We start from the raw sequence: 144179 nt of genomic DNA, 5'->3' as shown, positions 1-144179 counted from the left end.
TTAAAATTTCTTGTCATTTGGGGGAAAAGGACTTTACTTGAAATTTGGAAGGTTTAAATAGAAAGGTAAATTTGGGGCCAAGGCTTAGGAGTGAAGGATGATGGGAAAAGTTTCAATGGACTTATATGAATAGAGGGGAAAAGTTTCTTAAAATGATGTGATGCCGTTTCTGAACATCACCTCAAAAATTAGTTCCCATGCTTTGAAACCAAACTAAATGCCATGAGTCCTCAAAAAAATGGATGTATTGTCTAAGTGAGGAAAATAAAAGTGAGAGAACTCATACTCTTGTCTCTATCAGAGAATGCCTTCTTTTCAATCTGAATATGAAAAGGGAACATTTATGACATCCAAGGTGGGAATATTTTAGGTGGATTTTGTAAATCTCTAATTACACAAATGTACTAATGAGAAACCAAGATATCTGATTAAATTTCAGCCCAATGGAGCGCTCAGGTAGGTATAGATGAGGCATACATAAAACCAACTGTAGTAGCCAGACACTCTTTACTATAACATAAAACCCAGATACAAGTAATGAGCAATTCCCTTTGCTTCATTTCCCAACATGCTGCCATCACATTAGTGGATCTTGCGTGCACTCTCTCTTCTCCACTGGTAGCAGCACTATGGCATTTTCCTTTCTACACGTTCAAGATTTAATAACTTCAAATACAGTCAGCATGCCATTTCTGAGAGCTCAGGCCCCACTTCATATGCTTCTGGCCTACTGAATAGACTGCTTAGAGCAGCTGCCTAAAGTATGTAATGTTAACTCAGTTGAAATTAAAAAATGCTCAGAAAAATGATTTTTGCATAAACCAGTCCTGGTCTTAGCTATTCCAATTGCTTAGCTATTCCTGCCTTTGAAATTGAGGTGGGACCAGTCATAGCTTCATCCCTTCAAGGTGTTCCCTGGACATTCCCAGAAAGGAGCTTAGCAGGGGGAGAAAGGTAAAGGTGGATTTTGGATGACCTCATTTTATACAAGGGTGTGCTCTTACCAGTGAACTGGGCATTGGGGACTCAGGCTGCATTTTTTAATAGAAGCATCGGGAGTAAATTCCTAGGCCTTTGATTAATTAATCCATTTACTAAATATTTACCAAGAATGTATAATGTCATGGTCATCCTCTCAAAGCCCAGGTCCCTCTGTGCATCTCAACTAGAACTGGCAGGGGTTTCAGAGGTTGCTGAGCCCATACAGCTAACAGTTGGCCATGCATCCCAGGGGCCCAAGTAATAGTTGAAAACTGTTCCCCTTTAATCTTTGCAATGCCTGGCCATTAGCTCCCTTTCTCCTTGGACTGTGCTCTGAGAGGACAGCCTAGAAATTCATGTGCTTTGGGAAGTCACACCAGACTGTGGGGTCACATTCCATTGGGCAACTCACAGGACACCCTGGATGTTTACCTGCAGCAAAGAGAATTCATAATGTGAGGATAGAAAAGGGAGGGAGGGAAAAAACATCATTGGAAGTCTGCTAAATACTGGCAATCATGCTAAATGGTCTACAAACCTAACCTCTTACTCTCACAAGGACCCCAGGAAGCAAGCATCATTGCAGTGTATTTATTTGGAAAGAGTTTGGCTGCGAATAACATACAAACTGACCAATGAAGACTAAACAGATAGGGATCTATTTGTCTTGCCACTTATTCCGAGTCTGGAGGTGGGCAGCTCAGGGTCTGCTGGGGATCTTGTGAGGCTATCAGAGACCACTGTTTTCCATCCTTCTGTTCTGCTATCCTAGAGTATAGGCCTTCTTCACATTTGTCACCTCATGGTTACAGGTGGTTTTCTGTCCCTTCCAGCTTCACTTGCATGTTCTCGAGCAAAGAGGAGAACCGGCAAAGGGAGGAAGAATTCATGCCAGCCCAGGCTGTCCTTTAAGAAACCACCTTCTTATCTGCTTACTCAGTGCTCATGGGCCAGAACTGTGTCCATTGGGACAGTGGAAAGATGAAACATTTTATCTGGGACATTCCAGCTCCAAGCGAAATCAAGATTTTATTGGTAAAGAAAATTGAGAAATGGATATGGGATAAGGAACAACAGTCTGCCATTCAATGTTACAAATGCAAAACCAGGACAAGAGACATGAAGTAACTGCTTACGTCCACACAGCTAAGGAATGGCTGAGCTGAGATTTGAAGCCAGGTCCCTCCAGGTCCAAGCTCTTGCTCTTTCCACCATGCTGTGTGGCCCTTGACCACGGCACAACTGCTTTCCCTGCCTCCCACTGCCAGGAAACAGGTGTTTTCTTGCTCAAAGTCATTTTACAGATGGCGAAATGGAGACACAGAGAGGGTAAGTGACAAGTAGCAGAGGATTTAAACCCAAGCTGTCACTAGAAAAAGAAAATGCAGCAGTAGTGGCATTAGTCTGAAAACTTAATGTCCTAGGTGAGAGAGAGAGAGAGACCCAAAAGGAATGAAAAAGAAATATGAATGAATGTGAACAGGGAGGGAGACCCGGAGACTTGTTAAGAAGGACTGATACAAGGATATCAGCTGACATCTAAAAAATACAGATGGAGAGGAGGATGACAGCTAGTGGAGGTGGGGAGGTTAGGGGGTGGAGGAGCTCAGCAAAAAGGAAAAAGGACTCATGGACATGGACAGCAGTGTGGTGACTGCAGTGGGGAGGGGGTATGTGGGGACAAAATGGCCACGGAAAAAATGCAATAAAGATCATATGTCTATATATATGGTCTATTATAGAAACTCTGTGAGTGGGTGCAAAGTTCTTCAGATTGTGCCTATGAAGTTATTCTGAAGAAACTCATTTTGGCTTTAACGTTTTTAGTGGAATGACCCTTACAGATCTGGTTGATATTAGAAATGCTGGAAGCTGAGTGAAGCCCACTGATGAGTTTGCCCTCCAAAGTGATGCCTAGACAGAGACAAACAGCCCAAGTAATAACAGGCTTTTATTTAGTCAGAGCTTAAGAAGGACCAGGCACTGTGATAAATGCTTCACATTTGTCATCTCATTTAATCTTTACCCACCTCTGGGGAAAGATTCCCCATTTCCTCACATTTCACGTGAGAATGCTGAGGCTCAGTGACGTGAAGTGACTTGCCCAAAACAGCCGCCTACGTTAGGGGCCCGGCTGGGACTGTGATCCTGGTCCATCTGAGCCCACCACCAATGGGCCTGCCTGTGGGGGGGGGGGGGCGCTGGAGATGGCAGAGCGCAACGCAGCCAAGGACCAGAGACTCGCATGGAGATAACCCCCAAATACTAAATGCACTCACGCAGCTGCACGATTGAAGCTAAACGAGGACTATTACCTTCATCTCTTCTCATTTATATTTTGTTAAATCAGCCCAACACTTTAGGCTGGTGAGATATTTTTAGACTAGAAAACCAGTATAACGCTGAGGATTAAATTGCTTCAATGCTATTACATTTTCCTACATCTGGCAGACAGGGCCTAACTTAATGTAAAATTAAAAGCCAGTAAAAGTTAAAAAAACTTTTTTAGTTGGGTAGTAAAGTTGCATTCCTCCGGTCATTCACAAGTGACACATGCTATGCTGGTTTCTGAAAACCAAGATGCCTGGAGAGAAATTTATGACTTCAGAACAATTTGGAGGTTGAGGGATTCAGCAGTTTGCAAGGAACATGAAACTGGCATAAGGCGGTTCAAAGTGCCCTGGTCGGAAGTGCCGAGGGATTTTTAAAAGTCCCTGAAGAAGCTCTTGGGCACTTAGAAAGGTAATAATGGGAGAGAGCAATCTTTCCGTTTTCATTATGATGTGTCTTGGAGTGGGCCTCTTCGGGTTCACCTTGATTGGGACCCCCTGTGCTTCCCCGAAGTTGCCAGGCTTTTCCCCTCTCCAGGTTCAGGAGGTTTCCTGTTATTATTTTTTCAAGCAGGTTTTCTATCCCTTGCTCCTTTTCCTCTCCTTCCGGTATCCCTGTGATTCGAACATTGTTGTATTTCATGTTGCCTCGCAATTCCCTTAAGCTATCTTCATATTTTTTGAGTTTTGGGAGTTGGTGGGGAGGGAGATAAGGGGGGGGAATAAGGGGAAAGGTCATCAAGGAACATGTATAAAAGACATGTATAAAAGCCAAAGGGGGTAGGATCGAAGGTGGGTGGCAGGGATGGGTGGGGAGGGGAGAGTAGGGGGGGTGGTAATGAAGACAACTGTACTTGAACAACAATTTAAAAAAATTAAAACATCTTTCCCCCAGGAGTTTGTTCTTGTGAGCCCGCACGTTTTCCCACGAGTATGTTCAGCTGCTGTGTTAGCCAGGCCTTTCCTGTGCACCCTTGCAGGTTTTATTACCCTTTCCCACCCCTCTTTTCAGGAAATTATTCAAGATTTTTAGCCAACAGTCTCTGCCACATTCTCCCTCAGCTCTTAGTCATACTGCCATACATGGAAATACTTGCCACATAGCCAACTCCCCAGGTAGGACATTTTAATAGGAAGTGTTTAGTGTATGTGGTCGTTGTGAGCCAAGTAATCGTAAGGATGGATTGGGAACAGCAGCAACAGGTATGAAGTGTGTGTGTGTGTGTGTGTGTGTGTGTGTGTGCATGTATATGTGAGTTTAAAGAGTCTTCATTGCCACTAGAACATAGTTAACAAATTTAAACCGAAGGTTTCCTTGCCTTCAGTAGTTCTTGGATAGCAAAATGAATTTTAACTATTTAGAAAGGAATCTCAATTTTTTGCCTAGAAGGAAAATTGCAAGTCATGATGGGAGATTTTTTCCCATAATTAAGGATTGCAAAGCCTCTTCGCATTTGAACAGTTTCTCTGCAGAGGCAGCAAAAGCACAGGTTTAGAGAGAATTGCTCAGCCACAAAGTTAGCCCTGCTCACACAAACAGAACTGAAGTGAACACGTCACAAGGGTGGCCTTGCAGCAGATGTCCTCGCCTTCTGAGGAGTGCGGGGGGCAGATGCGAAACCCTCTGGCTGTCATGCATTAATGTGATGCATTACACTGTTCAGATACGCTCTTCAGAGAACTCGTGCATCTTTTTGTCCTTGTGCAACCTAATTTTTCTTACTAGGAACTTGAGGTTCCAAAGGGCAAGTGATTTGTCTGAGAAGACACAGCTAACCCCACTCTCTGTTCAAAAACTCTCATTGACTCTCATCGTTCAAGTGCAAGTTTCTTAGAACAGAATTAAGGTTTAACAAAATTTAATAAGCATTTATACAAGAAGGTACCTAACCGGTAGTTAGGTACCATGAGGGGCAGAGGTGAATAAAACATGCCCTTCAAGAGCTTAATATAAGTGAAGGAATCTGTCATCACACAAATAATTGATTGCAGTAATATGCGTCTTAGTTCAGGCTGCTATATACCATAGATTGGGTGGCTTAAACAACAGACATTTTTTGCTCACAGTTCTGGAGGCTGGGAAGTCCAAGTTCAAGGTGTAGGTAAATTCGGTTCCTATTGAGGGCCTGTTTCCAGGCTTGTAGACAGACACCTTCTAGCTGTGTATTCACATGGTCTTTCCTCAGTGCATGGCTCTAAACAGAGATCAAGATCTCTTTCTCCCTCTTCCTGGAAGGGCTCTAATACCTTCTTGAGGGTCCTGCCTCATGACCTCATCTAAGTCTAATCACTTCCCAGAGGTCCCAGCTCAAAACATAATGGCACTGGGCTTAGGGCTTCAACATGGAAATTTTCAGGGGACACAAACATTCAGCACATGACAATAAGCTAGTGAGGGAGGGACGATGGTCCGAGTTTGAGGAGTGTGGAACTGGTGTTGGAGGCACATTCTTACCAATGGTCTTTCTTCCACTCATTGTTCTTGGGTCTTTAACTAATATTTTCCTCAATGATTAATGTATCAGAGCGAAGAAAGTCAGAGAACATGTTACACTACTTAGGCAGTAGGACATGTTTACAATCGTCTGTAGGACTGTCAATCCAAAGGTTAAAAGGGGCAGAGTTGTAGGTGTGGCCAGGGTGGGGAGGGAAGAGACTGAGGAAGGGCTGGCAGGAAAGACCAACACAATGTCATTGCCAAGGGCCCTGAAAGGTATCTCCCAAATTTCTTTCAGCAAAGATGGTCTCTTTGTACATTTTAACCAACATTTTGAACTCAGAATGTACGTATTTCTTGAGGAGATGTTTGAAATCTTGAGAGCCTCTCCAAAGCCAGGTCCCCAGAGCCAGTGGAATAGTGAGATTGACTTCCCAGGCATGATAAAAAATCTTTTATATAATCAGTCCCAGGTTCTGTGAGTCAAGGTTGCCTTCTGGCCTATCCGCTGTTGACCTGAGGATGGATGTACATATTTGCTTTGCTACAGGAGTAACTGACTGCAAGCACACTCTACCTGTGTAAAGGCTGAAGTGGGCAACGTTCTGTGCTCAGGGTAAAATGGATGGAGAGAAATGCCCAGCAGCCAGTCCTTTGGCCTGGAGCCCAGCCAGATAAATTTCCTCCCAGTGCACCCGTGCCAACCTTTGCCCATGGTGCTCCATAGACTTGGAGAGTTTCAAAACCCACTTTCAAATAATTGAATGGCCTTACACAATTTTTCTTAAAAGTAAATGCTGGTAAATTGTTTGTATGGTTTGATCAAGTCAGAATCATACAAGTTAACTGTTTTCTTTCAAATACCTAGTGTGTGGCCTCCCTTCCTCTCTTCTTCCCTCCTCCTTCCCTTTCCTCTACTTTGATTGAATACCTACCATGTGCTGGCACAACTTTATGTACAGGAGTACACAGAGGACTACCACACAGTATGGCACCTATCATCTTTCATCCTATAAATATTCATTGTGTGTGCCAGACACTGTGCTTTGCACGGGGGATACTGCATTAAACAGGAAACACAGGTTCCACATGGTCGGTATATAGTCTCGTAGGAATGAGTAAGTAATGATGAGTATTATAAAAGTCATGAGTGGAAGAATATGGTTCCACAGGGCATACAACACAGGAACTAAATTGAATTTATGATATCAAACAGTGTGTGATCTAGGGAAAAAGCTTGCAGAAAGAGCTTAAAACATGCTTTAACTAAACTCTGTTTTTACTTTATACTCTAACTTCCTAAAATCCAGACAATCAAATTAATAATAAAAAAAACTATTTAATCAGCTTATTTTGATTACACAAGAAACCAGTCTGATAAATTATTTAGTTGCTCAAAATTGGGGTAAGCTTAATCTTGGGATAATCGACCTTTTGAAATATGTCCAATCAAAACTGACTTCATCTTCCTAAGTTCCTATAGCGGCTGTGGTCAGCGGAACTCTAAGACAGCCCCCAATATTCCCACCCTCTTGTCCCCCAGGATACACCTTCTCCCAGTTACCCAATCAAGCACTAAGCTAGGTACCCTTGCAAAGAGATTTTGCAGATGTCATTGTACCTGCAGAACTTTGTCCTATTCTAACAAGACCCAGAACCAAAATTTAAACATTGGAAAAGCCACTTATGAATAATACCTGTGAAACACCACTTATGAGTAACAGCTGTGAACCCTTAACTGTTACCCCTCAAAACCTCACCCCACCCTGGCTGGCTTAGCTCAGTGGATTGAGCGTGGGCTGCGAACCAAAGTGTCGCAGGTTCGATTCCCAGTCAGGGCACAACACTGGGTTGCAGGCCATGGCTCCCAGCAACCGCACATTGATGTTTCTCTCTCTCTCTCTTTCTCCCTCCCTTCCCTCTCTAAAAATAAATAAACAAAATCTTAAAAAAAAAAAAACAACTCACCCCAGATTCTGGAACAGGAAGACAGGATTGCCTCTTGTCTTCTTGCCAGGTGACTGGCAAATAAAGCTCCTTTCTTTTCCCGAAAGTTGGTGCTATGGTATTTGCTTCTATATGCAGTGGGCAGCAAACCCAATTTTGGTAACATAGTTAAGGTGTCAGTTGAATTTTAGATAGGGAGATTTCCAAGGGCAGAGGGTTTATCTACTTAGGTGAACTCTTAGAAGGAACTGGGCTCTGTCTGGTGAAAGAGATTTAAAGAGTAAAATACTCATAGACTCAACACATGTTTACCTTGAAAATGGTAAACGGCACATGGCAAGGAATACAAGCAGCCATTAGGAGCTGAGGACAGCTACACGGGCATGGGGACCTCAGTCCTATAATCACAAGGAACTGAATGCTACCACAACCACATGACCTTGGAAGATGACCCTGAGGTTCCAGTGAGAACAAAACCCTGCTGACACCTTTCAGCCATGTGAAATCCTGAGCAGAGAACCCAGTCATGCCGTACACAGCCTTCCTGACCCAAAGCACTGTGACCTAGTAGATGAGTGCTGCTCTAAGCCACTGTAGTGATTCGCTCCACAGCAATAGAAAACTAATACAGCAACTATTTTCTGCTCAGCGTATTTCCTTTCAATTCCTAATAATAATAGACTCAAATCTTCTTAACAAAAAAGACTGAGCATGTGACCAGGCTGGCAAATCATCATATCTCTTGCCTTTGGCTTTGATGATTGGCTCAGGTGTTGAGTATGTAACCCAAGTTGTGCAACCAGTGTCTTTGCCTGTGAACCTTTAAACTTTAGGAAGAGAGCTAATTTTCTCTTTGGTCCTGAGCTGTAGCAATGTGAGCTCAAAGCTGCCTACAGCCAAGTGTTTCATTGTATGGTATTTGAGTCCCTAAATCCATTTGAGTCCTTTGGCCATATGGCCCATGGCCTTCCAGCAATTTGGTTACCTTAAGAGAGACAAGGCTTCACTTTTGAGTTAAGCTAAGCCATGTTCAGCTTCAGTTACTGGCCAGCAGAGTCCTAAACAACACAGCCAGACAGGAAAAAAGAACCCTTAGCTGGAAGACATCAGTTCTGTTTATCAGACAATATCAACACATGGGAGGGTTTCTTTGCCATAACCTAGGTTTTGTTTTCATTTTTAATTGGTCCTGAAGACATCAAATGATAACAAAAACAAATACTACTTAATTGCCATATTGTTGGAACTGTAAGGGACCTTAGACGTCTTGTGGCCAAGGTTCCTCATTTTCTACATGCAGAAGCTTGGGCTCAGAGAGAAGGACTAGCTAATTAGGGACATTGGATAAAACTTACCCAGGCTGAATTAAAAATGATGCTGATTGTATCTACTTATTTTTCCTTTTTGCTTTCCATGATAACTTGGGTAGTTCTTCCACCATTCCAGTATATTTTTCTCAAGTTTTCTAAATTGTATCTACTGAGCACTGTGACTCTTAGGATCCCTATGGTATATTTTCAAATGAAACCTTCCAGTTTCTGACAGTATCTCAGTTTGTCAGGATAATTTTCACTTGATTCTACAAAAAAGGGTATAAAACTATATCTTCTTGCACATATTATTAGAAGCTTAGCCTGGGTACAACTTTTCTTTATGAATATTGTATGGAGATAAATTCATAAATAATTATCTCCCTTGAGTCTACATGTAAATTATTCTTATTGAGAAGTATTTACAAACATTAATGAGACAAGTGTTTTCCAAATCTAGTTGAATGACATGACACCTCTGACATATGAAATTATTAACTTCTTTCCCACTTGGATTTAAGTTGCCAAGGGTCTTAGGGACCATCAGACTCAGCTCCTCATCATTCAGACAAGGACAGTGGGTTCCAGAGAGGAGGAGGGTCTTGATCTCTCTCTTTTAAAACATCAATAACTACTCAGCAATGTCTTTAAAAGAGATAAATAAATAGAATTTTTCCCTTTAAAATTTGCATTTTCTGCATGTATACAAACAAAAACAATTAGCAAAAATATAAAGCATAAAGAGCCCTGGTCAACTGGTTCTGTTGGTTGGAACTTCGTCTCTACACCAAAGGGTTGAGGGTTCAATTCCCAGTCAGGGCACATACCTAGGTTGCAGGTTCAGTCTCCAGTCAGGACACATGCAGGTGCAACTGACTGATGTTTCTCTCTTACATCAGTGTTTCTCTCTCTTTCTTTCTCTCCTCCTCTCTCTAAAAACAAAAAAAAAACATATCATCAGATAATATATATATAGGCATAAAGGTCATCCACCATCTGTATTTTGGAACAACTTGGGATAGGTTCATTTCCAAGATTAAGAAAAATATTTTCATGAGGACATACAGAGGGTCCAAAGACATATGAAAAGATGTTCAGTATTGCTAACCACCAGAGAGATGCAAATTAAAACCACAGTGAGATACCACTTCACACCAGTCAGAATGGCCATCATGAACAAATCAACAAACAACAAGTGTTGGAGAGGTTGTGGAGAAAAGGAAACCCTAGTGCACTGTTGGTGGGATTGCAGACTGGTGCAGCCACGATGGTAAACAGTATGGAATTTCCTCTGAAAACTAAAAATGAAACTGCCTTTTGACCCAGCAATTCCACTACTAGGATTATATCCTAAGAACCCTGAAACACCAATCCAAAAGAACCTATGCACCCCAATGTTCATAGCGGCACAATTTACAACAGCCAAGTGCTGGAAGCAACCTAAGTGCCCATCAGTAAATGAGTGGATCAAAAAACTATGGTACATTTACACGATGGAATTCTATGCAGCAGGAAGAAAGAAGGAACTCCTACACTTTGTGACAACATGGATGGAACTAGAAAGCATTATGCTAAGTGAAATAAGGCAGGCAGTGAAAGACAAATACAATATGATCTCACTTTTAATTGGAACCTAATCAACAAAGCAAATAAGCAAGCAAAATATAACAAGAGATACTGAAATTAAGAACAAACTGACAGTAACTAGAGGGGAGATGGGAGGAGATAATGGAGGGGAAAAGGTGAAGGTTTTACAGGAACAACGATAAAGGACACATGGACAAAACCAAGGAGGGGGTGGAAACAGGGGAGGAAGGTAGGGAGGGTTGGGTGGGGGGAAAAGGCGGAAAACTGTACTTGAACAAAAGGTGGAAAACTGTACTTGAACAAAAATTCAGAAGCATTTAATAAAAAGTAAATAAAAATAAAAATTCAAAAAAGAAAAGAAAAATATTTTCAATGAGATAATAAAATAATCTAGTTGTTACAAGTTTCAAAGCTGAGTAATTAGGAGAGAGGATCTGCTTTTCATTATAAAATTGATATTAATTTATTTTTAAATATTGAGAAAACTTTAAAGTGAAGAAAGGAAAAGAAAGAAAAATTATATTTTCAGTACCTGATAGAATCAGTCTTTAATGTTTTTACTAGTTTTCCTTTCAATATTTTTAATATGAATAGAAAGTTTATGAAGATGACAGTCAGAGATATTTTCCCACATTATTACATCTTTATACATATCTGCTATGTGCTGTTTTTTTCCAGCAACTAACTACTTTGTTATGGGAATGCTGATATAAAAATAACCTCAGGGATTAAGATTATTTATTTATATATAAATATTATATACATATATATAAAGGTTATATACATATGTATGTTTGCGTGTGTGTATATATATATGAATGACACATTGACATGGACAACAGTGTTTTTAAAATACTTTATTGTTATGCTATAACAGTTGTCTCAATCATCCCCCTTTGTCCCCCTCCACCCAGTCTAACCCCCACTTTCATAGTCAATGTCCACACCGTTGTCCATGTCCACGGGTCCACAGACAGCAGTGTGGAGATAGTCAGAAGGAAAGGGGCTAGGGGTAGGTGGAGGTGGGCAAAGCAGTGGAGGGGGATGGGGATGGAAAGAGACTTTGCTTGGGACAATGGGTGCACAACGCAGTGTGCAGATGATGTTTTACTGAGTTGTACACTTGAAACCTGTATGATTTTGTAAACCAATGCCACCCCATTAAATTCAATTTTAAAAAAGAAATAAAATAAGCTTACTGTGAGCATCTTCATGAAAAAATATCCTTTTTCATATTTAGGATAATTTCTCATCCTCATAGATGGAATGTCCAGGTCTGTTTTATAGTAGGTACTTACCTCAGTACATACTAATTAAAAGAATGAAATAAGTATATTCGCCAAAATAAGCCAGGTAATGAGCGCTGTGGTAACAAGCAGCTCTAATGTCTCAATGACCTAACAAAATAAGAGTTTACTTCTTAGTCATACAAAATCATCTTCAGATTCAGGCATCCCCTGAAGCTTCTGCTTCCTTTGTGGGAACTCAGCAATCCAGGCTGCGCCGTCTTCTGGCTCCATCATCTCAACCAGGGCCTCCTCTGTGATCACATCCTCAAGGGAGGTTCTTAAATGCCTCAGCCTGGAAGTAACACACATTACCTCTGCCCATGACCCACTGTGCAGAACTAGTTACACCCCAAGGGGGTGAAGTAAGCTGAGAGGGTGTGATTCTCCCACACATCAGAAAGAGGTGAACACTGAAAGTCTCTTTCATGTCCAGCTTAGCATTATTGACAAACCGCTTTCCTACAGAGTCACACCAATTTACATGACTATCAATTCCCATGAGAAAGTCCTTTTCACTACACTTATTTACTGTACTCATTGGATATTACTTTACAAACTCTTTGCTGCAGTGATGGGCAAAAAATTTAATTTCCAATCCTTGAGTTACCTCAAGATTGACTTTTTATTATACTAGTTAATTAACCCATTTAGCCAATTATTCAACAAATATTTACTCAGTAGGTGACCCACTCCTGACCTGGGCACTGGGGCTGCAATGGTGAGGGCAAAGACATGGTCCCTTCCTCATGGACCTTACCAGCATTGACTAGTGAGAGTTCCTCTTCTGTGAACTGCGTGTGCACATCCTTGCCAGTTTAAGCTTAGAGCTCCTCGTGTTTTCATCACTGAGTTGTCTGAGTTCTTTATGGAGCAAAGAGAGCAGCTCTTGGTTGTATTTGTTGTAAATGTTTTCTTCAGTTTACTTTTTAATCTTAAGTTTGGTGTTTTCCTTTTTTTTTACAGAATTTTAAAATTTCTATTCAAATCTATTGTTCTTTTTCCTTATGACTTCTTCTTTTACGCTTAGAAAATACTAAAAATGGTTACTTCTGAGTTTTCTTACAACTTTTTTCTTTCTAAAAACACACATATAATTGCATTTATAATATAATAATTTTATTATTCTTTTAATGAAGATAATTCTTTGTAATAATTATGTTATATAAATCATATGTGTGTTTTTGCACAAGAAAAATTGTAAGAAAACTCAGAAATACATATATGTAATATACAGGGTCTAGCACAAATAATGTCCCATTTTTATTACAAAATCTTTTTTTTAAAGATTTTATTTATTTATTTTTATAGAGGGGGTGGGAGAGAGGAAGAGAGAGAGAGAAACATTAATGTGTGGTTGCCTCTCACACGCCCTCTACTGGGGACCTGGCCCACAACCCAGACATGTGCCCTGACTGGGAATTGAACCAGCGACCCTATGGTTTGCAGGCTAGAACTCAATCCACTGAGGCAGGGCTATTACAAAATCTTTTATTACAAAATCATAAGCATGTAATTCTATAATATAATAATATCACACTCAAGCATACCATATAAAATTTTAGGTGAAATGTTCAAAATAAAGCTATAAATTATCACACGCATATTGTTACCCTACCAACCACACTCAAGCAGGCATTAGTTCTAATGACACTTTATAATACATAAAAATATATATAATTACATTATATTATTATATGTGTTATATATAAGTACATTATATATGTGTGAGTTTATCACAAGGTTAATCTATAATTACATACGTTAATTACATATTACTCTCTCTATAAAATTCAGTGAAGAATTCAAGACTTATGAACGTAAGTCACTTTCGTAGATTTCATGCTGTTAGTACAACTTTTTGTCCTCTTGGCATTCCTACTCTCTCTTACCTCCAGTTTCCCCAGTATTTTCTATAGTGTTTTTCTCTCAGCAATTGTCTCCTTTGAAGTATTAACTCACAAGAAACAAAGACCTTACTTCTGTTGGGGGTAATTGCACTTTAATTGGGGTCTTCAGTCACTTAACTGACAGGGATTAATTTTCAAAGGGGAAAATTCAGGACTTTAATAGTCAGTAGAGAAGATATTTTGAGCCGGGCACTCCTGACTTGTTCTCTCCAAACCACACCACATCTGGCTTATAAGATCAGCCTTAAGTAACACCTACCAAAAATCTCGTGTTGTGTTTCTCCCAGGCTGACATCAAATCCAGTGCCCAGCTACCATTTCCTTGCCCTGTACAAGGCATTCCTTGAATGACCTCTGTTGACATTATGTTATTTATCTTTTACCCAAAGACTGGCTCCTTCTCCTGGCTACCCGACTTCTGTCATTAGTCCTAACACTAAGGCTCAGAATCTCAGTCACTTCTAGCCCCTTGGTTTACCCACTGTTCCCAAACACCACTCAGACAGCCCTGCCTGTTTCTGTGCTCTGAAGACATCTTTCATCTGGAATGCTCTTCCACTTACCAAGAGCCCGCAGGCACAGCTAATTGTGCCCTTCTCTTTTCTGAGCCCACAGATGACCTATGTCTAGACCACAGGTCTCCTAAATAGGGTGTCTATGGTGATCTTTTGGGGTGTGACAAGAAAGTGTTGGAACTTTTGCTCATAAAATATCAACCATTTAAAACTCCCACTTGTGTGTGTGTTTTTAAATGAAACTAATATATTCACTTACAAGTATATGATCTATTTTCACCAGTTCTAAGATACACATTGTTTCACATTTTAATCTCTCTCATATTGGGATGCATTTTACAATTAATGTCTAAAGAAATCTTATGTTCCAATATCATTGTAATACAACTGATAGTATATTAAATTCATATATAATATACATATTATATATGTACATATGTGTATATATATATAGAGAGAGAATATGCTTTTTCAAAATGTTTTTAATTAATGGATTTACACAATGAAAAACATTTGGTGGCCACCAACCTATACAACTTAATGGTTTCTTACCACACACTGCTTTACATCAGTGATGATCTCCGAATGCGTGTGCATGTCTGTGCAGTGCTGCCTCCTCTTACTATGAGCTTGTTGAAGTCCAGACCATGTGTTGTTCTTCTTTATAGTCCTTACAAAGCTGTCCACAATCTAAGCCAGAAGTTCTCAGATCTATTAGACCTAAAGCCCACTTTATAGCTGATATTTTATCATGTCCTCTATACTATCTTAAAATGAAATTCACATGTGAGTAATAAAAGATCATATTGTATTAGTTTGGGTACACTAATTGCTAAAACAAAGAGACCTTATATTTAATGGCATAAACACAATAGAAATTTATTTCTAGCTACTACATAGGACTGGGCAAATAAGGAACTGGTGGGGAAGAGAAATGAACATGGAGGGGTGAATGGAGAAGGTCTTTGTGGGCCTTCTGGTGAGTTCATCACCACAAAAATAGTATTACAAAAAAGTTTCTTGTATATTAAAAAATGTGAGTAATAAAATGGCAATAACTACATACCTATCAATAATCACTTTAAATATAAATGCATTAAATACTCCAATCAAAAGACATAGAGCAGCTGAATGGATGAGTACAAGACCCACACATATGCTGTCTATAAGAGAACTATCTCAGAAAAAGGATACACAGAGACTAAAAATAAAGGGATGGAAAAAAATGTTTTATGCAAATGGAAGTGGAAAAAAAGCTGTAGTAGTTATACTTAATTCTGACAAGGTAGACTTTAAAACAAAAACTATAAAAAAGACAAACAAGGACATTACATAATAATAAAAGTCAATTTAACAAGAGGGTATAACTCTTGTAAACATTTATGCAGCCAACATGGGAGTACCTACTACATAAAGACAATATTGAGAGGTGTAATGGAAGAGATTGACAGAAATATAGTCACTGTAGGAGAATTTAACACCCCATTGACATCAGTGGATAGATCATCCAGACAGAAAATCAATAAGAAAAGAGTAGCCTTAAATGACACATTAGACCAGATGTATTTAAATGATAGCTTTAGAGTATTTCACCCCAAAGCAGCAGAATATACATGAAATAGTTTCCAGAATAGACTATATGCTAGGCCACAAAACAAGTCTCAATACATTTAAGAAGACTGAAATCATATCAAGCATCTTCTCTCACCATGATGGTGTGAAATTAGAAATCAATTACAAGAAAAAAAAAATACACAAACAAATGGAGGCTAAATAACATGTTACTAAACAATGCATGGGTTAACAATAAGATCAAGGAAAAAATGAAAAATACTCTGAGATAAATGAGAGTAAAACACAACAACCCAAACTCTATGGGACACAGTGAAAGCAGGCCTAGGAGGAAAATTCATAGCAATACAGGCCTACCTCAAGAAAAAAGAAATATTTTAATTAAACATTTAACATACACCTAAAAGACCTAGAAAAGGAACAATAAACAAAGCCTAAAGTTCATAAAAGGAAGAAAATAATAAAGATAGGAGTGGAAATAAATTAGAGTTGAAAAAATATAAATGATAATAGAACAAAGAGCTGATTCTTTGAAAAGATAAACAAGATTGATAAACCTTAAACCACACTCATCAAGATAAAAGAAAGAGGACCTAAGTAAATAAAATCAGAAATAAAAGAGGAAAAGTAAAAATTGATATCACAGAAATACAAAAATTATAAGAAAGCACTATGAAAAATTATATGCCATCAAACTGGACAGCATGGAAGAATGGGTAAATTCCTAGAAACATATAATCTTCCAAGACTGAATCAAAAAGAAACAGAAAATCTGAACAGAGTGATCACAACCAATGAAATCGAATCAGTAATAAAAATGAAATTCCAACAAACAAAAGTTTTGAACCAGATGGCTTTATAGGTGACTATTACTAAACATTGAAATAAAAATTTAAACCTATCCTCAAGTTACTTCAAAAAAACTCAAGAGGAGGGAGTCTCCCAAACTCATATAAAGCCAGCATTATCCCAATTCCAAAACCAGACAAAGTCATTACAAATAAAGAAAATTATAGGCCAATATCTCTGGTGAACATAAATGAAAATCATCAACCAAATATTAGTGAACCAAATTCAGCAGTACATTAAGGGTCATACACCACAATCAAGTGAGATTTACTCATGGAATAGGTCTGTATAATTGGTTCAAATCTGGATATTGATTCAATACCTATAAATCAATTAACATGATATACCTGGTAAAAATGAAGGATACAAATTATATGATTATATTAATAGATGCATGAAAAGCATTTGACAAAATCTGGCACCCATTTATGAGAAAAACTCTCAGCAAAGTGGGAGTAGAGGGAACACATCTAAACATAATAAATGCCATATATGGCAAACCCACAGCCAACATCATACTTAATGGGGAAAAACTAAAAGCATTTTTTTTAAGATCAGGAACAAGACATGGATGTCCACTTGCACCACTCTTATTCAACATAGTACTGGGAGTCCTAGCCACAGCAATCAGACAAGAAGAAGAAACAAAAGTTATCTAAATTGGAAAGGAAGATATAAAGTTGTCATTATTTGCAAATGACATGATACTGTATACAGAGAACCCTAAAGATTCCACACAAAAAAACCGCTAGAACTGAAAAATTCAGTAAAGTAGCAGGATACAAAATAAATATTTAAAAATCAGTTGCATTTTTTACATTAATAATGAACTATCACAAGAAATTTTAAAAAACAATCCCAGTTATACTCATATCTAAAAATAAAGTAGCTAGAAATAAATTTAATGAAGGAGAAAAAAAGGCTTTTACTAAGAAAACTATAAGACACTGAAGAAACAAATTGAAGATATGAATTACTGGAAGGAGATACCATGCTCAAAGATCAGAAGAATTAACATCATTAAAACATCCATCCTACCCAAAGCAATCTCTAGATTCAGCATAATTGCTATCAATATATCAATGGCATTTTCCACAGAACTAGAACAAATATTCCAAAAATTTATATGGAACCACAAAAGGCCCAACTACCTGCAGCAATCTTGAGAAAGAAGAACAAAGTTGAAGGTATCATACTACCTGATATCAAACTATATTATATACCCATAGTAATCAAAACAGTATGGTACTGGATTAAAACAGACTGATAGCTCAGTAGAACACAATAGAGAGCCCCAAAATAAAGCCATGCTTATGTGGTCAATTAATATATAACAAAAAAGGCAAGAATATACAACGAGGTAAAGACATTCTATTCAATAAATGCTGTTGGGAAAATTAGACAGATACACGTAAAAAAATAAATGAAGCTAGACCACCTTCTTACATCACATACAACAATAAACTCAAAATTTATGAAGACTTAAATGTAAAACTCAAAAGCATAAAACTCCTAGAAAAAAAAACATAGGCAGTAAACTCTGAAATTTTTCTGAGCAACATTTTTCGATAATATCACCTCAGGCAAGTGAAACAAAAGAAACAATAAATAATGGACTACATCAAACTAAAATTTTTTTGCACAGCAAAGGAAACCATCACCAAACCAAAACACAATCCACTGAACGGGAGAGCATATTCACCAATGATATATCTGATAAGGAGTTAATATCCTAAATTTATAAAGAATGCATTTAACACAACACTAAAAATCAAGCAGTCCAATTTAAAAAATGGACCTGAATAGACACTTCTCCAAAGAGGACATACAGATGGGCCATACACACATGAAAAGATGCTCAATGTCACTAATCATCAGAGAAATGCACATGAGATATCACTTCACACCTGTCAGGAAGGCAATCGCCAATAAATCCACAAACAAGTGTTAGTGAGGATGTGAAGTAAAGGCAACACTTTTACACTGCAGTCACTGTGGGGAAAAGTATGGAAGTTCCTTAAAAAACTAAAATAGAACTAACATACAACCCAGTGATTCTACTTCTGGATATTTATCCAAAGAAATCAAAAACACTAATTTGAAAAGATACATTCATTCCTATGTTTATTGTAGCATTATTTACAATAGCCAAGGAAGATATGGAAGTGACCTAACCATCAACAGACCAGTGGTTAATAAAACTGTGGTATACATACACAATATAATATTACCTGTCCATAAAAATGAATGAAATCTTATCACTTCTGACAACATAGATCAACCAAGAGGGTAATATGCTAAGCCAGGTAAGTCAGACAGAAAAAGACAAATACCATGTGACTTCACTTATCTATGGAATCTAGTAAACAAAATAAGTGAACAAACAAAACAGAAATGAAGTCCTAGATACAGGGAGTAAGCTGATGCTTGCCAGGTGAGATGTGAATTGGGGGCTAGGTAAAAACCATGAAGGGACTGAGAAGTACAGATTGGTGGTTACGGGAGAGTCATGGGCATGTTTAGAAAGTATGGCCAATAACATGGTAGTAACTATTGTGTCAGTAGATACTAGACTTACTGAGGGATCTGTTTTGTAAGTTATATAAATGTCCAACCACTATGCCGTACACCTGAAACTAATATAACACTGCATATCAACTATCATGGAAAAACAAACAAAAAAGTAAAATAAAGTTTGGATCCCCTTTATCATCATCATCATCATTGCTATGACATCATAGTTATCATGCACTGAGAGCTTGCTCTGTTTCAGAAACCCTGTAAAACATTTCACCTACTGCCTAATGTGCCATCACAGCCTAATAATTCATTCAGGAGTTCCGGAAGTCAGGCTGGATGTTGTGTAGTGCCGAATACCTTTTTCATGTGATAGCAGTCTGGCTCCATTTGCTTAACCTTTCGAAGCCTCAGTTTCCTGATCTATAAATTAAGGATGGTATCTGTTTTATAAAGTAACTCTTTGTGTAGAACTCTGAACACACACTTGGTGCAGAGCAGGCATTCCATAAATGTCAGCAGTTTTATAGTCTCATTTAATTCATATGACAGCCCTGCACGAGGGTTTATAGCTGAATAAGCTGAGGTTCAGAGAGGCTAAGCAGCATCCCAGAATCTAACTAACACCTAACAAGTGCCAGAGGTAGGATTTAAACCAAGCTTGTTCTCACCATAATCTTAGCCCTTAGCCATTACTCTGTCTTGTTTCACCATTGTGGGTATCAGCATGAGTGATAAAGACAACACTGCCTTAAGCACAATGCAGAAAAAAAAGAAAAGAAAAACTGAAAACATGCACACAGACTTACAATTTCTGGGAAGGAAATGCAGGTGGGAGGGGATCGCTGCAGGCTCCCTTGGAGGGTGCCAAGATTTCAAGCCTGAGGCGGCTGGCTGGTTATGGTGGCTCCCTAAAAGGCACAGTGGAACTCAGAGCATCTCTTCTCAAGAAAGCTGAGCTGGGCAGTAGCCCCTCTGGAAAAAGGTATTACATGATCTCTTACTCCAAACTCTGATTTGGACAGTTCCAAAAACCAAAAGATTTTCATAGTTCATTCAATGGCAGAACTTGACTTGATCTGAATTGACATGAGTTCTTCATCATCTTTGTGGCCTCACTTGGGATGAACAATCACGTGCTCACTGCAGAAATACTCCTGTGATGATTTACTGAGATCTCACTAAACTCCAAAGACTTTTGAATTCTGGAACACACCTGCGACCCCAAGTCTTCTGAATAAAGGCTTAGGAGCTCTTTTTTTTCTTTTCTTTTTTAAAAATTGTCTGACCATTCTTACTAATTAATTACCAGAGCAAAGAATACAAACCCTCCAGATTTTATCCATACAATGACCTTCAATCAAGAGCTCTTCAGAGGACTTTTTGTTCCCCAACAAGGAAGAATAAGAAGACCCAGACCCCACATGTGGTCCAGCTCTACCTGAATGCAGGCCAGGGCTTCCTGGAACTGTGCATGTCGACTCTGTATTGTAGAAGTCTCCTGCCCAGATGCTGACTCTGGAAAGACTTTGTGATGTCAGGCCTGTGGATAAAGGTGCAGAAAAGGAACGGGAGCTCTGCCCCTCCCCAGCCTCCCTCCCCTGGCACATGTGGGATCAGGAATCATTTGTCCACAGTACTTTCCACATAATGAGAAAGCATATATTTCATGCATAAATTCCACATCATGCTTGCTTCTTCTTCACTATTGATTTGAATGAGACAAAATGTTCAATGAAGTACAGTCCTGGTCTTATTTAAAATTACCGGTTCAGAGCTGCAAAGAAGAGTAGCTCTGAATAAATGACCCGTATCTCACTAGTTCTGATGGGTCTATTGTCTAACATTAAAGACCCCATTTAGCCACTTTGATGTGGCATTGAATAGGTGGAGCATCATTTTACCACCATTTGTTTAGCTCCACTTTGGCAAATGTCAAGTCCAAGTCTGTGTATTTGGACTGCAGCAGACAAAATGAGGTCAGCAGCCTCCCAGTGGGCTTTCTGTCTGACTGACAGCACCTCAAAGACCTTCACTCCACCAGGAATTGTGACTCACGGGAGCATCGACTCAGTAAGGCTTCTGGTTGCTTTCTTTTCAAGATAAATACCACAGATCAGTGAACACAGACTCCAGCTCCAGAGCTCACCAAAAGAGCAAACTCAGTGATGACTTGGAGCATTTAAAGTGAAAACAGACTGAAAATGTTTCTACGTTTGGTCACTTTTAAATTATCCTCAAAGGCAGGGTCACTCCAGGACTGCTCCTCACTCCTCCCCTTCTCACCAGTTACCTGCCCTTGGCCGACAAATCATCATGGGAGATTCCTTTCCCAATAATAGATGGGAAGCAGGGAGGAAGGAAAACAAAACGGGTTTCTTTTTCTGAGTTAAATTCAATTTTACAAACAAATTGAGCACCTGCTAATGGGCAGGTATTCTGCTTGGCACTTGGGATAAACAAACAAACAAACTGGGAATTGTAGTAAAGTGAAGTGGACAGACCAGATGACTCTCACAGGTGAGAAATTAGCATAAAAATACACAAAGTGTGAGAGTCACTCAACTCACAAATCGCTCACAGCCTTGATGAGGATGCAAGAGAATCAGGGAAGGCTTTCTGGAGGAGGGGACAGCTATTCTATGACCTCAAGATTGAATAGGAGTTACCTAAGCAAATGGGCGAGAAGGGGGTGAAGACACTGTATGCAGAGAACAGCTTTGGCAAAGGTTCTGAGGCAATTATGCAGTGTGAATTATGTTGCGTGCAACTTACTTTAAAGTATTTTAGCCTAGACAGAGAGATGTATGTATTAATTTTAATCTACACCTGAGGAGCAATTTGTTAACATCTGAAGGACTCTGATCAGTCAGGCACATCCCAGAGGGTTTTCTAAGCTTCTAACGAGAGCTTCAGCAATCTTTTTTTATCCCGCTTTACTGATATTGTTGACTTATAACATGTGTAAGTTTAAGGTGTACAGTATGATAATTTTATATATAGCAAATGTTCACCACAATAGTTTGTTAACACCTTCATCCCCTCACATAATTACCATTTTTGTGTGAGTAGTGATAAAATTTAAAATCTACTCTATTAGCAACTTTCAAGTATTTACTACATCACTGTTATAGTCGCCATACTGCACATTAGATCCTCAGAACTCTGTCTCATAGTGGGAGGTTTGCACCTTTGACCAACAGCTTCTGATTTCCCTCACCCACCCACCCACCCCTAGTCCCTGGGAACCACTATTCTGTTCTTGGCTTCTATGAGTTCCGTTTTTATTTAGATCCCTCATATGACTGAGAGCATCTCTTTCTCTTTATGATTTCTTACAGTTAACATAATGCACTCAAGTTCATCCATGTTGTCACAAAGTCAGGATCTCCCTATTTATGACTAAATTATATATATATAGTATAATATATGTACTTGTGCATATGTATAGTATATAGTATAGTATAGTATATATTGTGTGTGTATATATATGTGTGTACTATATATATATGTTCTTTATCTATTCATTAATTGCTGATGGACATTTAAGTTGTGTCCATGTCTCAACTATTGTGAATAATGCTGCAGTGAACATGGAGGTACAAATATCTCTCTGAGACAGCAATTTCCTTTTATTTGAACATATACCAAGAAGGGAGATTACTGGATCATATGCTAGTTTACTTCTATTTTTACTTTTACGAGGAACTTACACACTATTTCCCATATTAGCTGCACCAATTTGCATTCCCACTAGAGTGTATGAGGAAATTCCCTTTTCCCTACTTCCTCACTGACACCCATCTTTTGTCTTTCTGCTAACAGCCACTCTGTGAAGTATGAGGTGACGTCTCATTGTGGTTTGACTTGCAGTCCCCTGATGATCAGTGATGCTGAGCATCTTTTGTGTATCTCTTGGCCATCTGTAAGTCTTCATTAGAAAAAGGTCTATGCAAGTCCTTTGCTCATTTTTAATTGGATTGTTTGTTTTTTTTCCTTTTGAGTGATATGAATTCATCATATATTTTGGATATTAACACTTTATCAGATAGGTATTTTGCAAATATTTTCTCCCATTTTGTAGGTCACCTTTGTATTTTGCTGATTGTTTCTTTTGTTGTATAAACAACAACAACAACAGTTTTTCATATGATAGTAGTCCCACTTCTTTACTTTGGCTTTTTTTTTTTTGCTTGTACTCTTGGTATCATATCTAAAAAAATATTTTCCAAAGCCAATGTCAAGGAGCTTTTTCCAGTGTTTTCCTCTAGTAGTTTTACAGTTTGGGGTCTTACATTGACATCTCTGATCCATTTGGGGTTAATTTCTGTGTGAGACAGATGTCTAATTTTCCTTCTGTATGTGGGTATCCAGTTTTCCCAACACCATTTATTAAAGAGACTATCTATTCCCCCTTGAGTATTTTTAGCTTCCTTGTCAAATATCACATACGTGTGTGTCCGTTTCTGGGTGGAGCTTCAGCCATCTTTATCTTCTGTTGACACTAGAGGGTTTGTTCCTTTGTGGAATGGGTTTAGACGTGATTTTTCATTTGTAAAATGAATGGTACACAAGATGTGTGGACAGCTACACGTATAATACAAGCCCTCCGTGCTTATATAAACAGAGTGTAAGAATGTTGGAGGCTCGCAGGGGTGTCCAACCTGCAACGCGCAGGCCACATGCAGCCCAGGATGGCTATGAACATGGCCCAACACAAAACTGTAAATTTACTTAACACATTATGAGATTCTTTTGTAACTATATGTTGCAATGTATTTAATGTGTGGCCCAAGACAACTCTTCTTCTTCCAGTGTGGCCCAGAGACGCCAAAAGTCTGAACACCTTTTCCGCTGTGTAACAGCCCGCCCAGCCTGAGACGCCACCTGATCTTCCTGCTGTACTTAACAGATGAGGCTTTTACCTGATTCTGACTAGCAGCTCAGATGAATTCTACCACTAAAATATTGTCTCATCACGCCAGGTATGTGTCAGGCAGAGAGCGAAAATGTCATCAAACAAAAAACAGGACCATGCCTCATATCCAGTGCCTGCTCATTAGTTATCATTTGTACGTAGGGCAGAATTTGGTCTGGATCTTGCTTTCAGTGCAGACTACCACAGCCCACAGTTGGGTAGTTGTGAGAGAGGAGCTCTATAGTCCTCAGCTCCCCTTAACTATGATAGAAGGTAGGAACCTGCACAAAGAACCCAATGATTGTGAACAGCTGAATTGGCTGGAGCCGGTTTTCCGCAGCATGATTCCTTTGTTTGTTTTTAACAGTGCTAGCCATCCTTCCCCACCTCTCCAGGGAGGGAGTTATTCAAGGTGGCTCGATTCGACTGAGCAGCAGGAAGGACAGCATCCCATGGAAGGAAGCCCAACTGCCAGCAGGAGGACAATAGCAGTTCTGACAAGTCAGGGTGATGTCATGACAAAAATAAGATGACCACTTGGCAAGTGGGGGAGCTGAGAGCAGGACGGAAAGGGGTGTGAGGTGCAGGTCAGGAGGAGCGAGTCAGGGCTGAGGCTGTGACCAGCAGGCGATTGCCAGAGTATCCCTTTGTCGTGGTGCCAGAACACATTGTGTCAGCTTAAAGGAGCCCCACGCAGCTGGACATCAGTCACGTATCCATGGCCAAACTCATCACCTACTGCTTCTCTGTCTCCCCAAGTCAGCTCGGCCTCGTGTTTAATGCTCAGCTCATCAGCATCACCATCCACTTACGAACCACCCTGGGTACCTCCAAGATCATCTTTCCCATTTTAATCAATTGCAAAATCTAAAAACTTGTATCAACTAAATATTTCCTGACACCATCCCTGACCACCTTGGTTCCAGCCCTCACCACCTCTCCGTGGGACCACTGCTGCAGCCCACACTGCGGGAGGCTCCTCCCCGGTCCACCTGCTCAGTGCCCCCTGCCCCTCCCTACTGTGCACAGCTGCCTCTCTGCAGTACACACTAAAAGCCTTTCGCAGTTCCCCGTAGACAAAATTCCAGAGCATGGTATATTAGAATGATTTTGTCACAAGTGATAGAAACCTAAGTAGGACTCTTCTGGGGGGAAAGGTGAAATTTATTGGCTTTCATAGCTGAATTATGGGAAGAACAAGGATTGTGCCTCAGGCATTTGAACTGAGGGCTCACATGACATTGAATACTTTCTCTTCATTATCTCTTTGTCCTTTTCTAGAGGCCTGGACAATGACCCGTGGCCACTTGGTGCTCACATTCACCAACCTGTACCACTGGAGTGGGAAAGACCCCTCTTCTTTAAGTTCCAGTTTGAAAAGTCCCATTAAAGACCTTCTATTGGTCTGGCTGCGATAATGAGCCTATCCCTCATCTAATGAATATGGCTTAGATAGGGAAGGGAAATTGTAATTACGGTATAGCTGTGCTCAGGGGTCAAGAGCATAATGCACCATCAGTATTGATAAAAACAGATGTCCTTAGATAATCTACTGAAGTTTTAGCCATGAAAACATAGTCCAAAGATTTCCCTACCTGGCCAGCTAACCCCTGGCAGTACGGTACAGGAGTTAAGTCCCTAGGCTGTGGAGTCAGAGAGATCTAGGTTCAAATCTCCACTTTTCTGGGTACATTAGTTGTGTGGCCTTGGACAATGTGCATAACCCCAGAGCCTCACTTTCCTAATCTGTAAAATGGGAAGGAAAGTGTAATGATACCTATGTGAAAAATTAAGGAGACAGGCATCAAGAGCACTTAGCACTGAGCCTGGCTCACCAAGTGAGCTCCGTGAGCTAGCTCTTCCTGCTCCCAGCAGCCCCAGCAGGAATGGGCAGGCTTCCGAAGGCAGCAGGGACTCGGGCTTCACTGTTGCCAACAGAATGAGATCAGGGTTAATCAGAGGAACAGACTGACCTGATTCATAGCCCTCCAGTGAAGTGACCCATCTGACACTCCAGAGAAGGCAGTGCCAGGAAGAGGGATTGCTTGACACATGATAGTCTCCAAAAGCAGGGCTGAGGGGTCCTTTCAAAGCATGCTGTCTCCCTGCAGAGGAGGACATCTGGGAGGAGGCAATTCTCCAGCTCTGTGGTTATAATGCCACCAGCCTTGTGGGTCACAGCCTGAAATCATCTCTTTATTAAGTAATAATTAACAGGCCCCTATAAAGAGAATCTGGGCATAATTATCTGACTCATTAAGCTGCCCACTCGAAACCAGGAGGCTGTTTCACTCCAGTGGCTGTGCTCTCGGGCAATTTTCAGGTTTCTGGAAGCAGCGATTGGAGTCGCACTTCGTGGGGGCTCAGGCTCAACATCGCAGGTTTAAGTATACAACATCCCTGAAGAAGAAGGCTCCAGCCAGGCATCTGATTCAAAGAACAAGTCCTCCCCTTTCCTGTCCCGCAAGAGTTAAATTGGTCTTTAACACGGAGCAGGAGGAAGGGCTGAGGGACCAGCTGGGCAAGGAGTCAGCTCATTAGTAGCCTCTAAGGAGGTGTTGAAATGAAGCAAGTTAAAAGCATATTAGTTTAAATGAGGCTTTGCATCAGTGAGGGGAGGTGTTTAGGTAGGAAGCAAATGTAATCATTTTGTGATGGGGCTTAATTTGGTAATTAATGAGGAAGTTGTCGGTATAATCTTTTAGGGAAGAAATCTGTCTTTATTAGGGAGAACCCAGGAGAAAAAATGTATTGGAATGCAGACAATTCACCAGCAAGGTCCTGGTAGTAAGTCTGGGCAGTCTTTCAGCCCCATCTGTTTTGTATTGATTTGCCCAGGCCGCTGCTTCTCTCAATGGAAATACAAAGAATAGCGAAACTTGCAGGCAGTTGTGAGGCAAGCATGAGTTTTTTTCTGCTTCTCAGAAGGGCAGGCCAGCACCTCTGCCTTGCTCCTCAAGCATCGCAGGGAGAGACCAGCCCACCCTCCTCCGTGGTGAGCAGCCAGCCAGGTTCCTGCTGCCCTAAGGTCTCCAGGGCCGATGCCATCCGAGGCCAGAGGAGTCCCAGGGCAAAGTCTTCCAAAGTGGTTAAGGAAGGGCTCTGGAGACAGATGCCAGGGCTCAGCTTTCCACTTAGGGACTCAGTGGGGTGTGACCTCAGGCAAGCTACTCGACTGTCTAGTCTTTAGTTCCTTGTATGTTGTGGAGGGCAGTAATTGTGCCTATCTCAGAGGGCTGTTATGAGGACTGAGTCATTCTATGCAAAGAATTCACAGCAGTGCCTCGCACCGAAGTTTGCCCAACAAGTGTTAGCTATTATCTTGAACTTCACCGTCCAACATGGTTACCACTAACTACGTGTGAATACTGAGCAATAGAAATGTGGCTGGTTTGAGTTGGTAGGTGCTGTCAGTGCAAAATACACACAGATTTCAAAAACTTTCACAAGAAAAAGAAAACAAAATATCTCACTGATAGTTTTTATATTGATTATATATTGAGAGCTCCAAATTCTAATGAGGGCACTTTGGATATATTGGGTTAAATAAATACATATCATTAAAATTAATTTTATCTGCTCCTTTTAATTTTTTATTTTGGTCAAAAGCACGTAACACAAAATGTATCATCTTAACCATTTCTCAGTGGACTGTATAGTGGTGTTAAGGATATTTACCTTGTGTAACACAGATCTCCAGCATGTTTATATCTTGCAAACTTGAAACTCTGTACCCAGTAACTAACAAGTCCCTCTTTCCTCCTCCCACCAGTGCTTGGTAACCACCATTCTATGTTATGCTCCCAAGAATTTGACAACTTTAGATGCCTCATATGAAGTGAAATCATACAGAATTTGTCTTTTTTGTGGCTTGCTTCTTTTACTGAACATAATGTCCTCAAGGTTCCCCAGGTGGTAGCATGTAACAGGGTTTCCTTCCTTTTCAAGGCTGTATAATATTCCATCCTTCTTCTTCTTTTTTAAGATGACTACTGAAAATTTAACATTTTATTTGTAACTTGCATTACATTTATATTGGATGGTGCTAGTCTAGAGCCAGAGTCTCTCAACCGCATCAGTATTCATCCTTCCTTAGAACAATTAATTTGCAACACCCTCTTCATGCCCCTAAACAAACATTGTAGATAATATAACTCATCTACGTGCATAATTTCAAAAGATTGATATAATGGCCTAACTATAATATAAAAGATACAGGAAAGGAATCTATAGCTTAAAATGTATTTCAATTTATGGTTAGACACGAGTGCTCAAAGACAAAACAGTCTGATGCTTGAGTGCATGTGCAGAGTCACCATTCATGGGTTAGCTATTTAATACCTCAAATTTTAGAATTATATTGCCATCAGAGATGTGATTCTTCTGAACTAAAACAATTCTGTCAAGTTCCAGCAAAACAAAGTACAATTTTTTATTTATATGTTTACATTCTTGTGAAACTGAATATGAATTTAAATGGAGAAAAAATATGTATATATGGAAACTGTAGTTAGATTCTAGATTCAGAGACTTACAAACAGGTTTTTCACCTAAATGAATGTCCAGTGGGATATACAGAAATGGAGAGGACCCCAGAGTAATTTTTCAGTGTTCTGTGTGTTGTAGGACACCTGTATCCCAACATGCCCTGTGTGCCGGTGGCATCCTCCAGTCACTGGGACAACCCAAACCATCTTCTCTATTTTCCGATGCTCTGACCCAGAAACAGCAAACTGTATCGTGAGGCCCACAGGGTAGTCCCAAAGTTTCAGTGTCCAGTGGGCTGCTCTGCTTCCTTGCCTGGTGGTCCCATCCACACGAGGCTAGTCCTCCAGTCCAGCACTGACCACTTTCCAGCACAGCCCAGAAGCCTCACACACAGCTCTTCCAGAACCTCGAGCTCAGACGACCCAGCATTGTTTCCTTCACACCCATGCCCTCGCTTGACAGCCAGGTTCAACATCACCCATGTCTTATCAGGACCAGAAACTTCTTTTCCTCTCCCTCCAGCCCCACACTTGACCCTTGTAAGCCTGTTCTTTCTCTGTCCACTGTCTCTTCTTTTCACCTCGTGGCTTCTCAGTGGTTCCTTCCCACTCTCCCTGACTCTAACCTTCACTCCTCTCTGCTCCCCTTGTCTGTCCTAACCCTATATTGGGTTTCTACACAGACTTCACTCCTCATTAGCTGCTGATGGGCAAGTGTATTATACTCTATGTATCTTCTTCCTCATCTGCTGAATGGGATCGCGGCACCTGCCTTGTAGTGCTGTAATGGAGAACAAATGGGAACGTGCTTGTAAGCACCAAGCACTAGCTCAGGGCATTGGAGAAAAGCAAATGCCGTTTTTCTAGATCCTATTTTCTTGTCTTGAGCCTTGTTCCTTTTCCCCAGGCACGGAGCTAAATATTTACCAGTATCCCGTATGCGAGGCAGCTTTCCCAGCACAGACCGCAAGAGGAACTAAAACAGCTCTTTTCCAGATAAACATCAAGCAAATATTTTTAAAACATCAATTCGAAGAAGCATCCAACTGATGCCAGCCCAGGGTGTTAGCATGGGCATCTGAGAGGTAACCGAAGAGAAGGGCGCTAGACTGGCTGGGTCTGACCGAGTCTGGAAGTTACACTCACTCGGGCTTCTGTGTGCAGGTTACAGCTTCAGACACCCCCCGGGGATCAGGATCGCCACATCCCCACAAGGGAATTAACATCTGTCCACTCCCATTTACCAGTGTAGGGATGAAGGAGTGGCGTTCCAATCTCCTGAGGCTGGGTGGGGAGGGGGGAACCAGTTTACCCCCCAGGACTATGGTGTCGGGGGAGGAATAAACATAAAAGCCAAGACGGTGACCGTAAAGGGGAGGTGTCTAGCCTGGGAAAGGATTGGATTGGATGAGGGCAAGAAACAGGAAGATCTAAAACTGGGATGGCGTAGAGGGAGGGCCTAGCCCCAGCCCCAGCCCCAGCCCCAGCCCCTGAAGAACCAGGAAAGAGATTGGTGAGTTTTAAGAAAAGCCTACTCTTTGTCAAGCCCAGGATAATATAATTAAGGCTTAACAAAGGCCCGAGTCTTCATTCACTCATTGGTTCTTACACTCACCACAGCAGCCACTGGGCTCCATGGGCGTGGCTCCAGTACAGTGGACGTGGCGGTGTAGCACCCGCTGGAGCACACCCAGGAACAGAGACTAAACTAGCCAGACTGGGACAGGATCTGAGCTGGACGGAGCTTTGGCATGGACTGAACTGAACTACAAAAGCTTCAGATGCCCTGCTGATGCTGGGCCAATGGCACAGAATCTCTGGGCACTGGTCCTCGTGGGCTTGGTGAAGACAAGTGTAGGCTTGTGGCCTCAGAGGCTGGGCTTTCCCCACAGTAAGACAGAGCTGAGCTGTCTGGTCATGGATGAGACACCAGGCACCCGGGGGCAGCCCTTTATTTTTGCTCCAACAAATCTTACCACTATACCTCATCCTGCTATACGTGGTCCCCAAAATACTTTTCACGTGACTCCATGGAAGAATCCTATTTGCATTAGCAACATGGGTGCCTGTGTCTTTGTCCCCATGGGTATGGCTGTGCCAGGACTCAGGCAGCTGTTCCCAGGGCCCAGGGCCCGCTGGCTCTGGAGAACTTCTCCTGCCCGTCTGTTCTGGGCCATCCTTCCCTTCTTGGAAGTTCTGGAATACCCACCAAGCCCACATCTCATGAACTTCTCAGTTGGGTGGCCTTTTCTCCCAGTGAAATGATGAACCTCTCTCGGGCAGGAGCAGCATCCTCTGCTTCCTCCCCCGCCCTCCCCCCACTGCCCCATGATACAACTATGTGAAGAGATCAAATAAAATGTCACATTAATGAAAGATAAAGGGAGAAATTAAGGGGAAAATGTGGGAGTTTGGGGGGTAAGAGGAGGTGTGAGTTCACTTTCTCCGAGACGGCTTGGGAGTAGCCCCGACGGAGGGGGCTGCGGGGAGGCGGCATGCGGTTTGGCAGCCCCTCTTTGCCCGGGAGCTCTGTTCTCTCAGCACGCGTGCTGGGATCTCAGAAGAATGCTCCTCCCCATGAGCAGGCCTGGCCACAGATGATCAGAGAGAGATCAAAGTCGGGTGCAGTTTCTTCTAACTGAAAAGTTGAAGGTCACCTCACAATACCTTATGGAGGTGGGGTTTATCAGCCAATGGTGCCTACCAACAGCTGAGAGAACACTGTTTTGGCAAGAGAATCCATTTGAAGGCGCTTCCTGAAAAAAAGCTTTTTTTTTTTTTTTGAAAGAAAAACAGCTCATTCCTAAAGTTGTTTCTTCCAAATATAGAACCTACTTAAACAAAGTTTAACCTTTCTGAGGTTCAAGTTCATTTATTCTCTGCATATACAATTTCATCACCTCCTTTATGTCTAAGAACAAAGGCTTATTAAAAAAGAACAAGTTTCTAAAGTCTCCTTGGACATCAAATATTTCTTCAGAGGAAACGCTTTGATGAGTTAAGTGTAAATGAGTATGAAACCTACAGACTAGATTTCTCACATAATAGACATGGACTTGAGAATTAAGAAGGAATTTTGCGGGGTGGGGGGCAAAATATGGTTTGGATTTGGGTCCTGCCTATAACACAAACACCGATTAGCTGACAGAACACACATTTGCCCTGTGCCTGGCTCCCCACCTTCAACCTGAGGCATTGGTGCTCATTCTTTCTCGAGTTAATGTCAGATAGCAAAGGCTAGGGAGGATTTTTAATTAGAGAATTCACAGGTTTCTAATGTTTAAGAACCAAATCATCACGTGACAGATTCACTTCCCACCAGCCTGGTTTTCAAGCGTCTTTCAGAAACATCTCTCTGTTGGCTGGAGCAGCTCACGAACCGGGAGGAACTCTGAGCCCTGCCTTTTGGTGAACCGAAAACAAGCCGTCTGGTAACCAGACTCTGTGGCTGGTCATCCCATCTCAGGAGGCCTTTTCCTACCCCAGGGCAGATGATTTCACCAGCGGTGGCCGTGGTGCCACTTTTCGCATCCATCCCAGTGAACCCAGCTGATGTTTTCTTCAGTCAGCACTTGCTTTGGTACAGAGTAGAGCAGGGATTAAAAGGGATTAGGGAGATGAAAGCGGTTGACAGTGTCTGTGGCACATGGAAGGTCCTCATTATATGTCGGTTCTGGTTCAAAAATCTGAAAATAGACCCCTGTTTCCTCTGAGGATGGGAGCTGCTCATCATCCCTCACAGCCTTCCTGAGGGGTGGGCCTGCCTGAAGGACCAAGGAGTCCTGTTTCGCTGGCACGGATCCACGCTGGGCAGACAAGCTCCGTCCCAGGGGCTTGAAACTGGGTTACAGAGATTTCTGTTGTCCAGGCACAGGGCACGGGGCACGGGGCACGGGGCACGGGAGCGCAGGGCTGGATGGAATGCAGAGTAAGCCCCAGGACAGCACTTCTCTCCTTGTGTACGGAGAAAGCCCAGCCACAAATAGGAAGGGGATGGAGCAGCACAGAGAAAATAGAGATGAGAGGCTGTGCCCTCCTCCTTTGAACCAGCCATAGATTCTGCCAGTTCTGTCTCCCGAGGAGGAGTCATTTTTTTTAAAACAGCTTTATTGAGATATTATAGTTCACAAACCATACAATTCACCCATTTAAAGTGTACAATCCAATGGTTGTTAGTGCACTCACAGAGATGAGCAACCATCCTCACAGTCATTTCGGAACATGTTCATCATCTCAGAAAGATCCCCCATTTAGCTGTCCCCTCTTCTTCCACCACCCCATCCCCCTAGCCCTAGGCAACCACGAATCTATTTTCTGTCTCTGTAGGTCTTCCTATTCTGGGATTTCATATGAACAAGATTACAAATATGTGGTCCTTTGACACTGGTTTCTTTCATTTAGCAAAATGTTTTTCAGGTTTATCCGTATTGTAGCATGTATTAGTGCTTCATTCTTTTTTATGAGTAAATAACATTCCCACTATATGGGTATATTAGATTTTTTCCAGTGATCAGTTGATAAGCATTTGGATCATTTTTACCTTTTGCTATTATGAATAATACTGCTGAACATTCATGTACCCCAATTATTAGGCCACCTTGGCCTAAGCCACTGTCAACAAGAATCTCACTTCCCCATTCTTCCCCCTCTCCAAGCCGCTCTCCACCTGACTGCCAAAAGGATCTTTTGGAAATGTAAATCAGATAATGTCACTCCCTCGTTTAAAATCTCTGAGTGGATTCCCATTGTGCTAGAGGAAAAGCCCCGCTCGGTGAGTAACAAAGCTGTGTGCATTACACCCCTTTCCATCAGCTACACTCCCCCATGTTCACCTCCCTCCAGGCCCACAATCTGCTCTCACATCCTTGGCATTCTGTTCTCTCTGCCTGGAGCTGCATGTTGCTGTCACCTCAGTGTGGCTTCTACGTGCCTTCCAGTTGAAGAGAGGCAATCGATGCTCCTCTGGGTGAAGTCGGGCCCGATCCCAACCCCCCTCCGCTCTGTTCTTTCTCACGGTATTCACTTTTTTCTTCATACTATTTACAGAATTTGAAATGTCTTGTTTATTTCATTATTACTCACCTTTCTCCATGTAAAGCCTGTTTTATTTACAGCTGTTTTCACAAAGCCTAGAACAGCAGTGCTTACTGTTGACAGGATGAAGGTGGGTTCTGTAGGGGTAAATTGAGGACCTTTGGTTTTTAACTCCAGTTTTTGTTTCTACTCTTTCTTGAGGCCTCACCTTGGATATGATGAGACACATACCTCTGTGTTTTTATAATAAGCTCTTCTCTCCTTTTGAACCAATTTGAGTGAGTTCTGTTCCTTACAACTCAACAATCCATGACTAACAATTTTTTCTACCAGCTGGTCACTGGTATCCTTTCAAAACTGCCCTTGTTGGGCGTAAATTGCTTTTGAGTTGCTTCTTTATCTCTGTGCATTTATTTCTCCAAATCTCCCCCTACAGCTTTCCAAACCTGTCTGTGTCCCTTTAAAATCACTCCCATATTTGTACACCTATGTTCATAGAAGCATTATTCACAATAGCCAGGAAGTAAAAGAAACCCAAGTGCATCCATCAATGGATGAATGGGTAAACAAAATTTTATATATACATTCCATACACAATGGAATGCTATTCATCCTAAGAAGGAACAAAATCCTATCACATGCTGTATCATGGATGAATCTTCAGTACTTGTGTGAATTGAAATAAGCCACTCACAAAATGACAAATACTGTAAGATTTTATTTATACGAAGTATCCAAAGTAGTTAATGTCATAATAACAGAAAGTAGAATGGTAACCACCAGGAGCTGGAGGGAGGGGAAATGGAATGTTGTTTAATGAAAGTTTCAGTTTTACAAGATGAAAAAGTTTTGAGATCTGTTGCTCAATAATATGAATATACTTAACACTACAAAGCTTTACACTTAAAAATAATTTTAAATGGTAAATTTTAGGTCACAAAGGTTTTCTTTTACCACAATTTAAAAAGTGTTTTACAAAAGCATCTCTACTTCATTCTCCTTCCCTCCCATCCTAATCAACTGTCTCTAAGTCTAGACCATCGCCCATGCTGGGCTAGGCCCTTACCTAGGTGCAGGTCCTGTCTGCAGAAGCTCACAGGCCCCCAGGGCATACCCATTAGACAGTCTCTGTTCTGTAGAGTGCAACAAAAGGCAGGGCCATTTCTCGAGTGACCTTAGCTGGAGGCTTGCTCATTTTCCAGCATGGGAGGACTGCACACCAGTTATTTCCCATGAGTATGCTTCAAATGAGCTCTGGCCTTGTCATAGGTTTTCTGGACAAGGATAAATTGCCCCCATTTTAAAGTCTTTTTGCCGATTTCCACTTGATTACTCTTTGTCCCCATCATGAATGTTGCAGGAACTAGGATAATAGACTTAAGTAGGCTTTGGGGCATGAAAACCAAGAACACTGTTTAGGAGATGTTTTTCAATAAGTAGGTACAGGAAGAACCAATTCATCCCTAAGCTTCTTACTGTGTAAACCCTTGTATGAGTATTGAGTTGATTTAAGTTCACTCTGACAACAACTACAAAAATAATATCTGACATTTGTTGTACACTTACTGTTTTTCTAAGGACTTAAAATCTCCTTTCCATTTTATCTCATAAAGCTACTATGACTATATCTATTTTACAGATGAGGAAAATGGAGGCCCAGTGAGTAACTTGCCCAAGGTCACACGGCCAAGAAGGACAGCCAAGATTTCTTTCTTTGTCATTAATTTTTTACCATTTTAATACCATGCACCTTGCAGAAGGCCTTTTTGGAATGAGGTAATTAAGTGTTCTGTTTGCCTCTTGGATTTGAGGTTCTAGCTCTTTCCATAGGTTTGGGAAGTTCTCATCTGCTATTTGTTTGAATGGGCTCCCTGTTCCATTCTTCCTTCTGGTATGCCTATTATTCTTCTTTTTAAAGTTATTTATTTATATGTTTTTGGAGAGAGAGGAAGGGAGGGAGAAAGATAGGGAAAGAAACATTGATGCACGAGAGATACATCAATCAGTTGCCTCTCACACGCTCCTAACCAGGGACCAGGCCTGCAACCCAGGCATGTGCCCTGACCTAGAATTGAACTGGCAACTTTCTGGTTTGCAGGCCAGAGCTCAATCCACTGAGGCACACAAGCCAGGGTCCTCTTATCCTTAAAGCATTCTTTCTGATGGAGTCAGATAGTTCTGTTAGATTTCTTTCATTTCTCTTTATGCTCAAGTTTCTGTCTTCTTTCTGCATCATTTCTAGGTTTCTGTCTTCAGTATCACTAATTCTTTCCTCCACTTGGCCTTCTCTATTTCCTAAACTCACTAGTTCATTCTTGATCTCTTTTATTGAGTTCTTCATCTATAGAATTTGTATTTGGTTCTTTTTTAAAGTTTCAGTCTCGCCGGTAAAGTACCCATTTTGTTTGTCTATTTTATTTCTGAGTTTATTAAAGTACCTATCTGTGGTTTCTTGTAACTCGCTGAGTTTTTTCAGAATGTCTATCTCGAATTCTTTGTCATTTAAACCACATATTTCCATATCTTTAAATTTATTTTCTGGAGATTTTTCATTTCGTTTCCAAACTGTCTCATTACCTTGGTTATTCATGGTATTTGATGGATTTCTTCTCTGTCTAGGCATCTATGTATGAATGGCACTTCTCTAATAGATTGATAAGAAGAAATCTTTCTGTTCTTTTTTTTCTAGTGGGTGTCATTGAAGCACAAGTTTTTTAGTTTCTCTTGCACTGCTCTGGCTTTTTAAATCTCTGCAGGGTAGTGGAAGCTGTCCTGTATTCTCTGGGAAGGTGGGCATCTCCTCTGTGATCAGGTTGCCTTGATCTCAGGGCACCATCCCTGCAGGAGAATGGGTGGGTGATGGGGTTTCAAACCTGTGAAATCCCAGTGTTGTCCCCTGCAGCCAGGCACTGCCAGGAGTGAAGCGGCAGCGGGTGGGGGTGGGGTGAACTGGGAGAGTCTGGTTGGTGCCTTTGTGGCTTTGTTCTCCCAGTAATGATGACTGGTGGACCTCACAGCCTCCAGGCTGTATCTCCACCCACCCCTGGGATTAGCTGCAGAGCGCACCCATCATCACTCAGGGGGAAAGTGTGTCTTCTGTAGGAGAGCTAGGATTTCAACACATGCCTGGGTGAGTCCAAAGTGAGTGTGTAGACGCCAGACTACATAGACCGTTTTTACTAGTCCATCAACATTTGTTAAGTACCCATTAAGTACCCACCAAGGAAAAATCCCTGAATTAGTCTATATGGGTCCCCAAAGGAGGAGAAAAAAGAACTCATAGGGAATGCCAAAGAATAATTTTAAATAAGTTCACATAAGTATCTCTTCAGTATATATGAATGGGAGTTGAACATATATGACTTGACTACCTATGGGAGAGAACAGTAAACAGTCTAGCAGAATGTTTGAATTGCAGAATCTCAGAGTTGGAGAAGATCTGGGGGTCATCTAATCCCATTGCCCACCCGAAGCAGAGATCCCTTCTACAGAATATATGGTGATTCTGCTGTCAACATAAAGGTAGCTGAGCCAGTTCTTTGTTTTCCAGCTTTTGATTACCACAAAGTCCCTACTTTTTATCAGCCAAATCTACCTTCTTTAGGGGAATTCTCCCATTCGTCCCAGGTTCCTCCTGGATCTGCATGAAATGGGTCACTGTCTTATTGCTATGATCGTGTTTCTTTACATAGAGAACAGGAAGGGAGGCATGTATTGACCACCTACTCCACTTGAGGACCATCATAGTATCTGCACTAAATAGGAATGGTAGGCTTTTTTCGTTTGTTTGTTTAAATGGCTCTGAAGCTAAGAGATGTTAGGAAACCTGCCCAAGGCCACATAGCCTAGAAGTACTAGGGCAGAGATTTAAGCACAAACTCACTTCTTTCCTACTATACTACACTGCCTCCCAAAGTCAGTTATCAACATGCCCCTTATCTTCTCTTTTTATAGATCATCTAAAAAAAAGCCTGAATAAATATTTTTTCAGACTTTTTCCTTAGAGCACATGTTCCTGATGTTGGTCATTCTCCAGATGTGCTCCAATTCATCAATGTTTCTCTCCAAATGCAGCAGAAGACCAGAACACCATTCCCAGAGTGGCCAGTCCATCCTGATTGCCTTGCTTGTCTTGCAAGCCTTCGCACCTGCCGAGTGTGGCTTCACTGACTTTAGAGGCATGTAGCCCTATCACGCATCTGGCCTGGGTGGATCTTGGTGCAGCAGTGACCTCAGGCCTTTTTAATATGAGCTGCTTGCAAGTCAGGATTCATCTATCCTTTACTTATATGATCGTTTCTAAAAAATCTCAGTGGGATTCTTTGGGATTCTTTTCTTGATTTTAAGATGGCATTCCTGTGTTAGGTAGCATATTAACTCTCACTTTAGGCTCCCTAAAACTTTTTCAAATAGGTCTTCAGTGTTGTGATACAAGCCCCTGCAAGAACATTGAACATTCCAGGACCAAGGGCAGAGCCTTGAGACATTCTACTAATATCCGAGACTGTCCATAGAGTGGCTACTGTACGTCAATTAATTTGTGCTCTTTAGGTGCAGTTAGTTGTCTAGTTAGTTGTGGTTCCACTGAGCTATTTTTAATCCCAAATTTCCTTACATCTTTAACAGGTAATGTAACAAAAGCTTTTGCAATACACCTTGCTGAAATTTCTCCAAAGCATCCTTTCTCAAATGTGTTTTATGGAACACTTACTCAGTGGGATAATGTTAAATGGGCTTCTTTGGTGCAGAATGTCTCAGAATCTTTATATGTTAAATATTCACTTTAACTCTAAGAGGGGCTATGATAGCATACTGGGTTTTTAAAAGTGTGTTTTTTATTTTTAATTCTTTTTTACTTAGGTAGAATTTATACTAGGAGATTTGTTCATTTATAGCATTCAATCTGGTAATCTTGTGGGGAAAAGGATACATTAGCCTTGTGTTTCTTGCCCTTAGTGAATCTCTGCTGATATCCACTAATTAACACTTTCTTCTGTGGGGATGGTCACAGACCACCTTGAATAACCTGACCTAGAATTTTACTGTGGATAAACACCAAGCTTGTTGATCTGAAGCTTTAAAAATCTACCTTTTTCCATCTGTCTTTTGACAATGTTTTGTTTCTCAGAGTTTAACCAACAATGGCTCTGAAATTCAGCACCGTGATATTTATATGATATTTACCTAGAGAGGACATTTTTAGCAGAGTTAGGTGTTATGTTGGGATTCAGTTCCTTTCTACCAATCCATGTTCTGCCTTTTTCTAGGTTGACTATCATTCTATTGATGCAGAACAAGCACGTGCAATCTAAATAGCTCAGCTGCACAGTCAAGACAGGCTCCAAGCTGACCTTGTCTTAGACACCCATGCTTTCTCCATGACTTCCCATTGACTACTGACTCCTCCTTGCTAATTTGTATTTATTTTCTTTTAGCCTTAGCAGACAATCCATCACTTCATACAAGTCTTTCCTCACTAAACATATCTCTCCCTTCTTTTATTGCTTTGCTACACATGCATTGACTTGTCCTGTGTTCTCTATCACCTGTTCATTAGAGAGTTCATTCAACAAGTGTTTGCTGAGTACCTACTGCACAAGGTGTTGGGTAACTGAGAGTCGGCAAGCCACAAACAGTCTTGGAATTAATAAGTTGACAGGGAAGATAAACAACGAACAAGACCTAAGCGTTACAAAAGGAAATGGATGGTGCTGTGCGTGATAAGTTAGTCTGAGTGTTGATGAAAGTCTTCTCCAGAAGGGATGCTCTAACTCAGAACGAAAGGATGCAGATGAGTTTACTCTGGGGAATAGGGAGATGAAGGGGAAAAGGTACACAGGGGGGCCAGCTTGACCTTTGAGCCACAGTGAAAAGCAAAGAGAAATCACAGAAGAATCTACAACAGGGAGAGACGTAATGAGATGGAGCTCTTTTCCAAACAGTGGGCACCATTCTTTTGTTTTCCCTTCTTGTTCTATATATAGCATTTGAATTTTCTCCCCACCTCCTTTTCAAACGTTGTCTTTATTTAGCACTTTCCAAACTCCTCAGATCAGCCTTTGTCTACTCCTGATACTCTACTTTCTTGGGGCTTTGCCACCCTTTTATAAGCAATCATGGCTGTGTGCACTCTACTTTCGTATATGCCCTTTAAAATTCTGGACTTGTTAGTCAGTGACGGAAGACTTCAGAGAGTGGAGCTGGGTTCTGAAGTGGCAGTGATGGGGAAGGGCAAATTCCCTAAATTCATGAATCCTCGGCGGCTGCACGAACAATGCACAGTTCATCTACTTCCTTAACTCGTGGGAGGACGTGATGTGCCAGAGAGGGGATGTGGGACCGGGGATCTGAAGGCAGCTGGACCCCTAGCACTGGTCAGCCAGCTGTGTGAGCCTGGTCAAGTAACTTCACTACTCTGGGCCTCGTTGTCTTTTTCCCCCCAATATTTTTTCCACAACATAGAAATTACCATTGTAACCATTTTTAAGTGTAGGGTTTTCAGTGTATTCAAAGACACTCCTCATGTTGTGCACCCTGATCACCAGGCACCTCCGATAACTCTTCTCATCTCATAAAGCTGGAACTGCATACTCATCAAACAACAATCCCCATTCTCTCTCTCCCACCAGCTCCCGGCAGTTGCCCTTCTACTTCCCGTCCCTCTGATTTTGACCACTCTTCACAAGTTCCTCGTATCAGTGGAATCTTATAGTGTTTGTCTTTTCGTGATGGGCTTATTTCACTTAGCATAATACCTTCATCCATGCTGTCTCATATGCAGAATTTCCTTTTTAAGGCTGAATAATATTCCATTGTGCGCATACACCACATTTTATTTTTCCATCTGCCGACGGATGACAGCTGTTTCCACATTTTAGCTATTATAAATAACATTGCTATGAATATACAAATCTCTTTCGGAGCCTGCTTTCAATTCTTTTGGGTATATACCCGGAAGTGGAATTCTTGGGTCATACAATGATTCTATTTTTAAGTTTTTTGAAGAATCACCATACTGTGTTCCACAGCAGCTGCACCATTTTACATACTCACTAGGGTTCCAAGTTTACCACATCCTCATCAACAATTATTTTGTTTTGCTTTGTTGTGTTTGAACAATACCCATCCTAACGGGTGTGAGGGGGACCTTGGTGTCTTGACCTATGAACTGTAGGGGTTCAACCACGCCTGACGTTGAGCCCTCCTCCTCCTAATGTCCCCTAGTTTCTTCTGTCTCTATGTGTGTGTGTTACAACGTGAAGGTTATGTCATGTGGACTCTTTGCCATCCAGGCCACAGTTTCTTCCTTGAAGAATTTGCGTGACAAAAGTTGGACTGCAGAAGCAGCATCTGGGAGCAACTCTCTTCAGATCAGAAAGGTGAAAATGTGCTAGTCTGTGTCACTTCCTCAGCTGTCCTTTAATACAACCCCGTCGTCTGGCTCCCATCAGCCGAAGGGGTCGGTCGTCTGACTGCAGGACTGTAACCTCCAGGAACGACAGGTTGGCTTCTCCCTGCAGCCGAGTGAGCGATGCATTCCTGGCTCAGTGAACCCCAGAGAGAAGTCAGGTTCACACAGCCTCTTGCTCGGAAAAGGCGGATGTTGCACATGTTTCTTCAGGAAATACGTTTTCAAAAAGCACAGAAGTGCTTTGTTCAGGGAATAAAATATTTTACTCAGTGGTCTGTCATTGCCTGTTTGGAAAGCTTGTGGTGAGCAGATGCAAGAGGGAAGCACATTTGCGTTCAAAGCAAAACTAGTTCCCCGAACAAAACTGGTCGCAGCAGGATAAAGTTAGCAGGATAAAAGATAATTATTTCAGTTTGTAGAAAACCACCAATGGAAGTGTCTTTTCTTTGGGGCTTCTTTCTTATTAAAGCAGTAACCAGGCCTTGCACGGTACAGAAGGAAGAACATCTTCCCCAGACACACAGCAGATGCAGCCTCTGGCAGCCCAGATGCTGTGGCTCCAGGAAAAACCCCCATGAACACTGCTGTCACCATCTGAAAACCAGAGGGACTGTGTCTTGTCAGGAAGGAAGCAGCTTATCTGGGAACAGGAACTCCTCTGTAAACTGTCAGATCCGATGAAGCAGATCCAGCCGGCTCCTTCTGGGGAAGGAGCCACAACAACACTGGGAAGCCGGGGGGGGTGGGGGGCGGGGGGGGTGGGGGGGGTGGGGGGCGGGGGGGGGGGGGGGCTTGCTGCAGTAGAGCTTCCTGGTTCTCCCTCCGTGACTGGGCAAGGCGCGCACTCGCAATACCCACGATGGGCAAGCTATCCCAGGCAGGAGGTGACAGAGTTGCAGAGAGGCCGAAGGGCAGGAGGGGGTCGAGAGCTCCACCCTTGCAGGTGCAGCACTTAGAGGACTCTTCTGGACGTGTGAGTGCGGCCTTGGCGGTGACGGACACTGAGGCCCTAAAGGAGCCTGACTGCTGAACCGGCTCCACTGGGGGTTCCGCTGGGTCTGCAGAAGGCTGTGTTTGAGGCTTGAATGTCCAATACAGACTCTCCATTCCTGGCACAGTGCTGTGCTGTGGGAATGACCTTCAGGCATGGTGCCCACCTGGCTGCCCAAGCTGGACACCGCTGCTGCAGAATGGGAACTGACAGGAAGTGCTGTGGCAGAGGGGACACCTGCTCACGGCCCTGTGGGGCGCCCGCGTCGTGGTGCCCAGGGTGGATGGGACTCCTTCAGCACCTGGAACAGGTCCCTAGTGTTCCTGGGACAACAGCAGTGTGGGTCTTTTGAGGAATAGACCAGATAACTCATCAAAAGCACCAAGCATGGTGCTGGGCACATAGTTAGCCTTAGTGTTAGTTTACTGAAATATTCTCTTTCCTTCTTTCAGTGTGAGCAGCTAGATATTAAAGGATTTTCTTAAACAAGATCCAACTAACTGCAGTATATTTTTTTAGATCAAGGGCTGGAATGGGGCCAGTGGGGGTCCAGCATGATGTAGACCTTTGTTTCTGTGCCTGGGTCAACTTTATTGTCCCCACGGGGGTTGATCTCATGACACCAGCAGCAGCTAAGGGAAATTGTGTTTACTCTACTGTTCTAAACTCAAAAGGCAACTCTGCTGTTCACAGCCATGTTATCTGGAAAACCAGTGGCAGTGCAAGTTAACTTACAAGGCCACAATCACATTCTGGAGCTCCCACCACACACACACACACACACACACACACACACACACACACGCACACAGTGTTCCTATATATATGAGGTTACAGAGGCTGAGAAGGCCCACAGTCCACTGTCTGCGAGCTGGAGAACCAGAAAATCTCATGGTGTAATTCAGTTTGAGCCCAAAGGCCCGAGAATTGGGGAGCCAATGGCGTTAAGTCCTGGTCTGAGCTTGAAAGCCTGAGAAATAAGAGCAATGATGTCTGAGGGCAGGAGGAGGAGGTGGACGTCTCAGCTCAGGGAGGAAGAGAACAAATTCACCACCCCCCCACTCTTTTGTTCTATTCAGGCTGTCGATGGATTGGATGATGCCCACCACACGGCATGGGTGAGAGTCATCTGCTTTAGTCTGCCGATTCAAATGCTAATCTCTTCCTGAGACCCCCCACAGACACCCCCAGATATGAAGTTTACTAGCTGTCAGAGCATCCATGAGCCTGGTCAGGTTGACACATAAAATTACCCATCACTCTGAGGTATACATTTTCTATGGCCATCACCTCTGGGCTTATCATTGCTGCTGAAATGATTTAGATGCACATACACAGAAACTACTGGCAGGGACACAGTACTGAAGAATGGACCTGCAGCTGAGGCTCTCTGGGAGGCCTAAATGTACACTCGGACATCTCAGAGCCCTCTCCTCCATGCCCCACGTGTGGTCTGGCTCATCCCTGGCACTTTGGGAACCAAGGTGGCCCAAAGAAAACACCAGGGAGATGGGGGTGAGTACAGAAGGGAAGAGGTGTCCATGAGATTATATATTCCTGTAGGTGGACCCGTTTGGGATTTTAAGCATCATTCTCACACACACTGCCCCATGGTCAGTATACTTGCTGGCCACACAAAGGAAAACACAAGCCGATTGGCTTTCGTAGATGCTCTGGCACACTCAGGCTGTTAGAGAAGTAGCCTGGGGACTTTGAGACTCTGGGTGTTTTTTCAGCTTTCGCCCATCACTGTGAACTGGGGTGAGGCTGGGCTGAAAGGGAAAGATGCTGAACACCAGCACAGCAATCTCAGCCCTTGGATTCCGTGGCCAGAGAGGCAGCAGGAGTTCACGTGGTGACCAGCGGCCCCTTCCCGCCTGAGCACAGCAAGACACTGCTTCTGTCCAGCTTGTGAGCTCCAAGCCTGGAACTGACCCACCACGGGAATAAAAATGCAAACCCTCGCCGCTGTTCGGTCTTCAGGACGACTTTGTGGCTGCTCTTACTGCGTGCGGCAGCAGTAAGAAGCCTGTCGCCACTTAGTGAGCAGAACCTTGACTGATACAAGGGACGGGAAGAGAATTTCAAAAATCTACAGGAAATCCTTCTCCTGGGAAGTTAAAATCTGGGGAGGGGCGGGCTTGCAAAGGGAGCACACTGGGGTTGGTTTGGACCAGAGCGATACCGCATCAGCAGGCTGAAGGGGGCAGAGAAGCCACTGTCACCGACTGTCCCACCTCTCTCGGTGAAGAGTGGCATTTCCAACTATTTGGCCAGTGAGTCATCAGAAAAATGCTGTTTTTCATTTTGAGAAACACTATCTCAGCGGGACACTTCACCGTTATCTGTTTCCATAGAAGTATGGTGGTGGGGGTTGGGGGAGCCCAGCCCCTTACAAATTAAAGCCATATGCATACCGTATTTAAAAACCAACAACCCATGCCATTACATTATTGCTGACCATAGGAATTTGGTATTTATAATTTACATTCTTTCCCATACTTTGCTATTTTTCAGAAGAACAGAGGTTTACGGCCTCACCAGATCATAAATCAGATTCCTGAGGGCAGAGGGAGCTGCTAAAGGCAGGAGGCATCGCCTTCAACATTAGTGGAATGTGTCAGAACTTCAGGAAAAGACCCCGGATGCAGAGCGAGGGCCCCACTTCAAGGGAGCACGAGGCACGAAAAGCTGGCAGTTACTCCTTCCACGGAGCAGACAGCCACAATGACACCCAGGGCCAGCACCTGGAGAGTGCCCTGGCGGTTTGGCCAACCTTAACAAAACGAGCACCTGGACCTGAGTCACACCGAGTGTCCCTCCAAAGGGAAGGGGGACAAAGGTGTGGGCGTTCCAAGGACTCATCACCATTTATTTGCAGAGAATGGCTGGGAGCAAGGTGGAGACGGAGAATGGAGACTTTGATCCTAAAGGACTTAAGATAGGTGCCCAAGAATCAAGGAGCCTGGAGCGGAAAAAAGAATATTAGACTCTGGGATGACCTGACGCCCCTTCGTGGCTGTGCACTCTTACTCAAGTACTTACCCTCCAAGGCTCAAGACTGGACAATGGGAATGACATCCCCACCTTGCAGGATTCAAGAACACACATACGGTGCTGGGCACATGGTGGGGAGGGCGGTTGTGTAAAGGACACCCTCTCCCTAGGAAATGAAAACACACTCTGGCAGTCAGGCCCCTAGCAAAGCCAGTTAAGTGCTACTTCAGTCACTAGGAAGATTCAGGGGGAGGAGGGGGTTCCAAGAGCCCCATGCAGGGGTCTTCCCAAGGTCCCCAGTGCTCCAAATGCTTTTTTATCTGAAAGATTTGTTAGCAGTGACCCCAGTGAACTCATCCCCCTGCTCCCAGTCTGGATTTCATCTACTCTAAGAGAAGGCAGAGGATTCTAAACATTTTGAAAGCTGGAGATCTTTCTTAAGCTTTTCCTAGGTTGCAGCTGTGAAATACAGAACCTAATTGGTCCACGATGTAAGCAGTCAGATTGACCAGAGTGAGCCAAAAATAGCCCTTTGTCAGGCGATTGGGAACAGTAAAGTCTATCATCCAGATTTTCCAGTATGGACTGTTACATAAACTCTGCTTGCAATTCGACACTATAATTAAACCTACTGTGAGTATACTTAAGACATGAAAATGCAATATTTTGGTTCTTTAGCCTCAAATTTTTCTATTTTTCATTTAAAGGCAAGCAAACCCCACTTCCTGTGGTATATAAAGCCGCAAGTCCCCTTTACTCAGCATCCAGAAAGGGGGCCACACCCTCTGCAGGAACACCAGAGTCTGAGGCCTGGGGAGACTGTGCGGAGGGGCAGGAGGCCAGGCAGCTCTGAGAAAGCCTTCCTGCCATGGCCGGGCACTATCATGCCAACTTTCACAAATAAGGTAATTAACACCCGGGGCACAAGAGGTTCAAGCAGAGCCCAGAATAACTAAGGAGGCTGGGTGGGTGGTTGCATGAGCTGTGAAAGCAGAACTCTCAGCGAATTCTATTTTCTGAATGATGTTCCCATCCTCACTGGGTTGATAAGGGGATGGATTTGCGATTACCAATCTCCCTGCTCCGACAGGAGAATAATGGTGGGGGGCTTCGGAGTACCAGTGTCAGCACTGTGGCCGGGAAGCTTGCCTGTCATCCACCTCTCAGCCAGACCAGTTTGCAACCAGTGTCACGATGTATACACTCAGCTCGGCTCCTGAGAACTTGGAGCTACTTGGACCTGTTGCAAATCCTTGACAGTGTTCGATTGTGACAACAAACAGCTCATAGTACAATTTTGAAATCCACCCAGCAGAGGCACGAAAGGGAATGTTAGGATAGACAAAGTCACAGAGAGATTTCTGAAATGGGTTAAAGGCAGTCTTCAGTAAACCTACTGAAGACAGTAAACCTGTCTGAGACAAGGAAGGTTCAGTAAGCTTCCTTGCAAGGAAGGCTCAGTAGGTTCAGTAAACCTACTGAGACAAGGAAGATTTTTACAACTCGGCATTCCCACGAACTAAAAAATTCACATCCAACTATTTTTTTTTCTTTGGTGAATTCCTTTAATTTCACAGAAGATAGCAAAATTTAAAAAAAAAAAACGTAAGTATTTATTGCATCAAAGATAACACCAAAGTTCAGTGAAGAAGTTCTGCATCAGGTCACCTGCTATGGCTGTAGCAGCAGGTGTAGAACAGGTGACAAGGGAAGTACTGTCAAGTCTGGTTACAGGATGGCGAGGAGGCCGTGCGGCACTGGCGTCTTCGTCATCACTAATGCCGACCTGTGAGAAGGACCGACTCTCACATCTAACCCTTGCAATGCACAAAGGATGGATTTGTAATGAAACCCTGATACACAGAAGTCTTGGCTCTTCTCTCATTTTGATTTTAATCGTATCAATGGGAAATATATTGAAGGTTGCGACAGCCTACCTGTGGGACTTCCAGCGTTCCTAACAATAACAACGCTGCACGAGGCCCACCTGGTGTGCACTGTGACAGGCCCAGGAGCCCCACCGCAGTCGCCCGAGCAGAATGCCAGGAGCACACCAGTTCGATCCGTGGATGAAGTGCGCACTTCCGTCTGGGCTTCAAGGGTTCTTTTTTGTTCTTTTCCACCTTGTGGTCGACCTTCCTCTCTGCGCCCCCCTACCCCGTGAGGGCTTGCCCAGCGAGCGTACTGCAGTCATCAAAGCCGTGGGATCCGACCACAAGGGCGGGGCCTGCACCAGCCACATCACTCAGCGAGGCCCCGCAGCGGCTGCTGAGGGAAGAAGACCCGAAGGTCTGAACCTGATGTACTTGTAAGGAATTTTATTCTATTTCTCCTGGGTGCGCACTTTACTCACAAATTCACTCTAGAAGCCATCCTACTGAAAATAAGACTGGCATTTACAGGATGTTTTTTTATCATCGAAATGCTTAACGGGTCAATGAAATGCCCCAGTGCTGCGGCGGGAGCAGTTTGGGCCTCGTTTTTACAGACGGTGAGAACAGACACAGAAGAGCCAGGAGAGACCATGGAGAGAGACCAGGGATGACAAACAGGGAAAAGTACCTAACTCTCGACTGCAATGCCACTTACGGAGAAAAATGCATAAAACATTCTTCCCACGCTACGTCCAAAATAATGGTCTTTTTAAGAGGGCAGTTGTTAATAATGAGCAGGAGATAATTTGCTGTCAAATAATTTTCAATTATCAACTAAGGTCTCTGAAACATGCGTGCTGTTTCCATCAATGTGAGGCCCATTTCCATAGAAACGGGTGGGGAAGTAGGCCAACCCCAGCAGTATGGTTTCTAGGAGGAGTGGCAGCTGTGGGGCCAGCCGCTCACAGCCGCACTGGCTTTGTAACCACTGTAGGCAGGAGTTCTTGCTGAAAGGGAAAAAAGGAAAGTTTAAACTCCAAGAAAGGGTGTGGAAAGTATCTGAGGACTTTCCCAGCCATTTTGCACAAAGCCACAAAGGAAAAACTGTCTCATGTGCACTTTGCTTTTTGCACACCCTGCAGGAAAGTCAGTCACCCCATGTCACACAGGTGCCTCCCTCTCCGCCGGCCTGGGAGAGAGAATGCACCTCATCAGCTGGACTGAGCTATTAATCCGCTAATGATTAGTCAGGCGAGCTCAAGTTAAAGCAGGCCCAGTTCTCCCAGAAAATACACTTGCAAGCACTTAGGGAAGTGGCCCAGGCACAAGAAAGGAGAGTAGAGGCAGACCTGTATGAGAGAACAGAAACACTGTATTCAGAAAGCAAAATGCAGGGAGAAACAAAACAAACTCACCTACTGTGGAATTGACAATGTGTACACTGGGCCTACGTTTTCAAGAGGCCTCGTCAATGGCTCAGAAAAGTACCACGTGTTTTGAGACCAGCACTTCTGCCTTGGTGCCTCCAGGGAAAGGTGGGCTGCTGCTCAGAGGGGCTGTGACAGCTCAGAGCGGTGGCCCCTTCCTCACCGCGCCAGCCGGCAACCGCCCAGCAAGTCCATGTGAGACTCCTGACCAAGTGGTCGCCAGAGGCCCAGAACACAGGATGTGACCCCGGCTCACATGATTCACTTAACCCCTTCACCCTGGAATTCTTTTGCAGAAAAAGGAAAACATTACACTCCTATCTATGGTCCGGGATGTCCTTAAAGGGAGAAAAGACATCGAAACCCGTGCGCCCTGGGACATGAGGGAACAAAAAGGATTGCTTTCAGCACATTTCTGTTTATCTATATGCCAATCAACTGGGCAATGGCCACTTGTTAGAGAAAAAGCCCAACTTGGTTGATGTCACCATTACTGCAGTGAAAATGACAGTATTGTTCATTTCCTGTTGATCACTTGGGAAATTTAGGAAACAGAACATACGTGTCTTTCAGCACTCCAAAATAAATACCTTTTCTTCTTACTACATAAAACACGCACACGGTCATGTTATCCTAGTCGCTCGGAACACGGTGATTGCTGGCACACAGTGGGAAGTACGAGTGTGATGCAGGGAAATGAGCACTGTGCAGACAGACCTTTGACAGGCGTTAACGTGAATGGTTTTATTTAAAACAGGGAGCCATCGGAGGCGACGGACGATCAGGGCAGACACTCTGGAGCACGGCATGGATGGAAGGCAATACTCACCAGCACCTCACACGGGGGTAAGAGACAATGGCGGCGACACGCCGTGGGCGGGAAACAAACAAAAGGTACAAGGCACCGGCTGCAGGACAGGCCGCGGCACAGGCTGCCTCTTGGGCAGGTCCACTTCTGTGCACGCGGGTTGGTGTGGACAGTGACAGTCGGAATGGTCCAAAAAGGGTTCTGCTCTGCAGCCCAGGATCCTGTGTGGGGAGCTAACCGTTCCTCAGACTGGTTTACACCTGCTGTGCGGTTTGAGGTCCTAAGAGAGGGATGAGGTTTGCTAAAGAGTAACACAAAAGCTCTCCCTTTCCCTTTTCTAGGGGAGAGAGGAGCCCTCCAAGTTCAGTTTCAGCAATGGCTTCTGAAGGTTTTTTAAGAATCCTAACTTAAAAACAAGTCACAACAAAATAAAAGACAGAAAAGTGGCCTGAATGTAAACCAATTAAATGGAAAGGCAGATTCATTTAAAAAATAATAAAACTGGCGACCAGTCCATTAACTGTGCAGTTAATGCCCTGTCTGAATGAAGATGTGTAACCTGTATCCACAATACTTGCAAGCACAAAGCTGCTCTTGGCAACTGTGAGTAAATAGCTACCCTCTCCCTCGAACACACTGTACTCCTTGCTACTAGTGACCGCAGGCCAAGAGCTGACGTGAAGAGACCCCACACTGGCAAAGGACCCCAGGCAGCGGTCTGCCTGATGTGGCCGTGTCTGCGGGAAACAAGACTTACACTCTCAAATAATGACACCCCCCCCAAAGTCCCCTCTCCTCTTCCTGTTTGCGCTGTGTGTTTTGACCTCCTAGCAGGGAGGTCCAAATGATTCCGCTTCCCTCTCAGTTCTAGGCACTCTCTGGAACATCTTTGATTAACCGGGGTCTTTCATTTCTTTCCAACTCCGTTGGTGACTTTTGACTTGGAATGTCGATTCCTTCTTCTGGAAGAATGGCTTTCGTTGTTGCCTGGATGCTTGGGTGGGCTGTCTTCAGAACCTGGCCAAAGGAATCAGAACAGGCTGTCACCATCCCCATGGGCTGTGCGGTTCCCGGGCTCATTCTGATTTGTAGCTGTCCCTGCCCAGCTGCCTGTGGGTAAAGTTTAGGCTCTTCCACTGATACTTGTGCTCCACCTAGTGGCTGCATTAATAAATTAAGGCAAGGCAAGGAACCCGGAGCTCAGAACTACAGCTGGCGCCTGGGAATGCAAGGCTCCCTCGGGTGGGAGGTGGGAGTGGTCTTGCAGAATTCGTATGCTTGTACTATGTATAGGGTGAATCGTGGACATGGTGATGGGAACCAGAAGTGAGAGTACAAATGAAATCAGAGCATAAAGGGGGAACAATGAAAACCTAAATAACATGGGTGTCAGGTCTACCTCCCACCCACAGAATGCATTACCTAGGTTTCTGTTCCTTGACGTGCCATACACCAGGGTTTCTGAATCTCTACACTGGACAAATTCCTGACTTTAGAAAATTAAAGATACCACGTGACCTCTATCCTTTGATCTGGAGGCCACTTTGACAGAAGGTGCTGGAGCCACACAACGAAGATGCCCGAGCCCTCAAGATGCTCAGTCCACAGGGACATTCTTTGTCACATTGTACGATTTGTCTGAAAGCTCAGAGAATGACTTCTACCACAGCTGAGTACTGAGCAATCAGCAGGCAATGGCCAGGGGGAGGGTGGGGCCAGGGGAGTTGACAGAGGGGCCTGCACTCCAGTTAGAGACGTGCAAGGCTTGGGAGGTCCGAAAACTCTGGCAGGGGGTTGGCCCTGCTCTTAGGCTAGGTACATGGCCAACCCCCGGCCCAGCAGCCAAGCCAAAGGTAGTCTGTCCCCGGGCTCACCCCCAAATCCAATCCCAGAGGAAACTTCCTCTTAAGACAGCCACGAATGAAGAGTTCTGAGGGTTTTGGTCTCTATTGTAAATGGCACTTGGCTTTGTCCAAGGGACACTTTTACCACTCTGAAGATTCATTCCTCCCTTCCTTCCCTCCTCCTCCCCTTCCTTCCTTCCTTCCTTCCTTTCCTATTCTATCTACTTTTCATTGAAATGTATATCTACCACTGCTTACTTCTTCTAGCCTTTTCAATGGAGAAGTGCCCAGGAACACCAAGGACTGTTCTATAACGGCCTGCTTGTGAATCATGGAGGTCTGAGAAACCCCTCTGCCCACTTCTATCAGGTTGCTGATCAGCTGCTTGATTCAGCAAAAACCACCTGGAAAAGGGTACGCGGCAACGCAGCAGAGTGTACGACAGTGTCTTCCCAAGGCAGAACCCTAAAATGCGTGACGGTAGAAGAGCTCAGGAGAGCAACCGGGACAGCAGCGCTTTCCTCCGCCCAGGCCGGCTGCTTCCTGAGCCATCCTGTGAGCTAGGGAGCACAGCCTCTCGCATTCACTGTGCTCTCCCTTCAGCCAAGCCTTCCAATCAGCTCCTAAGAGCTGCAGGGAACGCCTATCCAGTGAAACCTCCTCGGTGTCATTATTCCAGGTGCCTAATTCTTTAAAATAACCAGGTGGCTCGAAATCTTTCCAAAATGCTCCTTGGAGAGAGGCCAATGGGAGAGCCCTGCCACACCACTGAAATCCCTGTTAAACTGGCCTGCCTGCTGAATAAAGGCAATGAATGGATCTGCCTCTTTCAAGAGGCTTTTCCTCCTGGCACACCATCCTTCTTCCTTCCTAACCGCCTTCACTCAGGACACCTGCCAAGAGGAGGAACACTCCCATCAGCACGCTTGAGACAGGCGGGGCTTGTAACAACTTCCTGCCTCAGAAAAGGCAGAACTGTGTGGCGCCTCTTCTGATGAAGAAGTTTCTTGGGCAGACGTTCCTGCGAGCACTTTGCACGTTTCTTAATACGTAACAGGAGGCACACGAGGAGTGGGTTTGCGACCCCTCAGGGCACACAGTTATCAACACTCAGAGGAGACAGGTCGATTCTGAATCTCCTTACTGGGCCTTGGGAAGGGTAGGACCCAGTCAAGTTTAAACAGTGAGCAAGAAAGAGATACCTTTTGTGCCTTTCCCGTGAGGCCAGGAAATGTCTGGGCTGTAGGTGCCATCTTCGCACTCGGAGTAGGTCTAGGAAGAAAGGCAGGCTCAGTGACGGGGTCTGAAGTACTCCCGGGAGTGGAGGGGGAGGGAGCGGGTGTGGCAGGACAAGTGAGATGCTCTGTAGCTGCCTCTAGGGGCTCGGGACCACCACCACCACCGCCCTGTGACAGAACCTCCCCATGCTTACGTTTCTCAGCTATGAAAGCAAGGTTATTCCCAAGGTGATGCAAAATACATCTTCCAGAAACTACCATTAGCTCCTTAGACTCAAGGTATGAATAAAGGACAAAAGACATTATTTTTACTTTAAAACATTACAGCTGACAATGTTTTAGACTGCTGTAGCGTTTGAAGCACACACACTCTGTTCTCTACTTCCACCCACGTGTCTGCTGCAGGGCACGGGGCAGGCCTGCGACAGGAGCCCCGGGCTGGGGCGCTGGGGGAGGCCTGCGCAGAGCGGAGGGGCCAGGAATAAGGTCAGCCTCCCCCAGGCTGGTCCAGGGCTGACCCCATGATTTTTTTAAACAAATAATTAAACTTTCAACCTCTTACAAAAGGAGGATAAATACACTAACATAAGGAACAGGGCAGTTACAAGTGCTGACGGCCACTGAGGGAACCAAGTTTGAACTGGCTAAGTCTCCACATGGTGAGACTGGAGCCCAGCTCTTCTGCACGGGCCACACCGTAGTCACCCGTGGACACGCTCTGCACGAACGCTCCCAGCCGGACAGGATCACTTTAAACGCACAGACCGTCTCTGCCCCCCTCCTGTACCTTTCCTCGGTGACCGCAGTGCTCTGCATACCACACCATGCCGTACAGACACAGGAAGGTGGTGAAAGCCTGGGAGGGAGAAACGGGCACACTGAGTGAATGATGCTGCACAAGCTCCGCCCCCAGGACCTGTGCGCTCCAGCGGGGACGCATGCAGGACGGCCACCTCTCCTAGGATGCCAGTTACAGAACGGCTGGGTGTGGCAGAGGTGAACCCCAGGAGATGAGCGGGAAGCACCCCCCGAAGCTTTTGACCAGGAGAGCGCTGAGAGCAGACACCAGTTGTGCCGCTGCCAGCGGAACGCAGACCATGTTTACATGTGGGATAAGTGGGACGTGTTTCCCGATCGGCTTTGCCGGTTCTGCTCCAAAGGACACATGAGCGTCTCTGCTGTATTTCTGGTTTCATGGCCCATCCTCTCCCCTCCCTCTGTGGGGAGAGTTGTAGGGCCTCCCTCTGTCAGCTCTGGAGGAGGGGATTTCTGAACAAAAAAGCAGTTTCACTCAGTCTGGGCCACAGTCTGGAGGGCGTCTGGGACAAACGCCCACTGCGTCGGGGTGGAACGCAGCAGGACACTGCCTGCTGTCCCTGCTCCGCACGGCTTTTGACTGCGTCTCAGTCTTACGGCCACACCCTGACCCCAGTTCTGGTAGCTTTTCTTTCTGTTGTTTACACATACAGGAAACTAAGGAGAAAAATAAAAAATGCCTTGTAAACCCCTCAGTGAATGGAGAAGGGAGTGGTCCGGGGGACCCAGAGGCAGGATGACCGATAACCTCTACTCCCCCCCAGCATCCCCACCCACCCTGCACCCTACCCTAAATGATGCTCTAACCGAAGGGAGGAATAGCTTCCACAAGACCCCAAAGTCTAAAAATGGTCAAACCCCAAAGCTGGGGAGAAGTTCCTGGCTGCACAGGAGAGGAGCGCAGGACAGGAGGCTCTTGGCCAAGCCCTTGGGTCGCCCACAGCCTTCCCCTCCCCAGCTGCCGGTGGCCCAACCCGAACAAGAAGACTGCCCGGCTCTACTCCTTTCCTCAGGATGCCCTGCTTTAGGAACCCATATCCACCAGATTCTTCCTAAGAATGGTAACTTTAGATCCTAAAGGGTCGCCACACAGACCATGAATTTCACCTCCCCTCAGTCCACAGGAGAGGGGTGGAAATGGCCCTGTCGAGGACACACAGCCAGGATGCGGCAAAACCGGAGCCCGAACACAGGCCCCCCAATATCCCTGGATATGAGGTTTGGGGATGGCTGATGAGGCAGATGTTGACCTGATGCCTAACTAAGCCCCAGAGAATGAAAAGCATCCCGGGACCAGCCAGCACCCACAGCGTCTGCTCTGCAGGCCCCGCCTGGAGGAGGCACCGCAGTAAGGGACAGGTGGGGGCCGGGAACTCTCCGCACTGGTTTAGCCCTGGCCCAGTTCCTTTACATTAGCCATCTTTACTAAGTGTCTGCTGGGGACACAGAGTCATCTTAGGTGTCAAAAAAGAAGAGCCTGAGTGTCCCAACTGGCCTTCCCCCTCCATATCAATGCAGCAGGACGAGCAGCATGGTGGAGAGAGAACATGAAGCACACAGGGCCCCGAGTGTAACACAGAGGTCTGGCCAGATCGATGGGGAGCAGAAAGGAGAACCTGAGAAGCAGCACAAGAACCCGAAGTCCTTAGCCTAGAGGGACCCCCAGGAGGGGTCAGGAAGTGCCACTGAAATCACAACTGAAACCAAGTGACAGCCTTCCCATGCCCTCGGGCAACGGTAAATGAGCCAGCGCAGTGCCAGCACAGATGCCCGTAACTAAGCTGCCGAGTGTGAACATGGTGACACCCGGGCCCAGCCTGTGCAAAGATGCCATGCCAGTGGATGAGCGTGTGGACCTAAGCCTCCAATAGCTGACAAGCTGCATGCCTCCATCACACATAGGGTTTTGGACTGAGTTTAAAAGCAGAGAGCACATGGAAGCTCTCTTTCTGCACCCCTCCCTTCACTTAGGTCTGGGGACTAAAGTGTTGCTGGCTGGCAGGCCCTGGAGACTACCTGGCCAGGTGCCACGTCCCATGCCTCTCCCACACAAATAGCAGCAGCAGCAGCGCGCTATGCCGCACAGCCCTGCTCTGCCGCACAGCCCTGCTCTGCCTGTCGAGCGTGGGCCTGAGGGATGGAACACAAGTGCTGGCGGGAGTGGGGGTGGGGCTGGGAAGCACCGCTGGAGGGAAAGGGCTGCTTGCCCAAAGAAGGTTACCTGCCAGCAAAGACTCCAAAAGATGCCTGGAGCCAAACTGTAACTGGGAACCAGCTAAGCTGCCTGTATTTCCTGAAGGATGGTTTATTTTTTTTTAAATGGAGAAGGGATTCCAGGTACATCTTTGAACTAAGTTGGCAAGGGGGGAGAAGTTATTTGTCTTTGGGTGTTTTTAAAAAATATTCTATTTATTCATTTTTAGAGAGAGGGGAAAGGGAGAGAATCATCGATGTGTGGTTGTCCGTTGCACGCCCCCAACTGGGGGCCCGGCTGCAACCCAGGCATGTGCTCCAACCTGGAATCAAACCAGTGACCTCTGGTCCACAGGCTGCCCTCAGTCTACTGAGCTGCACCAGCCAGGGCAGCTTTGGGAGTTTTAAAGGAAGTGTTGAGGCAGAAGCCTATTATTCTTCCAAAATTGTATCGCCTTTAAATAAACCCCACCTTTCCTTTTTCACCAAACTTCTGCCTCCGGAGTTCACCAGCAGTGGGCCCCAGAGCCCCATGTGGCTGTACGGTCACACTACTTCACTTCACATTAAATCCATATGCAAACTGGCATCCATCTATGCACTAGACATTTTTTTAAAAAGAAGCCCATATCCCATCCCCCCCAAAAAATTAGGTAATGAATGAATATACTAAAATTATAAAGTAAAAGCTAGTCTCATTTTTACCACACTGTAGTACACGCCCAAATTCCTAGAATTCCTCACACACACCACCCACATTTGCCATCTTCGCGGCCTGGAAAGAGGATTTGCTGTGTTCACCTATGTGTGTGTTTCATCCTTCACAAGGAGCAAAACCCTAGACCGTCCTAGGTTTCACTAGGAGGGGGAGGTTGATGAGGATGGTTCCCGCCTCCGCTAACTAGGCACTAGCTGTGTGTTGGGCGTGGGGAGGCTGGCCAGAGTCAGGTCACTTCAGGAAGACCAGTGAGAGCCCTCAGGCCTGGGCTGTCCTTTGAATTCCTCCCAGCAGAGGGCAGGCAGCTGTGAAGGGGACAGGCCGACACTGGCTGGAGGGGGGCTTATCATCTCAATCACCACAAGAAGACCCTGCTGTGACTGCCAAGCAAACCACTTCACCTGGGCACAAAAGGCCCATTTCACACTTGTCCCAGGAGACAAAAGCTTGTAATATGGGGTTTGCAATCACACCTGTGGGAATCTAGGCACGTACTCAGTTAAAATGGCAAGCACTAAATTTAAAACAGCTATTGTACAGACTTTGTTTAAAGAAAGGGGGTGGGGGGAGAAAAAAGTGTGTGGGACGAGAGCCAAGGCTGTGGCAGCAGCGAGGGTGTAACACCGGGCTGGCCTCCACATCGCAATAATGTGCCTCCAAATTTACCAAAACCGACCCGACAACCGCCGCTGGAAAGGCTTGTTAACCAGCATTTGGGTCTTTGCTCCCACGTTAATCTGACATCCCGGATGTGTTCTCTTACCCAGCAACGGGGTAATTAGCGGTTTGTTCCTCTGAGTAACGTGGGAGGGTGGAGAACGTAACGTGTGACACTCCCCTACTGCGTGAAGTTCGCCTGCTCCCGAGTCTGAGATCAAGCCTGATCTTTAACAGAGGCCACGAACACAAAAGCATGAGGACCCTGTCTGCATTCTTCTCCCTCAACTGGCCAGCGTGCCAGGCAGTGGAGGCCCCAACCATTGCAGCCAATGGCCTCATCATCGGGCCAGGCCCTTCCACGGCACTTGTAACTGATCATACCCACTAGGGGGTTCCTACTTGCCTTCCAAGCCCTGCTCTCCAGGGGCTGTCCTCAGGTCCAGTGTGGCCTCTAACTGTGTCCCAGGTGACGGCTGTAGATCACGCTACAGTCCACACACCTGCGGTGCACAAGCTGGAGACAGCCACATAACCAATGCTTGTTACAATCTCCAGGCACATCTCACACACCTCCCGCACCAATCCTTGCCCCAGTCCTACTGGGGCAGAGAAAGAACACACAAGCATGAACTCTGCAGTTTCGGTACAAAGCAAATCATTATTCCCTTTTGTTGTTCGAGATGAAACAGGGAGAACAGGCCCCTGGCGCCCTGGCACAGGGAGGGCTTCTCACAAGCAATGCCAAAAATAGATGCCATGAAAGGCAATAAAAAACACTTTAAAAATAGAAAGTTTAGTCCTGCCAAAAAAAAAAGTAGACTTGAATCTGATTAAGCCTCTAGATACAGCTACCGATTTATAGAAAATACAGAGGACAAAGAAATCTGTTACGTTATAGGATGAAATCAGTAAAATAAATCCAGACTATGAGAAAATCTACAGGACAAAAGAACTGGTTTCTTCAACAAATGGATTGCAAAGGTGAGAGAGCTAGGGACAGAAGGGAATTATAAATTGAAAGAGATGTAAAAGGCAAGCCAACAATTGTAGAAAGTGGGTATGGTTTCAAATACACTGAAAAAAAAATAGAAAATTTTAAAACATGTTAGTAATTTGAATATTAATTAAATATTTGATAGTGTTAAGGAATTATTATTAATTCTTTTTCAGGCATGATAATGGTAGCTGGTTGTATTAAACAAACAAAAAGAATCAGTATTATCTTTTAGACATACATCTCGAAATACTGCAGGTGGATCTGTTTCACAGTAATTCAGGGTGAAGACAGTGAGTGGGAAATACAAGGAAACAAGACCGGCACAGGTTGATAACTGTTGAAACTGGACACTGGGTACATGAGGGGTTATCTACTCTACCTACTTCCAAATATATTAGACATTTTCAATATTTATAAAGAAAGCTCAGATTACTTTTCTGGACAAAGTCAATAAGAACCCTAAGCTTAAATGTAAAGTAAGGCTTTTTTTCCCAAATAAAAAAACAACCAAATTAAGGAGGGCAGTCACAGAATGGGTAAGCTAGGCAAGACCTCACTTCTTCGTGAAGGGGAGGGGAGGGTCCCCGGTGCTCTGCCCTTCAGGGAGGAAGCTCCCCCCCACCACGGGCCTGGCCTAGCAAGTGGGCTGGCGGGGCAGAAGCTGTGCGGTCTGATTACCTTTGAAAACAACTCACATGGCCTATAAACTACAGTCTGTCATCTTGCACATAAGTGCTTGCACAGTGATGTGCATTTCCTGGGCACTGTATAACTGTCCTTGTCACCTCACAGCAGGCCTGAAACTCTCAGCGTGTGGAGGTGAATTCCTGTATGTGAAATAAATGCACCTGCTGAGGGCTTCTGACCAGACGCAGTGAAGGTGACCCATTTTGGATGCCATGTGGTTTTACGTGTTTACTCTTTTTAAATTATATTTAATTGATTATGCTATCACAGTTGTCTTGATTTTTCCCCATCTGCCCCCCTCCACCCAGCACCCCCCACTCCCTGAAGGAGTCCCGGCACCTTTGTTCATGTCCATGGCTCATGTGTGTATGTTCTTTGGCTTCTCCATTTCCCGTGGCTACGTGCCTATTCTTAAACTTCAGACTGGTGACCATTCTCAGGCTATTACAAGTAGAATGCCCTGGCTATGACTTTCTAAGGAACCTTGGTGCACAACAGAGTTCTTTCGTTTACTTTTTTTAAAGACACCATGGGGAGTTGAGCTAACCCTCTGGGTAAAAAAGTAATGACTTACCACGCAAAGAAGCCAAAGCATAACATAGAGTATCTGGGTTTTAGAGAAGAGATCTTGTCCAAATTTTATGCAAACAATGGCTTCCAGGAAACCGATGACCCTAGTTAAACAAAGAATAAGAGGTTAAATACTAATTCATATGATCACAGCATACACATTACCAGAAATATGCATTATTCCATTGAAAAGTTCCATCAGCCCCCCACAAAATGACACTGTTCTTCTACCCACTGCACTTCCCTTAAAAATAATATACAGTTGATCCCTGAACAATGTGGGTTTGAGGTGCGCAGGTCCGCTTATACACAGGTTTTTTTCAATAAATATTTTAAATGTATTTTCTCTTCCTTATGATTGTCTTAATAACTTTTTTCTCTAGCTTACTTTAGTGTAAGAATGCAGTATAAAATACATATAACATACAAAATATGTATTAATCATCTGTTTTTGTTATCCGTACAGCTTCTGGTCAACAGTAGGCTATTAGTGGTTAAGTTTAGGGGGAGTTGAAAGTTATATGCAAATTTGTGACTTCAAGGGGTTGGTGTCCCTCATGCCCATGTTGTTCAAGGGTCAATTGTGTGTGTGCGTGTACACATAAACAAATAAATGTTTATTTTACTGTCACTCCTCTTTCAATTTTTAGAGACTTTAGGTTCACTCTTGATATTGTGCATTAAATGGGTTTAGACGAATGCCTAATGACATGTAATCTATTATTACAGAATCATACGGTTTCACTGCCTTAAAAATCCTTTGCAGTCTACCCCTCCCCAGATAAAATATTTTTTAAAGATTTACTTATTTATTTTTAGAGAGAGTGGAAGAGAAGGAGAAAGAGAGGGAGAGAAACATCAATGTGTGGTTGCCTCTCACGTGGCCCCTACTAGGGACCTGGCCCACAACCCAGGCATGTGCCCTGACTGGGAATCAGGCCGGCGATCCTCTGGTTTGCAGCCCATGCTCAATCCACTGAGCTACACTAGTTAGGGCATAATGAAATATTTTTTACTTCTTCCTTCCCTCCAAGACTAACATCTCAGCTCATATGTATTCGTAGCCAGAAATACCCGGTATCCTCTAACTCAGAGGCTGTTACCACCTGGGCGACAGTCACCAGCTCCTGGAACCCTCTCAAGGACAGGAAACTCACTACATTTATAGGTGCCTTATTCTGCTGCTCAATCGCTGGCTGTTGGGAAGTTTTCCCTTGTCTCAGGCTGGCATCTGCCCCCTTCTACCTGCAGGCCCTAACTCTGCCCTCCACAATCACACAGGGTGAGCCCGAGCTGGCCAAGTGAGTCTTTTCACTAACTGGAAGGTGGCAATCACATTCCCTCCCAGCCTCCAAAGAATTTCAGATTCAACATCCCCTATGTTTGCTGACAAAACTTTTTGTCTCTCTTGATCTGTAAACAATTTTGCTAAATATAAAAATGTTTAAAAAAACTTCATGCCCTATTCTTTAAAACACCAAGAAAAAGCTACTCATACGTTCTACATTTTCACTTACAAATGTTGGTTCTAAAAACCAAACCTTTATTAAGGTTCAGGACTTAAGGGAAGAACGGATGAGGGGAGGGTGACCCAGCTGGTGACCGACCCCAAGGACTGCTTAAGAAAACATGCCGATTTCAGACAAGGCCGGCTTGGTGAGCTGCGTTCACGGGGGAATCTGCAGGCAGGGACTGATGCACTTGTGCAGACACTCTCTCTCCGATAGGAAGAAGGGGCCGGGGGTCCCCCATCCATCGGCAGACATGATGGTCACTGCCATCATGAAAAGTATGCATGGCTCTAAGCAACAAGGTGCCTGGAACCAGAACCAAAATCTCCCTAATGTATCTTTACTCTATCTTTAGAGTAATGTATCTTAAACTCTATCTTTAGAGTTTAGGACTGTCTTTCGCCCTCGCCCCAACCAGAGCAGGTCTGGGAGTGGCGGGCCCGAATCTGCAAAGACTGCCCGGCCCCAGCCCAGCAGCGTGCGTTCCAGTTCCAGCCGAGGTCCACAGGCAGCCGCCTGTGGTTCCAAGCACACCCCTGAGGTTCCCGGAGATCCTGAGGCCTAGACTGTGAGCCAACACTAGATGGCAGCTAGACTTCGGTTACTTCCAGGCTGCACCGTGAGGGAATGCGTGAGTTAACACAAAAAGAATGTTTAGCTGGGACTCCTTGAGGAACTGCAATGAAAAGTGCTAAGCCCAGGAAGTAAGTGCCTGTCTGCCCTTAGACAGAACACCCAGCGTTTATCAGGAGAGATTTCTAGATACTGAACTCAGTCACCTTTCGAAAGCATGTGACCAGCAGACTAGAAGCTGTGATTCTCAAACTTCTGTGATCTGAGACCCTCGACAGGAAACACACTTCTTACTGTGACCCTATGCACACACCACACACTGAAACAAAACAATCACAGAATCCTTTTGTCCCCTTGCTCACATTTTTCTGTTCTATTTCACCTTAAGAAAGTGCTGGTCAGGACCCACCTAGCTGACTTCACGATGACCTGAAGTTTGCTCTGAAGACCAGAACTTTCCAGTCAGCAACTTCAGGATGTGCTTTGTTCCTACAGCTACGGAATCTTAGCTAAGCCACTGCCCGTGCATGTGGCCATCTCAATGAGGTGACTGCTGCGCAGAGACTGGGTGGGGAGTCGGGGCAGTGTGGGGGCCTGCAGCGAGGGGAAGCGGCAGAGTCGAGTCACAGAGTAACGTGGGTCTTGAGGGCCTCCCTGTGGCTTGGCTTTTAGTCTGAGGGAGCCAGGCCCCCTTGAGGGTGTGGAGTAGAGGGTTTAACATGATTCAACTTACATTTTGATATGGCCCATCTGGTGGCTGAACTGAGCACTAAAGGTGAGGAGGCTTCTAATGCAGGGAGAGGACCAGGGAGTAGCTGTGGAGACATGAGAAGTGGGGGGCACTGGGAGGCAGTAACCCAACAACCACACTGCCGCCAGAGGGACTCCTCATGAACAATGTCCCTTTGGAAGGTCAACCTTACCTTTGTATGAGACTCAAAAGGCCGGTACCTTAGGGCTGAGGCCAAGGCTTGGGCTGGGTGGGGGCCTGTCAGCTGAGACAGTACCGCCATCTCACCCTCCATGCGGGGGCGGGAGGGGGTGCTCGCTGAACTCAGTGCAAATCAAAGTCTCTCTGATCCTTGCCAAACTGAGCTAGCTGGCCAAACTGTGGTTTGACGAAGTTCCCTCAGGGCTGGCTCCTACTGCCTTTGACTTCTGGGTCCATTTTTACTTTGAACTCACAAGCTTAGAAGGCAAGTAAAATTCGGGGTTGCCTGAGGGGTTTCTGCCTGGAGGTGAGGCTGGTCAGCTGACTCACACGCCCAGCTCCCCCTCTTTGGAGCCCGCTGCTAACAGACAGGACAGAAATGCAGACTTTCATGTAGAGTCAGGGCCAGGCGTTCCTCAGTGCTTGGGACTAGAAGTACGCAGGGTGATTACAGAAATCTGGGCACGAGAGCTCCAGGCTCAGCATGTGTAAGCTCAGGGTACCAGCGGAGGGGGCTTCCGGTTTGCCAGCGGGGTCTGCTGGTGGATTCCGGGGCTGCCACAAGTGGTGGAGGGAGGGCTCGCTGCTCTAGAGCTGACCTGGGACAGAACAGGCAGCAGAGCAGCAACAGCCGAAAAGCACGGTGCCGGGCACCAGCGGGATTGGGATAACACGGGGGAAGGCGACGACCCCCAGGACGGCCCAGTCCACGCTTACCCAACCTAGGAAATTTCAGGGAGAGGAGAAGTGGTTTCTCAGTCCTGTTCAAGCTGAAGTTGGACACCTTCCTTCCAGGTCCACGTAAGCAACAGCTTTTCTTTCTAAGCCAGACTCACTCTTTTTCTCAGGCTTAGAAGCTCAATTATAATGAGGGCGTAGTAGGCAGAAATGACGAAGATCCAGCACGCACTAGGTGGGGGGAATCCATTCCCATGGGTCCAGCCCTAGTACCCCCCCAGAGCTGAAGTCATGGAATGAAGCTTTCTACACAAAGAAGCAGCCAACTTTTTCACGCTACTGCCCTCTCCCTGGCGGGGTCCCCTTCCCCATCTGGACGCCGTCCTACCTGTACCGGGCACAGCACACCGAAGCCTAAAAGGCTTCCAAGCTCAGATCTTGGGCACAACTGCAGGAGACCACGTTCTAAGTCTGTATTTAGTTACATCAGTGAGTAATACAGACTTTGTGAGGGTATAACAGTTACAGAAAAGGGCCCTCTTCGGGAGAGAAAGCTGCGGACCAGTGGGAAAGGAGCTTCGAGAGGTCCTGTTTGACCTCACCCCTTCCCCACCTCCCCAAGGGCAGAATTCACGTCACTACAGGAGGCACTCCTACAGTTTCCCCACATCGCCACACCTTGCTAAAGCCTGAAATTACTCCAAAATTAGTAAAAAGAAAGCTATAAACCAGCTACTAATTATTAAAGGAATAGACGTGTAAATGTTTGCTGTTTTGATAGAAGGACAATGGGGAGGTGGAGTACAGCAGAGGGGAGGGATAGCCCAGAGGAGCAAACATTCAAAGAGCCCAGGCCAGGGACGCACGGAGCCTCAGGGAGCCTGCCACCCCCTCCAGCTGACTGTATTGTATCGGGGGACAGAGGCAGCTCTGGTTCGCGCACCCAGACAGATCTGCTGGGTGTGATGTATGAAGAGGGCTCTGTTCTTTTTCAGCGTGGCCTACAAGTTCTCAAGATTCATTAATCTCGATATCACTATACTGGGAGTTCTCAATTCTCAATAAACGCACTAAATTAGACAAACGATCTCTTCTTTGCATTTCACTGCATCACTTTTCAACAAGGCACGACTCTGCAGCTGCATTTCCTGCCACTCTGGCCTACTTTATGCTATTGCTCCCACCATGGGACTGTCTCTTGTAGCTGCCTGACTAGAAACTTCGCTGTAACACTACCTCTCTCTGATTGGCATCTCCTTCTTCTCAACAGGTAAACAGATACAGTTTTGTGGGAAATATAGCCACTCCACAGTTAGAGTAAGACCTCGACAAGAACTATTAAAAATGAAGAGAAAAATGCGTGTGGAAAGAACAGGTAGGTGGCAAAGAGCTCAGGTGCAGGAGAGAACACCTCCTTGGGTAAAACAATAGGGAAGACAAGAAGAAAAGTTCCCCCTCCCTCCTTTCTATGACTCCGCAATTGTGCCTCCACAGGGCCTGCCTGTGTAGTAGAAATCTGGTCGGTGTGGAAACGCTTTCACCTGCTAGATCACTAAAGAACAGAAATCTAATCCATCTTATCGCCCTTTAAGCTGAAATCACTTTAGTTAGGAAAATCTACTTATATCACAGAATTTAGGAGAAACAAATGACAATGGCCCTTTGTCTTCAGGCAACGGGGGAACTGGCCTCAGTCTAACTTGAGTAACCCCTCAACCTGTGGGAGGTGGATACACACACAGACACACAAGTGCTCAGAAGGAATAACCCTGCAGCGTTAGCGACAATGAACTCTCAGTGCCTGATTTTTTTGGATTATCTTTAGTTTCTTTTCTAAATTGTTTATCAATGTACATGTACTATATGTTAATTGGAAAAATGTTATTCTTTTCAAAAATCTGTTGAAAGTAGTAATTTTTCCCTGATACAGGTTTTCATAGAATATATGCTTTCATACTCCAGTTAGAACCTAGAGTAGGTCTTCAATCTAAGCTACCTACGGGACTTAACTTCATGTACAGATTTGCCGTGTGTCTCTAGAGCACACGTGGCAAACACAAGGCCCTCGGGCTGAACCTGGCCCTCCACCTTGTTTTATCCAGCGGCAGTTCCGAGCTCTCTCGTAACTGTTATGGAGTGGATACATCTATACAGTCCTAAAATTACATTCCACCCTTTGAAGGCAACCACGAGGCTGATGTGGCCCCTGGTGAAAATGAATTTGACACCCCTACCCTAGAACTCGAATGCTAAATAGCATGATAAATTGTTAATGGTGTTTAAGAACCACTTAACTGGCTGCCCTGGCTGGTGTGGCTCAGTGGATTGAGCGCTGGCCTGTGATTCAAAGATTCAATTCCCAGTCAGGGCACATGCCTGGGTTGCAGGGGCCAGGTTCCCTGGTTGGCACCATGCAAGAGGCAACCGATCAATGTATCTCTTGCACACTGATGTTTCTCTCCCTCTCTCCCCCTCTTGAAAGAAAGAAAGAAAGACCACTTAACTGGCATACCAGAGATGTTCTCACATTCCACATGGCAGGGATGTAAATTAGGATAACCTATGGCTGATTTCTTTCATCTCTTAAATAATTGTAAATTCAGATTCAGCATTTGTATCCATAACAAGACAATACATTGTGACCATATGGCCATGTGATAATTCTCTTTGGTACAATAAAATTGTATTTTAGCATATATCAAGCAGCTGCTTTGCAGAGTCTTTTTGATGTGAAAGTAATATAAAATGTGGGTAAGCCCATCACAAAATGATGTCCCAAACTCATCATCAAATTCAGAGGAAACCGGAACAAACCATTTTGTATCTAATTTATTTCATAAGGTATCTGAGTTCTAGGTGGGAGATATCTTTTGATTTCTTAATATTTTTCTAAAAGTAGTTTTTATACTGTCTTTCTGTAATTTGCCAATTAGCTATTCTAAACTTAAACCAGAAAACGTAATGTTAAAAATGAAAGCCATAAACCATTATCAATAAATCAACAAACAATACATGCTGGAGAGGATGTGGGGAAAAGAGAACCCTAGTGCACTGTTGGTAGTAATGCAGCCACTGTGAAAAACAGTATGAAATTGCCTCAAAAAATTATAACTAGAAGTAACATGTGACCTAGTAATTCTATCTCTGGGAATATATCTGAAGAGACCCAAAAGACTAATTTGAAAAAAATATATGCATCTCTAGGTTCATTGCAGCATTATCTACAATAGCCAAAGTATGGAAGCAACCTAAGTGTCCATCAACAGATGAGTAGATAAAGAATATGTGTTACATACATACGATGAAATATTACTCGGCCTTGAAAAAGAATGAAATCTCAACATTTGTGACAACATGGAAGGACTACGCTAGAAGGTACTACGCTAAGTGAAGTAAGTCAGATAGAGAAAGACAAATACCACACGATTTCATGTATATGTGGAATCTAAAGAGCAAAATAAGGGAACAAACAAGATAGAAACAGACTCATAGACACAGAGAACAAACTGATGACTGCCGGACGGGAGGGGTGTGGGGGAGGGGGTGAAGAGGTGAAGGATCTGAGAAGCACAGACTGGCAGTGACAGGAGAGGCGAAGGATGAAGAGCACGCGTGGGGAGCGTGGGCAGCAGCGCTGTGACCGCTGTGTGTGGTGCCGGAGCGTACGTACCAGACTTGTCGGGGGCAGTGCTTCACAAGTTACGTGACTGTCCAACCACCATGCTACACAGCTAACACTAACAGAAACTATAATTTAAAAATGAAACAGCCCTGGCTGGCGCAGCTCAGTGGATTGAGCACGGGCTGCGAACCAAAGCATCACAGGTTTGATTCCCAGTCAGGGCACGTGCCTGGGTTGCAGGCCATGGCCCCCAGCAATCGCACATTGATGTTTCTCTCTCTCTCTCTTTCTCCCTCCCTTCCCTCTCTAAAAATAAATAAATAAAAATCTTAAAAAAATAAAAAAAATTTAAAAAACTCAAATTATTCCCTTGATAAAAAATAAAATAAATAAAAATAAAACAAAATAAATGTAAAATACAAAGCTATTAAGCATTTGGAAAAATTAAATTTGAAGCTATTAATCTACCTTACATTAAAAGGCATTGTAAGGTAATTATCTAATTCACTCTATTTTGTACTTTACCTTCAGAAAATAAAAAGACCTAAGGTTTAAAAAAAAATAGCCACATAAAAACATCAGCAAGTCCTCATATGAAAATTGCATCGAAAGGCACTTAACACAGGATTAAGAAATAACCAAAGAAATTTAGAGGCTTCAGTGTGTCTGAAACCTCCCCAATAACAGATACTTACCCAAACACCCAGCACTGTGTCCCCACGCGTTTGCACTGCGTGTCGGTGAGGTAGGCGTAGTACTGTCTGAAAAGACAAAGGTGGAATTCACTGAGAGCTTCTGCAAGACCAACAAGCCAACAGGGAATCAAACTGCTGTGACGGAGTGCATACACAGAATGTCCTGCCTTGTTCCACGTACTTGAGGAGACTGGTCTACTTCTACTCAAGGGGCTAGGAAGCTGGTGTTTGCTGAAACATTCCTGCAAGAGGTCAGGAGTTCGGGCTGGGTTGGAGGGAGAGGGGCATGGTTTAAAGAGCCAGGTTATTGGTAAAGGAGGTCTTGGCTCAGGGACAGGCTCCCCAAGCCCTGGGCCAAAGCAACCCCAGTGGGTGCTTCAGTCTCCCTCTATGGGAGATTCCTGAGTTACCTACACCGTCATTAACCGTCTCCCCTGGCTCTCTCCAGGACAAAGGTTGCTGATGGGTAAACAGGCAAAACAAATTATTTATATATAAATATACACACACACACTCTCTCAGAAACTGGAATGGGACCCTGTCTGCACCTTGCTGCCACTGAATGCCAGTGACCTTGAATATCACTGACAAGAACAAAAAGGAAGAGGCGGTGGCATGGAGCTGAGAGGCTCAGAGAAGCACCTACGCAACAGAAATACAATACAGTTACAAAGGCAATTTAAAATTATCCAGTAGTCACGTTAGAGAAGTACAAAGGAGGAGATAAAATTCATTTTTATAATATGTTATTTAACCCAATATATTGAAAGCACCACAGAGAAATATTTTGTATTGTTTTTGTACTATGTCTCCAAAACCTGGCGTGTATTTCGCACTGCCGCACACTGCAGTGTGGACCAGCCACGGGCCAGCGCTCACAGCCGCAGGCGGCGAGCGGCTGCTGTGCAGGACAGCACAGGCTGGAGCCTCCATCCCTTCAGAAGTTGCATCTGAACCTGCAGTCGATCTTTGTGGGACCACAGACTCTTTCGGAGATTTGATGAAAGCCGTGATAAAGGCATATGAAACACACACATCATTTTGCATTAAATTTCAGAGGATTCACTTATACCAAAAGCTCATCCTCGAACTGTCGCCTCCTTACCCTAAAGAATTCTAATGATAAGAAATTCAAGTTTTCCTCTAACTTCACATTTTTGTTACGTAATTTGCTTTTACCAGTTCAGCTGCTTTACCCTCTAATGCAAGGGTGTCGAATTCATTTTTACCAGGGGGCACCTCAGCCTCTCAGTTGCTTTCAAAGGGCCGAATGTAATTTCAGGACTGTGTAAATGTAACTACTCCTTAACAGTTAAGCAAGAGCTCCACGTTGCCACAGGTAGAAGCTAGCGGGAGACCGGATTCGGCCCGTGGGCCTTGTGTTTGCCACCTGTGCTCTAATGTATCCATCCCCTTATACTGCACTTTACATATCAGATTAAAAGAAGGTTTGTGCAAATATTTTCTCAAAGCAGATTCATATGAAAGTCTAACCAAAAAGGAAGGAAATGCAGACAAGGAGGGTGTAATTTATCCTGAAGCCTGTAAGCTGTTTCTCCATCTGCTAACTGGAACATTCATCTCCTTCCGCAGACACGGTCTCAAAGTGACATAAGAAATAAAGTGCGAATTTTTAAATAAACAAACAAAAAATCATGTGGAAATCCACAGCACTTGGCAGAAATTCTGAAGAGCTCTCAAAAAGTCAAAATATTGGATTTTTAGCCTCTAAGTTTTGTTTTGAAATGTTTAACAATACTGAAATTTCATGATAAATCAGATGTGATTTGCTATTCTGTTTTACAAGACATTTCTTTCCCTGACAAGAAACTAACATTGTTGATTGGTCCTATCTTTATGAAGAAAATGCTGCTAAGCTTTCCTGAAAATAATTGTGGGCCTCAAATTAAATTAAATTCTAAATAAGGGAGGGAGGCTCTGGTCTCGCAAATGGAACGCAGCACGTAAGACAGATAACCACTCCACCAGGTCACGGGACCACAGAGTGTCACGGGGCTGCCAGTTTGCCAACCGCTGCCTTCCTGTTCGGTTCAAAGCAAGAAGAAATGGAATTTCTGGTCCAACGCCACAGGACTCAGCTATGTCTCCTTTGGTTTGTTCAATTCATGATACGGGGATACACACCCCAAATATTATGTCACAAATACATTTGTAATAATGGATGAGGACACGAACAGGTGCTGGCTGCAGATGAGGGGTTTGCTTGACCAAATACAACACCTACTCTCCTTAGCCAGTGAGGCCTCTACGTGTGAAGTTTGCAAAAACATTAAAATTATAAAGTAAGTCATCTTACAGCAGGGGTGTCCCATCTGTGGTCTGCATGAGGCCCAACATGAAATCATAAATTTATTTAAAATGTTATGAAATGTTTTTGTGATTACATGTTGCAGTGTATTTAATGTGTGGCCCAAGACAATTCTTCTTCTTCCAGTGGGGCCCAGAGACACCAAAAGGTTGGACACCCCTGCTACAGCTTCTGAAAAGCTAACCCTTTTATAACTGTGAAGTCTTGTGTTTGTATCAGCTGTTCAGAGATTTTTTGTTGCTTCTACTAACCAATGCCAATACTCCATATTATTTAAAAAACCCAAATGCCATTTCTAAGTAGAAAAAAAAAAACAATGAAAGTGTTTTGCTTTGAAATTCACTGGGATCAGTCTATGTGAGGGACGGTCTCCAATAACACCTCATGTCTAGGACCCCACAGGAATCCAGGGAAATAATGGTTATGAATATCCAAGCTTATACCAGTTGTCCTGCCGGACTACGGGAAGGGCATTTTTTTTTATAAAAGGAAATTAACTTAATTGGCTCAAAAACAGCTAATAAAGAAAGTCTCATTGTAAAAATAACATCATTCCCAGACAAGAAAAAGCTGAAGGTGCTCATCACCACCAAACCAATATTATAAGAAATATTAGAGACTTCTTTAAGAAGGGGGGGAAAAAGAACATAAATTTGAGCAATAAAATGGCAATACCATGTTCCTATCAATCATTTTAAATGTAAATAGATTAAATGATGCAGTTAAAAGATGCAGGGTAGCTGAATGGTTAAGAAAACATGTGCACATGGAACATCTTCCAAACCGAACAGGACATAAAGATGGTCAACGGACAGGAAAAGATGCTCAATGCCACTAACAATCAAAGAAGTGCAAACTAAAACCACAATAAGACATCACCTCAACCCTGTCAGAAAGGCCATCATCAATAAATCAACAAGCAGCAAGTGTTGGTGAGGATGTGGAGAAAAGGAACCCTCATGCACTGTTGGTGGGATTACAAATTGGTGTAGCCACCAATGGAAAACAGTATGGAGGTTCATCAAAAAATTAAAAATAGAACTAGCTCATTACCCAGCAATTCCACTTTTGGGTATTTATCCAAAGAAATTCAAAACATTAACTTGAAAAGATATATGCACCTCTATGCTCACTGCAGCATTATTTAACATAGCCAAGATACACAAGCGACCCAAGTGTCTGTCAATAAATGAGTGGGTAAAGAAGATGTGGTACACATGTATAGTGGAATATCACCTGACCATAAAAAAGTATGAAATCCTACCATTTGCAACAACATGGATAGAACTAGAGAGTATTGTGCTAAGTGACAGAGAAAGACAAATACCATGATTTCACTTACACGTAGAATCTAAAGAACAAAATAAATGAACAAACGAAACAGAAATAGACTTACAGATACAGAGAATACACTGAAGGCTGCCAAAAGGGGAGGGGTTTGGGAGGCTGGGTGAAAAAGGTGAAGGGATTAAGAAGCACGCACTGGCAGTTACAGAACAGTCATGGGGATGTAAGGCACAGCACAGGGAACCTAGTCAGCAACAGTGTAATAACTGTGTATGGGGCCAGGTGGGCACTAGCCTTAGTGGGGGACCCCTCTGTAAATTATGTGTCTGACCACTATGCTATACACCTGAAAAAAAAATAATACTGAATGTCGACTGTAATTGAAAAAATTTTTAAGAAGTGACATCACTTATGATTTCATATCTACCATGAAAACACTTGTATTTTTCAATAATCTCATGAAAAAGAAAACCTCAGCATCTCTGCTACTCAGTTGTTCTTTTAATAGGATATAAGTAAAAGTAGCACTAAAGATCATAAAGGGGTTTCAAAGTAATGCTGTGGTTTTGATTATTTACTTTGTTACTGAGGTCTGAGAGCAAAACCTTTTCTTCGTATTACAGATGTGTAGTTCTTTAGAATATTTTCATGGAAAGTCTGCTAGTTTATGTGACTTCCCTATGCTACACAGGAGACTATAAAGCAGGTCAACGTGCTCGAATGACAGTCAGACTCATACAGAATTACCTCACTGTGGGAGCCGTGATTATACCAATAAAGAGAATTCTACACCAACTTAACGGGTGACTGGCTTGGAACACAAAGATATGTTTCAAGAAGAAGGTATTCAACTCAGTCAGCTGGAAAAAAAAAAAAGAAGGCATTAGTCAACCTGATGCTTCAGACTAAGTCATAAGCATATATTCCCTTAATGGTTACTCTACAACTAAAAATAATTGGTGTGTTCAAAGCATTTTCAGAAAATTCATGGGTTCTTTCAAGGGTTGCTATTCAAACTTGTTAACAGCCAGGACAATACCGGCACCAGCCAATGGGGTCACAGGGGAGAGGCTGGATGCTGGGAGGAGCACACAGGGGCACCAGCTATTTGTCATGTTTCCTGGTTTGCCTGTCACTTGGGTCACGTGTGTGATCTGCTGGGATAGTCAGGAGAGACATACTTTGAAAACAGCAGAAATCAAGAAAACAAACACGTGCCCCGGAACACCTGTCCGGCCTTACACAAATCAGGCACATGCTGGGCCTGGCAGATCCTGGACCAAAGGTTGCCCATAAAATCGGATGTGAAGGGTTGGTCCAAGTTTCACGTGGCACAGTAGTTAGCTTCCCCAGGTTAGCTTCCAGTGCAGCTCACTGCATTACGAGTCCTTAGAGACACAGAAGAGACTTCCGCAGGGACGCAGGTGCTCAATGCTCAGAGCCTACATCCTGCATTTCCCCTCCAGATTAAGCAGGAGGCAGAGACTAGGAAAGGTCACTGCTTCGAGAACTCATCGTATGGACCAGCAGGTTCATTTCAGTGACATAAAACACATGTCTTTTCCCATAACACCGACTTCAAAGATACAGAATAAGAAATGGTCCACTACCTGGCTGGCATAGCTCAGTGGATTGAGTGTGGGCTGCAAACCAAAGTGTCGCAGGTTCGATTCCCAGTCAGGGTACATGCCTGGGTTGCAAGCCATAACCCCCAGCAACCGCACATTGATGTTTCTCTTTCTCTCTCTCTCTCTCTCTCTCTCTCTCTCTCTCTCTCTCTCTCTCTCTCTCTCCCTCCCTCCCCCCTCCCTTCCCTCTCTAAAAATAAGTAGATAAAATATTTAAAAACAAGCAAATTAAACAATTAAAAATTTTTTAAAAAATGGTCCACTGACTGAAAAACTACATGGGGGAGGGTGATCACAGCACAGTGCTCACACGCAGGGAAAGGTGTGCCCCGTGGGTGCTGCCATTCTAGGAGCACACTGCTGTCTCTCCAGGACAAACCCAAGTCCCTCCTCAGTTCTTGTAACAGAAGAAAACCTGCGTCTGCCCTGACACTGCCCTGAAAAGGTCAAACTTAATCTCAATCCATTTATACTTCAATGTGTATACATGCTGACTCCCCCAAGCCATGGTGACTGACTATTCACATATACCTCCGCACCCACAAACTCCATTCACTGAGATGGGCATTATAATTCTGTGTGCATATACAAGGTCTACCTGTCTTAAAAGTGACACATGCTGATTTTGCCTTATGTTGAAGCTTTTGTGCACGTGTTCAAAATACAGGGTAGGGCAAAAGTGGGTTTACAGCTGTGAGTATACAAAACACAGAGTTTATCCTTGTATTATTATTTATTAACTATTATATCATTTTCCACACAAATAACCGTAAATCTACTTTCACCCCACCCTGTGCAATTTCTGATGATTCTGAAAGACTCTCCAGGAGAAAGCTGGTTTCCTTGGGCTAGTCTCCCAGAGTGGTGAAACCACCCGGGGACGGGAAGGTCAATAAAAATGGCCGTCTCCGGAAAACAGATGTTTGCGGCCCCTTCCCAGGACCCTCGGCTGCGTGAATTACGTCCATCACCTTGCGAGAGCTTCTCCTCACTGCCAGCACCACTCTGCAGGACCCGGGGCACCCAGGGTGCCAGATTTTAGCACTCTATAAATTACCCAAAGTGGCAACAGCTGAGGCACAATATTAAAAATCACACATTGATTTTTGGAACATAAGAAAAAGCCTGGCACTTTATGCCTTTGGTCCTGAAAATGATCTTTCTAAAAAGCGACCCAATGACTTACTCACTGGGTGATGGATGCTGACCATGAGTTTCTTTCAGGGAATTATAATCTGTTTCTGATTTGTAATTCAAAGATCTGTATTTTAAGATGCCTTCATGAGGAAGCATTCAGCTGGTAAGCAATGTCAACTAGCAATTTACATCTAAATTCCAGAATTGTTTTAATTTTTTTCCCCTAGTTCTGGGCCTGTGAAATCATACCTGCCAGATGATCATGAAAAGGTATATCCCAGCCACTCGCTGAAAGGAAGACTTGGGGTCGAACCAGCGAACGTAGGTCCAGCTTGCAGGGGTGAACTGCAGCACGGCTCTTTTGATTTTGCCGGTGGTGGTGTGAATGTCCCTGAAAGAAGAAAATGGCTCCAGTGAAAATCCCAGGAGGTAAAGGGAAGGGGAAAAAAAAAAACAAGGAGAAAAAAAACCAAAACCCTATACTTTGACTATTTTACAACCAATGCTCCAAACAAGAAGATTCCTTTCGATTTGCACTGTCTCTCCAAGGATGGCCTTTCTGCTCACAGGGAAAGCCCTGGGGAATGTCAGGGGCGACAGGCACAGCGCAGAGGTCAGGTCACCGCAGAGCCAGGAGAGGCCTTAACTTGTGAACGGGTGACCAGGAAGCTGAGAGGCAGCAGAGACAACTGCATGGAACCAGGCCAGGAAGGAGGAGGCTGCCATCAAGAATCTGATACCCACCCACTGTTTGCTTCGCAGGTTGGGGCATTTTAGTAATATAGAGGACACGCTCCCTATTCTTGAGGTCTCCCACATCATTACTTCACCCTGTTTCTTCCTCAGACAAGTGAGCAGTGATTTTTAACTTTATTTTCAATTTTAGAAATGACTTAATTAAAAATCTCATACTCCCATGACAGACACAACAGTCCACATGTTACAAATGAGAACATTTAGTCTCGGAGAGAGCAACCAGCTGACGCAGGCTCCCTCTCCAAGCCTCAGAGCTGGTGTGCACGCCAGCCCCGCCCGCTGTCCGGGACAGCCAACCCCAAGGTGGGCAGCAGTTAACAACTGGTAACACGTATCAAGGGTCTTTATGTCTCATACACTGTGCTCAGTACCAAAGGCACAAGCTCAAACAAGTCAGGCCTCTTATTTTTGGGGGGGATGTAGGGGAAGCAGAAGGAAACCAGGTTTGCCCACTCTCTCACCTACCCATTAACAAATACGTAGTGAGAAAATCTCGCAGGGAGCAAATTTAAGGCGTAAAAACAACAAAAAATGGAGACTAACTATCCAAAAATAAATAAGAACTATGGAGTGCCCATTTTTTTTTTTTAAAAAGGCCAAACTTCCTGAAAAAAGGTAGGGAAAGACGAGAATAAATAGAGAGAAATACAGCATGACTGAGATCTGGAATACTTAATGTACAATAGTAAAGAGGTTGATTCAACTTGTTACTCTATATTCATTTGTACATTTAATGTAACTAAAAAAAAAAAAACACTGATGGAATTTTCTGTTTATTAGTTTGGTGACCCAACAAAACGATTCTCAAGTCACAGTTGAAGTGTAAATATTAAGCGGGGAACCATTATGTCGGGGTTTAAGGAGCCAGACAGACACAAATTCACACTCAACAATTTGCTACCTGTGGTCCTCACGCAAGTCACTAAACCGAGTCTCCCTATCGTCACCCCTAAAACGAAAAGTACCCAGGACCCGCCCCCAGGACTGAGTAAAGCTCAGTGAGAGAGCGCCGACAGAGCTTGCTGGGAGCCATGTCCAGCACGGCGACAGTTTTGTGCCATTGTGTAGTGCCTTAAATGTATTAGAAAGTGTCCTTTCAAGTTACCGGCCAAAGAAAGAATTATTAAAATAAACGTTCCTTATAATAAAAAGACTAAACCATTAAAGAACCAAAAGAAAATGCAGGTTAGTATTTAAATGAAAAGATTTAAGGCTTTTAAAGTTTAAATGACCAATCGACCACAAACAAAATTAAAAGATGATAAAAATAGAAAATAAAGTCACATTTATGACAACTGTTAATATCCTTAATCTATAAAAAGCACTAATAAGAGAGAAAAATCCAATAGAAATACACTAGAAATTTAAGATCACAAAATTTTATGTGCAATAAAATTGACAGACGTTTAAAAGTAAAATTTCAGGAAATACTGAAATGAACACATATTCATTGGTGTATATATGTGAGAACGTAAATTAGTATATTCTAAGAATTTATGTTAAAAAAATCAGAGATGCACACAGACACATATTTAAAAATATCCACTCTAGCATTCTTAAAGTGAAAACCCTGAAACAACTAATTGACCATAAAAGGGAATTGTTTAAGTATATTAGCTTATCTATATGTTGGATATGAATAAACCCTTTAAAATCATATATCAGTAAATGAAGTTTTAAACAGAATAAAAACAACTACCACAGTATTTTCACTGTCACTATCACTGTTTTTTTCCTCTTTATCCACAGCATGATTTCTGCCATGGTCAAACTGAGGAGCAAGCTCAGAGAAGCACGGTAAAGAATGAGGGGCGTGTGCACTGTCCTCCAAGGCGGCAGCGGAGGAGCAGGCAACTTAAACCTGACAGTCCGAGACAAGCACCTGAAGAGGTGACAAGTGAGCCGGGTCAGGGAAGTGAAGGACCTGGGAACCCAGGTCAGACCCAGGCAGACAGGGGTATGTACATGGGCTCAGGGCGCTGGGCAGCCTGGGGGGTGTGCAGAGAGGAGCCTGACCTACTGAGTCCGTGGACGTACACTTTGTCCTAATGACCACGAGAAGCTATCACAGGGGAATGACAGGACGAACTGGACATTCTTCAACAAATCACTGGAGGAGTGGTGTGAAGAGGCTTTGAGGGGTTGACCTGGGGACAAGGGACTAATTAATCCAGGGACGGGCGTCTGAATGCAGGCTCAGGCATAAAGATAAAAAGGAGGGGGCAGTTTTGAAAAGCTCATAAATGACTTAGCACTTTCTGGATGAACGCTTGAAATTAGGATTATAGGCATTTATGAGTTCCAATTACCAATGTATAATTTATTCCTTCCCATCAAAGACTGTCCTGTAGAGCTGCATGCTGCTACAGCAGTGCGATACACACTGTGGCAGCTGTGGCTGATGCTCGGACAGATCACTCACTTGAAGCTTGCCCAGTGGTAGGTCCTCATCTCCAGAAACCGGCAGACGACCATGCCAAGCCAGATGCCGCCGCCGTTGCACAACAGGATGTCCAGGATGACCTGGTCCCACCAGCACTCAGCAAAGTTGGGCAGCAGATGCATGAAGAACAGCTGGGAGACATAACAGTCGATGTTTGTAAAAAATATATAAATTTCCTTTTAATAATACACGATTTAGGAAAAGTTGCTGACATGTCCGTTTTTCCTAATGAATTAAAAAGAACAGCAGGGTCTGTAATCTCGTTCTTGTTTTTTGTATTGTGCATCCACAATACAAAAAATTAGTACTACTTTGCCAGTAGTACTAATCCAAAGAGCTCACCTTCCGACATAGGGCAGTAAAGCGATGACAGCCCCACTTTAAGAAATACTACTAATGAGTCATGTTGGCTAGTGACATACATATGACAAGGAGTCAGGAGGGGTAAAGGAGAACAATTTTTGTACCTGCCCGCAAAGCACTACTGGCATTGTACTCAAAATTAGCAGCCTGATAAGTCAAGCTGTGCATTTTAGAAAAATTCCGCAGATATTTGAGTAAAACAGTGAGGAAGCTGTCAAAGCTGATTAAGGGGAAAAGGTTAGACTTTGATGACATAATACAGGAAACTGATAGCTTAACAGGAAATCGCAGACTGACTGATCCGCAATAAAATGATCGTTTATGGAGAGCCTGTGATGGGCAAGATGGTGAGACTAAACGAAGTCAAGGTTCTTGCTCTCAAGGGCAGGAGTCAGATGTTTATCTAGAACCACAAAATAAGGAAGGCTGTGGCGAGCGTTACGGTGGTGACATAAATGAACACAGGGACAAGAGATGCATCATGGCAGATGGCAACTGGAGCAGGCCTCCGCCAAGGAAGACAGACTGAAGTGGGTCATTAAGAACAGAAATGAATGGCCTCAAGAGGACAGAGATGATGAGGACATTGCAGAAAAGGGAGCAGTAAGGTCAAGGGTGGAACAAGGGGCCCATCGGCTGTGTCCAGAGCAGAATGCTCTGCTGTGTGAAGGCCCATTTTAAGGCCTGAAATTACAGAGAAATTGCCTTAGGTTCTCTGGAAAGAGGCAACACCATAATTACAAAGTAATACAATTATAAAGGAAAGGAATGGAATGGAATGGAATAGAATGACTCTGAAATAACATAATGAACATTACAAAATACGACCATTCATGAAAGCATTTGTAGACTACAAAACATTACAAACATGAGGAGTTTGCCTTCTTAGCATGCCTGCTCCTAAGACACGAAGCAGCTGCGAGCCTGTGATGATCTGTGCCTGCATCCTGACCCGGGTGGGCCAGTCACTGCCTGAGGTGCACTCCCAGGTTCCCCCCGAGCCTTGAGATGCAGCACTAACTCTTATCCTGAGAGGAACTTCAGCAGAGTTGATGACACGTATTTGCTGAAACTAAAGTAGCCAGGGGAGTGGGCTGTGGAGGGCGTACTGCAGCCTGAGAAGCTTTCCTGGGAAGTACCTGAGAGACCTGAGGGGCAGCAGGAGGAGGCAGCAATAATTCCTTTGCTAGGGCTTTGGAAATTACCTGCCATCTGGGACTAAGCAGATACGGGCCCTGCCCTCTCAAGGTGTAATGTGTACCAGAAAAGAGACACTTATCAAGTGTTTAAAAGATGGCAAGCGTTTCACAGGAGAAGAACCAGGAGCTCTATTTCTGGTGCGCACACAGGGAGCACAGTCCGTGGAGGGGCAGGGGAAAGAGGTAACAGCTAGGAGGAGGGCTCAGTGAGAGGAAAGGACCAGAGTCTCTGAAATAAAGTACACAAGGATGACCAGGGCACAGAGGGCAAGGTGGAGCGGGGTCTCCAGGCTGGGGAGGTGAACCTGGGCCAGTGAACATGGAGCCTCGTGGTCTGCTTCAAAACTTGGGATGTTGTCTCAACAGTAATGGACAAACATTACAGAGTTATTAGTAGGACAAGTGCTTGATCGGATCAAGGTCTGAAAAGGGTCACTTTGTCAAAAGATTGTATGAAAGGAGGAGAAGAGTAATTCAGACAAGAGATGGCAGTAGATTAGATACAAGTGGGCACAGAGTTGTGGAAAGACACTCATGGACTGGAAGGTGCTTAGAAACCAGTCTACCAAATCTGGGGACGATGGGACCCTAAGGAGCAGTGAAAGGAAGGCCCAGCAGGCCCAGTCTGTAGTGGGAGGGCAGAGGGAGCAGAGGAGGCCCAGAAAGGCCCAGTGCCTTGCACAAGGTCACACAGAGCAGGCAGTTCATGAAGATGCGTGGAAGTCACAGAGTAAACGTGGTAAGAGAGCAGGGGCACGAGCTGTACACCCAGACTCCAGTCCTGGGTCAACAAGGAAGCAAGGTTCTGAGCTCTGGTGCCCGTGTGTGCACATGGGGATAAGCACTGCCTTTTCTGGTTTATGGCGAAGACTTAGGATGCAGTGTGTACAATGTTGAGCACTGATATGGGTGGTGTCCTCTCAGACTCCATATGGTGAAGTCCTAACCTCCACTGTCTCATAACGTGACCTTACCTAGAAACTGAGTCATTGCAGAAGTAACGAGCTAAGGGGTCATACTAGAGTAGGTGGGCCCCTAATCCAGCAGGACTGGTGGCACTATGAAAAGGACACCAGGTGCATGCGCACAGGGAGAACATGGTGTGAAGATGAAAGCAGAGACTGGGGTGATGTGTCCATAAGCCAAGAAATGCCAAAGACCGTGAGCAAACCATGAGAAGATGAGAGAGAAGTTTGGAACAGACTCCCCGTCACATCTCTCAGAAGGGACCAACCCTGCTGACAATCTGAGCAAGGACTTCTAGCCTCTCGGGCTGGGAGAGACAGTAATAGGAGCTATACTGAACTGGTGCACTTCTCTACGTTAGGGTCAGGTTAATGAGTGGCCTGGAGAAATACACTGCACACATGGCCAATTTGGTTTCTAGGGAATGAATAATAATAATACAATGAGCAAACAATAAATGAGTCAGTTTCTAAAATTTCACTTTGCTAATAGTTTTTCAAGAATATATCTCTTTGATTCATTAAAGGAGACAATACTTGGAGTAAAGCTATATTGGGCATTCATTATTCAGCCACAAAATATCATCGATGCCCTTAGAACTTCTCAACACTGCAACCCTGTTTATCTCAAACTGGAAACCCGTCAGCAGGTAAACTATTTGCTTCTAAGCAGATCTCATTGCCCTCTGTCTGTCTCACGTGGGGTTTCAGTTCCCTTTTGAAGCTCCATTTTGTCTGTTTCTCTTTGAGATCTGTGACACGGAGGCGCACTTTAAGTTAGCAGGAAGCCATTCTTTTCTCCCAAAGCTGTCACACAGGGCCGGTGGTGGTGTTGTCCCAGGGGCTGGAGAATGGACTCCTTGGCGGTTAAGGGACAGACCACCTTCTCCGGACATATACACTGCCCACACTGCAGGGTCCGTCCAGACGGCGGCCGGCGCCCCCTTCTCACCTCAGTCAGCTCCCAGGTGATGCTGATGGTCCAGCAGAGCCCGTAACTGCGGATCAGCAGGGCCTTCATGGCCCAGCCCCAGAAGTGTCCAAACGCAAATATATCAAAGTGGCTGAGAATCCTCTCCCAGGTGATGACGTGGCAGTTCACAGCGTACTCCTGTTCAGAGTAAAGAGGGGAATGATAACGAATGACACTCCAGGAATCAACTTGCTTCCAGAATTCTAATACACAGGAACTGACACAACATTGTTAACTAACATGTGCCCTGCCCAATAAAAAAAGTTTTAATAACAGAAGATTCTTGAGGAAATATGGACAAGCATCAGAGCTTATAAATTAAACAGCTTTGCTCTAAATAGAAAAGGTGGCTTAAAATGAGAAGCAAAATAATGTTACCAAGGCTTAACGTATCTGAAGAAGTGGCATCACACAGCCTATGTCACCCGAACACAGGGCAACTGTGTTAGGCCAGTAACAAAAACATAAATACGGTCCCAATAAATAAAGAATAAACAGAATCCCAGTAGGTTTGGACATTTAAAAACACAGCTCCAGACACCATGAATTAAGGAAGAAATCATAACAGAAGTTTAAAATATATTTAGTAATACATGATAATGAAAATACTATATATCAAATATGATGGGATGCAGTTAAGCAGAACTTAAAGGAAAACAAAAAGCCTGAAATACTTATATTATTAGAAAAGGAAAGAAGCCAGAGCACCTGATTTCAGAAATTAGAAAAACAGAATAATCCTCCACTCTGAAATGAGCTAAATACTACATAATATTAAACAACTGGCAAAGCTTTAAAATTTTTGGTTCTGTTTCTACTATCTCTCTGTCCTCAGTACCTCCTGAAGTCCCGGTAGGCCGTGCCCACTGAGGGAGGGGAGGCACGTTCTGCTGGTCTCCCCGCCGCTGCTCCGAGGGCTGATCTCGGAGGCTCTGCCCCCCTCGCTGCCCAACACTTGACCTGATACAAGGCCTAGTCCTTTCACCTCCTCAGGTGTTTCTTTTCTCCATCTTGCCACCTGTTATTTCTTGCTTAGATATGTGCAATAGCTTTTTAAAATTATGAAATATTTCAAATATTCAAGAGCACAGATAACACTCTAATAAGCACCTGAGTACCCACCTCCAGCTTAAGACAACAAAGGTTTTTAACTGGTTTCCCTATATTCACTTTTGCTTCCTGTTACCGAATCCTTACAAACAAAACTACTTCACAGACGAAGGATCAGGTCATTTTGGGCGTGGGTGTCTGTGGGGTGGCCGGGCAAGGCGTCCTCCCCAGTGTCAAGGATCTGCACTGCTACGCACTGCAGGCCTCCCGCCTCGCTTTCTCTCCCCCTCTCTCACATCTAAGGTGGGTGACCTTTGAAAATGAACGCACGTATGACCTCCAATGTCTCTGGAAATCATCCACCTACAGATGGGGCAGAAGGGGCTATATTAGTAAGGCCACAAGGCCAGGTCCAAAGCCATCTGCTCCACTGAGCTTTCACCAGGAAGAAATCGGCTGATATTCTCCACTCTGTTTCCAAACTTCACTGGAGATGGGGGGTATTATTAATTGACCCCCTAAAACACCGACACAGGTGATGTCACTGCTCTATTTATAAACCTTCTATGGCCTTTCACTACCTTTGGAATAACACCAAACTCCTCACCCAAATCTCCCGGCCTCGGGAACCACCCTCCTCTGCCTCTTGATTTCTGCTGTCCTCCAGCTTTCGACTGACCCCAGCTTCCGCTGTCAGGGCCTCCGCACAGGCTGTTTCCCCTTCCTGAGTGATGGCCCCACGGCCCTTCCCCCACTCTGCTCGGCCAGCTCCCACTCACTCTTTAGTTGTCAGCCTGAACATCGGCTCTACACGGAAGCCCTGACTTCCTAGACTAGACTGTCCCTTTGTAAGTTCTTGTGGCACCCACTTCTTTTCCTTTATTGCACGGCACACATCTGTAATCACTGAGCCTTCCTGGCTCTAGGACACATCCTTTATACACCACAGTAGTTAACAAGTGGGGTGAGAATTTCAATAGATGACGATGCTTGGTACATTTAATAGAAGATTTCTTTTTTCCCCCTTCAAAAGCTGTATCTATAATTAACTGATGGCATATCTTAAACTTGATGTTGACTTCCTGACCCCCAAGATCAATCTCAATGTTACAGAGAGAGGCGGGCAGATGTCACCGGCCCCCTGCTGGGACACACAGCACTGTCTGCGAGGCCGTCCCGCTGCAGGACACAGACTGAGCAGGAACCTGGAAGCAGCTCCTGCATCTGACATCCAGTTTGTAGGAAATATGGGGCGCAGAGAGATGTGTTAAATAGTACCCTGCAAATGCAAGTTGCAAAATCCAGACATGAGGAACTCTATAAAATAAACAATACGGTTTCTTTGACAAATAAATAAACCTCAAGGTAAAAACGGGTGGGGAGTGACTAAAGATTAAGAGAGATTTAAGATCTACAGTAAATACAAAGTGTGGACCTTATCTGGATCCTATTTTGAACAAATCAACTCTAAGAAAACCTTTGTGAGGTGACTGGGGAAATGTGAACAATGACCATATACTGTTAACTATTAAGCAACTATTTTCAAAAAGTCCCCATTACTTTAGATATACTGTGCGAGAACTGTTTCAAAACAATCCAAGATGCCGGGGGCGGGGAGGGCCGGAAATGAAACAAGATTGGGCACGTGTTGGCAAAATTTTCAAGAACTGTTGAAGTTGTCTTGAGTAAAAGAAAAAGCCAACGATTTTTTTGTTTCACCTGCCTTCCCGTAGACTCTGAGCTCCACGAGGCAGGCAGCGTGCCTTCCCCTTTCCCACCACCGCCGGCCAGCAGCGTCCAGCACGCAGACAAAGTGCAGTGCACATCCACTAGGCTAAAGTCTGCTGCCTCGGACAACTCAGGTTACAGATGAGCTGTGCTCTGAAAGTGTGTCTGAAGCTCAGAACACATATTTTTGAATGAAATTAATGTTTTGAAAAATAGCACATTTTTCAGGTAATTATACACACACACACACACACACACACACACACACTGCCTCGAATAGAACTTTAGTGACCCCCCAATCCTATTTTAGGATATTAGTTCTGAGGGGGAAAAAAAAGCATGATCTTCAATGTGCAATACCAGGCATGGACTTGAGTCCACTGAGAATAGGGAGAAGGTGGCAGAACGGAAGGAGATTGAAGCAGGTGACTCCGGGCATGAGGAAGCCACAGCATTTCTGTCAGTGTTCTACCGGAGGGAGGGCGTTTCTCTAGAACCATCAATGCACAGGTCCTTAGAACTGGGAGAGATTACTTTAAGGAAGCAGGAAGTGCTTGGGGGTTAGTGATGGAGATGACCGAGGGGTTCTAGCACCACCCGGAACTCTAGAAGCTGAAAACAGCCTCACGCATTGCTTTTGGCAAGAAAGAATTAGCCAATATTTGAAAACTAGATTTCCAAATCCAGTTTCAGCTCTTTTGGGGCTGTCAACATGACAATCAAGTACCTATGTGATGTCAAATTCCTAGGGGAGCTAGACGTCAAAGGCATTATTATATTTAACCTCCCCAGCTTGCTATAAGCATGCAATTGATGTACTCACCTGTAAACCCACCTACAAGTCAGTTTACTTCAAAAGATCAAAAAAACTGTGGCGGTAAAATATCATAGCCGAGACACCTCTCTCCTAATCTCTATTTCATAGATTTCAGTGGGTTTCAAAACACGTATTATTATTAGTACTACACCTGGAGAATTGAAGAATAGCCCAAAAGGAACATACAGGTTTTGGAGCCAAAGTGACCTTACCACTTTGTGCTCTACACGAGATACTTCCCTATTTTAAGCTTCTACCTTCTCCTCGGTAAGATGGGGATATTAATGTCTGCTGTGCATACATGAGCCTTACAGAGATTCAAAATAAAGCGCCCTGCCGAGCGCCTGGCAGAGCGACAACCCACGACCAGTCACTGCCGTCACCCTCACAACCGTCACGATCGTTGTCATTAGAAGCTGCGCGGTCACCAGGCACCTTCCTCTGTCTTAGAGGAAGAGCCCCAACAGACTGTTCTCCCTGGGAGTTTTAAGCAATTCTGGAATTCTTATTTTTGCCTTTAGCATGTCCTGTATAGAAGTTAAAGATAAAACCTGGAAACATCACTCAGAGAAGGGTCTGACCAATCTCAACTCCTTCTCGGACCTTTTATTAAGTCCCTTCTGTTGCTCCTTGTTCATTAAACAAGGGCCAGTCTCTGTCCTGACTGCCTGTTCTCCCTTTCTGAGCCTCACTGGCTTTTTCTTCCATCTGTAACCAATGTTAGACATTTAAAAGGGGTCGGGGGGAGGAACAACTGCATTAGAGTGTAAAACAGTCCCTTATAGTCAAAGTACAGAGTAGTTTTAGCCAAGATTAAAATTATTTTTTTGTGATTTAGTAAGAATAATGAATGCCATGGCCTAAATCACTACAACTGGCCCTTCGAGGCAAGTGGGAGGGAAGGGTCGAGGCACTGGGGCTGGGGGGGGCAACAGAGGGGCTGAGGGTGGCCGAGCAGCCGCAGCTGCTGTCACCGAGGGCCTGGTGTGCGCAGGGCACTGTGCTGGGCCTCATGGATAACGTCACTTCGATAGGATCACAACCAGCTCCCCCAGTAAACAGAGCAGGCCGCCCAAGTCCTACAGCTAACAGGTGTCAGGGGCGGGATTCCCACCCAAGTCTGTCTCAGGCTAACGTTCACACTCATCCTGCCATCCCCCTCTGCTCCAAGAGACGGTTTCATCGCCCTGTGTCCCTCAGGAAATCCACACACCTCACCCACCTGCCCAGAGACCCGGTTTTCAGATCTCCACACAGGAAATACGAAGCAGGAACAACTCAGAGTGGGCATCTGACCACCGCCAGCACCCAGGGGCCCACCGGTTTCTGACGCCACCGACAAGAGCATACCATGACGTCCGCCTCCCGCGTGGCGTAGCGGAGGTTTGGATCCAGCCAGTACATCAGGGATTTCACCTGCTCGAAGTTCAGGAAGAGGAGGAAGACCAGGAACAGGAAGTAGAGCACGCTGAGTCCTGCGGGGAACGGAAACAGTCTCACCCTGAGGACAGATCCAGGGGTCGGACTCGGGGCACACATTACATTCAAGTCACCCATGGCCAACACCCACACCAGCATGGTGACGCAGCGTGCTGAGACCCCCACACCGTGTTGGGTATTTCCTTTGGCGAGAGTCTGACATGCAACCCTAACTTAGAGAAGAGGGTCGGGAGTTCTTGCTGAGAAAATTACGCTGACACTGACACCAGGACTGGCAGCCAGCATGGGTTGGGGTGGGAGTGGGGGGGTGGAGGCAGCTTTCGGGCAGAGAAAGGCAGGCAGGCAGATCCCTGGAAGAAGGAATGTCTGGAAGCTGGCAGGTGGCTGGGGGGCCGGGAGAATGGTGGCAGTGAAGTGACAGGCAGGGCTGGGGGCCATGGCAAAGACTTGAGATTTCATCTTAGGTGAAACAGGGAGCACCTGGCAGGATTTAAATGGGGAAATAAGATGGTCTAGGCCACACTTTACAAAGCTGACTCTGGCCAGTGTGAGGAGAGTGGATGCAGGCAGGCAAGGCTGGGTGCAGACAGTCCAGTCGGGCAGCCACTTGAGTAGTGACAGATACACAGTGTGAGTGGCCCAGTTGCCACTCACTCACACCTTACACCTCAGGCTAGCCCCTGCAGGTATGATGTTACAGTCACATCATATGATGACTGGTATCCTAACAATCATCCCCTGCCATTCAAAAATCAAGTTAGTCTACTTTAAGAAGGCAAACCCCTGTGAACACATTTTAGAAAGGTTGAAAACCAACCACCAGTGGCTTTGTCACTTCTCTTCTGGGAACCTCCTAGAATTCAAATGTTAATGTAGGACATCTGCACGCTGTGATACTAATGACCTTGGATCATGGCACCCCATCTGAACTTGGCTCAGCACTAATCTGCAACGTGCCACTTCAGAGGAGAGAGCTTCCGTGGCCGGAAGGGAAGGGAATGGCTGCAGCGCCGGGCCTTCCAACCGGGGGCGGGGCAGGGGCTTGAGAGCAGCGTCCGCCAGGTGGAGCATCCAGGGCCCAGAGGGCACACGCTGCTGGCACACAGGCATGAGGACCTCCTCAGGTTTGTGCTTACCCACCAGGTAGCTGTTTTTACAAAGTTTCAACTCAAATGCCGCCCCCCTACTGTACCTTTTTATTATAATCCTTTCAGAATAATTACTTTAAGATAGAAAAAAGCATGTGTGGGGCAGGGGTTCTTACTGAGGTTCACAGTTGGGCTTCAAGGTCCATGAGGAACATGCAGGATGTGTACCCTGTGTGTGTGTGAGCGGGCATGTGTGAGTGTACGTGTGCCCGTGTATCAGTTAGGGAAGGAAAGGATCTACTGGTCTTCTCATTAGATGGTCAAAGGGCTCCAGGATCCCAAAAACATCTCAGCTAAGAAACAAAACTGCTCATTACCTATAATGGACCATTTGAAACAGGAAAAGCAGATGTAGCCAACTAGCTAAAAATAACTTTCAACTTCAAGCAGCAATATTAAGTCCATGAGATGTAAGTATGACGCAACCAGGACTATCTTTTTAAAAATGTAAATGAGCCCTGGCTGGCGTAGCTCAGTGGATTGAGCTCGGGCTGCAAACCGAAGTGTTGCAGGTTCTATTCCCAGCCAGGGTACATTCCTGGGTTGCAGGCCATAACCCCCAGCAACCACACATTTATGTTTCTCTCTATCTCTCTCTATATCTCCCTCCCTTCTCTCTCTAAAAATAAATAAATAAAAACTTTAAAAAAAGTTAAAAAAAATGTAAATGAATCACCTCACTTCTCAGCAGAGAATCCTCCAACGACTTCCCGCTGCCCTCCACATCCACAATCCTCAGTGGCCCCCATGACCTGCAGTGTTCTGTCTACGCCTAACTCTGACGGCTCACTCACCATTCCCAGGCCTGCTGTGCTCCGGCCACACTGGCCTGGAACACACCAAACTTTTCCCAGCAGGGGACCATCTTAGTAGCAGGGGACCATCTTAGTAGCAATTCCTTTGCCTGGGCCCCACAATCTCCCCACCCCAGCCCCCACTGTCCCCATCTTTGCATGCTTCCATCCTTCTTTGCATGTGGGTTTCATATTAAATGCCCTGTCTTCTTGCCTTCTCCCATGCCACAGGCAGAAGTAGCCAGCCAGTCACTATCACCTGATTTGGTTTTAATAAACGTTTTACCACTTAAGCAATATCTGACTTTTTTTATTATTGTGGGTTTGCTTTATGATCAGTGTGTTGTGGTTCTCCTTCTGCCTCCAGACTGGACGGCTGCTCCTGGGCTGTTTGCCTTCCAACCCTCAGCCTCAGGGCCAGAGCAGCACCTGCACACACAGGTACTCAGTGAGCCCCTGCTGAACAAATGTGGAAGACTGACCACTACAGTCAAAGGGATTTACCTATGATCCCTGAACGCTGAAACAAAAACAGGCCACCCTGGGCAAAAGGTCCATCTTTAGGGTCCTTTTGCATAAGATTACATTTTCTGAAGTTACAATGATTTGATGTCTTATTTAGGCAAGATAAAGCCAACATCTATAGTTTTGAAGACATGTTTTAAATCCATTCAGGTGATTTCACTATTTGGACTAAAAATCAAATAAAAAGAAGCCATCCAATATTTATATGAAATGCTTATCACTAAACCATAGTTCAAATTAGGGCTCTTTGTCTAAAGACTTCTCCCTTTTCCAAGTTCTCTCCCATTCCTAACATTGATATTGCTGGATTTTCAGTCCTCCTGGGTGCCTATGAGGCCAATGAGCTCACAGGATACACTTGAGCTTGCACCAGTGAAGAGAAACATGAAAATGCATAAAGAAAAACAAGCCACATTCCGTTATGCCAAATCCTGTGTGCATTAGAGACAAGTATGAGAAGGGGGCAAGCAGAGTTGAAACAGCTCACATGTACAAGAGTGTTAATTATCATCAGTACTCTATTTTGTGGCAAAGCTTTGTTTTTTAAATATTTTATTTATTTACTTTTAGAGACAGGGTAAGAGAGAGAGAAAGAGAGGGAGAGAAATGTGGTAGCCTCCTGTGTGCCCCCATCTGGGGACCTGGCCTGCAACCCAGGCATGTGCCCCGACTGGGAATAGAACCCATAACCCTTTGGTTTGCGCAGGCCAACGCTCAGTCCGCTGAACCACACCAGCCAGGATGTGGCAAAAGTTTTAATAAAAAATTTATATTAGGAACATCAAGAAATAAAAGGCTAAAAAGTTTTTCTGAGAGTGGTAAGTAAAACTGCTGTGATGGTATACAGAAAAAAAATTGTAAGTAACATATTTTTAAAGCTAATGGGTAACTCACCAAAAACCATTCGCCACAAGGCTGGATGGGGTCGAGTAAACGGACCTGTGAAGGTAATATTATAAAGTTAGAACAAACTGATTTCAAACAGAGAAGACTAAAGACAGTGTTCTTATCTCTATAGAGATAAATAATTGATTACAAAGCTCTCTACTTATTCCCCCCCACAGATACTTTGAGGTCAAAGTCTAGGTTGAAATATTTTATGCACATGGTAATAACCATAGCCACGGACATAACAGGCTCCAAATCTCCACGAGTTTGTTTGTTTGTTTGTTTTTCTTTAGAATTCAGACCCTCATTTCCCAGGGAAACAATGTTGTAACAATAAGCAGGTTACCCGGCTGGCCTTTAAGTGTATGTAACGTGTATTGTACCTTAACAAGTGAAATTTCCCTGCATCCCAGGAGCTCCAGGGGAAAGAGGTTCTGGACAGTGTATACTGTGTGGCAGTGGGAAGGGGAGGGACTAACTTGGAAAATAAAAGAGGAGAAATACTGTGCTTTGCAAATAAGTGAGGTGAGGAGTGAGACTGAAAATCAACCCTTTGAGCATTGGAACGGTCAGGCTTTTAGGCCATGAACTGTGGCAACAAAATAGCTTTTGCCCGGCAACTCATTTTCCACACACAGATGCAGATTCCATACAATACAAACAAGTTTCACACGATGAAACTCAGTATAAATGACACACCAGCACTGCCTCTTCTATTTTATTTCATTTTTTAAAAAGTAGAAGAAAACGAGCTGGTTGACCTTGATCCACTAAAGTGATTTACAACTAACTGAAGAGTTATACATCGTAGATGTTGAACACTGTTCTAATGGGACCTGTCTGGGACTGCCCACACCTTTGGGGCAGCCTTCCTACACCTGGAGAATTGTGGCATCATGAATCCCATGCCTCCCAGGGAGATGCCAGAACTTGCTGCCCAGCCTTCTTTATAATGGTTCTTCAGTTGCACCTGTGCCAGGCTTGACTTCAGGAGCTGGAGATACAGAGATAAATGTGCATAGCCCTCCTCTTCTCTCCCTGGTGCTGGCCAGCAGAGACAGTGCTGGGGAGGTGGCACCTCTCACAGTGCTTGATTGTGGCAGTGGAGGTTCCATTAGAGTTCACTGAGGAAATGACAGTGGCAGAGACTATAGTCTATGCTCACTAGGGTGTCCTCACTGGACCAGTTCAGAGTGACACCGGTTTCTAGAAGCTTTCCTGGGAACTTGTCTCCTAGCCTTCTACAATTCCTCCTGGAGCCTGCCAATATCCTGCTAACAGGCTTCTTTAAATCAACATAGTCAGCTTCTGTTGCTTGCATCCAGGAATCCTGTCTGAAGCAAAGATTACATTATAATTTTCAGTCTGGAACTCATTCTAAAATTCAACTCTTCTTACACAGACTACATTGAACATTTGAACTGCTTTCTTTTGATGAATCTGTTACCGGACAGGGGCCTGGCCCTGAGCAGGTCTGCCCAAGGCCAGCTGTAGTGTGTGGGTTCTTGACTTCATGTAGGAAAGATTTCACAACACGAGTCCAGGTGACTAAGAGGATCCATTAAAGATGGGGACAGTGAAACAAGGAAGGGCTTAGCACAGAAGAAGCAACAGGAGAGCCTGGGCTCACTGGGAGGTCAGAGAAGAGGGGGCTTTGGGGACAGGTTCAGGGGATCAGCCTGGGACAAGCTGCCAGCTGCCCACTGCCTTAGAGTTTAGGAGACACGTGACTGTGGGAAAAGAAGTGGCAGAAGGAAAAGGTAATGGAGTGAGCTACTCCCCAGAGGGACAGCACATTGAGTCCTTTGTCGCAAGGTTTTTATCTCTCTCTTGCAGGTGGGAATCATAGGAAAGGTCTCAGGCAAGGGAGGGTTCAGTAGAACATGCATCAGTCCTCCAGGTGTTCCCTGTCAGGGTCAGTCTCCACTGATCAGTCAGTGGCTGGGCAGTCATTGAAGCTGGTTCTGGCCAACACCCACCTGGTTTTACTGCTTTTCTGGGCCTGGAGCTGAAACACAGCTGAGGCCTAGATGTTATCTCCAGGGAGGAAAGGCCAAGGGAGGGGAGGGTACCCTGGGATACAGTGGTTGTTTTCCCAGTTTTGTCCCCTGCCAAACACTGGGGCCTTCCACCCTGGTGACCACCTGCACCTGGCTGCAAATGGCTCAGTCACTGTGTTCTGCTATCCTGTCTCAGTTTCCCCATTCTACTTGCCAAGGACTTTTCCTAACTTCTCACCATCCTGTCTCAAATCAAGTCCACATCAGGAAAACCGGTTACAAGTATCCTCAGCATCCAATTCTATTCAGTTCCTGAGTATCAATGGTGGGAATTCAGATAGCAAGTTAGGTTTGTGAGACTCTGCTTTATCCAAATGAATTTGGTATGTGAGTTTTGGATGGCAAGTAGTGAGAGCTTATAGCAGGTGTGCAACGAGGTTCAGAAAGGGGTGCAGGCCAAGAAGGCCCTGGGGAATACAGGAAAACCCCCAACTCTGGTAGGGGGATGAGAAAGCTTACTGCACCTAAGCAAGAAGAAGAAAGCTCCATGGGAAATGGGAGTTTGGAGTGAGTATGGAAACTAAGCACGTGGCCATTCACACTCTCTAGGCTATGTGTTTTGGAAGGGAGTAAGAGAGCCATGAGAGGCATCTGTATCTCTCTCTGTATCTCTCTCTCTCTCTCTCTCTCTCTCTCTCTCTCTCTCTCTCTCTCTCTCGTGCGTGTGCTCTCTGGCACACAGTTTAGAAAGCAGAACGAGAGTTTCTGCCTTGCAGGCTGTGGGAAGGGATTGCGCCATGCACTGCTGCTGTGATCGTGCCTGCTCTAGCTGATTCCGGAGCTGCAAAGGACTCCTTTGCAAGATGCTGTCCTGCTGCTCTTGGATATTACCTGGACTAGTAAGACCTGTGCCCTTTCCTGAGTTTCACCACGATCCAGGGTAAGGCAGCACATGCCCTCCTGGACTCTTACATGGAGACCGATGCAACATATTCCAGATCCTGCACAGACAAGGACGTGGGGAACTTTGGGGTTTGGGGCTCATAGCCAGGTGGGGAGCATGGGATGTGCCGGGTCTCAGAAAACTGGACTCAGAGCCTGAATGTTCTAGGCCCCCTCAAGGTTGGAATGTTGTACATAAAGATATGCTCCTTCCAGCACGAATTGCTGGGCCTTACACCGAGGCACCACGTGAACGGGCCCCAGTCAGCTCACTTGCAGTTTTGGTGAGCTCTGTAACAAGCTCAGAAACAGAAGTTTATTTAAAAGTTTATCCAAATCTGTTCAATTTCGAAGATCTGACAGTGAGGGCTCAGTCATCCAGGAGCACTTGCATTCTTTTTGATCATTGGCTCTTTTCTCAGGAAAGCACAGTGAAGCAGAGAAACCAGAAGCCCCTTTCAAGTTAAACCCCTTATCTTCCTAAGGAGATAACAAGTATCTCCTTAGACACTTGTTATCTTTTTGAAGAAAGTAAACATGGTTAACTTTCTTCAAACAACACTGGGGAACTGATGGCTAATACTGCCATCTTTTAAGTAATTTCCTCTTCCAAATGCTCTTCTTCACTGATTTTTGGTTGATGCTCTTGACTTGTCACCATGAGCGACGATGGCTCTCTGGCCTGCAAATACGACTTCGTCCATACCACTGAATTAACCTTTCAGACATCACAGGGGAGCCCAGCTTTCTCTGTGGTTTCCTCTTACAAGGCCCTACTCTAAACTTTATTGGGCTTGCAACAGAATTGCATGCCCAGTAAACACTTAAAATCATACAATGTTATTCTCAAGAGCGACCATAACATTAATTTACAACAGTCAGCAGTGCTTCCCTGAGCACTCCCTCCCTGTGTACCAGCTGGGGGCTCACATACCTGTCAGTTCTCTCAACAGCTGGGTGATGGGGGCGGTACCTTCATCCCCATTTTACACATAAGGACACTGAGACCCAAGAAACCAGCCCAGGGTCACACAGCTCACAGGACTTCACTCTGGCCAGTGAGCACATATGTACTTCTCCATCAACTCTGTCGGGCCTTGGTCAGCCCAGGAGGAGAGACTGGGGGGCAGTTGTGTGTCTGAGACAGTCCTGGGAGTGGTGTTGCGGCCCTGCAGTGTGGAACTGATCAGCCAGGTCAGGGAGAACTGGAAGGACAGGGAAAGGCCAGGGGGCTGATGGGAGTTCCCTCGTATCAACCAGCAGAAAGGCCTCCAAAGTCCTCTCCCACCTGTGATTAGTTTTTCTGAAAACCTACTCCACCCCTGATTATCTGCACCTAGGCAGCGTGTTCCTGAGTAAACAAGACAACTGACCGAGTACTTGAGGAACTTGGAGCTGAGGGCCTTATAGCTCTCTTAACCTGACTACAACTGATTCAGCCCAGGGTTATCCCTTGCTTGGGATCACCCCTGCTACTCTGTGATTATCTTGAGTATCCCACAGGAACACACTGTTCCAGGGTCCAGAGAGAGAATTTTCATTTTATTTAGTACTATTTGTTTTTTTTAAGCCCTGACTTAATCCCAATTGAATTTTCCTTTTTTTCTAGATTTCCCACTTATACATCATAATATCACATCACAATGTTTCTCAAAAAAGACAGATTTTTAAAAGTGACCTTTCAGCTTTGCAAACTGAAATACACTGGATCTGAAAAAATCACTTAGGAAATCTGACATGGTGGGTTTCAGAAGAGACAGAAGAACAGTAACAAGGTGCTCTGCCCTGAACAGGCTGGCGGGACCCATCTGTGTCTTTCACCCACAAAAGGTGAGACGAAGCCCTGGAGAGTGCAAGGTGGCCCTTTCAGTAGCAAACTTCAAATTGGCCCAATTCTTAGAAGTGCATTCCAGTAACATTACTCACTGAGAGTGTATCATCTTCATCATCACATAGTAATATTACTAAAAGTATCATACTTAAAAAAAAAAACAAGAACGAGGCTAACATTTTTCTCTATCGTAAGCTTTGATATTCGTGCTCACTGGATCACCCACACTTGGCTACTCCAATCAAGTCAGCTTTCTGAAGCCGGGCTTTCCGCGGCGTGCATCTGCCTAGGAAGATGGCACCGCCAAGAGCCTCCCCTGAACCTGTACCTCACCTCAAGGCCTTGCCCACAGATCTGGTCTCGCAACAACTATTTCCCAGGGACCCAGTGAAGAGAAGGTTCCTTCTCCTCCCCTGACACGCTCTGTCTCAGGGTGTGCTTCTTACCTACTTTATTTCCAACCTGCTAACAGCTGCCTGGAAGAGTCTGGACTCCAGCTCAGGTGTTCTTCTTTGTCCTTGATCGCGTGGGAGGAATGAGGAAGGCTTCTGAGAGTGTGGGTGAAGGAAGGGGCACTATTTGCTTTTGGACTCTGGCTCTCTCAGCAAGCACATTTAAAAACTACATGTTTTATCTTCTTCATCAGTCCCTACAGCTAGAGTTCCTAATTTTAATCAGATATTAAGAGCAAGTTTAATTTCAAACAAAATAGAAACCAAATGTCCTCATCATGAGAGGCACAGCATCTAAAAAATTACCTCAGAAATTAAAAATAAGGTCATTGCTTGACTTGCCAGCAACAGTTACACCTGTAACTGAGCTTAAAGGCCCTAACCTCAGGGAAGTGTAATTCTGTTTAAAAAAAAAAACTACAAGTTCACATTGTGTCCTTGGGCCCTCTTACTCTGCTTCTTCCCTTATTTTTTTCCAGCTTTAGTGAGGTCTAATTGACAAGACTATAAGATATTTTATTATTACTAAAGTTTAAATGTCTCTTAAAAACCTAGAAAAGTGAATAAAATTATTTCTATGCAAATTTTAAACCTAAGAAAAAAAAATTTTAACAGGAAAAAGTACTGGGGCAGGGGACAGAGAATGAGGGGAGACAAGAACTTTTTAAATTTAGAAGACAGTGAACCTTCTGGATCCCCTTCAGATCTCAGAGATGTAATTAGCACCATGCTGAACTCAGAAGTCAAAGGAGCCTGAAGGACAAACACGAAGATAAAATCAGGAAAATCAAGAAATACTACTGCTTCACACTCCTTAGAACGCCTGAAAGAAGTGTGGCAGGGCGTTTCTCTTGCAGATGAGTCAAGGAAAAGAGAGGGCCAACACCGGGATGTTTTTTGCTGACAGATTGGTTACTGAATTCAACATGCATTCGCCGAGAGGCCACCGTTGGCCAGGCACTGGGTGCAGGGCAGGCCCGGGTGGTGCAGCAGGGCGAGGACGTTCAGGGATGCCTGCAGAAGCCAGAAAAGTGCACCAGAAGGTCACCCGCTGAAAGAAATCTCAAAGCTGACTGGAAACTGAAACAGGTTTCTAATTTCACTCCAGTGATACAGTTATAATTACACTCCAGTGATAAAGTGGTATCTTTAAAATTACTCTTACATCTGAGTGTCAGTCGCTGTAGTGGGATGGAGGTAGTATTTGGAACAAACAAAAATTTAAGGGGACCAGAAGAGAAAGGGATGGAAGAAGATGGCAGGAGAGAAGTGTGAGGTGGCTGGCAGACTCCTTCCTTCCCTAGTCTTACTGCAGGGTCTTTCCCTCTCTGTGTCTGTTTACGGGGCTGAAGGAAGGAACTCTGCAGCCTAAGCCTATTGCTCATCCTGTTGACTGTCAAAGACATTCTGTTACGTATCCACTCCACCCCCATATACCGTTTACATATCCAGTAAATTCTAGGCTGATAGAGGTAATCCTGTGCTTTTACTCTTTCAGACAATGAGATCTACCGGAGGTCTACGACGTGCCTGTTCCACCAGGCACCAAGCATTTCTGGTTGCAGAGCCATGTCACCCAACCCTAGACAAAGAGAAGTGAGGGCCAGTGTGCTACAAAAGGTTTCTTCACTCTTAAAAAACATACACAGGAAGAAAGGGCTTTTTCTTCTGCTGGACACTGTCCACGACCACAGGTCTTGCACTGTAAGCTACCTCAAGATCACAAGGGCATCGAAGCACAGGGTTAGGACCAGCGTGCTGAAGGTGGTGGAACAGAAAAAGGTAAAGAACCTGGATCTTCACACGTCACTGAGCTGCTGGATTAGCCAATCTGGAACCACTCTACCTGGGAACTTCCAGTGATATATGAAAGCAAGTATTTTCCTTTTGAAATGGGATTCCTATTACCTGTGGCCAAAAGCATCCTGACTGTCATAAAACCCTATGGAGAAAGTCAAGGGCTTTCTTTGTTATTTAGACCCTGAACAAAAATATAAGAAAATCACAGGGCCCCCTTCCTGTAGAAACTGACCAATTCTACCATGCGGATGGCACATACAAACTCACACGTGTGAGACATAGGGACACAGTCATATTTAGGCCTCTTCTCAAGCACACAGGGCAGCCTTTACTTGGTCAAGGACAAACGCATTTGAAGTTGCCAAAACAGAACCATTCTGGGAATGCCGTTCACTGCGGGTGCTTCCTCAAAAGTGCCTTTCAAGGAGAAGACAAATGTTGGTGACAAGACTGGGGCAAGAAGAGGCATAAATATTCCACTCAGAGAAGCAGCCATCCAGCACCGTGCCTCCAGACAGGACTGCGGCTTGAATGCTGGCTCTGGGAGGGCACAGCCACAGAGCTTGGGAGCAACCTTCCCCAGCGGCCCGGCAAACTCTCCCGTCATCTCTATGGCATCTCCCAAAGCAACCCCTAACCTAAACATATTCAGTTACATTCTTTAATGTGGAAAACTTCCAGTTCTACTGTGTAAATAAATGGGCCTTTAGAAAACAAAGTGGACACTGTGTGTGCTATATACACATGGCTTCTGGAGAACCCCTCTTAACACCCCCTTCCCTAACATCCTAATCTTTCTGTGAAGAATCCTGAAATGCCACCGTCCCTTTCCATGTCTGTCTGAAACCCTGTCTGGGGAATGTCCTGCCTACAGACGAGTGTGTGTGAGCACGGGCACAGAGGTGGTGGGGGGGAGAAGGCAGGAAGAGAGCCGGAAAAGGAGAAAGTAGGGGCACTCCGATTACCTGCTGGCTTCTGCTGATCACGGAGGACACTGGCAACACAGGAGGGTATGGGCGCATCCACCACCCGCCTTCTGAAGGACCCAGAGCACCCTGTACAGGCCAGCGAAGCCCCTGAGACCACAGTCCCAGGAAAAGAAAAGCCAGAGACTGATGGAGAGGAAGGGAGGCAGAGGGAGATAAATCAATTCACAGTGAACCTAGCATGAGAAATGGCCAGAGTGATGCTGAGTAAAGGAAAACGTGTGAGCCGGGGCCTTCACACCAGCCGACATCACGTGGCCAGTGACCCCTCGTGGATGAATGACACCCACGGGTTCAGCTTCTCAGCTGCACACGGAGCTGGATAAACGAGGTGAGCCCTCTGGGACCTCCCCACTTTGTACGTATCCCACAGTCCCCACAGCCAGGATGAGCAGAGCATAAAATAAGCTTAACTTTTATCTTTCTAGAAGAAAACAAAAGCTCAGCTCCACATGAGAAACTGGGCAGGTTAAGAGGACTTTGAGGATTAGAGGACTTCACTAGTGAATAGAGAAAAAAACCATCAGAAACCATGCAAAGTGTTACCTCCGATAGATTTTACCCCCCTACCTTCCGGGCCATTTGGTACCTTAAGAAAAACATCTGATGAAGCCCCCAAACCCAGCTCCTACTAAAACTTCGTGGACAAATGGCTATAACATCATGGCTATTGAGAGGCTAATCTTTTAGGATCCTCAGACTTCGGAAGGCTTCACAGTTCTTCACACTTCTTCAAAGTGTGAAGAAGTAACCCTTAAGAACTAAGCAACAAATTAACACACAGCCAAAAGCAGAAGACTTGAAGAACAGACCTGATACTTTTGGATTGATCAATTTCCTGAGCATGGACTCTGCTCTGATTAAAAAAAAAATAGTAGTAGTAGTAAGCCTGGAGACAGACGAGATAAGAAATAAAAATAGAGGGCACAGACCAATGATGGTCCTGCCATCAGCTGATGACAAGGAAGTAAGCAGCACACCTTCTCAGGTTACAGAAGGTAGAATGGCTGAGGAGAAGAGTGGCAGTCACCACCACCACCTGAAATGTCACCTGCTCACCTTCCCTTGGCACTTTGGTGGCAACTGGCCTTGTGTTGGTGTCCCACCTCAGATGGGTTTACAATCTGATTGCATTAGGCTGTATTCTTACGCTAGCTTTGTATGAAAAGGCCAGGTTCCAGAGCTCAGGGGGGCCACCCGCAGCCTCTGGTGGCTCCAGTGTGCATGAAATGATTTCTACTGCAAGCGGCCACTTCGCTGGCACTACAACATGCCACCGCTGAACAAGAGGACAGGCCACATAACGTGCAAGCTCTCACAACCTAAAATTCTGAGATTTTGAGTGTTGGAGTTGGGAGGGAAAAGAAAGTTGGTGAATAACCAAAAAGCTGTTTGACATCAGGGACTTTTCCTAGAAAGTGAATTCTATAGCAAGGTCAATTCATTCCATAACCTACCCATATCATGGACCTCTTGTCTTATACCCCAATAATTATGAATTCTCAGAACCCTCAACCGTCATGGAAAGGCTGAACTACGTTTGCCACATCTGCACAAGATATGCAGGTGTTAATATTTGTATCCTGCCCAAAATTCCCATGTTGAAATCCTAATTCCCATGTGACGACTGTTGAACTTCTTAGACCCCACAGGACTGAACCAGAGTTACTTGACTGGGCACGTTGGCTATTCCTTAACACAAGGACCCCAAAGGAGACTCAGAGATCATCCCAGCTGGGCTGTCACTTCCATCGCAGGCTCAGAGTGCAGAGGCCATGCAGGGGTGGCGGGCAGCCTCCACCTCGATTTCAGTGGGCAAGCACTGAGCCAAAAGTCTTAGACCTTAGGACCTCCTGTTCTTGATTCAAGATCTCACAGAACCCACCTTCCTAGGTTTTGGACTTGCTTCAGGCCCATCACCCTTCTTCTTTCCTACACCTCCCTTGTGAAGCAGCAGTGTAGACCCTGTGCCTGTCCCACTCTTGTACTTTGGAAGCACATAACTTGTCTGGTTTCAGGCTCACAGAGGGAGAGAGATTTTGCTTCAGGACGAATCTTCTGTTAAGTCACCCAGTCTACAGTATTCTGTTAAAGCAGCCTGCACTGACTAGGATAGCAGTTTGTCACTGAAAAAAATTTTTTTTTAATCTGAAGGCTTGAGTGGTTAAACTCAGCTGCCCAATAATTTGGGTATCTACGACAATTCATTCCCTTAAGGATTCAGTCATGGGTTTACTAGTTGGACTATTACGCCACCAGCAAAGAAACCAGAGTGCTACGTAAGATAAGCAAAAATACTGAATGAAATCCCACCATCATGAAGAGCCTAAAGGCTCTGCCTTGTGTGCTATTGTGGTTTACAACAAATATACATTTGGAATGGGATCTTTGTCCCTGTTTATGACACAGAGCTCCTAAAGCCCTTGGAATTTCCTAAGTGATGAGAGTAATAAAGTATCTCTTGCTATGCTAATGAGGTGACTTTCGGAAAGCACCTGAGGGCAAAGGCTGGTTGCCAGTGGAGCCAACAGTGTGATTAGAGGGTCAGAACTTTCAGTTCCACTCCCAGACCTGGTCCAGGGGAGAGAGCTGGAGATTGACTTCCATCACTGATGGCCGAAGATTTAATCAGACATGCCTGTGACAGAGCCTCCATAAAACCCTAAAAGGATGGGGTTTGGAGAGCTTCTCGGTTGGTGAACTCGTGCACGCGCCAGTGAAGTGGTGCTCCTGAAGGAGGCATGGAGGCACCCTGCCCGCCCCACATCCTGTATGTTCATCTGTGTGCTGGTAAACAGCCTTTGTAATAAACTGACAGGTTCATTTAGTGGTAGACTGGTTTCCTGAGTCCTGTGAGCCTCTGTTAACAAGTTAACGGAACCCAAGTGGGTTATGGGAACCTCTAATTTATAGCTATTCAGTCAGAAGTACTGGTAACGGCCCAGACTTGCAACTGGCCTCTGAAGTGGGGTCTGGGCCCTTAACCCATGATCTACCCAGAGATATCTGAGTAGACGGTGTCAGAACTGTGTTGAATTGCAGAGCACCCAGCTGGTGTTGGAGCATTGCTTGCTGGTGGAAGACACTGCCACCAACTCATACACACTGCAACTGGTACTGGAATCCTATTACCATGGTACATTTCCAGGAAGAAATCAGTGACATTCATAATGAGCTTCTTATATTACATATTACATTGTACTGAATAAATAGGACAGGGAAGAAACACACCTTAGGTACTTAAAACCTGGATGGGGCTTATGGAGCATAACTCATAAAAAAGACAGACAATTTCAAAATATCATAACTGTAGAAGAAATAGGATACAGGAGGGAACACTAAGAAATGGTTACAGAGAATAATAATATTCTAGGAAGGAGGCATGAAGTGGAATAAGAAAAATTAAAGCAATTGTAAAGGACACTTCAGAGGAAAGGATGAATTGTAAGTATGGCAGAATACCAAACGAGTTCTCTAAACAAAGTTTTTGTCTCACTCTACAGTCACGATGGAGGCAAAATTCACAGTAATACCATCTTTTTTACCTGCTGATGAAAATTCATAGCCCAACTAGATAATCAGCAAAGTTTACTGTGATAAAAGATCACTTAGGACAATGAACTATGAAGTAATACTCATTATAGCACTGACCCTATCCTTAGCAAAAAGCAGCAACTGAATAATTGTGCATTTATGACTAGGCTGATAACAACAAAAATAGCAACAAGAACAGCAGCTGACATGCACTGAGAGCGTGCAATTTCCCAGTCACTATTCAGAGCACTGAACATGTCTTAACTGAGTTAACCCTTACAACAGTGCCTACCTGCTATCTCCGCTTTTCGGAGTACCGGAAGCACCTTCTATGTGGCCACAGAGCTAGGGAGCAGCAGAACGGGCAGTCTGCCTCCGCAGCCTGTGCCCCAACTGCCACACAAAACTCGGATTATTTTTGGATTCCACCTTTTACTTTCATCTTCTAGATGGCATGCATCTCAAAAATAACAAAAGGGCATGATTCACAGGAGAAAAGTGATAAAGCATCACTTACACTTACCATTGGGGAAGGCTAACACACTGATGATGAGGAAGAAGAAGATAACAGAGAGGATGCCCCTCCAGATGTTGTCTTCGGGGACAGAGTCATCCCTGAGGAGAGAAAAGGAACACTGAGTATTCATTTTCGGGTCCACACCTAGAAGGAGTCAGAGTTCCATATTATAAAAACCAGTGGGTGGGGGGGGGGATTGCTAACTTTATTTTGCTGAGGAAAGTCATTACATACATAACTCACTATCATTTCCTAAAATAATACAGTCTCACAGTAAAGTCCAGTTCTTACAAGAAAGGCAACTGGCAGCCTTACAGACCAACACACACTCTGCTCAGACAAATATTTGAGAATCACTGTGTTAAAAAAAAAAAATACCCAGGATGTCAAAAGGTAAGGTTTATTTTGAAGAAATACCTTTTGGTTTCAAGAATAACTAAAAATGACCTCATGATATGGTCTGTGGCAAAGAAATTTTTCAGGAATCAGAAAGAAAACATAAGAGTACAAGGAGGAAGGACATAACACAACAAAATCATATCAGCGATCCTCAAAAGTGGGCAATTGGCTAAGGGATGAGTGGAAAGGGGAGTAATGTGGAATAAAAAGAAGGCACCAGCAAAAAATGTTAAAAGAAAAATCAAGAGAAAACAGAAGATTTAAAATCAAACCAGAAGACAAAGAATTATAAAGAAAAGAGATGAGCTTCCTCCCTGTCATGCCGGGTCATTGCTTATTTATCACTGCATTCACCTCCTCCACAGTGCAACTGAAATGATTCCATTGGACAGTTTATATGTTGTCTTCTCTGCAGAAAGTAAACTCCTGAAGGCAGGAAATTATTCACTTGTACCCTTGGAGCCTGGCACATAGTAGGCCCTCAAGCAGATATTAGTGGACTAATTGTTGATAAGGAAGAGAAGTATACAGTCGTCCCTCTCGGGTTTAATCCAAGATACTGTGACGCCGCAATAAGTCGACCGTGATATAGCAAGGGATGACTGTACGTTTCACTGGTGAGTACCCATATAGAATTTTATATGTTGTTAAAATTACGTAGGTTTAAGAGCGTAGAAAGTGTTTAAGAGCATATGAAGTATTTATAAGAGTGTGGAAAAGGTTAATAAGAGTGGGAAAGGTTTATAGGAGTGTGGAGAGGGTTTATAAAGCCTTAAAATATATATAAATAATAAAAGAAATATAACACCACTACTTCGTGGATTTTCACCTATCGCGGGGGTCTCTGAAACATAACTCCCACAATAGGTGAGGGATGACTGTATTGTGTAAAACCAAGTAAAAATCCCCAAATGAAAATTTTCTTAAAATTGATGATAGAGGAGAAAAATTAGGTTTTGACAGCTTACATTTTTTAAAGGGTCTAGTTACATATTTGGGTCTCAAGAGAAGCAAACAAAAGGAAAAGAAAAATAGAAGACAGTAAGATTTTCTGAATTATTGACAATTACTAAGAAGCTTGGAAAAGGGAAGTTAAGTGTTCACTTTAAAAATATGAGGATGAGCCCTTGCTGGTGTGGCTCAGTGGATTGAGTGCCAGACTGTGAACCAAAGGGTCACTGGTTTGATTCCCAATTAGGGCACATGTCTGGGTTGTGGGCCAGGTCTCCAGTTGGGGGGATGTAAGAGGCAAGCAAGATCAATGTTTCTCTCACACATTGATGTTTCTTCCCCCTCTTTCTCCCTTTCTTCCCCTTCTCTCTAAAATTAAGTAAGTAAATAAATCTTTAAAAAAATAGAAAAATAAAAATATGAAGATGAGTAGACAGAAAAAGAGATGAAAAAGAGGAAAAGAAGATATTTTAGAGATATTGAAACATAGCAATAAATTTTAAAATAATTACAAAAAGCTTAGCTTATACGGAAAAGGACTGCAGTAAAAAAACTTTGAAAAGACAAATAACAATATTAAATTAAGACTAAACATGAATAAAGGAAAAAAATGTCAAGAACATCTTTGAAGAAAACCAAGTTAGCATAAAGAAAATTTAGAACATCAGAATACGTAAAGAGGTGTAGAACAAAACAATATTGAAATACATAATTAGAAACCAGGCCCTAGGATGTTATTTTAAAAACAAAAGTTAATTAGATCTGGCTAGTGTTGCTCAGTGGGTTGAGCACAGGCCTGAAAACCAAAGGGTCGCAGGTTCAATTCCCAGTCAGGGCACATGCCTGGGTTGCAGGCCAGGTCCCCAGTAGGGGGCACTCAGGAGGCAACCACACATTGATGTTTCTCTCCCTCTTTCTCCTTCCCTTCCCCTGTCTCTAAAAGTAAATAAATAAAATCTTTAAAAAAAAACAGAAGTTAATTAGGTATCAACTTCTGTTTAGATTAAGTTTCTGCACTCTATTAAATAATTTCCAGACTGACAGGACTGAACCTAAGGCACTAAAATAAGAAATCACATCATAAGTGTTTCTAAGATCTTCATATGGCCAAACAGCACTAACACCGATGCTGGACAAATAAAATAAAGCTTGACTGTTGGCGTCATGTAGATCTGATTACAGAACCCAACTACAGAATTGGAGAGACTTCCTCCTGCAGCAAAATGCAATCCTATATTAACGGCCACTGTAATGATTTAACACCTGCCCAGATGTTATGCACATCCCTAAGAATGCCAGACTGATAAGAATGCCAGCCAGATAATTACCAGGGTACTTGTAAGGCCCTCTGGCTTAAGCAGGGAAGCCAATTTCAAGGAACAGCAGCTTTTACTGAAGAATGGCTACACACAGGACGGGGAGGGGACACAACGTCCTCACTCAGACCAGCATCCCACTGCTGACACTGGTAATGGTGAAGACAGTAAGAATAGCTGTTCTTCATCAAGTATCTACTGCATGCCAGGCACTGAATGGCAGTCTATAAACATTATCTCTAATTGTCACAACCCATTTGCAGAACGAGGTATTAGTAGAAATTTCCCAGAGTGAATCATGAGAAGCAACTTGGCTGCAAAGGCCACAAGACCACATCAGTAACTCTAGAAAACCCAATCAATTTACAAACGTGGTAACAAAGGCTCAGAAAGGTTACATAACTTGCCCAAGGTTGAGTAGGTAAGAAACTGAAGAGTCAGCACTCTAAACCAGGTCTGTTAGACTCTGATGAGGATGATCTTCATGACAAGCTGTCTCCTGAAAAGAGTACATCATCCTGAACCAGAGTGACTCATGTTAGATGCACTGGGATAGTATCAGAGAGTTTGATGGGGCCCACAATTTGTCAGTCACAAAACAAAAGCAAGGCTGAAATCAGTACTGTTGCCTGTGAAAAGAAAGTTGACTCCATAACTTGTACTTTATTCATTCAAAGAATGAAAGTAAAAAAACAAAAAAAAATTCTAGAAGAAATGATAGTAAAATTTTTAAAAGCCAAAATACAACACTCTCAGAGTAGGAAAGACCTTTCCAAATATGACATAGTCCTGACTGGCATGGCTCAGTGGGCGGAGCATTGTCCCACAAACCGAAAGGCTGCCGGTTCGATTCTCGGTCAGGGCACATGCCTGGGTTGTGGGCCAGGTTCCCAGGTGGGGGTCTGTGAGACCAATCAGTGTTTCTTTCTCCCTCTCTCTCCCTCCCTTCTCCTCTGTCTAAAAATAAATAAATAAAATCTTTTTAAAAAATATTCCATGAAACTCAGAAGTTGTAAAGAAAAAATAGATAAACTTGCATGGCAAAGAAATCAGTAAAGAAAAATGATAAACTAGGGGAAAAAACATTTGCAACTCAGATCAAGGCAAAGTATTAATTTTCCTAATATAGAAAGAACCCTCCTCCCCCCAGTCAATTACCAGAAAGAACAACAACTAGATAAAGAAAAACAAATGGAAAAATGGGCAAAGGACATGAAGAAGACAGCTGGGTGTGGGAAATCTAATGTCTCTCAGGCAAGTGGAACGATGCCCAACCTCGCTTGTGGTAAGAGATGGGCAAACAAACACTGAGAGAACATATCCCACCCACATTACAGACCAAGGTAAGAATTTAACGACTTAGCCAGTAAGGATATGAAGAAACACCAACAGGCACCCTCACACGTTGCGGGTGGTAGTATGAATTAAAACTACCTCCAAGGAGGGCAATTTGGCAACGTGTTAAATTTACATACGCATATACCCTGTGACTCAACAATTCCATGTATGAGAATTTACCCCATAGATACACTATCATTTGTGCAAAAATGACGTATGTACAAGGTTGCTCAGTGGGGCACTATGTGTATTAGCACAAGGTTAGAAACAGGCTAAATGTCCACCAAAAGGGGACTGATTGTGGTCCCATCTCGTAATGGAATACTAGGAGCCATAAGAAGAATGAAGACACTTTTATGAATTAACTGATGCAGAATAATTTAAGAGATATCATGAATAAAGCAAGTATGGAACAGTGGGGATAGTAAGCATTATTTGCATAAAAAAAGGGGTGTGCGTGTGTATGTATACAACTTGTAACTTGTGTTTATAGCTGCAAAGAATGTCTCTGGAAATCTCCCAAAGAAACAGCGACAATGGTTTGCTCTAAAGAGGAGAAAAGAGTGGGAAAGGGGCTTTCCACCACCTTCCCGTTGGTATGTCTTGGATGTCAAGCAATGTGGACACATTATTCTTTTCAAAAAAGTCAATTAATTAAAATTTTAATTAAGTAAATGGCCAGAGTAAATTAGTAAATCAGTCTCTACCTAAAATTACCTAGTAGTCAAAATACCTGAAAACAAAATCAACATTAAATTTATAAGAACTTGGGATCAGTAATAAATACAGATATACAACCAATGGAATGGTAATTTTGTAAATTTTGAGTAATTTTATTAGAAAGAGAGGATCCAATGGATGGCCCAGTTTTGGAGAAGAAAAGAAAGTCAATTAAACAACCTGAATAAAATAGCAGTGGTTCTGAAAAGTTGGCAGTTTTATATTTGTCTAGTTAGGGGAAAAAATGTATCAAAGATGGACAGCAAGGTCATTCGATCAACTGAAAGTATTCAATCAATTGCAAGTATATAGAACAGGCAGAGCAAACTTCTGTGATCAAAGACTGGTGGGGGGTGAGTGAGGTTAAGAGGAAATCGAGTCCTATCACACACAGCCTATTTCACACCCTGAGCTTCTCGAGTGGAGACAGGATGCCCACCGTCCCTTACAAGAGGTGGGTGGCCAGAAGGAACTGAATGCATGACTCGTGAGGCTGCCCAGTCCTCCCCACCCCCACCTCCCGACAGCCTGACCACGCAGGGGCTATTCTCCATGGCCTGGTGGGAGTTCATCCTCTGTAAACTCTCAATAAGCCAGAGACACAACCGTACACTGAGATATACAGAAGTTTCCCAGAGTTAATCATGAAGAGCAGCTTGGCTACAAAGGCCACAAGACCACATCGGTGACTCCAGAGAACCCAATTAGGGGATAAGAACTAGTTAGTTCTGAACATCCACCATATCTGTGCCATACTCAGGATGCCAGCTGCTTTGCATGTTAGCTCTCTTTAATCTTCATATCACCCTAAGAGGGGGGAATAATCACAATCTGCATTTTCCTGATGGGGCCTGGCTCTGAAGTTCAAGTTTTTTTATCCTTGAGGGGGCTTGGGGCCAGAATGCCTGGGCCAGAATTCTGGCTTCAACACTCATCAGCCTGTGTGGGCTTGGGGAGATTACCCAACCTCTCTGTGCCCTGGCTTCCACCTCGCCCACCACCCCTCCCCAGCCCCGTACATCAAGGACAATAAGAGTTCCACCTCACAGGGTGGTGAGGATAAAATAGCAACACACGTACAGTATTTACATCAGAGCCTGACACAGAGCAAGTGTCAGTTATTATTAGTTCACAATGTTTGAATGTCCTTCATTTATGTCCACTCACCACCCCCCATGTGGCTAATACCTATCACTGGGGAAGGCATTATTCTGGAGGGGGGCGGGGTGGCAGGGGAGGGGTTTGCTGAGAAGACAAAAATGAACAGACATGGCCCTTGTTCTTGAAAGAATCACAATCAAAAGGGACAATTTACTTTACATAAAAGTAAATTATCTTAGCTTACTTTAGCCAGAGAGAAAAGTTTTGTTGTGTGTGTGTTTTTTTTTATTTGCTGGAACTACCTCTAATGAACCTGATACCCCACCTCCCAAAAGACTACACAATTGTTCACATGGGTGGTCCTGCTCCTGGGGCTGTTACTGCTCCTAAAGGCGTTCTGAGGGGACGATCAGGTTCCCACTTCCCAGGGAAGATCGGAACTTTCTATCAGGGCTGCCTGATGCCCTCCTCAACTGCTCCTGGCCTCAGGAGTCCCACTCCACTAAGTCATTTTGTTTAACAGCAACAAAAGGCAAAAGGACTCAGGCTTTCTGTGGTGATGCTGTGAAAACTCCCTGACTTCTCAATTCCTAGGTCTCCTGCAGCTCCTAAGAACAACTGTCTCAGTCTCTGTCAGTCTCTGGTACTCTGAACTTTGCAAAGAATTTTCCCAATAGGCATTTTATTCAACTGTTCAGGGGTTGGAGTGGGGATTACCTTTCCTTAAAGAATAAGGAAAAGAAAGCTCTTGCTTTATCTTGCCCACAGTTACACACAGAGACAGACTGAAAGTAGGAGCCAGGGATTCTGGAATGCTGGCTCTAGGTCAAGACCGCTACATTCACCAATATGATGCAAACAGACACTTCCTTTTTTTCTCTCTGCTAAATTTAGGAGGTGCTCCAGAAGCATGCTGGGCAGCCCTGAACACAAACAGTGAAAATACAAATGGACAGATGACAATAAAATTGTAATTTAAACTCCAGACGACACAGGTTCCTATCTTATACCTCCAGAGTACCTCCAGTACCCAGCACAATGCTGGGCACACAGCAGGCATTCTCAATACATTGGGGTGCCAGAAAGGGCAGGGCACTATGGCTGAGTGGGCCCAGTAACTCAAGTAACACGAGGATGAATCACAGCCTGAGTCCACAGGGTCCAGTGACAGTGACTGTCCTGTCCCAGTGTTCAGTGACCAAGCAAATATTCAAACACCTCAACTTCTGTCCAATCACTCTTTCAACCAGTACAGGAAACTACCCAGGCAAGACAGACTGTCCTAGAAGCAGGAAATGTATAAACAAAGTTTAAAAAAAAAGTTTGCACTCAGAGAGTTTTGGGCTCAGATTCTGTGTTAGTTTCATTTCTGACTACAGGCAGTGGGTGAGGAGATTTCAGGAAATCATGGCAAACCCCACTCACTTACATGCAATCTCTACACGAAACTGTGTCCCTGGTTTGGGCAGACAAGATAGCCCAACCGTCATCCTGACTCCTAAGGCTGCTAAGGTGATTATCACCCCTGCCCCAGAACTCCCCACATCTCCTTCCCTTCCCTTTAATATGAGTCCCTGAAACTGAGACGCATAGGTAGGGTCATGTTTATGAGGCTAGACACTGTTTCAGGATGCCGTCTTTCTGTGGAAAACAGTCCTGGGTTTCAATGTAGACAGATGTTAACTACCTTTGGTTTTATCTCTGAACAACATTCCCTTCATTTTATATAAAGTTATGATGCTTGCCAAGAATTATAGCTAACATGTTAACTAAAGGAGAAGAATAATATTTTGTTTAAGTTCTTATTGGCTGTATTTCTTGGATTTGAGTCATTCAGCATTTATTGGGTGTGTATCCTAGGAAGATTAAGGTGTTTGGTCTGTAGAAACTGATTGAAACAAATGTTACAATATGAGAGATATGATAATAAAAAGTATTTGGAAGCACAGAAATATTTCTTCCTCTGTGTTTCCTGGAACAATCAAAACAGGTGTCTGACAGGGGGACCACCCAGGTGGGCCGTGAAGGATGCCATGGGCTGGCGGGCAGGCGGGAAGCAGAGGGAGGTGCTCTCCAGTTGGAGAGGTGCCACCTGGCACTGGGTGTGAGGCTGGCGCACCACACCGTCTGGGCCTGCTGTGTGTGCCGTGCACAGGCGAGGCCAGGTTAACACTGGAAACAGACCTGCTCTGTAATGAAAGACCTTAGGGTCCAGCTAACACTTCCCAGTGATAGAGAGCCAGGGAAAGGCTATAAGCAGGGGGAAGATAGGATCACAATTTTGACCTTTAAAAGGTCACGGGGACGGCCCTGTGCAGAAGGGACTGGAGCGAGATGGAGTGAAGACCTGGGCACATATTGTCCCAAAGGGCTGGGGTTTGCTGAGCTAAGGCCGGATATGGGGAAGAGGAGAGCTCTGAAAGCTATAAGGGCCTAGTCAGACCCAGTGCAGGTAAACTAGATGAACTCTGTGATGGCCGGGACCTCAGCTGGATGGAACACGGACCATTGAACTGCTGAAATGACTTCAACAAGATGCTCAGGAAGCAGTTCTGGATGACTGGACAAGCCCTGGCTTCTGGATTCATTGAGACTGAAAGACTGCTAATTTCCCTCCAGAAATCTGGGGCCACAGGGATTACATCACAAGATAAATTATATTATACTTGGTAACAGAATTATACCTAAAATGCTAAACACCAGGCAGCACTTTCTAGGCATGTAAACTTTTGTGGGTAAGACATCATCTAAACCAAAGAAATGCTTGAAGTCACCCAGGTGCCTATCACTACAGAAGATGCCAAAGAAATATATGACATGTTTTCGCCTTCAATCAATTTATCATCTTAGTAGGGACATAAAACACCAGAAATAAGTAGAAGAAAGGACATAAAGTATGCTTATGTAATTTAAAAATACAATTCAAACAGGAAGTGGGGAGGAGCAATGTTAAGGTCACTGTTAACTGGACCTCTTTAGAGGGTGCCCCCAAACAGTGTGCTCTGTTCACCTCCAGGGCTGGTTTAACCGCAGTGCACAGCCCCCGTGGACCGTCACTTAACAGAGCTGGTTTTGGGGAACAAGGACAGGCAGGCCTTCCGCTATGGGGACAGAAAGAACACGATGTACGTGAAGGAAACAGGACCGAGAAGACTGAATCAGCAGTATCGGGAGACGTTTTCTAATGGGATCCGCACGGTCTGAAAGGAGAAGAGCAGAAAAGGCTGGCAGGTATCCACAAGGGAAATGACACAGAAGGTAGAACTCTTATCTTGATGATATGACACAAAGATGGAGCTCCAAAGCCACTAAGGGAAATGAAGTAAAAGTCATTACTAACAGCCAAACAAAAATAAATAAATCCAAGGTCTGTCCATTTCCCTGCCTTTGCCCATCTCCTTAATTCCATGTCAAGGAGAAACCTAGCCTGGACAGGCTGAGATCACCGGGGTACAGCAAGCTGCAGGAAGGCAATCTCTCCTACAATGTCTGTTGGACAAGTGCTACTAGAGAGGCTGGTTCCGCTGTTTCATTGCCAAGTGCCTCTGAAAGTGAGATGGGCTGCTATGAATGTGATTTAGTAGATTTTGGTGTTTTCAAATAGAAAGCTTGAGTGTTTGAAACTAAAGCCATTCAGCATTGACAAGTTTACCAGCCTCTGTAAGCAGAGTAAATATGAGGCACTTCGGTAATTATTACACTCTGAGCTTAAGACAAAGGTTCTCCTTGCCCCACTTTGGCTGAACAAACTTATAAAACATATGCCAAAGCATCTCATTTATACAAATCCTTATTTTAAAAGGTAGCAAGGTGAGCCTCTTTGAATCTTGGGGAGAATGATTCGATAGCATCTGGCTTTATTTTTAAGGACAGTGACAGGGACAGGACATTTACATGCTATGATTCAACAGTGAGTTGGCCTAGTTGCTATTTAACAAAAGAACTACTTGACAAATTCAAACTTGTCTCAGACTTCTGTGCGAGGCACCTAATCTGTCACTATCCTGAATTATTGCTGTGCCTCTGGAGCATGTGACATGACCCAGGCACTATTGCTCACACACTGGGAACATGACACCCCAAAAGTATTCTATCTGCTATTTGCTTAGACTACTCGTCTTTGAAAAATAAGCTTTGAGACATGTTTTTAAAGTTTTACTGAAAGAACTGCACTGAACAGTCGCCCAACTAAAATTCTGTTACAAAGTAAGTATCAGGTACCAGAGAGAATCATTACAAAAGAGCACAGAGCAAGAAACCATTACTTTAAGAAGTCATTACTTTTGATCTCTTTTATTTTGAGCAATACAAAAATGTATTTAACAAAAGTGCAACGTGAAAATGTGCACGACTCGATTTCTGTAGTGCAGTAAAACAGGTGCTGTGGGCCGGGCACATGTGGAAGCACTTGGCTGCCCTGGTGGACACAGCCATTCTCTATCCTCGTCTCATGGTCTCTAACAAGATGATACCATTTTCTCATGTTACTGGCATTCTAATGCTGTGCTGTTGCCCACGGGTTGCCATCTTTCCACTTTCCTCTATCACAAGGTTCATAAAGGGATCAAATCCCTGCAATGTTACTTGGACACGTCTGCCACCATTTAATTTCAACAATAACTTCTTGTCTATAAATTATTTTTCAACTTGGGAGGGTGCACTTTGCTCATGATGTCTACTCAGCGAGCTCAAAGATTCAAAGATACCTCTTAACAAGTGCTTGTAATTTATAAGAAGGAAGATAGAGCTATCTCTGTAAAATGTCACTTAAAGAATGACAAATCATTACAAAACATGAGTAAGAAAAAGTGATTACTAATTGTATTAATGGTGCTTATGACTTTATATAAGGTGAAATTTATTATTAATTAGCACTTCAGTGTGTGATTTCTGTCTCTTTATGAGATTAGTGGAAGACATAATATTATTACTTCTGAAAAAGGCCATAGTTTGAAATCCAGGTTATGCCTTTTCTCTTACTTTTGACAAGCTGTTAAAATTCATATTTATTTCTTATAGTTTCACTGCTGCTACTTAATGCACATTTTGACAGAATATGCTGTAGAAGAATATGACTTCCTATATTAGAAAAGAGAGAGATCTATTCTGAAGGAGTCTAAAATAGCATTAAAGAAAAAGGGTTGAAGCAAAGTGCTCATTCTTGTTTCTCATTATTTAAAATAAAATATGATTACCTTCCTAATGTCCAAAGAAACTCCTGCACTAATCCCATCATTGCCAACCCACACCTGAGATGACGTTACACTGAAGTTAATGTGAAACAGGCCTGCCTGTTATCCAAGCAAAGCAATGTCCACTTTCCCAATGCCTTTCTCCTTTTTCTCAGTTATAGGCCATATGACATCTTCGATCAAGGACAAATACAAGTTAGAAGGTGTTCCCATACAATGAAGTGATGTACTGATAACAGCTAATGTTTACTGAGCACTTACTATTTGCACTGAGCTAAACACAAATTACCGGTAAGTAAATAAAGTGAACCTCATGACAGAGAACCCTGTGAGGAAATAGCAGATATTTTCATTTTACATACAGATAAGGAAACTGAAGCTTAGCAAAATTAAGTGACCATGAAACTTAATGAAGTTGTAAAATCAGAGGACATGATGGAGTATTTAAGGGTAACCATAATTAGGGACAAGACTGATTTCTCTCCGAAGCTAGAAATGTGTTCTTGGTTGGACACTGTGCAAAGGTCTGGCCTTACCCTACAGCACAGCATCAACAGAAGACTACAGTAATAGCAGCTATATTCTCCAACATTAAGAGTAAGTAACTGTTATATATGCTTGTAGGGGTGTCCAATCTTTTTGCATATCTGAGCCACAGGGGAAGAAGAGTTGTCTTGGGTAACACATTAAATACATTGCAACACTTAATCACACACAAAAAATCTCAAAATGTTTCAAGTAAATTTACAATTTTGTGTTGGGCCACATTCAATAGCCATCTTGGACTGCACGTGGCCAATAGGGCCTCGGGTTGGACACACCTACTTATAGCTTTAGGTAGATTCATGCCAATAGATAAACACAAAATAAAAACCAACAGTCAAATGAATTATGGAGGTAAGGAACACGTATAATGCAGGAGGACACTATCAGTTCTATGAAAATCTGAAAAACTGCAATGATTCCCAAGGGAGGTGCCATTGGCACTTGTGTGCATGTGCACACGCACAGCTGTATGGACAGGACAGCATCTGGACATACAACATATGGACATACAACATCTTTGTTGTATAATGCTGTCCCACGTGTTATAATACACTTAGCATTCTTAATGCTCACCCACTAAATATCAGAACTTCCCCCAAAGCCTGTATACTCTTGCATGTTTTCTGCTGACCTGGACTTAGAATCATTGACTGTTGGGTAAAAATGTTGGGAGAGAAGGAACTGATATTAACCACACATCATGCATCAAATATTCTGCTAGGTTCAGTCACACATATTCATTCACTCTTCATAACCCTATATGAGTTAAGTATACATTTCCTCCCCATTTTACAGGTGTGGATCCTGGGGCGTAGAGAAAGGTTTAGTAACTTAATGGAGAACCAACTCTCTGGCTCCAAAACCACACCTCTCTGGGTTGGTCTTTTAAGCCATAATGGTGCGGTAGGCATGCCTTTCCTTTCTTTAAGGAGGTTCATTCAGAAAACATAAATCCTTTGAAAGTGGGACCCATGGGTTGTGTCATTATGAACCAGGGATGAATTAGTTCCTTGGGTTGGGAGGCCACGTGTTCAGTGACAAAGAGTTGTAAGATGGGGGTGTCAAGAGTTGGGCAGTCTAGCTCCTATGCATAGATGTATATGCATAGGAGCTTTGAGAGTGTGTGTGTTTTCAGGGGAATAAGCGAGTTGTGCTATACTGGGTGAGGTTTATGACTTTAACACTTCCTTAGCATTTACTATGCACCAGGCATTGTCACAATTGCTTGACAATATCTCACTTCAGCAAGTATGTTACGTGATTAAGGGTGCATTGTGTCCATGTAGCAATGTACACAAGAGGTGATGGGTACTGGCTGTGCTAGAAAGAGAAAGGTCCACTCTGATGTGTGTGTCCACAGTTCGTGTTGTAGAGAAGATCGTGTTTGAGGGTGGGGGAAGGGTTATGCTGGCTGATTTATGTGCAGTGCATGTGGGAGATGTAGTGTACCTCATAAGTGCATTTTTTACATGGGGAGTCGCGCTGAATACTGGAGGAGTTCCACGGCAAGGGGTCTGGGTTGTGGTCTGGGCCTGGTGCGTGGTCACGCTGTGGACTGTAGTGTTCTCAGTCCGTACTGGTATTGGTATGCTCTGAAAGTGGTGCATACGAGATGATTCATGCGATGCGCTGGGTAGGAACACGGAGTGGAGAGGAGGGGGCCGGTGTCGTGATGTGAATGGGGAGAGATGCGGAGTGCGGCAGGAGAGGGGGCATTCGAGCTAGATGCCCCGCGAGTGTTCCGAGGTAGCCCGAGGCGCCGTATGGGGAGAGGTAGTATAGCCTGGGGGTGGGGGCTAGAGGGTAGGAGCGAACGCAGGTGCAGAGGGACTGCAAGGGATGGGTGTTCTGCTGGACACTGGGCGAGTGAGGAGCTACGTGGGCGGCGGGTCTGCGAGTGCCAGTGTGTGCGAGGAGAGCCAGCCCGCTTCCTCACGCGAAGCCAGCCCGGGCCATGCTCCCCTACACCGCCTCCCGTCCACCCCTTCCCTTGGCCCAGGGGCGCGCCCTCCGTGCGGCGGGGCCCGCCTCACCTGGTGAAGGCGAAGTACATGAGGCTGACGATGGTGAAGCTGAGCAGAGTGATGGTGTGTGGCCGGTAGAAGAAGTCGATGGTGATGTCTTCCACTTGCTGCTCGTTGATCATCCGGAAATGCATCTTGTAGTTCACATCATCTTTGCTTAGGGTCCTGCTCCCCACGCAGGACGCCATGGCCCGCCTCCCCGTCGTGCGGCGGCGGTGGCCCCGGCCCGTGAAGGCTGGGACCCCGGAGGTGACGAGCCGCAGCGAGCGGGAGGCCTGACGGCGGGACCGAGTTTGTCGCGGAGCGAAAGCTGAGAGCCGAAAGAAGACAGGCGCGAGAGGGCGGGGTCGCGTCACCGCCAACGCGGCCTCGGGTGGGGGGCGCTGCGGTACTGCCCCAGCTGTCGTTCGAGAGGGGCGTCGCTGTGCCCTCCTGGTGTCTTCAGATTCGATATGAGGGAGGTTTAAGGGAAGAGGCGAGAGGGAGAAGGAAAACTGCGGGCACTGTTCCTCTCTCCTCCCCGCATGTCGACAGCTCTCCCCCCGCGCTCTCTCCCAGATGGTTTTGCCCACTCCCGCCGCAGCCCACGTGGGCGAGGCTGCACAGGGGCGCCGGCGCGGCGGGCGGACGAAGTGGAGTACCGGGTGGTGGGACCCTGCGCGCTGCCCCGCCACCTTGTCTGCCCAAGCGAAACGAACCGCAAGAGTTAGCTAGGCCTCGCCACAGGTAAAGCGGAAGCTGATGGAGCTCGACGGCGCTGTCCTGGCCGGGATTTGGGTCCGGACCCACCTGGGTCCAGGCCGAGTCCCTCTTGGCCTGTAGGTCTTCCCGTCCCAATCGAGGGTGATTTGTTTTATTTACCCCTGCCTGATGTGATCAAACCATGCTTATTAGTGCACTGTATAGAGGACGCCAAAGTTCTGACTGTCTCTCTGCGGAAGTTTGGTGTGGGTAACTAAAGTGAATTAAAATGGCCTAGGGAGAGTTTGCTTACAAAGCCGTCTTTCCAACCCAGTTTCATCTACTCTTTTATTAGCCTTACAGAGGTAGAAATCTTGAACAGCATTTGCGTGCAAATTCCTATCCCTAGTGAAGTACTAAGGCGCACGTTTGAGAAGGATGTGATATTTTAATGGACTCAGGATTTTGTTAGGCTTTTTTCCCTTTGATATTCGTGGTGAGAGAGTCCAGTTAGAAGATTGCCATCACTGAGTAGGGCTTTTATACACATTCGCAAACGTCCTACCTGCTGTGTAGACAAATGAGTTAGCCTTAGTTGCAATTGATTTATTTCGGCCCAACACCCGGTGGCAAGGCTAATTGGGGGATTGTCACTGGGAGGGGAAATCCAGAGATAAGCCTCTGCTCCCTGAGGGAACAGTTAATCATTAAGAGTTATACCCAGAAGTGAAATGATGTGGAGAAGGTGGTGCACTTGTAAATAAAAGTAGAGGGATAAACATGAGTTGTATATGTAAAGGTATTTTCATGACTATGGATGGAATACCAAAACTAATCTGTCTCTTGTGGGAGGAGGCAGGATTAAATTGAGACGTGAAAGGCTTCAGAGTCAAATTGGAATTTCAGGCGTTTGTTTTGAAGTAGGAGGGAATTCTCATAAACTTAGCGTCAAAACATTTTACAGCTAGTAGGGACCTTAAGAATGAGTCATCTTATTGTACCTGTAACTTTTAAAAAATTTATTATTTAAAGAATGGTTATTGAACCCCATCATGGGCCAGGCATTGTTCTAGGCCACCCCAAGAAACTAAGTCTTGCCAAGGTAGCCTAATTGAGGTCTTCTGGCTTTCAGTTTAGTGCCTTATGACTTTGCTGAGCAGAGAATGAATGTTACAGGTTTGAGGGAAAACTTGACTCATTTCCTAACAGAATTTAACAAAAATCACCTATGTCAGAGGCTATTGTGAATGCTTATTTCTTTTAAAAAATATTTTAAAATCCCTTTCAGGAGACTTGTCTAAGCATTTTTGATTCGCAATTGGGAATTTGCATATGTGGAGAGTGGACTGTATTATACCCAGATTTATAACTACACGGTGGTCAGTGCCCCTAACCTCCAAACTGTTCACTGGTCAACTGTGAAAATGTCCATGAGAAGGTTAGACTCTGAAGTATTTGGTCCAATTCAGAGAATAAAACAAGCTGAATTCCAGTATACAGAAAAACAAATCAGAAAGTTATGTTCAGTTCATTTATATTTGGTTACATAATCAATAATAATAACCAGTAATATTTCTGGAGCATTTCCTATATGCTGAACTGCAGGCTGTGTTTTCTATGTATTAACTTACTAGTGAAATTATATATGCATCAGATTTACCTTTCTAATTAAGCTGGTTAAATATAAATTCCTTCATATTCCTTCCAGACATTTATCAGCCTTATAAAAATCTTCATAAAACAACTGTTTTTCTATCATAAATATACATTGCTGATTGCTAACGTATCTCTCTTCAATTTCTAGTTTTGACTTTTTTTTAAGACATTTCTTTTTTTTTTTTTTTCAACAAATGCATTTTGACAAAGCTGGGTTCGTTCAATTCTGTTTCAATGTTTCACAGCTTTATCTGTGAAATATCAACAGTGTTTAGCCCTGAGGATGAAGCAAGAAGCAGCCTTCGAGATAGCAGTGGTAATTCTTTGATGATCCATTTCAGACACAGTAGATTTCTTCCTGTTTTTTATTTTGTGACTAATGTACAGTTGACCCTTCAACAACACGGGTTTGAACTGCACAGGTCCACTTATATGCAGATTTTTTTCAGTAAATATATTGGAAACATTTTTGGACATGTGTGACAATTTGAAGAAACATGGAAACAAACCACATAGCCTAGAAATATTGAAAAAATAAGGAAAAAGTTAGGAAAAAATACGGAAAAATTTATGTTATGGATGCATAAAATATATAGACATACTAGTCTATTCAATCATTTACTAGAATGAAACATACAGAAATCTATTATAAAAAATTAAAACATCAAAACTTGCACAGACAGTACTTACAGACTGTACATGGTAACATTTTCAGTCTCAGTCAAGAGAAATATAAACAAATACAAGATGAAACATTACATATAACTGCATGAAATTCACTGTGGCATACATGGTAATAATTTTATAGCCATTTTTTGTTGCTATTGTGGTGAATTCAAGTTTTGTGACTATCCACTTAAAACGCCTGTTGTGTGACACTATGAGCAGTTCCTCTCCAGTACATTGCATATCGCATTGTGTTTAGTGCAATACCCAAAACCTTGAGTAACACCTCGGGACCCATACGAAGTGCCCCTGTGATGCTGGAAGTGCTCCTGAGAACCAGAGCAAAGTCATGGCATTACAGGAAAAAGCTGAATTCTTTGATCTTTAACATGGTCTGCAGCTTCTGGGCATTTCAACATAAATGAATCCAGCATAAGGACCATTGCCAAAAAAAAAAGGAAATTCATGAAGCATTTGCTGCAGCTACACCAGCAGGTGCTGCAGACACCGGCCCACAATGTCTGTGGCATTATGAATGAGATGAGACAAATTCACATGGACTACTGAGTCCTGTGGAGGAAAAGGGACAGCATAGCCACTCTCAAGGGGAGAGCACCCTGATCCTTGCCTTGACAGGCTTTTATTGGCTTTATTTGCATAGGAATACAGGGTGTATCTGTGAAGCTCTTCAGTCATTGGCAGGCAATAATGATCAAACAATAGAAAACATTCAAAGAACTCTGAGGACTAATTCTGAATCAGAGTCAGAAGGCCATAAAACTTTGGGGAACAAACTCACTTCATGCTTGGACCCTTATCATTTAAATTGAGGGTATTAGCAAAGCAGGTTTCATAGGATTTTATGCATTCTTTCTTAGGCCTGATCGCCCTGGGGAACCTGCCCTTTTCAGAACAGGGTTGCACCCACCTCCAGCATTGTTTCAGGCTTAAGTCAGGTGGGGAAGTAAGGCAGCCAAGAGATTAGGAGACTTCTTGCAGACAGAGTAAGGACTCAGGCTGTGTCAAAGCTGAGGGGCGAGGGTCCATCACCCCCTTTTTCTATAGCCCCTCAAGTCCTTCCCTGAGGGCCTGTTTGTGACCATGCCTGTCTTAGGTCATCCCTCCTTTGAGGAATCTTACCTGTCATTGGCTAACCAGTCATCCGCCCAGGACCAAGCAGCATGAGGTGAAAGGGGGCAGAGGTGGTGCCCCTACAAGATAGATAAGCTTTGTCTCCTAAGTGGCTTATGGTCCCAAGGTCTTTTTACTCAGCCTTAGCCATGGGGATTTTATAGCTTCTGAAACTGGGCAGGGTGGTTCTCAACAAGCAGGCACAAAAACCTTCCACTTTTGCATCTTTTCTATGAGTGTAGGATTGTTATAAGGAAGGCATACCCTATAGACTCTAATGTGATTTGAGAAAAGGCAAATTTATTATACGACAGCACAAAACAAAGATGAAGGATCTAAAGCTGGAGAATTAAATGCCAGCAAAGGGTTGTTTGGTAATTTTAGAAAGGGGTTTGGCTTTAACAAAGTCAAGATAACAGAAGAAGCATCTTCTGACTCAGGGGTAGCAGATGAGTTTCTAGACATTACTAAGAAAATAATTAGGGGAATGGATATCTGCCTGAACAGGTTTTTAATGCAGGTGAAAGTGTCCTGGAAAAACAAAGCACCATGAAGCACGTTTATTAGTAAGGAAGAGAGGGGCTAAAGGGTTCCAAGATGTGGATCTTAGAGAAATTCAAGAGCTAATAGACACCACACCGGAAGAATTAACAGAAGACAACTTAATAGAGATGAGTGCTTCTGAACTGGTGCCGGACGATGAGGAAGGAAACATAAAAGAAGCAGTGTCAGAACACAAAATGGCATTAGACAATCTGGCAGAAAAATTATGATTATTGAGGACTGCTTTGGACTTCTTTTTTTTTAAGATTTTATTTATTTATTTTAGAGAGAGAAAAAGGGAGAGAAACATCAATGTGTGGTTGCCTCTTGTGCACCCCCAACAGGAGACCTGGCCCACAACCCAGGCATGTGCCCTGACTGGTAATTGAACCTGTGACCCTTTGATTTGCAGGCCACACTCAATCCACTGAGTCACACCAGCCAGGGCTGCTTTGGACTTACTTTACAACATGGACCCTTCTGTGATGCAGGCACTGAAACTAAAGCAAACAACGGGGGAAGGATTGGTACCGTGTTGAAACAGTGTTAGAGATGAAAAAGTAGTATCGTCAGACAGAAATTACAACATACTTACATAAAGTTACACCAATGGGCCTGCCTCTCCTGCCTCCCCTTCCACCTCCTCCACCTCTTCAGCATCTGCCTCCCCTGAGGCAGCAAGACCAACCCTCCTCTTCTTCCTCCTCCTCAGCCTCCTCAACGTGAAGATGATGAGGAGGAAGATCTTTATGATGCTCCACTTCCACCTAATTAATAGTAAATAATCTTCATGCCATGCAGTTATTAAACTTACCTATTATGTGTGTGTGTGTCTTTGTGTGAAAATCTGACAAGAACTCTGTGAGACATTTTTGTTTTATCATCACTGCCTAAGTATTCATCATGTAGAACATCATTCGTAAGACTTGTATGGAAGCAGGTAGCCTATCCTTACATAGCCATAGGGATATATTTAATATAAAACTAATAATGTGTTAGTTTTCTCACTGATAACTTTTCTTTCAAAGAATTACATTACCATAAAGTATCTCCCTCTCCCTCTCTGTCTCTCCTTCTCTTCCTCCTCTGTTTCCCCTCCCTCCCACCCTCCCTCCAATGATTATAGAAACTGCGTATCATCACAGGTTTGTGGTTATTTTAAGAATATAACAATGTTTCCAACACTGTATTATGAACATGACTAATACTGTATGCCATAAAAGTGCATAACCATCTTTCATTAGTGTATAGGTTATCGTATGAAAACAATCATATTGATTACACTAGGTAAATAGATAACAATGAAGCAATTATATTGGTGCTTCTTTGTTATCAGTGTGTGAATTGTTATACCTGTTAATGCGAATTTCTTTTTCATGTTATCTTTTTATTTTTGATGTCTACTATTAGTAATGCATATAGCATCTACAGTGTTTTGTATCATGTAAGACAGGATTGATGCAGGTACTCACAGTTCATCATGTAAACTTGCGGTATTGATAAATACAGTACTAGAAATAGATTTTCTTAAAACATTTTCATTTCTCCAATTTTATTGTAAGACTACACTATATAAAACCTATACCAAGTATTTGTTTATCAACTGTTTATGTTATTGATAAGGCTTCTTCTGTTCGGTAGTTGACTATTAGTAGCTAAGTTTTGGAGGAGTCAAAACTTACACATGGATTTTCAGCTTCAGGTGTCAGGGAGCATGGGGCCCTTAACTCCCATGTTTAAGGGTCAGCTGTATGTACATTTGAATAATTTGCACATTTGAATAATTCAGTGTTGTTTTGATCAATAGTCTGTTTCTTAAATGTCCTTCAAACCAAATTTCAAGAACACTTGATTTCATTATCTTATTTTCTTTAAATTATTAAATTAACAGATTATTCAGCTCAGGTACAAGTTGAACATTTACAGATTTTTGTTTTAAATATTTTTCTTACACCAGTGATTTTGTTTTTTGTTTTTAAATTGTAAAGCATACATATTTTTCAAGTTCAGAAGTTCTTTTGGTTTGTAAATATGACTCTTGTTTTTGGCTTTTCTTGTGCTTAAACTACTTTAGTCATCTAAATTTATTTAATAGCTTTTAATTATAAGAAAGTTTTCAATTTATCTTTTAATTGTTTGGATATTGTTTTAAACATTTAAGTAAAGTACATTTCTCTCTTTGAATGGTTATGCACATTCTTTGTAGGCTACTGCAAGAAAAATGGCCCTGACCGCCCAGCAGATGCCCAGGTGGTTCAGCTCGATTAGACGGAATAGCTTCGTTGCTGCTGCACAGCTCGGAAATCATTTTCAGAGACCAGGAAAAACACTGTTGCATGGATTTTCTGCTCAGCCTCAAATATCCTCTCACAATTGCTTTCTCCAGTGGGGATTTAAGAACTATAGGACTTCCTCCATATGGAATAATAGTTCCCAGTCCACCAAACAAGAGATTAACTCTGATGAAAGCACTATGCTTCCTTCCATGAAAGAGCAGCCACGAGAGACACCCAAATTTGATCCTGAGCTGTCTCTAGAAGGTAATTCTGAACGTTCAGAAAAGTCCCTTTTGCTCCACTTTGGGAGTTTGAATAAGGTTCCTGTTTATATTGTTAGCCTGTTTCAAGTCATATTTTGTACCAGGCAAGAAAAAGAAAAATGCCAGTTCTGTTCATTTATTTTTATTATACCTCTATTTTCCTAAGATAAAAAGTTTGTAGGTTAATGTGTATAAAATTATTTTATAACTATATAAACAACATTTGCTTTCCATATACTTTATTTAGATTCTAAATGTTTTTTTTCTGGTATGCAAGTTTATTAGGGTATAATAATAAAATCAAGAAAAATGCTTCCTTTTCGGATTTACAGTTCGAGGAATTTGACGCACACATTTAGCTACGTGATGACCACCACAGTCAGTACAACAGTTACATCACCCCCAAAAGCTCCCCTGGTCACCCTACTCAGTCCTTCTGTGCTTCCTGTTCTAGGAATGCTTCTGTGTAAGAATATTTCACTGCAAATGAGACATTAGGTAAAGTAGAATATGAAAGAATGTGGGGCAGGGGGTTTAGGGTGCTAGGAGGAGAGGCTAGATATAGTATCTGAGAAAATGTGGTAATTAGACACCAAAGAAAAATAAGACAGTCCTGATTCCTTAGCCTTAGGTAGGTTGTAGTTTCCAGTATCTTCCATACTGAGTTTGATTTAAGATGAAACAAAACCTCAGAATCAAGGCTATAGTAGAGTCACTTAGCAAAGGACTAAGGGTGGTAGAAACACAGTCATAGGAGTCTCTTAAAGACATATTTGAGGATAACTTGGAGAAGGGAATGAATCAAAACAAAGACATTTTAGAATGTGATGATTGCTTTAACCTATACAATCCAGGCTGGTAGAATATGTTACACCGTTAGCCAAGTTAACAAGCTTTGAATCTTTTTGAGAAAGATTTCATCTCTTTCTCTAAATATACTTGAAGGTCAGTTGGTCTTGATCATTTTTTAACTATTAAAGTGAAGGAAATGGGAAAGGATTTTGTACAGGATTAATCCTAATGGAACAGAAATTAAGATGCCCTGGCTGGTGTGTGGCTCAGTGGATTGAGCACCAGCTTGTGAACCAAAGGGTCACTGGTTCAATTCCCAGTCAGGGCACATGCCTGGGGTGTGGGCCAAGTCCCCAGTGGGGGCATGGGAGAGGCAACCACACATTGATGTTTCTCTTCCTCTCTCTCTCCCTCTCTTCCCCTTTGTCTAAAAATAAATAAATGAAGTCTTAAAAAAATGTCTTAGAGGAAGAATAGTTGATCTCTCTAAATAGTCGTAACCTTTCCTATTAAAAAAGTAGAAAATATTTGGACTGAGATATTTAATCCTGAAATGATCCTAAGATTTAAAAAAATAAGCAAACTATGGAAGTTGTTTTTGTAGAAATAGCTTTGAGTGCACAGATGGGAGAGATAACTTGCTTCTCTCTTTCCACACGGCTGGCTTCAAAGGACTGGACGATGTGCCTCCACTGTCTCCATTGCAGCCAATTTCGGAGGAGGAGGCTGTTCAGATTGTTGCAGACCCTCCCTTGCCCCCCGCTTCATTCACACTCCGAGACTATGTGGACCATTCTGAGACTCTGCAGAAGTTAGTCCTGCTAGGTAAGTGAGTAACCCACAAGTACTTTTGGGGTGTACTCTCCATTTCTCTTTCTACTTTGTTTAAGTGTTTATAATCTGTATCAAAGTAATACATATACCTGAGCAGAAGTCAAATAGTGTAAAAGGCTTCGTCCCTCCTAATGTTGCCTCAGGGAGCTTGTTCTGTTAGGATGTGACTGTTAAAAGTGCCGTGGCTTGGTTCATCAGATTCCGACATCAGTTGGTCACTTGTATATACACACGTATTTTTTCCTTATTCTCTTCAATTCTCCCAACATAGTTATATGAATAAGTTTTAGATAACATCATTAGTCAGTGATTACATTACCACTAAATATTGCTCACTGTTCTCTGGGAAGTGTATTCTGATTGTTTTCCTTCCTGTCAAACTTGTCGTTTTTCCATGGTTAATAACTGTTTTTCATTTGATTGGTTTTCTTTATTCCTCCGTCCTATTTTCCCACACCTTCCAGCGGCCTCTCAGGACAGTTTTTCTTACAGTTAACCCTGTCAGATGATGTGTTTGTTCCATTTCCCCACTTCCCCCAGCCTTCCTCCTGGAGCCTACTATCCTCCATAAGCATCTCGGCTTCCTGACAGAGAATGCGCTGGGATCCGGTTAGTTGAAGGCGGCTGAGGGATCTCACTAGGAGTTTTTACTTGGTCCTCTTATTTTCGGTCCAGCACTTTACTGCGGCCCTCTGCTGTTTCCATGGCCTCTGGGTCTGGCACGTCTCTCACTTGATTTTCCCAGATGATGAGCCTTCTTACTCCTGGAGGATGAGAGGACAGGTTAGGTAAGGGTTTGCCTCTCAAATCCATTTGCTTCTCTTATTCTCTCTAGTCTTTTCAGGTCCTCATTTTTCACTGAGAAGTTAGGAGCTTTCTAATTTGATAGGCTTCTTATCAGCAATATTGCCCCAATAATCTCTCTGGTGTTAGTGTTCTTTCTAAAATGCAAATCCGACTATGTCAGTGACCTGCTTGAAATCCTTGAAAGCTTTCCCATGGCTTCAAAATTCTTCCTGGTCCCCCATTTACCTTTTTCGCTTTGCTGCTTGCCACCCTTCTTTTCGTTGGCCAGCCTGGTCAACTGGAGAACTTGATTCAGGTCAAGTAACTTTAAAAAATCTTCCCTAACCTTTCCAACAAAGTGACCCTCCTCTAGGCTCACTCCGTCCTTGATTCGATTCCAGCACTAATAACATTGTAATTGTTTACTCCTCTCTCCTTGTGCAAGTGACCCAAATGTATGGGGAATTGTTCTCAAGAAGCTTCAAGGCTTTACACATCTCTAAACACGCATATATAAGAATAACTTGAATGCGAGGATGGAAGTGGTAAGTCCCATGTAAGAGATACAAATAAAGTGTTCTGTGGGTTCAAAGGGGAGAGAAAGATGATGTCTGCTACAAGGAGGGGAGCCAGTCTCCTTCCTTCCAGAACAGCTTTCCCAGCCTTGTGATAGGTGCTCTGGGTAAGACAAGATCAGATGACACGGTCCCTACCTTTAAATAATTTACGTATACTTAGAGCAGATGCGTCAGCCATTCCTTGTCCGTATGCTGATACTTCCACAGCACATCTCAGAGGCAACTTCAGGGACGCCGCTGCTGTAGAGAAACCATGATTGCGTCATTAGGCAATATTTTCAAGGACCCTAATGATCTGCTTCTTCTCTGTTTGCTTCCCAGATCTGCTTTCTGCCTTTCTCTGCCGGGTCCACATCCCAGGAGGCCCACGTCTGTACACTCGCTTCCTCTGCCAGCTGGCTTCTGGAGTGCTTGAGCCAGTGGGAGGCACCTGTGGGAGGAGCGGGAGGGCAAGTGGGGGCAGTTTCCTCCTGTTCCCTCCCTGCTTTGGGTCTTGTAACTGCCTCCTCCCTGACAACAGCTCCCACTGAGAAACCCTTTCTTCAGCTTCCAGCTCCCCTGGGTTTGGGTAATACTTTTTCTCCCTGTCTCTTTAGCACTAGGGGTGCCCTTGTTTGTTCTCTTAATTCTGGTCACATCACTCGATAGAGTTCCTTCTTTAAAGTTGTTTTCATCTGAACTTTCTAGGGCAATTTCTTTTGCCTGCCAGACCCTGCTTGATGGAGTAAATATGTTTAACACTGGATGAACAGAGCAGTAATGCCTGTAGTTACCAAACTGAAGGCTCAAAGCCAACTTAGACTGTGGCCACCTACAAGATCACGTATTTATGATTCATTTTCTGTGTCCCCAGTGCCTGCCAGAAGTGCCTGGTCCATTGTAGGCATTCAATAACTATATTTTCAAGTTAGTGAAATTGTAAGTAAGCCCACGTGATTTGTGCTGACAGCGGTGTGCCCTTCTGATGAGATTCTGCTCTCCTGTTGCTGTGAAAAAGCAGCTTTTCAGGATTCCTGTTTCGGGGCAGTCAGGGTGTGATAGTCCCTGCTGAGTGAGGTACTTCAGCACCTATAAGTGGTGATATGTAGTTAAATTTACAGTCCGAGCCCTTTATGTTGTTTTTAAAGCATTCCTTCTCCCATTTAGCACAGATTTTTGGAACTGGTTTCTAATATAATTATCCATCCGTTCAAAAATTTTTGTTTTCAATTAATATTTTAAATTACAAAAGAAAGCACTCACCCTCTCTACACCTGCAGGTCCACTGTTGCAAAGGTGACTGTCATTACCAATTTGTTGAGTAGCTTCCCAGACCTCTTTCAATGCAAATGTTACCATATAGAAAGCTATACATAGGTTGCATACTTATATGTAGTCAAATTTAATATTATTATTTAAATTCTGTGTTTTCTTCCAATAATTTTAAAGTTGGTATACTTTTAGATTTATATCTATATAAAATTAGTTTTCGTATCAGATAATAAAAGTTCTTAATTTTACAAGTGGTCCCATTATATTCTAACGAATAGTCCTTCCCCCTCTTGGTTTGAATGCCGTTTTTATTGTGTGCCAGACTTTTAGTTCATCCTGGACCTGCTTCCAGTCTTCATTCTGTGTGTGTCCATGATCTGTTTTTCCGCTTTTGACCCTCTTATATCAACACCTGTTTAATATCCAGAAATTCGAGTTTAGAATTATATTTGGATCTAACAATATAGAATTATAACTTTTTTTAGTTGTGGACACCATTAAGCAAAGAATGTTTTTATTTCATTGCATTTATATTTAAGACTAAAGTTGCATCTAGAAATCAGTTTGAGAGTTATTTTTAATTTGATGAGTTTAACGAATGTGAAATTTGAGTCTAAACTTAAGCTTTTACATTATCTTCAAATGTTTAAAGATAAGGAATAGGCCTTTTCTGTTCATGTTTAATTTATTTTTTAATCAAATAAAAGGAAAAAATGAGAGAATAGAGTGCTCAGTTTTAATGAGAATTTTGAATTACAGATTACTTTGATTCTCTGCCTAATTAACACTGACATCTAATTAATCATATCCATAACCAAAGAATGAATTGAAATAACAACTTGATGTTTCCCCTTTGTATTCTTTCTCTCCTGTATTCTTTTGTCTAACTTACTTTGATTACCTACGATTATAAGAACATGTGCAAGTTCCCAACTGTGTACGTTCTGCTGTGTGGTGCACTGGGAGGCTGATACGCTCACCTGTTCTCACACAGACCTCTCTTGAGCCCCTTCAGGGTGCTTGTCTCTGCTAAAGACCCGGAGATGACAGTGACGAGCAAGATACAGGGTCATTTCTATTCCTCCTGTGGAGGAGATCATAAATGTATTTTAAAATAATGCTTATAGCTAAGCAAATGATAAAAACAAAACTTCAAGGAAACTGACAGTTTATTCACATGGTTTGTTACCCCCACAGAATTACCAGTCAAGTACTACGGAGCTCACGAGGGGCTCATAAGCACTCCTCAAACAACATTCAAGGAACCATAGGTGATGATGATCCTAGTATGACTTAGTGAATTTATTTTGGGTGGAAATGTAGCCCCAAAATCATTATTTTTCTCTGCGTATGACTTTGAAATAAATACTGTATTTTAATTTTGATTTATTTCTATTTCTGCAAGCAATTTAGTTTAAAAATATCTTGAAGTTTCTATTGGCCTCTCTCAGCTCTCCCTCAAATAGGTTGTTGATCTCCATCACTGGTTTCTTGAGCTTTTATGCATGAAGTTTAATGACGGAGTTAAGGAGTTTTCTTCCAACAGCGTTTGTAATTTATTGTAGGAGTGAACTTGTCCAAGATAGAAAAACACCCAGATGCAGCCAACCTCCTTCTGAGACTGGATTTTGAAAAAGACATTAAGCAAATACTCCTGTTTCTTAAGGATTTGGGTATAGAGGATAACCAGCTGGGAGCATTCCTGACTAAAAATTATGCTATTTTCTCTGAAGACCTTGAAAATCTTAAGACCAGGTAGGCTTTTTGGAATGATTCTCATTTAACCCAAGAAGTGAGTGTGACGGAAATAAGTATGTAAGTTATTTCTTAAGTCTCAGCTGCACAAGGAGCTGAACATTATCTCATAAGGTTCATGAGATAATGAACATGAACCTTATTGTTTTATTTGGACCTTTTTTGATCAAAATTGAAACTCATCTTTTTTCTTCAATACCCCATTATTTTTATGTGAAAATGAAAACATAAAGCATAAAAACTTCTTGCTAAGTCAGTACTTACCTGTTTCTCTTCAGAAACTGGAATACGGTATTTGTTTGTTTTTGTTTTTAATCCATTAACAAATGGCAGGATTTTCTGAGAGTACATTTAAAGTTAAGAAAGTCTGAGTTTTTGTGGTTTTTTACTGGCCAGTTTTTGATGGTAAACATTTGACATCCTCTTGGCAGATTATTGTATAATTTGCTTAATCTTTCCCATAAATTGGCTATTTTCATTGTTCCTTTCTGTCATCTTTCAGTAGCACTTCTATAAACACTTTGTGCTTCATTCAACATTCAGAGAATTGATTGAATCTGGGATATCAATATAGTGAGATAGTATTGCTCTGTGAGATAAGAATCCTGCTGGGCATTGGGAATTGCAGAGAGAACAAAACAGAGTCCCTGTCAGTGAGTTCACACTCTGGATCCACCATCGCCCCCACCTCCCACCTAAATCGCTTCCCTGCATTCCCAGACTCACTGAAGGGGAGCACTGTCACCCTGCCAGTCAGAAATACTGGTGTTAACTTGGGCTACTCTTCTTACAGCATCTGCCTCTAATAAATCACCTCGCTCTATCACGTTTACCTTTTTATACCTCTCAAGTCAGTTAGTTAATGCATTTCTCTTAACTTCACTTCAAAGACTTCATCATTTCACAGCAAGACCACTGCCTTGGTCTCCTCACTGGTCTGGTCGGCCTCTAGTCTGTCTCCTCCCCCAGACTAGGCTCACACCGACATTGAGCCTCACTACATTTCAGAGAGCTTTGCAGTTCCTGGAACCTTCATAGTTTAACGTCCTTTTATCTGAATTAGGAAAAAACAAAACAAAGCATAGTATTCCTTATATTGAACAATTTGAGCCCTTATTATACATGCAAAGCACTGAGCTAGACTCGAGTCATATAAAACAGTCACGCTGCCTCCCTTCCTGGGACTTGCATTATAATACAGGGGAGAGAAAGAGTGATTCGAGGAAACTCAGTCTGACATATTCAGATCTGCTCCTTCTGGCTGTCTGGAACACCAGTTCCCTCTCATTCAAAAACCAACTTACCCTTACTGCTCAAATTAATTCTGAGAAAGCGTGCATGCCAGGAGGTGGGGATCACTGGGAGCCATTACAGAGGCTTCCTACTGTAGTACTATTATGAATACCCCCATTTCATGAGGGAGGCACAGAGAGGTGAAATAATTTGCTCAAGATTACATAGCTGGTGTAAATGGCAGGCCTGGGACTCAAACCCAGTTAGTCTGACTCCAGAGTCTACACTATACTGTGTCTGTATTTTTCATTCTATGAAGGAAACTTAAGTTTAAAGGGAGTCTAAGTTGTAAACACTCCTAACAACTAAGGGGTGTTCTCATATAGATAATAGTCTAATGGTTTCCACCCCTGGCTGACAAATTAAATTGTGGGGCGATTTTTAAATTACTTTGAATTTTTTAATAGCTAATTTATCCACATGTACTCAAAAAGATATACAAAGAACCCTACTGGTATGGCTCAGTTGATTGGGCATCATCCCGCAAAATGAAAGGTTGCTGGTTCGATACCCAGTCAGGGCACATGCCTGGGTTGTGGGTTTGTTCCTGGTTTGGGGCACAGTTGATCAATGTTTTTCTCTTGCTCTCTTTCTCCCTCCCTCCCCCTCTCTCTAAAAATTAATAACTAAATTTTTTAAAATAAAAATTAAATTAAAAAGGATATACAATGAAAAATAAGATTTAATTCAACTTAGCTTCTAGCTCTGGTATGTATCCAACATTCTTATTTTCTAGAATTTCTATACCAGCATTGAATTCATATGGTTTTTTTTGTTGTTGTTGTTCTTTTTTGTTTTCTTTTAATGAAGAAAATTTTAAATGTGTAAAGAAGTTACTTGATTCTTTGTAAGAATTTTCAAATAAATGATCTGTATTAAAATTACTTATTTTTTCTGGTTGTGCCTTATATGTTAATGTTTTATTGGAAAAATTATCATAATGTGGACAGCTGTTCTGATGTTTTAACCAGATATGGATCCTTGCTGCCACACATAAAAAAAAATCCTCCTTTCTACCTACTCAGTCCTAGCCCTCATCATCCTTCTAAGACCCGCCTATAGAGGCAGCTACTAATATCAAGTGTTTTGTTCAACGTGCTGGGAATGTTCACGTGAACACACATAGAGCTGGTGGCATTTATAACATACTACTCAAAACCCCACTTTCTTACTTTAGCTGTATGTTGGACATAACTTTTCATTGGTGCTTCCTATTCTTTTTCTGCCCCTACTGTAGTTTATACTTTGGATCTGTCTGGTCTCATATTGGGAACATGGTTGTTGTTTGCAGCCTTTACTGTTTCAGTGTGGCTGCAGTGACTCTCCTTGTAGATACATCATTCCGTGCGTATTGGTGTGTATCTAGGGTGATTATTAGGTCAAAGTGTATGTGCATTTGTGATTTTAATAGGCACTCACAAATTATCTGTCCTATTGGTGGTTCTCCAGTTCATACTCCCACCAACAGTGTGCAGAAATGCCAATTGACTTATTCTCACTAAAACAGTGTTATCAAACTTTATGATTTCAGTTCATTTTATAGATTTAAAACAATAAAACAATGCCTCACTGTTTTTGAAATGATGTTTTGAGTTTCAGATATTTGAAGCATTTTTTATATGTCTATTTTCTTTCCTTTTTTTTGGTAAGCATTCTTTTATATATTAAGAAATTTTGTTCCTATGACATTTTGTAAAAATTTTCCCCAGACTTGTCACTTGTATTCGGCTTTATTGATGCTATTTCCTTGCCTTGAATTTTAAATTTTTATATAGTTAAATTATCAATCTTTTCTCTTTTTTTTAACAGACTGCTTAAAGAATAATAGTCATTTAAATATAAAATATAAGGTCTAATGGTATAAAAATATCATAGGCATTAAAGGTCATCAGAATTTAGATGAAATCTCAACTTGTCATTAATTACTTGGTTGTCTTAAAAGTTATTTGACTTCTCTGGATCTACGTTTTACTCAAATTGTAATATGGAAATTTTATCTGGTTCACAGGGGTTTTTTTTGGCGGCGGGGGGCGGGGGTGGTTGTAAGAATTAAACAAGATAATGTCCTGGTAAGTTTTAGGCACTTTAGAAAACTGACTTTTACTGTGTTTACAGACTTTCAGACTTTGTACATTTAAGTACCTTACTTTGGTTTCTGGCAACTTAGCAGGAAATATCTTCATTGTTAACAGAATACATATTGAAAGACAGTAGTAAAAGTTAGTTGTAAAAATACATACTCAGTAAATGTCCTAAAATAAAAAAGTTCCTTTCAGTTTCTCTGAGATACTAAAATAAAAAATGTCCTCTCATGCTTGAAAGTCTTTCTTTGTAAAAAGAATTCTGAATCTATTTTCTTAATTTCTGTATTTTCTATTCTTAGACAAAAAATTTGTTTTTAAGATCTCTTTTTTCTACCAAGTAACAAAATAAGTCAGATTAACTGAAGAAAGAATTATTTTTCTGTTTTTAAGTGTAAATGGAAACCATTCTAATGGTTGGGTGGATGCTTAATTTAACCATATTTGGGGCATTATTGTAGAATGGTTTTTCCTTTAATCTCTCTCTGTCTCTCTCTCTTTTTGGGGGGGAGGGGGCATGGAAGCCCTTTTTTTTTAAGTATTATTTTAGGACATAGCATGCCACTAGTCAATGTTTATCATGTATGTTTATTTTTGTGTCTTTAGAGTGGCTTATCTACAGTCAAAAAATTTCAGTAAGGCAGATATCACACAGATGGTCAGAAATGCACCATTTTTGCTGAATTTTTCAGTGGAAAGACTGGATAACAGATTGGGATTTTTTCAGAAAGAACTTGAACTTAATGTGAAGAAGGTAAACAAAGTGGGGGGAATTTATATATTTCCATGTCAGCTACATTTGCTGGTGTTAAATCTTGTGCTTCTAATAGGTATGAATGGATAAGCCTGCTAGGTTAAACACATAGCTGTATTATTTTATAATATTCCATCAGATCGTTTCCTTAAGTTTTGTTTTTAGTATTTGTTTTTTTCCTCAAACACTATTAAGTTTTTATAAGTTTATAGGAAAGTATTAAGTATTTATGGGTTTCCTAGCACTTCTCTGACTGGGTCATTTTAGGGTTTTTAGTTTTACATTTCTATTAGTACTTTGGTTTTCCAAACTGCTTGGATATGCATACATAGTAATAACAGATTGTTTTATAACTACAGACCAGAGACCTGGTAGTTCGCCTCCCAAGGCTGCTAACTGGAAGTCTGGAGCCTGTGAAAGAAAATATGAAGGTAGGATGGCTTTAAGCTTTGGAGAAGTCAGTTTCTTTCTATAAGTGTTTTAGTAAATTTTGCTATTGTCATCTTAAAAATATACTATATTGTAAATAAAGTTATTTCTAAAAAGACAAAAATAGAAAATGATATAGTAAATCTCTAGTGAGCAGTTTGTTCTGGTTGGTAATACTTTCACACGTTCGCCAGCTGTTACATGAGTAAGTCACCCAGCAGACACTGATGCCTGTAATCCGGGGGTAGATTAGGGATCTGGGTGGTCCCTGGAAGCTGCTTCCGTTGCCCAGGATGAGAGTCTGTGTGTCGCCCGGGTGGGAGATGAGTTTTGGAGGCTGGATGCGAAAGACTTCTGTGAAGTGGCCAGCATGTCACTTTCCTTAGCACCTGTGCCAGTTGCCAGCTCTGGTTCTAGCACCAAACATACCGGGCCATCTTCACTGGTTTTTCTCCCAGGGAATAGCATAGAGCCCAGGGCAGATGACCAGTTAGTATATAAAGCTGTGGTAGTGTTTGATGAAACTATTATCTAAGGCCTATTTTCTGAGATGCTTGAAGTGTTTTATATTCAGTTATAAAAAATTTTTTTGAGCATCTGCCCACACATGATGCTGAGGAGAGGGTCCCTGCCCTCATGGAGCTTCCAGTCTGGCAGGGGAACAGCATAGGAGTAGTACAAGCAGGGGACTGGTGGGGGTGCGTAGGCTACTGACCGCAGAGAGGGCTGAACCCATATGTGCATGTTTAGTATTTTCATCTGTCTGGAATTTTGACATCTACTTTTTCAGATAACATTTGGGAGCAGAGGCTCAAAGAGCACTTTGAAAATCTTACCGCTGGTCTGTGTGGTGGGGCCCATATGTTTTTATTTTACATTCTAAGAGAATCAGTGTGTCCTCTGGCATAGTACCAAGATAACTTTCTATTCATGATTTATAACAACTCTATTTTTCTTTTAGGTTTATCGTCTTGAACTAGGTTTCAAACGTAACGAAATTCAACATATGATCACCAAAATCCCAAAGATGTTAACTGCAAATAAAAGGAAACTTACAGAGATTTTCGATTACGTGCACAATGTGATGAGTATTCCCCACCACGTCATTGTCAGGTTCCCACAGGTAATGCACACACACTCTGTAAGAGCTGCCCTTGCCCTCCGTCTGGAGCTGCTCTCTCGCCTAGTGCTGTTCCCTTGGGAAAATGCCTTGCTGTTTGTGAAGGAGTTGGACCAGATGCAGTCTAGTGCTGAGAGTTGTGTAAAGGTCGTATTTCTTTTGTTCATCTTTTTGTCAAGAGCACACCTAGCAAACAGACTAGAGGGAGAGATGGCTTGTGAAAAGTTTATAACTTCTAGGGCACACGTGTCCATCTGCAGAGGAGAAATAAATGATGAATCTGTTTCTCTGTACTTTTCACAGGATCCTCCTTAGGCCTGTTGGTCTCGAATGCATCCTCTTTTATGTTTTTCTCCATTTAAGGTTGAAATGGAACATTTTCCCTAAAGGTCCTTTCAGTGTTACGCATACTTTTCATTCAAAGTCTGTTTCAATTTGTTAGTTAACAAGCTATATTGTAATGATCTCCTGCCAAGCATAAAACAGTTCCTGTTTGCTGTGATGACAAAGCCTTAATTGTCTCTGAAAGCTAATCAGGCCTTCCTGTACTTTACCTAGGGAGTGACATTATCTGCCTGTTTTTAAGAATGTTAACTCTTTGAAAGCATAGATGTTGTTTTATTTATATACACTGCTGAATTCTCAGTGCCTGGAACACTACCGGGCAATCAGTAGGCCCTAGGTAAATATTTGTTGAACAAATGAATGATTGCATTTCATCAAAGTCATCCTTCTTTCCTGCTTGCCATGTGATTAAAGTAAGTATTCATTGGATAAATGGAAGATTGAATTTTATTAAAGTGATCCTTCTCCATTTGCTACATGTGTCCTTTATATAAAGATGGGCAAAAGAAATATGACTTTAATATAATTCTCGGAACTGTTTGCATTTGGGCCAATCCTTTTGCAAATGGCAATGTTTATTTACCTATCATACTTCACTCTGAATGGCTCCTTAATAGAGAATTTTTTCCTGTTTTATCAAATGTATATGCATTCATTATAAAAAGTGTTAGAAGTCTGCAGTGCTGCAACTTTGGCTTATGGAACAATTGTAAAGTAAGTAATCTTCAACTAAAAAGCAATGGCACCTGGCTTTTCCCCCAAGGCTTCCTAGATAACTCAGTAACAGTTAAAGCATGGTAAGAGAATCTGATTTGAGGACACAAAAATCAATCGGACATGGCCTGTGTTCTTGTGGAATTTGTAATCTAACATGGAAGATGGGTTTAAAAAATGTCATTGCTTTACATGAAGTTAAGAGTCTTAACCACATGTCTTAGGGAGTTATTTTAATTCAGAAGAGGTAGGAAAATCGTAGAAATAATAATAGCTATTGAGTGCTTACTATGTGCCAGCCCTGCCTTTACTGCTTTACTTGTATTACTTCATTTAAAAATCACAGTAGCCATATGAGGTAGGTATTATTATTATCCCTATCTTATAAATGAAGGAAGTAACCATAAAGAGATAACTTGTTCAATCACTTGTCTAAAGTTACCAGGGTAACAAGGGGCAGGGATTAGAACTTTGGCAGCCATGTTTAAAAACCCTGCTCTTAACTAGGATTTGCTGCCACTCTAAGAAGTGACATTGGAGTCATCAATAAAATGAGTGGTGTCCCAAAGATGGACAGTAACTTTACAAGTAATGGAAACTAGAAACTTGAGCAGATGCATTAAAATCACATTTATAAACACAGATTTCAGGGACCCCAACTCTAGGTTCTGGAAAGCCCAGTTGTAGATCTGTGGCTTCCCAATGGCGACCCTTAAGACCCCTAGGGATCTGGGTAGTATTACCAGAAAATTAAAAAAAAAACAAAAACACTTATTACATGAACTGACATGAACTGAATACATGAACTGGTAATAGGCTATGAGGGAACTCATATATAGACTAAATTTTTTGGCAGGTGCTTTCGGAATTCTGGTGTGAAACTAATTTTCTCAAGCAAATAACAGTTATTGTTGGCACCTATTTTATGATTAGTTAAAAGGGGAAACAATTCTAACGTAATAGGTATAGTTGATTTAGTCACTTCAAGGCAGGATCGTGGATGGTCATGGATAACAAAAGCAGCAGGGCAGTGACCTGGGGAAATCCTCGGTTAAGGAGGGTTGTGCTGTTCAGGAGCCCCTAAGCCTCTGTGTCTCCGCTCCCGCTGTGGGCTTCTCAGAGGGCGGGCGGGGCGGGAGTCCACTTTAGGAAGCAAGGAATCAGTGACTCTGGGCTGGGTTTTTGTTTTAATCCCTGATCATTTAAAGGATCATTAACAGAACGAAATTTTTCTGCCAATAGCAAAGTAGCCTCTGGTGGTTAACAATCAAAAAAAGAAAAAAAACCTGATCTGAGTTACGGCTTTGGACTGGAAAGATCACCCAAATCTCAAATAAGAAAATAACCTTGAACTGTTAGAGAAGTAACATCATATCTGGTCATAAACTATAAAAATGCTTTAAAATGCCATATTTAGGAGATTTATAATGAACATTTGGGAGCTTTAGAGTTCTTTGTGGCCTTGTTTGTATGTTTTATGATAATTTTGTAAGCCAAGAGTCAGTGCAAAAGAGTCATACTTCTAAAGCAGCGATTTTCAACCTTTTTCATCTCGTGGTACGCATGAACTAATTATAAAATTCTGCAGCACACCAAAAAATATACTTTTTGCTGATATTACAAAAAATAAATATAATGTTGATTCATTCACACCAGATTCATAGCTTCTGTTGTGTTGAATGTTGTCATTTTTTTTACTTGACAGTCTAAGGGAAAAGAGGCCAGTGCCCCTGACTAAATATTCGGGTATTGCATGTTGTAAAATTCTTGCAGCATGCCAGTTGAAAATTGCTGTTCTAAAGAAACACATCTAGAAGCTCTCTACATTTTTATGAGCAGTAGTGGGAATTTAGTTATCAAAATGAAGGCAGAACAGCCTGTAATTAGCTTTTTCAGAGAGAAAAAAGTTTTGTTCAAAAGCAAGCCAATCCCATGTTGAGTTAGCACACCATAATTTTTTTTTGGTCACTGTAGTTTAGTTTTCAACAATAGTTTTACACATGTCCTTGCCAAGTGATCCGTTATATTATTTCCACTTGAACAGAAAGAATGGCTCCTAGAGGTCATGTGCCACGTGGAGTGGTCCCAGTGCACCTGAAACATAGTCAAGAGCAGAGCCTGAGACATGACACTGAATGTGGTTCATTTGGGCCTCGCCAGGGCGCCTCACGGGAGTCTGTCCCTGCAGCGTAGGGCTCTTTCCAGCCTGGCCTGATCTCCCAATTCTCCCTTCTTCCTTGAAGCTGATGTAGGGATTTAGCCTGATTCTGATTCCTTTTTAAAATTGCTGCTACTCACTCTCTTCCTTAGAATTTTTAACCCTGGGGCGTGAAAGATGTATACTTTTCTTCCCTAGTTGCCAGGTTCACTTCATTTTGATATGAGCAGAATTTTAAAAAAGAAAGAAACAAACAAAAAAACAAGTAGGGAAGCTTCACAGATTGTGAAATCTTACACATTTTGGGGGGCCATGGACCTTGACCTTTAACTTTGGTTCTCAGACTTGGCCGGCTTCTGAATCTTGTGGAGGACTTACGGGCCTCCCTCTCAAAGTTTCTGATTAAGTAGGTTCGGGGTGGAGCCTGAGGGTTTGCGTTTTTAACAAATTCTCCTGTGTCCCTGTATTGATTAGTCAGTATTCTTTGCCTACCATGTAGCCCTTATTTTGTGTAAAATTGTTCTGTTTTTGAGTTTTGAGTCTTTTTAATCATGATTTCTTAGTGGAAGCTATAGGGTTTAAAACCCTGGGCACTTAACATATTTACTGAGCATGCTGTCAGTACTTTACTTGTAGCCTTGTAAAAATTTTAATAGTTCATCTTTCAGTGAACAGTTTTTTAACTTCTTTTTCTTTTGTAGGTATTTAATACAAGGTTGTTTAAAGTCAAAGAAAGACATTTGTTTCTGACCTACTTGGGAAGAGCACAGTACGATCCAGCAAAACCTAACTACATCTCTTTGGACAAACTGGTCTCAATGCCTGATGAAATATTTTGTGAAGAGATTGCCAAAGCCTCAGTACGGGACTTTGAAAAATTCTTAAAAACGCTTTAGTTTTTGATGTTAAGATGTAATAATGTAAAGTAAATGTATATGTGAATAAATGAATATACTGTACTTCAAAATAAATATCACAAGCCTCAGTTGACATTGGAAGCACTTTCTTGATGTTGTAAATTTGGGTATACTTCTGGTAGATTTTTCTTAAAGGCTCATAGTGACTTAATTCTTTGACTCAACCATTTTCTTCCTTCTGGGGAAGGAAAACTAACAACAGTTGTCCCTAACCTTTTTGGCTCCAGGGACCAGTTTCATGGAAGACCATCTTTCTATGGCCCAGGGGTGGGGGATGGTTTCGGGATGATTCAAGCACATTACATTCAAGTTCACCTGCTGTGCAGCCCAGTTCCTAACAGGCCCAGACCTGTAGGGATCCAAGGCCCAGAAGTTGAGGACCCTTAACCAAAATATAGCAAGCTTAGAGAAAGAGAGTCGGTTTACTATATATAGGCTGGTGTGCTGTCATTCTGGTGAAGATGAGAAAGTAGAGGATTTTCCTCTTTCAGTTACAGGTCTTTTAGAGCGGTTTCATCACAAGACACCTGTATTTTCTTCTGTTCACTTAGATAATGCTATAAAACACATGAGTTTTGGACTCTCTACCCTGTTGTCTCCCGAAGCACAGATACTCAGAGTCACCTACAGGTGGCCACTGAGAATCAGGAAAGGAAAAGTGATAGGGAGGAAAGGAGTTTGAAGGTAAGTAGATGACAGTAAGACATAGTAAAAAGTTGTAACAAACTTCCTGTGTGCAAAGATTTATAATGTGAACTGATACTTTTTTTTTTACATTTACTGCTTAGATATGTAATCCTGGGCAAATTATTTAACCTCAGTCTGATGACTTGGAAAATGAGGTATCATCACTTCAGTTATCTGCCTTAGGATCTCAAGATTGAGTAGAACGTTAACACTGGGCACCCGTAGGGACCCACACCTGGTATTTGCACTTGTGTAGTTTCCTCCAGGATGAAACTGAGCCAATGTGGTTTGGTCCAAGGGATGCCATCAAGCCTCTGCTTGATAACCACTTGCACATCAGGTCTTATCCTCTTCATGGAAAGAGATTCCTGGCCAAATCTCAGCTGTTTGATCAATGCCAACTGAACACCAAACATAGTGAAGAGGCCATGTTGGATATTCCAGTTTCAGCAGATACCTCATGGAGCAGAACTACCCAACTGAATTCAGAATTGGAAGAAATGATAATGTTTTACACCAGTAACTTAGGAGATAGTGTCTTGTCCACCATTATTTTGTGATGTGTTGGATCCTGAAACCTCATGAGAAACTAAATTGGTGATTGGTCAGGGCCAAGTATAATGGCCTTCCTGTCAAGTGTTTTAATAATTTGCTCAGCATTTGAGTTCCTAGAATGCAGTGAGGAGTGTGGCATAGATCTGTGCCTTCATGGAGTTCTCTAATGGATGAGATCAATAAACAGAAAACAAGGAAGAAAGTACAGCTGGGATAAAAAGCATAGAAGCATCCTGCCAGGTCTTTCTATAGCTGAGAACCTCATATTGCCTTTATTAGCAACCTATTCATATCAGAAAAGGTAGCTGTGGTGCTGTACTGAATAGTCCTACAACTTCAAATGATTTAATACCACCAAAGTTTTTAATGCATTCATGTTCAACTTGTGACCAAAAAAGGCTCTACTTTACATCATTAGTGATAGAGGTTGATGGAACCTCCACCATGTTGAGCATAGTCAGTCTACAGAAGAGAAAGGAATGTGGAAAATTGCTCTTAAAAACTCACATCTTTCTTGGCCAAACTATCACATGGCCATGCCTAGCCTTAAGGGTTCAGAGAAGCGCAGTTCTATCATGTGCCAGGAGGGAAGCCCAAAATCATTTCTGAATCAACACTAATGAATACCAGCAAACATGCAGAATCTAGAATGAAAGCCTCTAGGAGCTGGGTTTTTTGAAAACCCTGAGTATCTGATCCCTTGGCAAGATCTTCCTCTTGTCAGTGAAATTTAGGAGGTACAGAGGAAGGGAGAAGAGTTTACTACTTCTAAGGCAATGTGCCAATGTACAAATGTATTGCATTTCTTCACATCATTCAGATCACTAATGTCATTTAGGTATGTGTTCATTTCTAGTTACGGGTATAGGATGACTAATGTGAGAAATTGTGGCACAGAGAATGAGAAAAAGAGAGAGGGCAACAGAATTTTAGAACTGAAATGGACTAAGACCATTAAATCTAACCTTTTGAACTTACAATGAGGTGGAGTCTACTATCCCAGGTCTCATCTTAAGACCAAAGAAAAGCACGTATTGGTGGGTAGCTGCTATGGTCTGAATTGCGTCCCCTTGAATTTTTCAACAAAATTCATATATTGAAAAGCTAACCTATGCATAATGTGGTGGCATGAGATGGGACCTCTGGAAAATAAGTTTAGATGAGGTCCTAACCATGGGGCCCTCATGATGTGATTAGTTCCCTGAGAAGAAACAGAACAGCTTGCTCTCTCCCTGCCGTGTGCACACTCAGAAGACAGCCCACTACCAGCCACAGCGAAAGAGCTCTCACCTGAAACTGACCGTGCTGACACCTTGAAGGGCCTCTAGCTTCCAGAAATGTCAGAAAATAAATTTCTGTTTTTTAAGTTACCCAGTCTATGGTATTTTGTTAGGGCAGCCTTAGCTAACCAAGACAGTAGCAATGGTAAAGGTTCACCATAATTGAATGAGCATCAGTCATACTAACTCCCTTGATTTCTTTTTGTCTCTAGATTTTTATGCCCTAGACTTAATATATTGGAGCTTAGACCTTAAACATGTACTTGCTTTTACCTTAATTGCTTGCACATTTCTGCAATATTTATCTTAGATCTAGTAATATTTTCTTTTTCCTGAACTATCCTTTAACTTTGTAATAACATGGCTTGATGGAGGTCTTCAGCTGGAGAAACTGAAGACCAGAGAGGGGATAGTATCTCCTAGAGGTAGCATATGCCCTAGAATCAAGGAGTCCTAGAGTTTTATCTGGATTCTGAGATTCTGGAAGATGAATCTGCGTTTTTCCTAGCTGTGTGTCCTAACCTTCTGAGCCTGTTTCCTCCTCTATCCAATAGGGATACTCATAGTACTTAAGAATTAGAATTAAATAAGAAAATTAAATGAGAATATGCCCATAATAGGCTTAGCATGTTGCTTGCCACAAGGGCACAATTAATACTGCCCAAGCTCTCACAGGTCGCCACTAACAGAACCCAGGATATAGTCCCGATGCTCTAATTGTTTCCCTAAGGTTTTTCCCATCACGTCACATAAATTGCTTCTTGGAACCTAGCGCGCAAAACACCCGGCCTACTCCTTAGGTAAGGACCCAGGTGGAAAGGAACAAGGGAACACACGACAGGTATCCAACATCGGCCGCCAGAACTGCGCCTGCGCGAGCGTCTGCCCGTGCCTCGCGACAGGAGCTGAGGCGCCTGCGCACTGGTCCCAGAGCGCCCTCTTTGACTTACCCAGTAGGCAACGCGTCAGTGTCCGGTCAAAATGGCGAGCAGGCCTGCAGGTAGGTCACCGCTGTCCTATCTGGTGGGTATCGCAGCTCTCGATCTTTCCTTCTCGCAGCCACTTGCTTCTCTTTCCTTGCCCTGAATGGCCAGTTCTGCGGCTTAAGGGAAGGGGCGGCTCCAGTCCAGCCTAAAGGACCCTCCCCCACTGCTTCTCCGCTCTCCTCATATCAGCCTCGCCTAGTGGATTGGGATGCAGACTGCTCTTGGTGAAGTGCTCGCGGGGCTCTGACCCTTGGCGTTCCATCTGCCTGTGCTTGGCATTCCTTTCGCTTGGCCTTAGAAGAGTTCAAGGGCACAAGGAAATAATTAGTGCACGACTTTCAGCCAAAACGAACTGAGTTCTTACTGTGAGCCAAGCGCTGTCAGTGTGCATTACGCGATAAATGACCCTTCGAGCGCGACGAAGGGAATATTCGCCTTTTACGCTGATAGCTGAGGCAAAGTGACCAGAGGAAGTAGGATTGGAGTCAGCACTCCACCTCTCGCACTTGTCAAACTGGGAATTAGAGCTAGCTGAACAAGGGTTACAGGGAAGTTTCGTTAACCTTACTTGGAACGTCAGTTAGGTCTGTAGATTTAAAGAAATTCGTATTTATTGTGGACACTAAAACATACTTATTATTGATTGCAATACAGACGTTACCGGGATATTTAAAACACCGTGAACATCAAATAGAATTTTATGGGGGATGGGTTGGTTGGTTGGTTGGTTGATTTATTTATTTAATGTCGTTGCTGCTAATCTCTGCCCTCTGGCGGTATAAATTGACATAGCTTTTTAAAAATACGTGGTCCCTTTCTCCCGGCTCCCAGCAATTGTGAAGCTATTGAGACTTCAAATTGCCAGAAAAATTCTTTAACCTGAATATCATTGAGCTTTTTAGAGTGGGGGAGACACTTACAAATTCATTAGTTAATTTAACTTTACAAATATTGAGCACACTCTGCCTGTATGCAGTGTTTGGAACTAGATAGACCTGGCCTCAACTCTATCATTGGCTAGCTTTGATCTTGGATGGTATGACTTCTGTAAGACTTACTCCCCTTTTGCAGAGACAGAGGTGATATATAAATAAACCGAGTTAATCTGGGTAAAGCAAATAGGACAGTGCTTGGCACATAATGGGTGTTTAATGAATATTCATCATTATCACCATCACTGCTTAATATACTTACAAATAACTGATTTTTCTACAAGTATGTGTGTAGACTGTTGGCTCTTTGGTGTTACTCGTTTTGCTAGAAGCAGTGTTATCCATGGTGTTTAATAACTAAGGAGAGTTACAGAAGCATTGTACTCTGTGATGTGATAAGGAGTAGGGGCTGGAGGGGTTGGAGTAAAAGGAGAGTTTACTTTCCTTCCCTGGTAAGGGGCTAGCCCTAGATGAAAGTTTAAAAGAAATTTTAAACTTACTCTATGCCCCCTTCTGTACTACATCTCTCCTATAAGCATCAGGCACTATCGTGTTGCCCTTGGCAACTACCGGGGTTAGCCCATCAAGCTCAGTCCTATTCCCCAAGGAATTTTAACATTACCTGTTTCTCTTTATCCACTTTCAAACATCCATTTCTTTGGTAGAAAATTAGGTGCTTGGGAGGAGGAAATCGGCTTCTTTTGCTATTAAATGACTAACTAATGGTATCAAAATGCTCCCAGAAATACATCGGGTTGTCAAGAGGGTAGCCAACTAATAAAAAGGTAATGTAGAGCAAAAATTTTAGAGGATGAGGGTCGCTTAGACCTGCCAGCCTATTCTAAAACCTCACCTTCTTTTCATACAACCCCAACTCTCTTTAAAAAATTTACATTTATTACCTGTAATATATTTCTGAAACTACAAGAAATGGAGGAATTTTGAATTCCTTTCCTGTACCCTACCCCTTTAGTTCTGATAATTGTGAGGGGACATAAAGGGATGGTATGCTTGACTTTGAGAGGCTGGAGTGGCAATAATTGTTCCTGTGAATATTGAGGACATCAGATGTTTGAATTTACTGTTTTTTCCCCATGAGTTGCCCAACTTTTTTTTACCTGCAATCCCTTTTGCTCATAGGTGAAATAAGCAATTTTTATCTACAGTATATAGGTTATATGTTTTTCTAAAAAATAGAGGAAAGGGGAGAGAGAGGGAATCATTGATTTGTTGTTCCATTCATGTGTGCATTCATCGTTAGATTCCTGTATGTGCCCTGACCAGGGTTCAAACTGCAACCTTGACATATGGTGCCAACGCTCTAATCAACTGAGCTACCCAGCTAGGGCCTAGAGTATATGCTTTAAAAAGGAGATTCCTTCCTATGTTTGCATTCTCTAACAGGGTGACTCTCAGAGTAGTGTTTGCTTGGTTGTCGGCATTTTCATTTAGTACAATAAGTAAATTGTAGCAACTAACAGTGTAACAAACAATATCAGCTGCAGCATCAAGCCGGTGGCTGGACGGTATTCGAAAATGGTACTATGGCGCTGCAGGATTCAATAAACTGGGTGAGTATCGCACTTTCTTCTTCCGTTTCCTTTTTCTTTTCTTTTTTGGGGGAGCAGGGGGATGGTTTACTGAGAGTAGTTCTTTTGCAAAAGTCATTATAAATCCAAAATATAACTAATTGTACTTGCATACATTAGAAGATACTAAAATAAGATCACCTTTTATTGTTAACGTTAAATCATATCTATTTTTTATTGTTTTGGAAAACAGAGGGATGAAATTGTCTCAAATGTTTGAGGTGGAAATAATTTATGTTCTTTAAATTGGTAGCTGGACATTTTCCTTATATACTCCCTTTCCCAACTTCTCCACTTAGCATTTAAAATTTAAGTTCTATGAAGTTTGAAAGTAGAGATTTGTAAAAATTTGATGTTTGTTTAAAAATAGTCTAGACATTTTAAATATTTTAAAATTTGTTTTAGGTAAAATGTGAGTTTTGTGGCAGTGGACTTTATAAAGCTTATATATTGTTTTCACAGCACCATTTTAAAAATAATCAGTTAATAACCCTCTATTATGTATGAAATAACATTGAGTTTTATCATACGTAATTTACGATATTTTACCCAAATCTTGAAGATACTCATTTTCTAGAAATTCCTGAATTTTGAAATACATATTCAATCTCTCTTGCCATCTATCTTAGGGTTAATGCGAGATGACACGATACATGTGAATGACGACGTGAAAGAAGCCATAAGAAGGCTTCCGGAGAACATGTATAACGACAGGGTGTTTCGCATTAAGAGAGCACTGGACCTGGCCATGAGGCAGCAGATCTTGCCTAAAGAGCAGTGGACAAAATATGAGGAGGTAAAACAGCTTTTGTGTACCTGCCAATATTGGCCATTAAGGACTGAGTATTATAAACAGAAGCCTTCATTTGCAAAGTGCTTTAGAGTTCTTAATGTGACAGATATTTCTACAGTGAGGTTGATAGAGCGAATGTTGACTCCACTTTAGAGACAAGCACATTGAGCCGTACAGATGAAGTGACTGTTCAGTACGACCAAGCAAGGCTCTAACAGAGATCCGGGACTAGAATTGGGGTCCTTTGCCTCCCGGGCTGCTGTTCTTCCTCTTCACTCTGCTTCCTGCTCAGGT

The 144179-nt window shown here is 43.3% G+C and overlaps 3 protein-coding genes and 1 pseudogene across 4 annotated transcripts in view; 2 read left to right on the top strand and 2 right to left on the bottom strand.

The window, feature by feature from the left end:
• Window positions 1-49098: 49098 nt before the first annotated feature.
• On the bottom strand, window positions 49099-114377 carry PTDSS1 (phosphatidylserine synthase 1). The gene is made up of 13 exons (XM_045861081.1): window positions 114050-114377; window positions 100460-100551; window positions 88398-88442; window positions 84947-85071; window positions 79981-80139; window positions 76481-76632; window positions 73552-73693; window positions 71285-71397; window positions 66922-66987; window positions 58916-59015; window positions 53058-53126; window positions 52235-52304; window positions 49099-50205 (listed from the first exon to the last, which is right to left on the bottom strand). Exons 1-13 carry the CDS (start codon window positions 114226-114228, stop codon window positions 50096-50098), a joined length of 1422 nt encoding a protein of 473 aa, XP_045717037.1. The 5' UTR covers window positions 114229-114377; the 3' UTR covers window positions 49099-50095.
• On the bottom strand, window positions 110716-110948 carry LOC123833216 (annotated as a pseudogene).
• A 234-nt stretch (window positions 114378-114611) lies between the features above and the next one.
• MTERF3 (mitochondrial transcription termination factor 3) lies at window positions 114612-137136 on the top strand. 2 transcript variants are annotated; one of them, XM_045861082.1, is made up of 8 exons: window positions 114612-114766; window positions 120924-121257; window positions 122721-122873; window positions 127063-127252; window positions 131233-131380; window positions 131740-131811; window positions 132771-132932; window positions 136848-137136. In XM_045861082.1, exons 2-8 carry the CDS (start codon window positions 120939-120941, stop codon window positions 137040-137042), a joined length of 1239 nt encoding a protein of 412 aa, XP_045717038.1. In that variant the 5' UTR covers window positions 114612-114766; window positions 120924-120938; the 3' UTR covers window positions 137043-137136. The 2 variants fall into 2 exon arrangements, with proteins under 2 accessions (XP_045717038.1, XP_045717039.1); XM_045861083.1 differs by having other exon boundaries at window positions 114643-114858.
• Window positions 137137-140514: 3378 nt separating this feature from the next.
• Window positions 140515-144179, top strand: part of LOC123833068 (cytochrome b-c1 complex subunit 7) — a 4233-nt gene continuing 568 nt past the window's right edge. The window contains exons 1-3 of the mRNA XM_045861091.1: window positions 140515-140585; window positions 143003-143074; window positions 143722-143888. Of these exons, the coding sequence (XP_045717047.1) occupies window positions 140567-140585; window positions 143003-143074; window positions 143722-143888 (258 nt within the window). The 5' untranslated portion in view covers window positions 140515-140566. The remainder of the gene's footprint in view (window positions 140586-143002; window positions 143075-143721; window positions 143889-144179) is intronic.

This window comes from Phyllostomus hastatus, unplaced genomic scaffold, assembly GCF_019186645.2.
Source record: "Phyllostomus hastatus isolate PE091 unplaced genomic scaffold, TTU_PhHast_1.1 phas_scaffold_21, whole genome shotgun sequence".
NCBI classification, from domain to species: Eukaryota; Metazoa; Chordata; class Mammalia; order Chiroptera; family Phyllostomidae; genus Phyllostomus; species Phyllostomus hastatus.
Note: the sequence above shows the minus strand (reverse complement) of the source record. Positions and strands in the feature narration are given on the sequence as shown.

Bases quoted from the DNA above. Each gene is read 5' to 3' on its own strand.
- MTERF3 (XM_045861082.1), top strand. From the start codon at position 120,939: ATGGCCCTGACCGCCCAGCAGATGCCCAGGTGGTTCAGCTCGATTAGA. The intron at 127,253-131,232 runs GTAGGCTTTTTG...TTGTGTCTTTAG, and splicing joins CTTGAAAATCTTAAGACCAG to AGTGGCTTATCTACAGTCAA. The intron at 132,933-136,847 runs GTAATGCACACA...TTTCTTTTGTAG, and splicing joins TCATTGTCAGGTTCCCACAG to GTATTTAATACAAGGTTGTT.
- PTDSS1 (XM_045861081.1), bottom strand. From the start codon at position 114,228: ATGGCGTCCTGCGTGGGGAGCAGGACCCTAAGCAAAGATGATGTGAAC. The intron at 76,633-79,980 runs GTGAGAAGGGGG...TATGTCTCCCAG, and splicing joins TCACCTGGGAGCTGACTGAG to CTGTTCTTCATGCATCTGCT. The intron at 52,305-53,057 runs GTACAGGAGGGG...CTTTCTTCCTAG, and splicing joins ACTGCGGTCACCGAGGAAAG to ACCTACTCCGAGTGCGAAGA.